The sequence below is a fragment of the Saccoglossus kowalevskii genome, chromosome 6 (genome assembly GCF_978046115.1).
Source record: "Saccoglossus kowalevskii chromosome 6, keSacKowa6.1, whole genome shotgun sequence".
Taxonomy (NCBI): domain Eukaryota; kingdom Metazoa; phylum Hemichordata; class Enteropneusta; family Harrimaniidae; genus Saccoglossus; species Saccoglossus kowalevskii.
In genome coordinates this window covers 38,833,070-38,956,530 of record NC_140646.1, presented here as the reverse complement: position 1 = coordinate 38,956,530, position 123,461 = coordinate 38,833,070, and the positions used below count along the sequence as shown (strand labels likewise).

At 35.7% G+C, this 123,461-nt stretch overlaps 5 protein-coding genes and 1 long non-coding RNA gene across 7 annotated transcripts in view; 1 reads left to right on the top strand and 5 right to left on the bottom strand.

The window, feature by feature from the left end:
* Window positions 1-5,959: 5,959 nt before the first annotated feature.
* Window positions 5,960-56,631, bottom strand: LOC100375784 (axonemal central pair apparatus protein HYDIN-like). Of its 2 annotated transcripts, none has more exons than XM_085500516.1 (79): window positions 56,519-56,631; window positions 52,418-52,554; window positions 51,744-51,869; window positions 51,239-51,358; window positions 51,004-51,138; window positions 50,609-50,808; window positions 50,353-50,477; window positions 49,656-49,857; window positions 49,287-49,413; window positions 48,590-48,865; window positions 48,124-48,415; window positions 47,320-47,531; window positions 47,126-47,226; window positions 46,709-47,009; window positions 46,437-46,589; window positions 46,121-46,224; window positions 44,986-45,259; window positions 44,696-44,808; window positions 44,416-44,566; window positions 43,909-44,046; window positions 43,639-43,767; window positions 43,091-43,456; window positions 42,636-42,761; window positions 42,329-42,502; window positions 42,017-42,226; window positions 41,683-41,904; window positions 41,262-41,507; window positions 40,928-41,133; window positions 40,301-40,574; window positions 39,888-40,082; window positions 39,621-39,653; window positions 37,978-38,124; window positions 37,413-37,652; window positions 36,762-36,948; window positions 35,963-36,187; window positions 35,444-35,860; window positions 33,644-33,972; window positions 32,224-32,407; window positions 31,906-32,047; window positions 31,704-31,787; window positions 31,249-31,539; window positions 30,395-30,770; window positions 29,544-29,738; window positions 29,258-29,409; window positions 28,988-29,066; window positions 28,558-28,784; window positions 28,138-28,320; window positions 27,742-28,021; window positions 27,372-27,544; window positions 27,034-27,232; window positions 26,662-26,861; window positions 26,218-26,383; window positions 25,858-26,108; window positions 24,818-24,904; window positions 23,785-23,938; window positions 23,319-23,603; window positions 23,006-23,158; window positions 22,396-22,629; window positions 21,975-22,074; window positions 21,364-21,633; window positions 20,929-21,203; window positions 20,356-20,786; window positions 19,879-20,148; window positions 19,204-19,428; window positions 18,932-19,070; window positions 18,669-18,834; window positions 18,173-18,320; window positions 17,676-17,883; window positions 17,046-17,270; window positions 16,748-16,917; window positions 16,169-16,640; window positions 15,739-15,908; window positions 15,120-15,255; window positions 9,902-10,195; window positions 9,264-9,427; window positions 8,595-8,745; window positions 8,202-8,432; window positions 7,628-7,852; window positions 5,960-7,094 (listed from the first exon to the last, which is right to left on the bottom strand). In XM_085500516.1, exons 2-79 carry the CDS (start codon window positions 52,547-52,549, stop codon window positions 6,612-6,614), a joined length of 16,056 nt encoding a protein of 5,351 aa, XP_085356642.1. In that variant the 5' UTR covers window positions 52,550-52,554; window positions 56,519-56,631; the 3' UTR covers window positions 5,960-6,611. The 2 variants fall into 2 exon arrangements, with proteins under 2 accessions (XP_085356642.1, XP_077869920.2); XM_078013794.2 differs by lacking the exon at window positions 56,519-56,631 and adding an exon at window positions 56,345-56,369 and having other exon boundaries at window positions 39,633-39,653.
* Window positions 56,632-57,046: 415 nt separating this feature from the next.
* Window positions 57,047-65,897, top strand: LOC100375640 (PRELI domain containing protein 3B-like). The gene is made up of 6 exons (XM_002740073.4): window positions 57,047-57,184; window positions 58,400-58,568; window positions 61,454-61,540; window positions 63,143-63,213; window positions 63,317-63,419; window positions 64,069-65,897. Exons 1-6 carry the CDS (start codon window positions 57,153-57,155, stop codon window positions 64,201-64,203), a joined length of 597 nt encoding a protein of 198 aa, XP_002740119.1. The 5' UTR covers window positions 57,047-57,152; the 3' UTR covers window positions 64,204-65,897.
* A 140-nt stretch (window positions 65,898-66,037) lies between these two features.
* Window positions 66,038-92,789, bottom strand: LOC144360740 (uncharacterized). The gene is made up of 5 exons (XM_085500515.1): window positions 92,490-92,789; window positions 82,353-82,445; window positions 81,821-81,949; window positions 66,964-67,016; window positions 66,038-66,334 (listed from the first exon to the last, which is right to left on the bottom strand). Exons 1-5 carry the CDS (start codon window positions 92,674-92,676, stop codon window positions 66,251-66,253), a joined length of 546 nt encoding a protein of 181 aa, XP_085356641.1. The 5' UTR covers window positions 92,677-92,789; the 3' UTR covers window positions 66,038-66,250.
* Window positions 86,169-87,910, bottom strand: LOC146742769 (uncharacterized). Its single transcript, XR_014929735.1, has 2 exons — window positions 87,737-87,910; window positions 86,169-86,373 (listed from the first exon to the last, which is right to left on the bottom strand). It is a non-coding gene; the product is annotated as an uncharacterized LOC146742769 (long non-coding RNA).
* Window positions 92,790-95,089: 2,300 nt separating the features above from the next.
* LOC102803133 (nose resistant to fluoxetine protein 6-like) lies at window positions 95,090-121,373 on the bottom strand. Its single transcript, XM_085500514.1, has 15 exons — window positions 121,075-121,373; window positions 119,163-119,308; window positions 115,054-115,141; window positions 114,577-114,673; window positions 113,611-113,807; window positions 112,951-113,121; window positions 110,152-110,245; window positions 109,401-109,493; window positions 108,432-108,600; window positions 107,632-107,711; window positions 106,969-107,094; window positions 106,198-106,330; window positions 105,173-105,359; window positions 103,959-104,101; window positions 95,090-96,635 (listed from the first exon to the last, which is right to left on the bottom strand). The coding sequence occupies exons 1-15, from the start codon at window positions 121,283-121,285 to the stop codon at window positions 96,477-96,479; spliced, it is 2,094 nt and encodes a 697-aa protein (XP_085356640.1). The 5' UTR covers window positions 121,286-121,373; the 3' UTR covers window positions 95,090-96,476.
* Window positions 121,374-122,918: 1,545 nt separating this feature from the next.
* LOC102802988 (uncharacterized) overlaps window positions 122,919-123,461 on the bottom strand; it is a 5,612-nt gene continuing 5,069 nt past the window's right edge. Inside the window, exon 7 of the mRNA XM_078013795.1 lies at window positions 122,919-123,409. Coding sequence (XP_077869921.1) covers window positions 122,919-123,409 — 491 coding nt within the window. The remainder of the gene's footprint in view (window positions 123,410-123,461) is intronic.

Below are 123,461 nucleotides of genomic sequence, written 5' to 3'. Positions count from 1 at the left end.
GGTGAAAATGCCTGACTCGAGAATACCGTAAATGTTGCTGCGTACAGTGGAAGCTGTGTTGGCTTGGATGTTGAGGCAATACAGCGACGATATCCATACATCATGCAACTCACTGATATTCAGACCAAAGTCTGATGTGTTCGTTTTTTGGAAATATTAAATCTTTATGTTATTATGCTTTATCGGCCTTGCGACCATCGAGCGTGGTAATAGTGTTTTCACCACTGTTGAGTATTATAGAAGAGTAGGTGTTATACCTCAAAGCTCATGTCACTGCAACATATATCGGCAGAAATGAAGCCAAAGACATCAGAATTAAGTGTAAAGCTCTAAGCGCTTTCTAGCAATCATTGTAACAAAGCTTTCTATTGGTCGGTAAACTTTCTATCGTGCAATCACGTGACATGCACGGTTATGAATAGAATTACCGCACGGTGTTTTAGAGGGAAGAATGTCCGAAAAGAACAACGGCGTGCAGGCAGACGATGTACAATGTTCTTCTACCACTCGTGTTCTTTACTTACAACCATCTACTACTCCCTCCAAAAACATTTCTCTCTACTTCTACCTCCAACTGCACTACATCCCTTTCCTGATCTACCACAATTTTCCTGCCTCCATCTGCACTGCATCCCTTTCCTGATCTACCACAATTTCCCTGCCTTCAACTGCACTGCATCTCTTTCCTGATCTACCACAATTTTCCTGCCTCCATCTGCACTGCATCCCTTTCCTGATCTACCATAATTTCCCTGCCTTAAACTGCACTGCATCCCTTTCCTGATCTTCCACAATGTCCCTGCCTCCATCTGCACTACATCCTTTTCCTGATCTTCCACAATTTCCCTGCCTCCATCTGCACTACATCCTTTTCCTGATCTACCACAATTTCCCTGCCTCCATATGCACCGCATCCCTTTCCTGATCTTCCACATTATTTCCTTGCTTTCAACTGCACTGCATCTCTTTCCTGATCTACCACAATTTCCTTGCCTTCAACTGCACTGCATCTCTTTCCTGATCTACCACAATTTCCCTGCCTTAAACTGCACTGCATCCCTTTCCTGATCTTCCACATAATTCCCTGCTTTAAACTGCACTGCATCCCTTTCCTGATCTTCCACATAATTCCCTGCTTTAAACTGCACTGCATCCCTTCTCTGATTTTCCACATTATTTCCTTGCCTTCAACTGCACTGCATCTCTTTCCTGATCTACCACAATTTCCCTGCCTTAAACTGCACTGCATCCCTTTCCTGATCTACCACAATTCCCCTGCCTCCATCTGCACTGCATCCCTTTCCTGATCTACCACAATTTCCCTGCCTTCAACTACACTGCATCTCTTTTCTGATCTACCACAATTTCCCTGGCCTCCATCTGCCCTGCATCTCTTTCCTGATCTACCACAATTTCACTGCCTCCATCTGCACTGCATCCTTTTCCTGATCTACCACAATTTCCCAGCCTCCATCTGCACTGCATCTCTTTCCTGATCTTCCACATAATTCCCTGCCTTCATCTGCACTGCATCTCTTTCCTGGTCTTCCACAATTTCCCTGCCCAAAACTGCACTGCATCTATTTCCTGATCTTCCACACAATTCCCCTGCCTCCATCTGCACTGCAGCCCTTACCTGATCTACCACAATTTCCCTGCCTTCAACTGCACTGCATTCCTTTCCTGATCTTCCACATAATTCCCCTGCCTCCATCTGCACTGCATCTTTTTCCTGACCTACCACAATTTCCTTGCCTTCAACTGCACTGCATCCCTTCTTGATCTTCCACATAATTTCCCTGCCTCCATCTGCACTGCATCATTTTTCTGATCTACCACAATTTCCCTGCCTTCAACTACACTGCATCTCTTTCTTTATCTACCACAATTTCCCTGCCTTCAACTACACTGCATCTCTTTCCTGATCTACCACAATTTCCCTGCCTCCATCTGCACTGCATCCCTCTCCTGATCTACCACAATTACCCTGCCTTCAACTACACTGCATCTCTTTCTTGATCTACCACAATTTCCCTGCCTTCATCTACAGTGCATCTCTTTCCTGATCTTCCACATAATTTCCCTGCCTTCAACTGCACTGCATCCCTTTACCGATCTTCCACATAATTTCCCTGCCTTCAGCTGCACTGCATCCCTTTTCTGATCTTCCACCTAATTTCCCTCCCTTCAACTTCACTGCATCCCTTTCCTGATCTACCACAATTTCCCTCCCTTCAACTGCACTGCATCCCTTTCCTGATCTACCACAATTTCCCTGCCTTCAACTGGACTGCATCCCTTTCCTAATCTTCCACATAATTCCCTGCCTTCATCTGCACTGCATCACTTTCCTCATCTACCACATATTTTGTCTACCTCCAACTGCACTGCAACCCTCTAACACATCACTCTCCATACCTACAACCCTCTACCACATTAATCTCCATACCTACAACCCTCTACCGCATTAATCTCCATACCTACAACCCTCTACCACATTAATCTCCATACCTACAACCCTCTACCACATTAATCTCCATACCTACAACCCCCTACCACATTAATCTCCATACCTACAACCCTCTACCACATTAATCTCCATACCTACAACCCTCTACTACATCAGTTTCTATACCTACAACCCTCTACATTACTTTCCATACCTACAACCCCTATCACATTAGTTTCCATACTTACAACCCTCTACATTACTTTCCATACCTACAACCCCCTATCACATTAGTTTCCATACTTACAACCCTGTCACATTACTTTCCATACCTACAAACCTATACCACATTACTTTCCATACCTACAACCCTCTACATTACTTTCCATACCTACAACCCCCCTATCACATTAGTTTCCATACTTACAACCCTCTACATTACTTTCCATACCTACACCCCCCCTATCACATTAGTTTCCATACTTACAACCCTGTCACATTAGTTTCCATACCTACAACCCTCTACTACATTAGTTTCCATACCTACAACCCTCTACCACATTAGTTTTCATACCTACAACCCTCTACCACATTAGTTTCCATACCTACAAGCCTCTACCACATTAATCTCCATACCTACAACCCTCTATCACATTAGTTTCCATACCTACAACCCTCTGTCACATTAGTTTCCATACCTACAACCCTCTACCACATTACTTTCCATACCTACAACCCTCTACTACATTACGTTCCATACCTACAACCCTCTATCACATTAATCTCCATACTTACAACCCTGTCACATTACTTTCCATACCTACAACCGTCTATCACATTAATCTTCATACTTACAACCCTGTCACATTACTTTCCATACCTACAACCCTCTACTACATTATTTCCATACCTACAACCCTCTACCACATTAGTTTTCATACCTACAACCCTCTACCACATTAGTTTCCATACCTACAACCCTCTACCACATTAATCTCCATACCTACAACCCTCTATCACATTAGTTTCCATACCTACAACCCTCTACCACATTAGTTTCCATACCTACAACCCTCTACTACATTACTTTCCATACCTACAACCCTCTACTACATTACTTTCCATACCTACAACCCTCTATCACATTAATCTCCATACGTACAACCCTCTACCACATTAGTTTCCATACCTACAACCCTCTATCACATTAGTTTCCATACCTACAACCCTCTACCACATTAGTTTCCATACCTACAACCCTCTACCACATTACTTTCCATACCTACAACCGTCTACCACATTACTTTCCATACCTACAACCCTCTATCACTTTAATCTCCATACTTACAACCCTGTCACATTACTTTCCATACCTACAACCCTCTACTACATTATTTCCATACCTACAACCCTCTACCACATTAGTTTTCATACCTACAACCCTCTACCACATTAGTTTCCATACCTACAACCCTCTGCCACATTAATCTCCATACCTACAACCCTCTATCACATTAGTTTCCATACCTACAACCCTCTACCACATTAGTTTCCATACCTACAACCCTCTACTACATTACTTTCCATACCTACAACCCTCTACTACATTACTTTCCATACCTACAACCCTCTATCACATTAATCTCCATACCTACAACCGTCTACCACATTACTTTCCATACCTACAACCCTCTATCACATTAATCTCCATACCTACAACCCTCTACTACATTACTTTCCATACCTACAACCCTCTATCACTTTAGTTTCAATACCTACAACCCTCTGTCACATTCGTTTCCATACCCACAACCCTCTACCACATTGTTCTCCCTACCCACAACCCTCTACTTTCCATACCTACAACCGTCAACCACATTTTCCTTACCTACAACCCTCTACCACATTGCTATCCATACCTACCTGGTACAACCCTCAACGATATTGTTCTCCATACCCACAACCCTCTACCACAACCGGTATTCTCCATACCTACAACCCTCAACCACATTTCCCTTACCTACAACCCTCTACCACATTGCTATCCATACCTACAACCCTCAACCATATTGTTCTCCATACCCACAACCCTCTACCACAACCGGTATTCTCCATACCCAAAACCCTCTACCACATTAGTTTCCATACCTACAACCCTCTACCACATTAATCTCCATACCTACAACCCTTAATCACATTACTTTCCATACCTACAACCCTCTATCACATTTCTATACATACCACAACCCTCTACCAAATTATTCTCCATACCCACAACCACATTACTTTCTATAACTACAACCCTCTACCACATTAATCTCCATACCTACAACCCTCTACCACATTAATCTCCATACCTACAACCCTCTACCACATTGTTCTCCCCACCTACAACCCTCTACCACATTAGTTTCCACACCTACAACCCTCTATCACATTAATCTCCATACCTACAATCCTCTACCACATTAGTTTCCACACCTACAACCCTCTACCACATTAATCTCCATACCTACAATCCTCTACCACATTAGTTTCCACACCTACAACCCTCTACCACATTAGTTTCCACACCTACAACCCTCTACCACATTAGTTTCCACACCTACAACCCTCTACCACATTAGTTTCCACACCTACAACCCTCTACCACATTAGTTTCCACACCTACAACCCTCTATCACATTGCTATACATATCACAACCCTCTACCATTGTTCTCCCCACCTACAACCCTCTACCAAATTATTCTCCATACCCACAACCCTCTACAACATTGTTCTCCCTACCTACAACCCTCTACCACATTGCTGTCCATGCCTACAACCCCCTGCCACATTAGTTTCCATACCAACAACCCTCTATGGTACATTACCCTCCATACCTACAACACTACCACATTACTTTCCACACCTACAACCCTCTACCACATTAATCTCCATACCTACAACACTCTACCACATTAATCTCCACACCTACAATCCTCTACCACATTAGTTTCCATACCTACAACCCTCTACCACATTAATCTCCATACCTACAACCCTCTACCACATTAATCTCCATACCTACAATCCTCTACCACATTAGTTTCCACACCTACAATCCTCTACCACATTAGTTTCCCCACCTACAACCCTCTACCACATTAGTTTCCACACCTACAACCCTCTACCACATTAGTTTCCACACCTACAACCCTCTATCACATTGCTATACATATCACAACCCTCTACCATTGTTCTCCCCACCTACAACCCTCTACCAAATTATTCTCCATACCCACAACCCTCTACAACATTGTTCTCCCTACCTACAACCCTCTACCACATTACTTTCCATAAGTACAGCCCTGTACCACATTGCTTTCCATACCTGCAACCCTCAACCACTATGCTCTGCAGACATGACTGGATTTGGATTGAAATGTGCACATCTGGAACCCTGTACGACATGCTTTTTCATACAACCAATGCTTTACTACATTATTAAGTTAAAGTAGACTGATATGTTTCAAGAAAAAAATCAATGTATTTTATTCCATGCTGATGCAATACAAGGAAACGTATGTAAGAATCACTCAGTGTATCATAAATGATCACAATAGGATATACATGTATAAAGTATAAATCAGAAAATACGGTGAACCGAAAAAAAATGTGTCAGAAAAATATTCACAATCAATACATTTACACTCAAAATTTTATTTACAATGTTATTTTAAATCTTATTATTTTTGTACATACTATTTTCTTGAAATATAATAAACAAAATATTAAAGTGTGGGAGTAGAAAACACACAAACCATGGCTAAGGTTTACAACACAACATGAACAGCAGTATCTTGCTGTGAATGTCCATACCCATGCATTAAACATGGCACAACATAGGTGAGAAACTTGCATTAAAGAGACTCGAATATCCACACTATCAGTAGAGAAAAGCAATATGTTATTCAAATCAGTGGTTTCAGTATTAGCAAGTATATTTACATATTTAAAAGGAGCAGTAGAATTACAAAAAGTTATACAGTGATATGGAGGATGGAGTAGATGATGAGCATATGGTAAAATTTTCAATTTAGAAATGAACCCTTTATTTTTTATTTGGATATTTGTTAGCTTAGGAACATGACATGCTTGTTACAATATGTAAATGAATCATTATAATGTTATTCCTTTTAAGTAGAATGTCCATGCAACATTAGCTGCCCCACCAGCTGATCTGGGACATGTCACAACAAGCTTGCCCATCTTAGGAGCTTTGGAGCTATCGGAATTGCCTTCAAACCCTACTATGATATTGTGTGTCTTCTTGCCACGAATATTTTCACCTGGCTTGCAGGTAAAAGACGCGTTGTCCACTTGGAATGTGAATGCGGTTGTGTGAGAGAAGACGTTACGGAAAGGAATGGAAGTCGATGAGCCTGCTTTGATAGTGTAGGGCCCCTGTGGTTTTGGTGCAATGCATGTACCAAATAACGGTATGATATAGTCACCAGCTTGCGGTGAACACACTGTCAAAGTGGCTCGAGTTTCTCCCAGTTTGGATGGTTCAAACGTAACATCTACGTTGAATTCAGTGCCGCCACTGGATGCAGGCACTACAGGTACTGTTTTATCGGTGTGAAATTCATTACTATCCACCTGAAATGAACCACATAATTTGGGTGAATACATCGACCAACATTACCAAGTAGCAATCATTCTACATTAGATCATAGCAAGTGAATATTCACTTTACCTGCTGACCCAAAGATCAGCATAGAAATGAATGAAAATGTTTTCCTTGTGCAGAACAAATTTAAACCTGATGTTTTGAATTATTGTTTGCATCATTGCAATATAAACAGCAGTTTATAACAGGGTTTGAAATTTACAGTTATTTGGTTGCCTCTGGCAACCCTTTTGGCCAAGAGACAACCAAATCTTGAAACTGGTTGCCCATTTAAACAATCATTTTTTGTTGAAAATTACAATATTTATAGTTCAGTGCAGTATTATCATTTCGCTGGAAAAAAGTTTAGTTTTAAACTTTACTACTTTCCTCCAGATATATAATATTTGTTTAGATTAAAAATCAAAAATTATTGGACAACTAAATTGTCATGTGGACAACCAGGTATTATTATTTTTGTAATTTCAACCCCTGTAAAGACTTTAACTAAAGATTGTCTTACCTTGCAAACCAACTCTGTCTTAACTTTAGCAAAATTAATCAGCTTAGCACTGACTTGTTGATGTCCACCCAGTGCAGATCTAAAGTAGAGTGCTTTCTCTGGTCCAGCTGCTGTAGCACATAAGCTCATGTCATACTGGTATAATCCAAGTTCATTACTGGTCAACTGCAGTTTACCAGTGGTTTCTCCAACTTTCAAAGGCAAGTATTCAATATTCAGTTTACCCTGTCAACAGAACATCCATGATACTTAATGTTATTCAGTTTTGTAAGGTATACAAAATGGCCTCTCATCAGCAATTTTGAACCAGATCTGTATGAAACGATGTGAATCAAGGTCTTTTAGGGTTCTGGAATGCTCCAGTTTGGTTCACTGTAATCACAAATGGACATCAATCAGTCATCTGGAACCGAAAGTTATCATATTTGTGCTTCATTATGTATGTGTACAGAACGTAAGCTGTGCAAGTATGTATGAACAGAAAAATGGAGGTCAATCAAGTTTAATAAATGTTGTGCTGTGCTGCAGTAAAACATACACATGGGGAGAATATATGTGCCAAACTCATACTGACCTCTGACTGGGCTGGAACTAAAAACTGTGCTGGCAACATGACTTCTGGGATAGTACAGTTGGTAATGAAGGTTACTTGGAAACCCAGGGGGTTGTCAATCTTAACGGTATATGATGTAGAAAGACGTACTGGTGTGGACATTTCAATAGAACCAATCACACCAGGTGGGGTGGCTTTAAATGTCACAAAATAAAATTGGAATTCTTCAGTGTCTTTGTTCATGAACGTGATCTGTAAAATAAGTATGATATCTGGTAGTCATACATTCATACTCAATAATAAACAGTGATGTATTGGGAATTGTAAATTTAAAGATAACATTCTGCCTCTATGGCATGATAGTATGGATTACAACATCTTTAAAATGACAAGACTAATGATGATTTGTCTTACCTTTGATAAGTAAGTACCTTCCTTATGTGCATGGAAATTTAGTTTATAATCTTTCTTAGCCAATCCTGGTACATCAATGTATTCCAACCCTTTCATAATAGATGCTTGATCTAATTTGTCAGGTTTGATGTGCTCTATTTCAACTCGAAATCTACAATAAACAACAGTCAAAAGAATTATACACTGCCGACATAACTGCAGTCAATGGCAGAAAAACCTGTCTTTGAATTTATTGTGGTTTCATTGTCAAAACAGTTGATGATCAAAACTAGAAATAATGCTGGAATCTTTGGCAACTATTTGTAAAACATAGACTCGGCCATTCTGAATAATGATATGTCAAGCCTTCTGATTGGTTAATTGACGAGTTGTAATTAGAATTTCTGGTAAGATAGTCAGTGAACTATGGGTCAATGTTCAGATTTAAGGTCAAATTGGTCATCTCAGTACAGTAATTTGAAGTTATTACGAGATACTGCAAAGTATGCATGAAGACTGGAAAAGGTGTTTTTGTCTTGTGTGAAAAACTAGTTTTCAAGTGTTTCGTAAATTTAGGTGGAACTTTAAATATCAAATGATTTTACCAGCAGTACAACACAATTTAATCTTTTCTTTTTATTCCATGCATTCTGTTAACAGTACTGACATCTTAGAACTAAGTTTACTCACCTTTGTGGTTTTCTGAGCCAGTTTGAGATTGACAAAAGTTCAGTATATTGAGTCTTACATGGTACTTCACGTGTTACACTTCCGGCAGCTTTTGGTGCCTCTGATACACCAGTCAGATTGTATAACAATCCAGAACCATCAGGCAGAGCAAAGAATACAGTTCCCTATCAACAAAATTACATATGAGCTGAGCATCTCCGAAATAAATGGAGCATCACTGGCAATATCAATTAAGAGAGTTGATAGCTTACAGGAGGTCACATAAAAACTATATACATGTACTATATTTGCTCTATTAGAAATGCATCTCCAAGTGCATATAAACCTAAAATTGCATTCGTAGTATACTGAATCCAAAAAATATTACATATTTCGACTATAAAACACATCTGTCATTTACTCAATTGTATGTATAGAGAAAATATGGTAAAGGAAGTATGTCAACAATTGTTGAGCTGTTCTGAAAATACCACTGTGTTCATTAATGACAAATCATCTGGGAGAAGAATAGTAATTTGTATGTGAAAGTTATTTCACTTTGTAGAATACTTATAATATAAGCTAATAACAGCAATTCATGTTATACCATAGCTAGCAAATATGTAAAATCATGCTGAATATTAATATATTTGACTCACTGTATGTTTTTTGCCTTCTTTGGTCATAGTCAATGGCCTGTAGACAATTTCATAGGCTTTACTCTGCTGTGGTTCTATAGTAATTGCATCCGCACCGGCCCAGTATTCACCATCAATCAGTGGCCTCAGATTCCATAATTGATTAGTACGGTTGGTGAGTGTCAGGTTTTTAGTCTCCTTCATTCTGACATGAGTGTTGAAATGTAAGACTTCTTTCTGTGGTTGACAGGGCACACACATTCCTGTTAACACCAACTTTAGAGGTTTGCCTCCCTCTATTTCACAACGTAACATCTACAACACAAAATACAGAAAACACTGTTAAATACATCAATGAAATGCTAATATTTGAATAATAAGTGTATTTTTTTAAATCTTGGAAAAGAAAGATTTTAATAATTCATGTTACTGATACAAACAACCAGCAATAAATGTTTGAAACTTAAATCTGGGTTTGTTAAGGAGGGGGGCAGCACAAAAGTACACACACACACAGACGGTGTTTGGGTACAGTAGGGGGTATTTATTACTAATCTAAAACTCACATTACTACTACTGATGAGATCAGTGGTCTGCCCCTTTAACAACTAGCGTTGGAAATGTCAAAGGTGACAGTTCAAAGGTGATATATAAATCACTTGTAAGGCTGATCCAGGGGAGACCACTGGTAACTGTTGTATGTACTACAAACCGAAAACACTACGAATGAAATTCCCCAAAATACCCAAACACCATTAGTGAGTAGGGAGGTTGGATGCAAAGCGCTGTGATGTTTCAAGACGGAGTGGAAAAGAGGGGTGGAGATATTTACGGAAAGCATCACTTTTCCAATCACCTAATAATTTTATGAGCTCAGATGGGATACCAGACTGTAATGCCCATGAGGCCCCTCCCCGCCGAAAGCTGTGGGTGGAAAATTGCGAGATGTCAGACACTAAAGGTGTCAGCAAGGAGACAAGACGCTTGGTAAAAAGAGGGGCAGTGACTGGGTGGGGGGGGAGGTAGCAAAAGGCTGGGTTCTCAGGGGGGCCAGGGGTAATGAGGAAGGCCGATAATATGGCAGCCGCAGGGCAGAGAGGATGGTTTGGGACCATTGGTAGTGGAACTAACAACAGGCGCTCCTTAGTTTGAATGGTTTTTGACCATCGTACTGTCAGAGCTAGGCCCCATGAGAACACACGAAAGTCTGTCCGCATAATGTGTCGAGAGGGGTCAAAATCTTTGCAGGATTTTGGCAAAACATTAGATTTGCGCAACAAACCAAAGAAAAGCAACAGGCAAATCGCCCAGAAAACTGTGTCCTCCAAACTTGAAAACACAAGCTGTGCACGAATCCCTAACAAGAGTGACGGAGTAATGGGCAGCTTACGATGCACAGCAGTGCCTTTACATCTGGCAATGCCCTTCAAAATAGACGACAGACGCCAGTTCCCTGTCAGTGGATTGGGAAACCCACACTCAATGTGCAGAATGCGAATAATGTTAAGATATTGTTTATGGAATTGACAGCCAGACGTCTGGCCAGGTAAGCTGCGTATCTGCACAAGACAAGCTCATTTACTGGGACTGGAGCGTATCCAAATTGAATGCAGAAGGCGAGGTAGGCACGACGGTGGGTGGAGTATGTGGATTTAGTTGAGGCTGCAAAGGTGTTTCCTCTATACATGGCAATTTCCACATCAAGTTCTTGTTCCAACCTTTCCAATTTAGAATCTGTGGAAGGAGGTGACAGAAACTAGCATGAGACATATGCTGCTGAAGGCTTGGGGTAGATGTAAAATGGGTGGTGCGGTTTTGAAATGGAGCAAGCAGGCCACATAACCGAGCATACTGGCCTGGCTGATGCAAGCGCGAGATGGCATCTGGGATATGATTAAGCTTGCCCGGAACATGAATAGCTGATATGTTAAAGTTATAACAAACCGATAACCAGAACAGCTCGCGTAAAACACCCATCACTAACCTATGACGGGATGTGCCTTTGTTAATATTGGCTAGCGCTACCATACTGTCCGTATGGATGAGAACTGTACAATTGCGCCAACGCGGAGCCCAGCGTCGAGCTGCAAGTACCACAGAGAGCACTTCCTTGTGGTTTATATGCAAGGTTGAGGCTTCTGGCCAGTCCAGGCCCCATTGGGTGTATTGCCAGTCACCCCTATAGAAAATGCCTGAGGCCTCAGTAGATGCATCCATGTGCACATCGGTAATTGGACGGGGGTCTATAAATTTGTGCGTACCATTAAAATATGCAAGATATTTAAGCCACCAATTGATATCAAGCTGGAATTCGTGCGAAAGCAAAATTTTGTGAGAGCTTTTGTTGAGAGTGTAAATGTCATCAAGTACACGCCGGAGGAAAGTTCTACCTCCTTTGATGACACGGCAGGCCCAAGCAAGTTTGCCGGCAAGGCATTGCAGTTGGCGGCGGCTAGCGCGTTTGCGTTTTGAAAAATCGTGCAGTGTGGAAAGCAATTCCGCGAGTTTTGGCAAAGGCAGCTGAAGCGTTTGGTGTACTGTGTCGATATCTATCCCTAAGAAGGTAAGTTTCTGAGAGGGGCCTACCACTTTCCCCCAAGCAATACGAAAGCCAAGTCGGCGGAGCAAGCGGAGAAGGGTATTCAAGGCCAGTTCACACAACTCGTAAGTCTGCGCGATGATGAGAAAGTCATCTAAGTAGACGACCATTGCATCATAACCCCTCCGTGCCATCATACGCCTAACACTTTGGGTAAGCCTGTTGAAAATATACGGAGCTCTGCGTGCCCCAAAGGGAAGGCGGGTATCAGTCATATAAGTTGGATTGTCCTTCTCATTAAAATTCCATTGAAGCCCGGTGGCTGGGTAATTAGAAGGGTGGATTTTTACTGATCGGTATGCTGACTTGAGGTCAACTTTAGCTAAATAGCAGCCAGGAGTAACCAAATTAACGGCATCATCAATGGTTTGGTACTGGAAGGAATCGTGGGGGGGCATAATCATTAACAGCTCTCCCTTCAGGCAGGCTGCAGTCATGAATTAGGCGAACATCTGCAGAATTGGGTTTGGGGATGGCCCCCAATGCACTAACAATAGTGGGTTTGGTTGGGGTTATGATGTAATGACCGTCAATAAGTTCTGACCTAAGCTGTTTTTCCACCTGCTGTCGAGAACCCACCGTGGCAGACTTATAATTGGCAACATGTGCTGGTTGGAATCGACTTTCTGGTGAAACGATATGGAACCCATCACGAATCCCCTCTAACAAGAATTCTTTGTCTGGATCATCCTTAAGCTCAGATTCCCATTCCGAAAATTTTAAGGCAGATGAAAAGGCAGGGGGAGATATCGACACAGGACTACCTAGTTTTTTGAGTGCGCAATTTTTGGATGCAGTTTTCCACAGAGAGGTTCAATGCAAATATGAGAGTATGTGCATTTGTCGCCAAATTTACAGTTGCCTCTGTTATAACCAATACAAATGGGTTTTCCAGTGGCTTTGTCAATAGGAGATTGGGAAGTATGCCCATTAGATGATTGCCTACTATTTGCCGTTTTTGACACTGATGTAGTAAAAGATTTTTCCTTCAAAACAACTGTGTTTATGTGGGGGATATCACTGCCCCATTGAAACTGGTGTATAGCTTGATACTGTCTGTATTGACGATCATAATATAACACTGAAACCCATGAGTATCTATCAGCCAGCAAAGAAATTTTGTCAGTATATGCTAAATAATAAAAAATTTCGGTAAGTTTCAATGCACCTGTACGCACAAGTTCAGCCATAATACGTGCATTGGCACCGAACCATTGTGATGGGAATACGTTCTCAAGTTTGGGTTTCTTACATTCTGTCTCAAAAATAAGTCTGGAGCCATTCTGGCCTGTCCCTATCACTTGCTGTTCTTTTGTCTGTAAAGTAGAAGGAATAAAATCGACAATGTCTAAGTATTTCTCACCTTTCTTCCCTTGTAAATAAATTAAGGGGTCTAAGTCCGCCCTAATAGGGATGTTTGTTGCGGTTTTAATAACACTGTGCTGTGACAGCAGATCTGCTAATGGAAGTCCGGTGGGCGGTTGCGTTGTTTGTGGGTCCAGTGAGGAGAGAAATTGCTGTAAAACATTCGGGGTATCGGTCGCACTGGCGATGTTGTGATGGGCTGTATCAGGCTGACTGGACGTCGACGGTACAGATTCACGTCCTGTGTTGGCGGCCATGTTTGTTGTTGTCGTGTTACCGTTGGTGGCGCTTGGTGTTGCAACGTCGTTGGGTGGGGGTTGTTGACTTAGGTGATTACCAGGGTTGGGCGCATTGATCGATGGCGTCTGTATGCTGAGCGGGTTACTAGTCAAGCTGTCCTTCCTGCTATTGCAAATTGCAGCATCCAGGAGGCGTCGTTGAGCTATCGGTTCTATATTCATCGCATCCAAATCTTCGGATTGTACTAAACGAATGGCGGTCATTGACGTAAAGCCACACTCTGCTAGTTTTTCGAGCGTGAAAGACGAGAGTTCATGCGTCGTAGCCCATTGTTGTACGTCTAAATTGACATGTGGTGAGCTGATTAGAGTACCTGAGCGAGGAGTTGCGAATAGATTTGGAGATGATGATAAACTAAATTCTGTTGACATCGTGGGTGACGGAAATGAAGTTAAATTCTATACTGACGTGTAGAATTGTTCAAGTGGGTCTTGAAGCTCTGGTGTCTGTTCCGTTTGTGAAAGGTCACAGAAGTAGCAGGTATTCGTGCAGCTAGTTGTACAGTCAAGAAGACGAGCGATAACTGGATGTTCTTCTACTAGAATATAGTGAACGTAGCGACGCAGTTCTTGTTCAGTCAATGTATAAGTCGGTGGAATATTGAACTCAGCACGTACCAGTATTACGATAAATTCGTTAGAGTGCATGGATGTCGTGAGACAAAGGCTCGGCAAGACTAGTTGAGCTCTAAGCAGAGAAGGCACTGTAAACTTGGCGGCTGCAGCGATCGCAATGATATTAGTTTGAAAATGCCACGACTTGTGAGTTAGTTTATTTACTTAAGTTAATCCTCGATTAAAGGTCACAAGGTGGGTCTCTGATTCGTTGATCAATATCGTATTTGCATGTGACCCATGACCTGCAGGCATTAGGCCAAACCCTAATTTAAAACTGGTTATATCATAACCAAGCCTTTAAGAGGCATGGATGGCTGTCTTCTTTGCTCACATGAAAGAAAGAAAGACTAGTACTTACATCATAACGGATATCTTGACAAATTTCAGTTGGATGGAATGATACTTCAAATGACACTGTCATACCAGATGATATATAACCTTTAGTTGGTGTAATTGAGAAATCAGGTCCAAACTTCTGAGCATTCCATTTAAATCTACAACAGATATTCAATGACAGTTTTATTGCAAGCAATGATAAAAGATGAAATTAAGAAGCTAGTGTATGGGAGACACAGAAAGACAGTAGAGCAGCAGCATTCGAGTTTTTTACAAACATGAATTAACAACAAAGTGCTAACTGTATTTATTTTTAGCATTTTATAGAAATATGGCAACATATATGGGTACACTGGAACAGTGCATGTATGGTCATTGCTTCTTCAGTATGTTTTTGTCATACATAAAACTGAATTGAATCTCCAATTTATTTACCACATTTTTTTTATTTTCCATTTTTAGCATTTTCCCCAACTGTTACTTTATTATTGGTTGTAGTTGTCATAATCTTCCAGGTAAAGACTGACAAATTGTAATAGAATAACTACTCCAACCTTTGCAATGAAAACCAAATGTTGACAGACAGATGTGTTTGTCCTATACATGCCATGGAATTTTGAAGCATAGAGCATGTGACTTACCCAGCTCCAATGTCACCAGTATTGTGCATAAGTAAACGTCTACTACTTGAACTCTTGAGAACTACAGCACCATATGGAATAGAGTCTTGATCTAGATTGATATCAATTCCTTGACAGAGCCCAGACACTACAAACACTGGTTGGGAGAGGCTCTCACATTCCAAAATCACCTGAAAAGTAGACAAAATACATACCGGTATCAGGCAAGACTGAACATATTGCAGTAGAACACCCAGAATGATTACTGGCAGTGTCCATAATTAATAATCCAGTATATATGAATAATTAACATAGTGGTTACAAATAGTATAAGAACCAATTATGCAAATAAAGGTATTAATAGACACATAATTCGAACAAAAAACTTATTTGATCATAACGATTCACAGACAGTCATGCAAGAGTAATGACGTGCAAAAGTGTTACTAACCTCTTCAGTAAATTTAGGTATACGACATTTTGGACTAAATATGACCTCTAGATTATGCGTTCCTCCTCTTGGTTTGAGTGTTATCTTATCAGTATTAGACAAGGTCAGTACACTTGGTAGTTGCTGTAGAGATGAGCTCATTGGAGTAATGACAATTTTGAATGTAATTGGACATGGACTGTTGTTAATAAGAGGTACAACACGTTTCATTGTCTGACCAACTCGCAAAGCACCAAAGTTAACAGTTTTATCCCGTGGGTTGACCACCTCCACTCTCATCTCTGTACCTTCTCCGAAAACTTCAATATTTGTCCTGGACAGTCCATTAATCTCAAATGGAATGATTTCATGGTATTTGATGGACTCTCGAGGATAAAATGTAAATGGGATATCAATACTTTTATCGGCTTCTAGCACGGTGGCTTCAAACTGGACATCAAGGTAAGTTGTACTGGTATAATGACAATCCAAGCTGTGCAAAAAAAATAATTTACAATTAGAAATCAGAATCATTACCAATTTGATCATTTTCAAGTTATTGTGAATCAAAACTATTCTAGCAGAAATTGATACCCTCACCTGATATCTTTGTTGTCCCTGTTTGTGACTTTCAGCAATGCTTTATGTTCAGGCATACCAGCTCGGTAGATAAAACAGGGGCCAAAGTCATACTTGGTAAATGAGAAATGAAGCCCAGGGGCTACACCGTAACCAGTCACATTAATGTTATATATTGGACCGTTGGTAATCTAAGAACAAAATAGAATTACAGTCAAATTATTATGATTATAAAAAAAAGGTTTGTTTTTACAATGATTAAATATAATATGAAAACATTGTAAATTACCAAATAAAAAAAATAAGTAAGTATACACACCTTGAGGGAGAGTTCACATCCTCTGAGTGTAACTTTACCAGGTGGTTTAAATGACAATGTGCATTTCTTTCTATCATTATGAGACACACCACCCAAGCCTGGTGTAATACTCATCATCTTTTCTCTTCTACCAGATCTTTCATTTAGTGTCCATTCAAAATCAAAGTTAAACCGTCCAGAATTAACAATCCAAAGTTGACGAACTGCCTTTTCATTCATTTCCACCTGGAGAGAAAGAATAGCAAAATGGCTGAATGTTTTATATTCTTAGTATTTATAGTTCCCACCCAAAGTGTTGCTTCAAATGTATCTTGTGTAATTTACTATTGCTACAGAAAACATTGCAGTAAGTACTGTAAACCATTTAATTTTTCCAGCTAGAAATGTTCATGATTTGACAATTCAATGACATTCAGGAGTACAATATTTCAGAAAAGTCAATCGTTGTCGTAGGAACCCACCGCTACAAATTAGTTGATTTTTACTGATTCACGAAACTCCTGAAAATTTATTTCACAAAATTCAAACAGTCTTAGAGTAAATCAGGCTGTGACAGCAACCATGACTGACGGTTTAGAGTAAATCGGACTGTAACAGCAATCATGACTATTGCACACATAGAATACATACCTCAGCAAAGTTTATTTCATTAAGTCCCTTTGATGTGAGTTCCACTTTTTTCCCAAAGGAGTCTTCACAGAGCAATGCTGCATTCATTGAGTAACCTTCTGCCTTAACATTGAGATAAATCGGCAGTGTCTTTCTCTGTATGTTGATCTCAAGATTAAAGTTAACTTCCTTCTCCACCACTGGTGCAAAATAGATGTCAATAGGCAACCTGAATAAACAAGTAATTGCATAACATAGTCCCTGTTAGTTATCAAGTTTAAGTTTTGTTTATCATAATACAGTTTGTACATATGGATTCAAAACAAGATATGGATTCAGAATTGCACTTGTCAAAACAAAATGGCCGCCAGTCTTGAATGGGGATTTATAAAGTATGTATTTGTTTGAATTTGAATTCACCATTAACATGTGTTATGATCTATGCCCACTTAATCAGAGAATGAGAATGTATTTTAAGTGGACTTGAAATAAACATAATATTCAATCAAACTGCTTACCTAGAATTGGGTGGTACAATGGCTTTGAGTGGAGTTACATCCAAGTGCGATGCGAAGCCTTCAGAGTGACACGATGATTCAAGAATTTCATATTCAAAGGCAAGTGACTCGTTATTAATTAAACATACAGTCTCTCTAGCCCGATGACCTGCAAGGCAAAAAAAGTAGTTGAGTGAAATATCTCTGGAATGTTAATAACCAAAACAATTGTGTACAAACAAATACAAGTAGCAGAAAAGTTGAAAGTTGGTTTGTATGATTGCATATCACTACAGAAGGATTTTTAGGAAAATATAAATCAATTTGCTAAATTACCATGTGTAATAATAGCATGTTCATATTAGGTGTATAGGCACTAGATGCCAGCACTCACAGAAAATACAACATCTACAGCTGAGCCTATTCTACAGATAAAGTACAAATGCAAAGCTGTACCGGTAAGTGGGTCTATTAATTACCAGACACAGGAAACCACACCCAAGAATAACATGCTTACCTAGCAAAAGAGATTTAAAGTTGATATGTGATCTATCTGTAGAAATGGCAGGTTCTCTTGTATTACCAACAAGTAAGAAGGGTACAGAGATATTTTGTTCGGGTATGCTAAACCGCCAGAATGATTCCACAATACCAAGCTGATTTGGTATGTAAGCGAAGCTGACCTTAGAAAAAAAAAGATATAAAACAAATATTAACTCACATTAACCAAGAAAACAGTCGTGGAAGATTTTTAAATGATTAGAGTAATAGAAAACTTACTAGGTGTTTCTTTCCAGAGTTGATAAGTCCCCCTGGAGCACCACAGTGGAATACCGTGGGATTTTTTGCATCCTCTTCATCGTCACATGACCAGATAAATGAATAATTGGCCTGAGTGGGATTCACGATGAAAAATTGCCTGAAAGACAAGCCCCCTTGATGATTATAATCATAATAAAACACTTAGAAATGTTTGTTGTAGTGAATAACATGATGACTGCCTCATATAATTATACATCACAGACTGATATTCAACATATACTGATCCATACCTTGAATTTTTGACATTAATACCAACTGAACTAAACTCTATAACTCTAGTATTGGCATCTAAAGTGGATCCAGGGGGTGCACCTTTGGGTCCCGGTAATGCAGGATTGCGACGTGCTCCAGTTATGTAGTCAGAGTCTTCAAGTTCAAAGTGACAGTACGGCATTAAACTACGCCCACGTACCAAGATGACTGGACCTTGTTTCCCTTCCTCTAAGTTGTGTATTCTATAATTATGAGAATGTACATTGATAATGTGCAACTGACTTAGTGTAAAAAACATTAACAATAATATAATATGATGCTATGACATTAACTGGTCACTAATTTCGTAACAATGATAGGATCTGGCTTAATGGCAGTAATTTGACTAATAAAATATACTGGCACTGATAGTTCTGTAAGCTGACAATATTCTAATATTTCAGTGCCATGCTATTTTTGCATTCTTATGTTCAGGACAAACTTCTGCATCTAATAGTGTTTTAATGCAGTTGACATGAATACTATTTGAACAGCAAAAACAAATATTGTGGTTCTCAAGATTTCAGCTACCGTTTGCATCTAAAGTCTATTGGCACACGCAACTACATTCTTGCCTTAGTGTCCAGCAATACTAATCAGCATGTCACAATGCATTTTCCATACCAACCTGTTAAATATGGTAGGTAACTCACCTGCAAATCAACCTGCCTTCAAATTCATGTACATCAATGGGTGAAAACTTGACAGTAAAGTTTTGTTTCTTGCCAACAGCGACAGTGCCAACATCAGGTTCAATGCTAAATGGTATAATCTCAGGTATGTCAGTGACAGCACTGAAACTACGCGGAGTTGTTAAACGTAGATTGTCCTCATCAGCGAAGCTAACTGATTTCCTGCTATCTTCCAGGATTACTTGCCAGTTGTAGTCCAGCTGCACATTACCCTTGTTATTTAACTGAAATCTGTCAAAAATAATTAATATTTGTTACAAAGTATCAGGTTGCATTATTCTTAAAATTATGTAATTAATGTTCAAAAGCATCATGCGACTGTAGTTGGTTCCCATATTTTCAGGTACTCTTTCATACTAATTTTACTGAACCTTGAATGAATCTCTCTAAAAGCCAACAATAGCATATATCATGACAATAGTTAATACAACTACTTACTGGTAAACTCTTGTCTGAAACATAAGTGTGTCTTTAAAGTGTACAGAATCTGTCTTGCATTTATACTTTGAGTAATCGGCATTGGCACTGACAATCAGATCAATATCTCTAGCAGTATCCTCTACAGCAGTAAATTCTGGCTCTGGTTCTGTCTCCACAACCTTTCTCTTTGCAGGCCTAGGCGTCTGTACAGGCTCCATAGCTTTCTTTCTCATTTCTTCTTCCAATCGCTCCCTTTCCCTTTCTCTTTCTCTCTCTTTTTCTAGCTCTGCTTGTTTTTTGTGATCTCTTTTGCTCTCGCGTTCTTCCTTCTTGAGTTCTGAGTTTGACTTTGGTCTACTTGCAGCTTCTGCTGATACCTGTTGTCTAGCCGGTTGGGTGGGCACGTCTATCCATTTAACAACTCTCATACGGTCATCCCAATCATTTAACTGTTATTATAATCCAAAGGATGGAATCATTAGTCCCAAATATTAAAAGGTAGAATGCATGCATGGATTGAGAGTCCACATAATGACATGGATCCTGAAACACTACTTCTATCAAAGCTACAGGAAGGTGAGAGGAACTTACCTGGTTTGGTGGTAAATCAAAAGTGATCTTGGTAACTTTGCAAGATATAATGGCTTCCTCAATAGTCTTGGGTACATCAGTTTTAAAAGTAATAGTCATATCTTTAGCAGAAGCAGGATAAAGATGTCCAATCATTGGTGAGAATTTGCACTCAGGGTGTTCAGGCCACTGGAATCTCACAATGTCTGCTTTACTGTGGTTGGTCATAGTGAAAGATAAAGTTCTAGGTTCTCCTATGTGACAGTCACCAAAGTTGATTAAGTTGGAAGGAGCAGCTGAAAGGTGAAAATAGTAATATGAAAATGTTAGAAAGTAACAGAGCAAGAGTTGTATAAATAATACAACTGGAGGACCTGTAAGCAATGTCAATTTATGCAAACTTAGTAAAACATTGCTAACAAATTGTCACACAGATAAAATTATAAACTTCTTTACCTGATACTTCTTCTTGACTTAATAATGCTTCAATATTTTCATTATTAATACATCCATGAATATTATCTAGAGTAATATCATCTTCATAGCCTTCTCCAACTAACTGAATCATGGTGTCTTCATACTGGTTGTCTTGTACTGATATCTTAATTGTACCTTCACTTCGCTCAGTACCATTTGCAACAAAGGTCACATCAAATTTAGCTTCTTCTCCAACGTCAACAATCAAGGAAGCAGTGTGTGGACGCTTTTCTGAAAAATAGTCATCTTCTGGAAAATAAAATTACATGTCAAAATTGCCAACCTAAATCAAGATTCAATAAATATGTATCAAAGAAAGGGGATTAGGAAAATTACAACCTGTATCGAATCACACAGCCGTGAATTGCAGATCTTATTTATCCTGAGTATACATGACAAATTAATTTGTTTGTAAAAATGTGTATAAGTTATATTTCTACTTGTAAATACAGTACCTAACATAACTCAATGCCATATTCATGATTTATATGTATTCCATTGATATTATACGATTTAAAAATGGTTGGGTGAGAATCAACCAGCCAAATCACAAAAACATCATGATATTAGATAACATTGTGTGATCTTACCATCATCCTCATCCTCATCTATTATGGGATAAATCAACTGTGTATCTTTACAGTTCTTCAAAGTGAAAGCCCCATCCAGTGATTCCAAATCAATATCAACCTGATGTGTAAAACAAGTACATTCAATACTGTAGTTACTGTATACTTGGTTTCATTGGTAAATGTACCAGTAATAATTCAAAATAGCTTTACATTCATTCATACACAGATTAAAAACACTATTTACAGATGTTTACTTATTGTGCCTGCTCATTATTATAGTACCAACTAGATGACAACTTTCAGGTGACAATGATAGGATGGTTGTCTGCATGAAAAACAACTTGTTCAGGAATGTGTTTCTATTACAGGCGTACAAACAGTAACTAAAGTATGACATGTCCAACACTGTGTTATATTATAAATGGAATGCAACACTTACTTTACTTGGCAGAGTGCCTTCATTCTTCAGAATCAATGGTAGAATCTGATTACGTCCAATCAAGATCCTCTGGAAGAGCAACAAGTTGTTTCCTTTCTTATTCCGAATAGTTGGTTTCTTGATGACGATTCTAGGTAGATTGCCTTCACCTTGTACTTCAAATGCTAGGTTCCTTTGTTTGGCTAATGCACCGGACAATCCATCTATTGCAGCCTCAAAATAAGCTGTATATGTCTGTATGTAAAGAAAATTGGTCATAAATGTTCATTGGTACAATCATGAAGCTAGTAGTTCTATGGTACACAAAAAAAAATACAATTTTTGTAACTTTTTAAGACTCAGATGTTAGAAATAATTCAGGATAACTAAAAATGCTCCATGAAGTCACAGGATAATTTTATACCTATAAAACCAGCCTTCAATTTGAAGGCATAATATATCCACTATAGGGACCAATGATGGACAAAACCATTCACTAATTTTAAATAAAATCAAGTATTGTTCACAAAAATCATAAGTAGAGTAATGTTATAAAAGTATAAGTGACTGCAATCCTGAACTTGCTGATCAAATAGTCATCTTGTCTTTAGTTGTTTACTCATATTCTTACCTGCATAGAGGGTGGTGTAAACTTCACTGTGGCATAAGTATGACTGTGAGCTGGTATCGAAACACGGTTTGGTTCAATTTCAAAAATATCTTGCAGCTTAGAAGACGGTTTTGACGAGACTGGCTTGCAAGTAAACACCACATCACATGGGACCTGTTTAGAGTTTATAGAAAGTAATAATATGGATAAGATTTAAGTACACCCGTTTGATATAGACACACATACCAGTACGATACATATTCAACATTGGTGTTATTAATAATTTCTTATCATTTACCATATTATTATAAATAGAATTGATTTCAACTTTTACCTTGTTGTTATTGATAATCTTGAACCTGGCTTTTGCTTTCCTACCCACAATAACATTACCAAATACAAATTTGTTCTCATCTTCTCCAAAGACACCACCACTGTCTAACTCCAAGGTGTGGTTGTTGAGGAACACACTAAGATTCTTACAAACACGATGCTCTTCAAATATGGCACCAACATCATTGGTATCAATGCCTGGTACACAGGACTCAGATATGAGTTTGTAGGGGATGCCTTGTGGGTGATCTTTAGGGTCTCTGTCACTGATATCAATGCAGATATCCTATAAAGAAGAGAACATCATTATTAACATGAAGTTTTGTAATAGGTTTGCATTATTTTATTTTGAGCTTCACTTCTGAATTCACAAACACTTAAAACTCAAATGTAACTTTATGTAGAGCATAGAATGTGATATATGATAACATAAAACAATATTATTAAGAATACGAAGTAACTGGTACCTCTTCAAACTTGTTAACTGCCTCTGGACCACAGTCCACTGTTATAATCTGCTGTGCACCTGGCATTACCAATCCAAATGCAGGGTATACTGTGAATGGTCCCAGCATAAGACGTGTCTGGTTAGCACCACCACCGCCGCCACCCATTTCTTGCCTGATGCAAAACAAATAAGTTATCAATCCGAAGGCATACACCTTGTAGTACATTAAAGCTGACAATGCCAAGGTTTAATCACAAACAATGTAAAGATATACAAATTTATAAGTCTATACTTATTGTGCTTGATTCAGTTACCCAAATCCCAACTCATCTGCAGCATAGTATTTGTTATATTTCAGAATATCGTGTAATACATTAAGGTTTAATTCAGTTAAAATTCAATTTACAACAGAAAAATGTATACTAGAAGAAATTACTTTTTAAATAGTGTGTTATGATTAATGAAGACATGACATCAATGAAGACATATACGATGAATAATATACACTGAGAAAAAATATGACACTAAAGTTTGTACACATTAATGCATGCATCCCAATTTTTCAATGCTTTTTGAGAGTATGAAATGATGGATGAAACATTTACACCTAGAACTAGGTATACCTTTTAGTTAGTACAACGATTACCTAGACAGAATGAAGAATATATTAACAGTGACTAATAAAGAAATGTACAAAATATGATTTGGATGAATCGCAACCATTTCACATATCAACTGTTTGGAGGGGGTCTCCAGGCATCATATGAATGTCGTTTTTTGTTCATAAATAATTTTCCATTATACACTCAGGGCTTATAATATATGCATGTTTTTAAACTTGCAGATATTTTTTAGTCCAGAGTAGAATAGCATATATTGGCACTGAATGGCTACTGAGTCAAACATATGTAGACTGTATAGAGAAGAGAGAGAAACAGAATACAATAGAAAAGATATTAGTGTGATGAGAGATTCTAGAGAGAAAATCAAAGCAATATTTAATTAATGAATTGATTATTGAGTTGGCATGATTGACAGTGTGGCACCCCTACCTTATTGACTCTGCACGCCTTGGTCTGGCGATAGAGCGTCCAGAGCTGGACCCATCCCTTGACCGACTGCGCCTACCAGGGACTTGCCTATAGAAATTACACATTTATCAAGTTAAAAAATCCACACACACAGCAAACAAAAAGATAAATTAGTTTAAAGCTTTGACCATAATGATACTGCCATGCATTATTCCTGCAACAAAACTTTGCCAACATTTAAACATATACATGTACTGTAAAATACTTTATTTAAGCTGGAATTGATTTTCGCTGAAAAGGCTTTTTGGGTGTTTTGTATGGAATTTATTTTTACTAATTTCTGACGAGTTGAATGTGAGACAGAAGAAAAAAAGTATATTCGCTTGATTTTATTTTCACTGAAGCAACCCTTCAGCGAAAATAGCGAAAATTTATTCCAAGTGAAAATAAAGTATTGTACAGTATGCAAAATAACACTATCTTTAACGAACACTTTACTATCTCAATTTTTACAAAAAATGAATAAGTTACTTTTAGCACAATTACACTTAGCAATACCAGCCCCAGTTAATGATGATATTAAGTATTGGGGCAGGTGGTCATACGTGCTATGTAATCCTGAGATTTAACATGCAGACAACATGGGTGTAATTGTTACGGTTAGTAATAGCATCCAGTTTATACACTATGCAGGTAAAGCAAGTTGAAAGCAACACTATACCTGTAACAAAGTTAGAAGCCATAGATATATGACATGCATTACAGCAACATTTAATACAATTAGAATGCAAAGCAATGATTCAGAAAATGTTATCTATAAATGTTATCCTGGATTGTAAATTTAAATGTAAAGAAAACATGTTCATAACCATGTCTTTAAAAGTAAATTTTCAAGAAATAAAGTTATTGGGGTCCACAACTAGATTTCTATATTTCAGCCAACATGAAGCACAGCAGGTAGTAAAGATATACACTCAAATTTAGGAAGCCATGAATCAAACAAACATAGCTGAGTAAAGTATACAGCAATATAGCTAATGACAAATTTGTTGAATACTTACATTCTACCCTTTTGTTGTTGAGTCTGTATTGGTACATCTTTGATCATCTTAGAAATGGTGTACTTGAAGTCAAACTCTCCCTTGTTTTCAATGGTAAATGTTCTAGTTCTACGTTGATTCAGCAACATAGACCCAAAGTTAATATCGTTAACTGGTGAGATAGTGTATTTACTAAACACTGCGCGTACACTTAGTTTGACAGGAATGCTAGCAATAGTCTCTCCACCATCAGTGATGTTTGGTTCTATTACCTGTCAATCAATCAATATATGGTTTACAAACATGAAACAAAGTCCTTCTCACTGATAGAAAAGCACAGTGCAAAGAAAAAGAAAAATATGTGTTGCATGACACACATACCTGACACTTGAGAACTGGCTGATCCCTTATAGTGATCTCTTCTCTAGATCGGAATATCACTTGTACCTGAGTTGGTCTGTCACTGTTTATCAGTGTACCTTTTTGAGGTAATACTGAAAAGAGTGGCGACACATCTTTCATGTCCTCTGTTTGATCAAATTGAAATCTACAATACAACACATAGAAGTGTACACTGTTATATATTAGCTGTAAAGGGTAAGACATACAGTGATTTCTGAATGAGCTGAAACCATCTTATAAATCACAGTTTTATAAAAACAACAAATTTCATTCAGACACTCATCTATTAAAATATTGAATTCAAAAATATTATTTTTTAACCAGTATTCACCTAGCATACAAGGTTCAGCACTACTGGCTAGCTTTACAGGATGATGTAAAAACATCACACTGAAATATTCAAATTAATATCATGATACTTACGCATACTGAATTTCATATTTGCCCTTGTTCTTGATAGAACATGTTTGCTTGGTTTCATCCATAACACGGATAATACCAAAGTCTAGCCCGCCATCGGCTCCTCTTGGGAAACTCATGTCTAAAGCAACATCATATGCCTCAGCCTGTACTTGAACATTCTCAGAATGGAGTAGACCCACAATGTTATCCACATCAGATACCTGAAGAAATAGCAGTAAATTAAGTGTACAAAATTTGAAGCACAACAAATTATATTAATGAAAGTAAACATGTAATGTGTGCATGACACACACCATAGTATATACCATAATATATACACAAACAAAGTTGCAAAAACATGTATTTACATTATCAAGATAGAGAGATACTAACCTCAAGTCGAATAATCTTCTTGAGATTAATTGGCTTCATTGCCCTGAAATGAGCTTGTAAGGGATACTCTGATTTGGGTTCAATGATTCCTTGCTCCTGTGGCATGGAGAAGTCATCACCTAAATTTTCCAGACCATTGACCTTCCAGGCAACGGGAAGCAAGGTACTATTGCGAAGATAGATAGTTTTGGTGTCCTTCCTGATGATGAGCAGAGAATATAACAATATCAATATTGAATCATTCTGAATAAACACACACATTGGTACACAATGCTAAAACACTTATATCTTCTGTCAGTATAAATTGAAGGCTTGAGAAATCACATAAATCAGGTTACCTATGCAAAAGTACTCTTTCAAAATGTAGAGTCTTTTTATCCAGTTCTAGTTCAGGTCTGACACCATAGCAAGATACTTTGAATAGGACAGGCTCTGGATTCTCCCGAATACAGCATACTATCTGGTCTTCAAAGAATCCTTTATTCTTAGGGTAAGCCCATACAGTAAGTTCCTAATAACACAAACATGTAGAATTTTTAAAACATTTCACATAATGATTAAAATGAATGAAAAATGAATTTGTGTTCACAAAATCCAAATTTGGCATCTAGTGTTCTGTGTCTGTGTGAAACCAAAACAATTTGTATATAAGTAGTATTGATCAGTATATAGTGTCAACTGAAATTAAAAGGATGGTGATAAACTAACCTGTGATTGACCAGGTTTCAGTAACATATTAGGTGGATCTAACAACCATGTTTCAGCTTGGCTATCATTCTGGAAACAAAAACTTATGTCTGCTTCTAGTGGAGATGTATTCAACACAGTCATGGTCTCAAGGTTTTCTGGGTATTTCCCTTCCTTGTATCGTTCTCTAGACTTGCCATTTAGGAGAGGCCCAAACTCTAATGTCTCATTGTTCAGGATGAATTTCTTGTGGACAATCTCATCTGTTTTTCTGCTTTTCTTCCGATGCGGGAATACAATTCTACAAAAGAAATTAATGAATAGATGGTACCTCAACATTTTCAAGTACAAATCTCAAACACTTAATTAAATATACTTCATAGTAATAGATAGCATAGTAAGCACTATTTCACAAACCTTGGTTCCCTACTGATATTGGGAAATGCACATATACCACGACAATATAGCTGATAACGTCTCCGGGTTCCAACTATTTCAAAGTTCAATGTCTGGTCAAACTGACCTAGTTCCTCAGATTGGAAACGTATTCGTAATATCACTTCAGAATTGGCTTGCAACATCCATCGGAAAATAGACAACCTGTAAGTAGTAGTATCAGTCAATAAAGTTTCAGTTGAAGAAAAAATTATGACAGAATGCCATAGCCTCACCCTGACACTTGTAGAGTCTGTTTCAATCACTTTTCAATCGCTAATTGTTTTTAATGCGTTGGTCTACATAGAAACTTTTATTTGTTGCTCAATTTCAAACAAAGATTAAGCTTAGCAGAGTGCAGTATATTTATGTAATAATAGTTATTACTGTCATTATATTCACCTTGGATTCTTGGGTTCCTGTAAGGCTGCTGTTTCACCAGCAGTACTACTTTGTCCATCTGCATCTGACATTGGTGTTGTAGTGCCTGGTGGTGGCGAGGTAACAGTTAGAGATCCCTTACGACTTCTGCCTTTACCAGCTGATTTACGACGTCCTGATTGGCTTTCAGCACCAGCTCTTAATTTGTCCTTGCCTTTGCCTTTACCAGTAGGAGTAGGATGATCATCCTGTGTACATATTAACATAGACAAAAAGCAGTGAACACATAATACATTCTCAGAGAAGACTTCATTCAACTATCATGATGGCCATGTATCTTAATATCAATATTATTATGACTGACTGCAGAATGACTGCACCAACATTTGTAGTAATACCAATGTTATTAACAGCCAGTGAAACATAACATGTTAAAGGATGACTTGATCACCTTATCTCTTCCTTTATCAGGTGTGGCTGCTTCTGGTTCTGGTTCCACCTCTTTAGGTTTTTCTTCCTGCCCAATATTCCTAATTATAGATTTGAAGTAGGCAAAAAGTGAACAAACGACAATTATAACAATGCTCTCCAGCATTTATATAACTAACTTGAAAAAATAAAAATATCTTTGGAAAAGCAATATAATTATTAAAGAGATTGAATTTGTGAAAAGAGAATAGTTTCAATGTTCAGCATACATTGTAGGAAAAACATTACTTACGGGTCATCTGGAGATGAAGCAACAAATAGATAATGGGCAGAAACTTCTCCACCAGGAGGTGGTTTACGTTTAACCGGATATGGAACAACAGAGAAATTGGCAGGTGGTGGAACAGGAGGACCACTTGGACCAAGACCTAAACCATCCAAAACCTAAAAAACAAGGTATGAATGAATTTAATAGCTGATTACATAGTCTGCATATTAGGTATATTAAATGCTGGAAATGCATTCTACATAATCTAAAGTCAAACTAGCAACTACTATACAGTTCTAGCTGTACCTACCTCTACTGCAGAAGGCAATCTGTTAGTATCTAATATTTGCTGTCCTAAAGTCATCTCCAGCTCTGCAACATCCATGATAATATTTGCAATACCAACTTCATTCTTTGGTTCTTCCTGTTTCTTCTCTTCATTGTCAGTGCCTTCTGGTGCCTCAGTGCCATCCTGGCTTTCTGCAGCAGCTGCAGCTGCTGCCTGCTATTACAATATAATAATTACCATAAGGTACATAATAATAATAATAACTTTATTGCCTCTGAAATAAAATCTGATTCGCTACTAATAAATATGCGAGTAGTTAACTATATTATTTTCCAGTTGAATTTCTTTCTATAACATCTCTTACAAACCAATATAAAGTGTTCCTCATCTTCAATTCAATTTTTAACTAATTGTTGGCAATCAGTCTTTTACTAGAATTGTTGGTTTTGAGTGTCAACCTTTTCTATTCCAAATTATGGTTGCCAACTCTAAATTTTGTATAATCTAATTCATTCAAATATATCAGTGAGGTATCTTGTGTTATTGTATATTATTGGGTAATTTTTGTTCTAGTTAAGCCTATTGTGTTTATTTATTTTGATTATATAAGAGTTCCCTTATGTGCAACCAGTATTTTACTGACTCTACTTTTGCACTAAGATAAATATTGAATATTGATCTGCTATTCACATGCAACATTGGTTACAAAATTAATATATTAATTATTTCATATAAAAAACAAATGCATGTTATCCATAAAATGAGTACAATATTTATAATAATAACTTCTACATTCTTAGATGGAGCTCCATTAGCTGAACAGGCAACACAAAACTGATATGAAGTAATTTAAGTAGAGCTGTGCTTTTTACCTTTTCCTTCTCAGCTCTTTCTTTTTCAATTCTTTCTCGTTCCATTCTCTCTCGCTCCAGTCTTTCACGTTCCTTCTCCTTATCCCTTCCTTTCAATTTCTTACCAGAGGGTGGATGTACTGGGATCTGTTGCTCATCAACGTCTGATGCATCAGCGGTAGGATCAGGTACAGTGATTCCCTGATTTCTATCCCATCGGTTTAGTAATTTCTCAATGTCTTTATAGCAATGCTCGAAGGCGCGGAATCTATTGGTCAGCATGATTTCAGCCTCTTTGGCTGGATCTCTCTCAGGTTCTCCATCCCCAATGGCTTCTTTTGAGGCAACTTCCGTTGAAATTGGACGACCTTTTTCATCTTTTTTACTTTTTCTTCTCCTACAAATTGTAAAATCAAATCCATGAGTATCCAAATAATGGCAAAATAATTGACAGATTATTAAAAACAAATACCGGTAATTGCCACCAGTAATGATGCTCCAAGTAAACAATGATAAGAGAAAAGGGAAAAAAATGACAGAAGTCATTTATGGGAAGCAGAATTAGCTAAAATAAAGCTAGTCGGGTCTGCCAAATAAAGACTGCAAAAAACTAAATAATATAGGCTAGATATTCGATAATTATATAAAAGTAAATATGAATAATGACAAATTCAGAACAAAAAATAGTTGTGGCAATAAATATAAACATTGGGTAATATACATAGCAGTACGTTTTTGATGTTATTTTCGACTTGTAATTGTTTTTAGTCATGAGGGCAAGTTATTCAGCATTTATTCCTCAATCTTATGAGACAAAATATGGGAAACATGGAAGAAGATAAAATATCAACTGATTGATAGTAAAAAATACTTACTTTGTTAATTCATCTACAAATGACTCACTACCAGCTGTACCATGTGATTCAGGTCTATCAGTGACAGCAGATTGGGCTGCTTTTAAACCATGGTCTGAAGCCTCCCTATCTCTGTCTCTGTCTTTATCCTTATCGCGTTCTTTATCTTTATGCTTATCTCCTTGCTTCACCACATCTTTGCTTCCTGTACCGCCAACTTTTGCGTCTTTACTTTTAGCCCCAGGAGGTCCACCCTTCCCTTCTTTCTCTTTTTCTTTCTCTCTGCCTTTATGACCTTTCTTGTGCTTTGCTCTGTTATTAACAAAATGACTTGTTATTAAATGCAGTCCATTATTTAGTGTACAATTAGGCTAACATGACAGCGAACAACAGATATTGCCTGCAAGGGCTTCAGTGGCAGCCTATTATTTTACCTATATGATAACTACATATAATACTGTCAGTGTAAAACTTACTTTTCTTCTTCCTGTCTTCTTTCTTCTTCTAGCTGCCTTAACTCTCTTTCTCTTCTTTCTCTTTCAAGACGTTCCTCTTGTTCCCTGGAGAACAAGACAAAGTGAACGTAGTCAAAGGCAAAATAAAACAACATAGTATTAATTAAATTGATATCATCTATAAATGCATGCAAAGCACAATTTAACATGATTTGCTGGTTACCTTTTTAATCGTTCTTTCTTAGATTTCAATCTCTTCATGTCCACATCTGCTTTCTGCTCATCACTTAGGGAATCATATTCATCTTCACTCATCTCTTCTAAAGCTCTCTTTTCTTCTTCCTCTTCTAGCTTTGCTTGGCGCTCTGAAAGTGAACATTTATACATGTAATTATATCTTAATAGGAACAAGATATTGAGAATGACATAAGTTCTCTCCCAGAATTCATTGCATATATGTGCAGTAACAGCTGCTGCTCAGTGATGTGAATTTTACAAAGTTGGGAAAACAAAGTAAACAACATGTCCTGGAAAAACTCACCTCTTTCTTCACGAGCTTTCTTTTCTCTGGCTTGAAGGACTGATTGTTCCAGTTTCAAAGTGATAAAAAACAGGTGTTTTCTGTTGTTGAACGCTTTCAGTAGGACATGAGTTGCAGTTAATAAAGACTGGCTAAACATAGTCTCCAAACCATCAAAGACAACACCACGGTGGCAATCATTGAGCTGCAAACAAAATCAGTATATTCATTTAGAGCATTTCAATATCTGGTCTATTACACATGATCAACTATTACCAGGCTATTTGTCATTGCACATGTGTGTTCTCTCTGATGTCTTTGTTTTTAAATGCCGGCCTTCAATAAGCATATCGCAAGCAAATAAGGTAGAGAAATTCCATTCTACTTTTGTCTGTCAGGCAATTGGCTAAGCTACGGTATTATCCAAGAATAATTCACAACAGACTAAGAACATTATCACATATCTTTGGCTTTAACTATATTGTGTAACTACTGCATCAAAGTTACCATTCCCAGAGGAGGCGTCAAGAATAAGTCAAACTGAGCATTGCATGCTTTCTACACAGCTTCTATGCTAAAATATGGGCAACTAATATTATTGTTATTACGTATTGAATTGTGTTGACCACTGTTGTGTAAAAGTTTACCATTTATTATTATTGAAAAAGATTTTGAGACAAAAATATAATATTTTCTATTCAGTATAGAAACATTCCAGTCTAACTCCACATTTTTTTTTCTAAAGAAGAGTCACCAATACAATTGTAAAACAAGCAGCCTATCGGCTGAGATAGCTCCGCTGTTAGCAATGCACATTTCATAGTATCAAAGCAATCGGAAGTCGAAAATATCACTTTTTACCAAAAATGACAAAAATATTCACCAAAATTAGAGAACTGAAGATATCATCACAAAATGAACAAATCTGAGAAAGGTCTACATGTAGTATCTATATATGTAATATCAAAGCAATTGGACTATTGGTTTTTAACAAGAAGTCGAAAATATCACTTTTTACCAAAAATTACAAAAATATTTACCAAAATTAGAGAATTGAAAATATCATCACAAAATGAACAAATCTGAGAAAGGTCCACATGTAGTACCTATATATGTAATATCAAAGCAATCGAACTTGCGGTTTTTAACAAGAAGTCGAAAATATCACTTTTTACCAAAAATGACAAAAATATTCACCAAAATTAGAGAATTGAAGATATCAACACGAAATGAACAAACCTAAGAGAGGTCTACCCAAGGTACATATACACCAAGTATCAAAGCATTCAAGCTTGTAGTTTTCAAGAAGAAGTCGAAAAAGTAAAACATTGACACGGACGACGACGGACAATCACTCATATGATAAGCTCCGCTCGACGAAGTCGACAGCGGAGCTAAAAATAAATCTTAAATACACTGTATGTTAAATATGCAAAATTACCTGGAGGCGTTCGGCTAGAATTTCCACAAGCAGATCTTCAGGCAATATACAGCTCATGAGGCCCTCCTCACCAGCTACACTAGCACTTACACTCAGTCTACGAGCAATGGGTGCAGCTGGAGGAGGGCTTCCACTGAGCTGTGTAGTATTGTCTGTGTCCGCTTTCTTCTCTTTTTTATCCTTCTTCTCTGGTTTACTATCCTCTCCATCAGCTTTGCTTCCAATGGTACTGTGTGCTGGTTTATGGCCTGAAATAGTGCTCGTTTTGCGGTTGCTGATCACAGAGTGTGCCCCAGAGTGTCCACCCACCCCAGCAACACTTATAGAGCCTGAGCAAGGTGCAAAACAAACAGGTGCAGAGAAGCCAAATCAGTGGTGTGATGGGCAGCGCGGAGTGAGAAGCAGCATTGTGAGGAATAGTTCTGGTGAGGCATGGGTTATTATTATTCAAGCATTTCAACATGCACTGTTAGTTATTAATCACCACCAGTGTGCCCTCTAAGATGATATGACGTGCCACTGACACACAACTAGTTGTGCTAATTCACTGGCACATCATTGATGCAACATAAAGTTGTACATGATTGATATAGTGATCTTAGATACTACATGTATAGTTATGTAACGTGTAATTTGATGAAATAAAATTCACATTTTATAAACAAAACAAGTTTAAAAACAAATTCAGGGGCCATTATACAGTCAAGACTGACCTCCTCAGCAGTCAACAAACTTAATTTTGGGGGTTTCCATTTTGGCTTAGGATTCCTATAAAATCAGTCCTGTTAGAGGGCACACTGATCACCACACCATTACCATGCAGTCATGTTAAGTATTAGATGGTTTCAAGTTAATATCACGCAATAATTATTAGAAAAACAAGTGCCACAAATATTTGCATCTGTTATACCAATCTTGTTAGATATCTTACATAGGTTAAATGGAGTTCAGTTAATACACACAAATTGTTACTCGTCTTACAATTTAAGAAAGCTTTCCCTTTCTCTTCCACACCTTGAGATTAAACTGAATGCATGCAATCACACCAGCCATGTCATTTAACAGCCCAGATATTAATGTGCTACCCATGGAAACAGTTGGGAACACCAATGTATGTTGTAGTTCGAATAGTTGCTGGTCTATGACATCACAGTGATTTCATGAGCATTCGCTCTGATACATGGTGAGAGGAATGTTAATGACCTCATCAAGTGATCAATAGACAAGCAGCTATTCAATGACATAAATGCAGTGAATGTACAAAAAGATGCAATCAAGCTCAACAAAAACATGCAAGCAAGAACGCAAGCAAGACAAGCACAGAGCAAAGCATCAAAGATATAGCCACCTTGCGCTAAGCGAGAGTGCCTTGATACAGCCAGCTGAGATTCCGCTCGGAAAGACACAACTTAAATAGACAGTGATTAACATATTTAAAATTCATCATTAAATATGAAACATAGCCATAGAAAAATAATCAAGTATTTGTAGTCCCAATAAGAAACAGAATGCAATAACAACAATCTTTATATTTCACTATTAACAGGCACACAAAAGAAAGACATCATTGGTGCAAAGTACACACCAATCAAACATGTACTACAGTATTACAAGTTATACAATCAAGTAGAACAAAACAAAGAAATCGTAATAAGAAAGCCAATAATCTGCATTAATAGTTAAAGCTCATAAAAATTAAAAATAGCTGAAATGCTTGAAGAATACATGTATGTATTTCCTTCCTTTATTACAATGTACATGTACACATGTAGCTAGATCCCATAAAATGACTACACATACCTGAACCACCTCCTTGAGCAGCATGAGCTGCAACAGCTTCTACACTGAGACCACCGGCACCAGCTGCTTTTGCTTCAGCATCACTTCCTTCTCCTTCTTTTAACAGCTGTGCCTTGGCAGCCTGAGAGCAGAGTTCTCTTGCACGGAGACCAGCGGATGATGCACCGTTTGAAATAGCTTCCAATACGACACCATCGACAGTCAATAAAGCTGTGTTATAATACTTAGCCAAAGCTATAGCAGTTGTGGTTTTTCCAGACATTGGTGCACCTTGCACACATATGGCTATGCCTCGTCTATTGCGAGCAGCACTACCCTCTGGTGTCAAATCAATACCAAGATGACGGGCTATAGCAGCAGATACAGGGGTTATTTCTAATTCTCCAACACCTACGTTGCTTGCAGAATCTTTCTTGTCTATTATAACAAAAGATATAACAAATGTTAATAATGACTACAATTATATACTATAATGATAATTTATAATTTTGAAATTTTACAAATTTTTCAACATCCTACCTTTCCCATCTTCCTCATCATCCTTTGTTTCCGTTGGTTTCTCAGTTTCTGACATTTCAACATCTTTGTGACTTCGCTCTGATTTGTCAGCACTTGCCTTTTCACTTCTCCTGTCTTTCTCACTATCATGAATACTACTAGGAGGACGGGGAGATGGTCCAGTTGTGACAATGGCTGCAGCTTGATCTTCAGACTGGGCCACACCATCTTCTGCACCCTCTTCATCTAAAAGAAGATGCAATTCAAAGATATTGTAATTAGACAGATACCAATTCATAATTAGCTATATGCTCTATCTGCAGTATCAATGGTAAAACAATACTGTGAAATACTTTATTTTCGCTGGAGTTAATTTTTCGCTGAAAAGGTTTTTTGGGCGTTTTGTATGGAATTTATTTTCACTGATTTTTGATGAGTTTAATGTGAAATATAGGAAAAAAAGTATATTCGTTGGATTTTATTTTTACAGAATCATTCCTTCAGCGAAAATAATGAAAATAAATTCCAAGCGAAAATAAAGTACTCTACAGTATGTGACTAATTTTGCATTCAGTTTATGAGTATTGAAATTTTTACTAATTGCATGCAACAAATGAACGTTTTGATAATTTTGAACTAAATGGATATAATTTCCCATTAGCTACAGTGTTTTTTTCAAATTTTTGAAATAATTTAGAATTTATATGGATATATTTAGTGAAAGGTAACAAATTTAACATTCAAAGGGTTAATCATGCTACTTGTTATTTAGGAGAATAAGTTAAGGTGATGTGTTTGTGTGAGTAGTTTAGATACATACTCTCTGCAGTCTGTTGAGCAGCTATTGCTGCTGCTGCAGCTTCATTTCTTTCTTTTTCTTCTTCCTCCTGTTTCTTTTGCTGCTCTGCATAAAAATCAACGAGTTCTGATGGTAGCTTGTGACCAGCAGGCCGTGGTGGCAAAAGAATTGTATTATTGTCATCATAACCTTTCATCATACGTAATATCTGAAATCAATTATTATCTCATTATCAGAATACTAGTTTAATTGAACATGTGGTTCATTTCACCCCCTTCTCCCATATTTGAGTCAACTCATAAAATAAGGAAAATGTTTATTACTGTATAGCCTGGACTATTTATTTGTTATCACTACATACATTAAAAACTCAACCACAGCATGTTTCAATTTTGGTCTTACAACTGTTTATGACCATTGTTTACTGAGAACAAGTAGCCAAACAGAAAACTAAAACTGAAAACTGAACAATGCAAACTACAGTATCACATTTTGAAACACTATGTTATAACAGTAATTTTGTATCCACTTTCCTCAAACGTTAATAACACAGGTATATCCAAACCACACACTGACATAAGGACAGGGTTATTTAGTTTCATACCGATGTAATACTTTCCAAAATCATCATTAAAATAATTTACAAAACATCATAAGTGACACCAAAAATACCTTTTCTTCTTCCAAATATTGTGTATCAAATTCCAGTGAGTAGAATTCTACAGGATGTTCAGAGGGATTTTTAACAGTGACTTCTACTTCATCACCCTGGCTGTGTGGTAGTATAGGACCAAATTCTAGAAGTGAAGTGGAAAACTCCAGTTTGGGTTCTTGACCCTGACCATTTACCATCAACAATATACGCTGACTGCTTTGAGCCAGTCTGATGGCCAATCTCTCACAATACAGTTTCTGTAAGGTAAGGTTAATATTAATTAGGTAGAGTTGTCTCTGAGAACAATGTATGGCACAAGCTACAGTGAATCATAAAAGGGGTTTCTGACATATGTAAGCAAAAGTTGCCATCATGCCAAGCCAGTTTTCAACTTATTCATGATTGAAATGCAACATCTGGTTTTAACTAAACAATTAGAATTAGGATTAACTGTTACATGTATATTTAAGTAGCTGAATATGCACTATTGACAAGATTAATTGGCACAGTGATCAAAGCACTACCGGTAGTATTACTCAGATGCTGAACTTGGAGATTCTGATTTGTAAACATGTGACTCACCTCTTCAGTTGGCATAAATTTGACTTGTACATTTACTCTCTGTCCTGGTAAAAGAAAACCATCTGGAGGCATCATTTCAAAGTTACGTGGTTTAGGTTTTTCAGGTTTCATCTTTTTTCTCACATGCAAAGGTATATGCTTATCAATCTAGAAATCAACAAAAAAGAGCATTGAAATATCAATGAATGAATTTTCACAAATAAGGTCACAATTGTAGAAGCCTTCAAGACAGCGCTATAACATATATTCTTTAAAAAAAGTTTCATATGCATATTTCCATTATATGACCTCCAGATTTTTAAATTTAGGTCTGACAGAAGACAATAAACTAGCAGTATTCCTATAGAGGTCTTTCACCCACATAATTTCAAACATCGTTGCTCAGATATAGCAGCCTTGTGGAGGCCGCACTCAAGATTCTTCATATGTATTATGTGTGGAACATCTCATGCTGGAGGCCTTATAACTAACATGAAAGATCTCTATAGACATTTATCAGAAAATATGCGAAAAATACTACAGTATAGAAGCACTAAAAAGAAATTGTATCAAGAAGCAATTATTATCATCCTATAAAGCATAAACTACAATGTAGATAATATTACACTCTTCTGTACAAACTATCATTTACAGTGTTGTCACCAGATGCAACCGGAAATCAAGACCTGGTTTTCTACAATAATTGTTCAGGTGTCATTGATGTACCTAATCTCAAATCACTATAAGCATCACAGATACACAACTGATGGACAGTTATAAGGCTGCACTTGTCAAAATTATCTAACTATTCTTTTATTATGGAAAGATTCAAAATTCTCTGGTTGATAACACCTAGTGCAAACACTGTAATTAATGATATTCAATATTTACTGCACACAGATGGCATGCTGACTATGATGCACATAGGGAAACAAAATAAAGCAAAATGTTTCATGTATTTGGATCACACACATGTATGTGGGGTTGCAACTGACTATCTTTCTTCAGTGTCTTTGCTTCTCCAGTCATTATCTTTCCAAATCTACATCAAGGGGCACATGTAGATTGAAGATCTACTATGTTAGTTTATATTTTAAAGGCATGCAGCTACTTTTGGAATACTTTATCATTATACAATGATAATATTTTAAAATTACCAAAAGAAGACATGTTTGTGCATATTATGGAAATAAAAGACAGTTTCATTGCCAACAGTCTAGAAAAGTAGATCAACATAATTTTACATTTTATTTTTTACATCTGTATTTCGTATTATTGTGTTTTTTGTGTATGATTATTGACCATAGTTAATGTTTTTCCAATTCATTAATTTGAGTCAAATAAAATAAACTATACTATACTATACTATACTATGAAGTGTCATATACCTATTGCAATAGTTATAGTATTTGCAAAACATTCAGTTCAAAAATTTCTTGCTTTTCAGTACTGCTTTTATGTTACTTTTAAGACAAAGACGCATTGGTGAGAAGTACAGTAATTCTGTAACATCACATTCTTTGAGACTAGACTGCCATGCAGATATATGCTGAGAGGTTAATTATTAGAGTTTACATATAGCACGGATGAGACGTAAGCTACATATTGCGTAACTACTGGCAAGTGGTGAGTTCATTGCATGCTTAAAAATCAAATATAATTACATGTGATTGTACCTTCCTTGCAGCCACCTCTGCCTTTTGTTAGCATTTAAAAGAAAAAAGTTGTGATTAGACAAACACAACACAAGTTATATTAAAAACAATAATATACATGTACATATATATACCATGCCAAGCAATGTGATGTGTTTGTAAGGTTTTAGTAAGTAATGAACCTGACTGAAGACGGGGTATATACTACAGGGTGTATATACTAGTATACTACACGCAGTGTTCAAAATGAAGCAGTGATGTGTAAAATTGCCTTACCTTTCTTTTCTCTTTATCCGTTGGTTTTGAGGACCACTCACAGCGTACATGTTTATGGTTATGTAACTGTACAGTAATCACCTTACACTGTCCACACAGCACAGTTGCGAAGTCCAAAGTATCGGTTGAGATTTCCATATCAGGCATGGTTACATTAGCTTTCAATCTAATAAACACACATGGTCCATTCACAATCTGTCAAAAATAAACAGTCACAACATTCAGTTTCTCAACATTGATTATGGCAATGACATTGCAATTATGACAGACAGTATTTACAATATTTTATCTTTAGAATTTATATAATGTTTTATAATGCAGACCATCTGCTGATGATATCGCACTGAAAATTAGTTGACAATGAACTTGAGCAAAGTGCTAGAAGTTCTTGATAAATGACAATATTATCTTACATTGATGGGTACCAAAGTCTCAATGTCACCAAGACCAAGATTGGCTCCCCGTGGATCAAAGCTGACAACAAAGTCTACAGTCTCCTGATCCGGAAAACCAGGCAAATTACGAACACGATCCAACTCTACATTGAATCCAGTGCTAAGCAAGCTGTGGCGGTCAACTGAAAATGAGACTGGAAAGTAACCGGTATTGGTAGCACGGACTATGTGTGTACGAACTGTACCCAAAACAACATAACCAAAGTCTAGGCAATAGTCTGGTAATCTGCACCTGAATGAGAAAAAAAAAGAAAAAATTAACACCAATATAAACTTGGTCAATAGAAAGAAAGTACATGGGTAGCAAACAGTTTAACAAGATTGTAACTAGGAGAATTTTCCACTTATAATGTACAGAGATGACATAAGCTTTTTGTGCAACAATTTGAGGCTGTCCCTTATTCAATTTTTTTTTCAAAATGCTATAACTTCATCAGATGTGAACTATTTATTTGATTTATTTCAATTTGTTTTTCCAAATAGTTGGTATGGGGCAACACTACCATATAACAGAATGCCACTTTTTACCAACATATTATAACATGATCACAATCAAATATTAGATTAGAGACAATAAACACTTACTTTGGCTTCTTCATTTTCTTTGTCTTTGAAGAGTGACTTGTAGGAATACGAGAAGATGGTTCATTTAACTGTGCATCTGCAGCAGTATTAGCAGCAATGGAGTCAGCTCTACTCATCATTAAATCTATTTGATGCTCTGAGGCAAACTCTTTAACAATCATTCGTTCCACTTCCATCTGCATTTCCAACTCAGATGGGAATTCATTCTGAAGTCAGATACAAATTAGAGATATGATACAAGTACAATACTAGTAAAATACACATTAGTGAGCATATTTCCATAAACAAGCCCAAAACTTGATCACACAATTGTCTCAACCGAATCATGTCTTACCTGAACTGATGCAATTGACTTGGTATCATCCACTGCGTCTCTGGGAGTTGGTGAACCACTGCTTGGCAATCTGTCTTCCTTATCTGGTTTTTGAGTATCTGTACCTAGCCTTTCTTTGGTTTCTTTCATCAAAGATGTATAGTGTCCCTCTTCATCTGCATATCGAGGTAAGTCTAATGACACTCTTGGGAAAACTCCTTCTCCTCGAATGTTAATAATGTCTGGCTCAAAATGAGCAACTTGAATCTTTAAAGCACAGAAGAGACAAGAAAATCACTATAGGATCTTTCAATTATCGCAATTTATGAAATTTAAATCAACAAATAACCCAATTTTGTTATATCATATAATCATTTTGAAAATGAGATAAATTTGAAGTTGAAAACCAAACCATATATGGCCAAGTATGCAAAAACCTCACCTCAAAACTCTTATGGAACTTTTCAGGTACTCCTGGTAGGAACTTGATAACAAGTCTCTGAGCACTATGAGCTTCAATATGACCACTATGTGGAATCATTATTGGAATTCCTGGCATTGGTTTATCCTGAGTGGATGGGTCCATATTGAGAGCGACAAAATCAAACCCTACTTTGCCAGTGTTCTCAAGAATAATCTCCGCTTCAGCAACTTCATCATACATCTTTAAATATAATGTTAAGAAATTTTGTGATACAGGTAAATATCAGGAATAAATTTGATAACCAACTAACTCTAGTGAGAGGAGGAGGACATGGCAATATCTGGAAACTCACCTGTTTTCCATAGTCAATGTCATTAGTATCAAATGTGTATTGAACCAGGGAAGCTTCACCAGTCAATGAGAGTTCATATCTAGGACCACCTTCCACATCACAAATAGCTTTGGCGCCAATGCCAATGTCAGCATGCCCATAAAAGGTAAACGTAATACGTTCATTCTCACCCGGTAACAACATACCATACAGTGGCAGGATGTCAAATACCTGCAAGATAAGTAATCAATGACAAATCGTGTTACCATTCATTGATAACAAGATGAACGTAACCACCTTATGATCAGTATTACAGATAACTTTTCTATTTACCTCTTCAATACCACATGTAGTTGGTTCATTGATACCTTGTAACCATGGCAATTTAGATATCCCAACTGTATCACTATCTTCTTTGCTTGCTGAAGCTCTAGTAGGTAAGGTTGTTTCATCTATTACAACCATGGATGCATTTCGTCCTTTGAGAATTCCATCTGCCCCAGCCTCCTAGAAATAATAGTTTTATATTTATAAGAATTGCAGTAAAGCTGAACTACACAGATATATATATCAACAGAAGATTAGTTCAGTTTATCAAAGTTCAACTGCGATTGCAATTTCAAAATATTAAATCATTTACCTTTTTCCCTCTATCTTGCATTTCTTCTTTCGTTTCATCTTGTTTTTCTTGGTTATCATCCTCATCTTCATCATCATCTTTTTTATCTGAATCAATCACAACATGTTTTTGTTCAGTTTCATTCACCTGAAAATAAATTAAAGGAATAAGTGTTTATTCAATACAGTAAGAAATATAACATGAAACAAACCATTGATTATATAGTGTGAATCACATATTTCTTTTGAATTTGAGTGGTAATACAAATTTACTAAATGTTGAGCCTGTATATATGTAAATACCAAATCAATGAAGTGCATAGTAGATTGCTGCCATTAGTCAAAGTGGATTCTACAAACAAGTTTTTTTTATGTTTTCTATATTTCTGAATCAAAGTAATACTGACAAAAATGATATTAAGTGGTATAAAATGTTCATTTTGTCAATCTATGTAATTTAATGTAAGGGTTACTGACCTTTTTTTCCTCAGGGTGGGTTTCTGTAGTTTCTTCTTCTGGCTTTTCTTCATCTTTTTCAGCTTCCTGTTCATCTTCTTCTTCATCTGCTTCATCAGCATCATCAATCTGTACATCTACTTCCTCATTGTCTGCCAACTCTTGATCACTCTCAACATCTGCATCACCACCACCTTTTGGGTAAATCACAATCTCTTCCTCGGGTTCCAGGAAAGACCACTGGTACTTGACTGGCATGGGACTGTTGTTGGCGATATTCACATAGCGAGTCACTTCAGTATCATTCAGAATACAACCAAAATCTACATCCATCTTCTCAAAAGTGAGGTTGGGAAAGAACACTTCTCCTATCAAGTTTATATAATCCTAAACAAATAAGATATTAAATATTTTGATAAGCAAAATTAACAATGATAGCGATGACAAACATTCTGATTATAGACAAAGCTAAAAAATCTAAAATTCAAAAGGTCTGGGCATAGTTTGGCAATACATGTAAAGTGTACACAGGATTCTCATTATGATTGTAAAGTAAAGAAAGCACATACCACATGTGGATGTTCTTTATATGACACCTTTAGTAAAACATCAGCAGTTCTGGTATAGTTATCTTCCTGATAATCTGGATCAAAAGTAATCTTGATCAGTGTCTTCTGATCTAACTCCATGTTCAACTCCTACAATAGGAAAGAAGAACTACTGATAACTTCTGTTCACTAAGCACATGGCATAGCAGAGAAATATCATTTTAATAAATGTAAATGGTATTAAAACTGTATCACAGTGTAACTTATCATACGCTCTACCGGGTAACTCACCATTTCAGACACTTCTGTTCCGTCTTCTGTGACAATCTGGAAAGGATATTCCAGCACCAGCATAGTAGAGAGAGGCAATGACGACACATTATGCAACTCAAGCTCACCTTGTTGTTTTTCCAAGACATCATCAGGCCCCTATAACATTAATTATATAGAGGTAATAAAATCATCAATATCATCATTAATACTAATCAAAGATAAACTCTGCGAAAAATAAATTCACTCATTGTTGTTTTATTAAAAAAAGCTAGGAAATGAAAATTCCCAACAGTCAGTAAGGGAGAAATGGCATTAGAGATTAGAATTATCAGCCAGCAGATGTTCAGCACCAATATATCGCTAATTGTTGGGATTTTGCTTACACAGACAGAGAGATAGATAGACACACACACAAAACTCATTATCTTCCTTGTGTGCTTTGTACACACAGGAGCTAAAAAACAAGAATACAAAACAACAAATACAGTGGAATACACGATCTATAAATATAATTGAAACACAAACCTTTTCAACTCTGAATGCAATCTGTTTAGTTGAGAACTCTAATAATGGTGTAATGAATTCAACATTAATGTCTGTTTTCATGATTCTTTCTTTCCCACTAGCTCTCCCAATTATAGCATGACACACCATTCTTTCTTTCACCACTTTTGGACTGCAAGGCAATAAGTGATATTAAGCACATAACAATTTACTGCACATTTATTTGAGCTGATACAGATAAATTATAAATTAAATATATAGTAACTATGTAAAGAATAAATAGCAAAGACATTCAACTTACGTATCTGAGAATCCTTCCAATAAAACATCAATAGATTGTCCAGGTTCCAATTCAAATCTGGACGGAGTAAGAGAAAATACTGGTCTTGGTGTTTGTGGTGGTTTTGGTAGGCGCTGAAAATAACAGAAAGATTGCATATTATGTGAAAAGTGGTTATTCATGTTGATCATCTTTATATTCTATAACACAGACAATAAAACAATGCATATCACAACTTTATATGCATTGTTTTATTGTCTTATGAAATCATGTGGACAGCAAAAAAATGGAAACTGATATCTGAAATCTACCTGATATTTGATGTCTTTGGCATTGATACTGGGCAGTTTTCTGTTCTTCTGTGGCAGAAACCCTTCAGTACTCCAAAACATCTGCTGATGACGACGCCCACTATTAGTCAGTTTAAAGATGCGTACGCAAGGTTTGTTGCTGAAATGTGGTCCCAAGTCAACAGCAGGTGTGAGGGGAGGTTCTGACACTATGGTAGTACCTTGACCATGTGCCATCACGGATATCATACGTACTTGGCTATTGATAAAGTTGATGGCAAGCTTGTCTTGGAATCTAAACAAAGTAAAACCAACATATTACTTAGTACCGGTATCAGCATACTGCATGAAAAAAGGACCAAAATATGTAGCATGTATTTATATTGATAAGTAGTACATATATATATATTCATTGCTAGGCATAACCAGATCATAATAAACCACTATATACAATTGCTAGAGTTGGGTTTAGGAATGGACTCCAGTGATGTAATGTTTGAGTGAGGATTGTCTGTGTCATCTCAGGCATGTCATTTTGCTAGTAAATGCACAGACAATTTGACACTGATATATTTATGTAAATGTCTTGTTAAAAGTAGATAAGTGTGACTCTCATAAACTCAAAATTCTACCAACATTTTATGGCTTAAAGGAGTTCACACCAAATTCAAATTTTGTACTACTGAGCATGTTACTGTGCATATATGCAATGTATTATGGGTGAGAACTTCCCATTGTTTGTATTGGAAAAATATTATCACACTGGAAACTCATTAAATTAAGTTTTTTTAAGCATTTCATCAAATTAGGATTTATATCATTAATAACATATTTCATCTCCTGTCACTTTGCAAAATTTCAAGACATGAAAAAATAATTTTGTCATGGAAACCAGTGCAAAAGTGTGAATTCTGACCATATTCCATAATAATTCATGCTATAATTTGTCCAAAATTTCCAGAGACCCAATTTTTTTTCTCCTAATAACATTAACCCATAATAATGAAAACATGGAGAAAATGATATGTAATCTTTAAATAGACTTGAATATCAAGTGTTTCAATTGGAGATATGCTTTTAACAGAGCAAACACTCACATATATATACATTTTAAAGTAGCTAAAACTGAACTGAACTACAGTGGTAGCATACATACCGAATGCAATCATCTAGATTACATGTAACTGTTAAGGCAAGAGAATCCTCAGGTGGAATAATACCTTCCTTTGGTTCCACTTTCCACACTGAATTAGATCGAACCTGAAGGCACAAAAATATTAATAGCAGTGACTACGATTTTTGAAAATGTGTGTAAATCTCAGTTTATGTATTATCAAATTAAATTGGAAATAAGATACCCACAGTATGTATAGCTGACTTTCCAACTTCTTCAAAGACTCCAATAACATTATAAAGGCAATAAACAGAGAATGAGTGAGCATTGGTACTAGGAAAAGCATTTTTATACTCACCATTTGGCATGTGAAATGCGCGGGTATGAGCGATTCATTAGACAAAATCACAGTTCGACTTATATCTGTCAATACTTGAGTATTTCCATAATCAATATCTGTTGGTGAGACATGTACCACTGGTCCTTCACCAACGCATGACAACTGGACATGCTATGACAGAACAAACATTGTGTCATAAATAACTAGATTACGAATGACGACTCAAGGTACCAAATTGAAATTGGGTACTGCAGTATCAATTTTATGATATGAAATAACATATAACTCACCATTGGTGGCTCTATACTACCAAAGATCTTAAAGAATGAATTGATATCTAGCTCTTCAAGTGCTTGTGGTGTAATGACAACTGGTACTTCAACCACAGAGTGTGGAGCTATGATTCCACTAGGTACTGGACTATTGTAAAGTATCGGCGATAAATCATCAACTTCCTGTGGTAACAAGTCATACTTGGCTGGCAAATCTGAATCATTGTATAACTGTACATTCTGTTCATATGGATGGTTGAGGAAACATCTCTTGTAGTCTAGTATTGGTGTAACCACGGCAATGGCAGGCACCACACACCTGTCAAGACAAGTAGGAAGGTTACTACAATGTCTAGTTTGTCTATTAAATCAAGCTTGACTGATCCAGAAAAATGATAAAGACAAATTTGATGCTATCTATACTTTTATACTTACTTGGCAGATATCGGAAGAGAAAGTATTTCTTCACCAACACCATCAATATCAACAACCACAGACATGTCATACTTTTTAATGGTGTTTGAAATCAATTCAACCTACAGAAATAATAGGAAAAAATAATTCAATCCAAGCCACACACACAAATCTTGCAACATATGCATGTATAACAAACTACAAAAGAGACTGACCTTAATTTCAACTTGACTCTGAGGATCTATTGTGCCTGTGCTTGGTATAAGAGTAAATTCCTTGCTTGGTGCAATGCCAAGTGTCTTATTTAATGTATCGTCTATTGCAGCGTTAACTACATCTCCTGTGCCATCGCCTGGTACACGTAGATGAAATGTCATTGGAACCAGTGAAGTGTTGAAAAGTGTAGTACATTGAGTACTCTTGAAACCTATGAAAAATATAAATTTAAACTTAATATACATTTGTCTGTCAGCATGCTGTGATATATTCCAGTTAAAAGATACAACACAATGCATCAGAAATCTTTTTAGTGTTACTATAAATAAAAACTAGAACAAACCTGTGCAACACCAAAGTGCACAAGGAAAATTTTCAAGTAAATATACAAGTTTATGACAAGGGGATAAGAGAAAAGATTGGATTTAGACAGGTTTTAAATGTAACACGTATAAGAATGACAAGCAGACAGACAGTCTAAAGATTGATTGTGCCAAGGTTGGAGTGCTATAAACCATGCATAAAAACGCATATTTGTCACAGGAACCTATGATTTGAATGCACAATTCTATATAACTTGGTTGTGTAGCTACCATAAGCACTCTATTAAAAGCGCATCTCAAATAGAAACATATACAAACCCAGTTGTATACTGAATCACTAAAATATTACATATTTTGACCACACCCCAAATGGTCAATCCCATTTTGGTGTTTACACCTTATGTATGATTTGAACCCAGGACCTACCAATCGTGGGTCTGGAGGTCTGGTCCAAAACCACTACACTATGGATTGACTTACCGTATGACACAGACCCAAACTTAAGTTTAGGAATATCAAAATGGAAAGTTGGTCCAATAACACAGCCTTTGAAGTTCAGTTTGAGTCTATGAGGAGACCCATCCACAGTAAAGTAGAAATCTTCATTGAAGTCCCCAAGCAGTGGAGAACAGAAGTTAATCTGTATGGCTTGATGACCACCAGGAAGCACAATCCCTTCACTTGGATTAAAACTAAATTTTGGTCCAAATGTTGAGACTGTTGAATTCAAATTGTAAATTGCATCAATGTCACCTCTGTTTGTCATTACCACCTAAAATAAAATACATTCTGTGTTAGATTAACTGTAGCTGTAAATGAAGTGTGGTTCATTGAATATTAAGTTCTTTTCTTTTCTTTAATTAACACCTGTGTAATTTCATGTGTAATTTGCTGTTTTTATTTATTTTTTGTTATTAGTGCTAAAAGAAACTTAAAGATTGCTTACCTCATAGCTATGTGTTGATCCTACAAAGATGTTGCCCATATCTAATTCATCAAATGCTAAATGGATGTTAGGACCAATGCCGTCACCACGGATACGCAATGGTAGGCGTGACTCCCTCCCAGTGATATCACAGAATGCTGTACACTGGTAGGCTCTAGCTTCCTGCGGTTGAAAGATGACTTCAACTTCTGCTGAAGTATTGGGCCAGATATCTCCTTCCACCGGCTCAATTGTAAATACATCATCAGAAAACAGCATACTGTCGCCGGCCACAAGCTGGAATGACAAAATGTCAAGAATGTACAATCAATCAATCTTACTATCAAGTAGCTGCCAACATAGAAACAAAGCAAGTAACACTGAATACATGGCAAGATAAACACTGTTGATTCGACATGGACAGATTTCACCATCTCTTGGTTATTAAGCATCCTTTTTTAGAGATGTCCGGTGGCTTAGGGGAAGACGATCCTGACGTGAAGCTAGAAAATTTGGTGCCAAACACAAATACCAGTTTGAGTCGTGCACGCAATACATGTTTACCCGGGGTACTTTCATTCAACATAGTATTTACCTTCAAATATATTTGGTGTTATTATCTAAAACTTCAATTCATGTATTTAAATAGCAAAAAAGAAGGAAAACAGTTGAGTTAATAGTCACAATGTTAAGTATCTGTATTTGAATGCAAACTCACACGTCTTCTGTTTTTGAATGTTCTTGTCAGCAAAGACATTTTATCACGGAGTGTTGGATCAGTAATACACTCTTCCAGAAATCTGTCTCTTTCCATCTCTTCTTCAGCACCAAGGTCTTGACAAAATCTAAAAAGATGAAGAGATATATTTAGCAACCAAAGAAGCATTCTAAACATCTTTCTGAATGTCTACTCATGGAATTATATAATACAGTCACAGAGCGCACATTCAAATTTTGTGTATATAAACAATATAGTTTACATACATTTATATATACCACTATGTCATTGTGACCCATATTGAACATGCCACAGTGTACCAACTGGAGAACTTTAATGACTTTAATGTGAGTTTGAAATAAGGCAAACCTTTGTTTTTGCTGGTCCTCTTCTTCTTGAGTTGCAAATGGTTTCCACTGATAGTGTACAATAACGTCACTCCTGTTACTGATTGTGACTGTTCTTTGGTTTGCCATGGAGATATATGCGTTTTCTATTCGTAGTGAATTTTTGTCTAACCTAACATTGGAATCAATAGCACCGCCATAAAGATTGACGAATATATTTTCACCTGTGAACACAAATAACAACAAAAATTTGAGTTTCAATTACAACATGAATAAAACATTTTCTGACAGATATCAGAAATTTGAGTAGATGTAAACTTTTTTAATTTCATGGGAGACAAATTGTGTAAGGGAAAATTAACACAATTTTTTTGTAGCAGTAAACATGTCACTTGGGTTCTTAAAATTGTATTATCTGCTAAACTTGAAGTCAAATTTTGACTGGTCTTAATGATGTCCTATGCTGCTGAAAACTAAATCACACCCAAAACTATGGCAATAATCTGTAATGTTCAGCTACTGAAGTAAATACCATAATTGTTGCAGTTAGTATATGGCACATACCAGTTAGTACTACTTTATATGTCAAAGGCTAAAAACAAACCAAAAATGCCTTAGACTGCTTGAAATTGTAAGGAACATAATGAAGTGCATCAATACAATCCTAAATTCAAGTACTAATACATGGTGAAGAAATCTCTGCACAATTTGATACTGACCTGAATCATAGTGCAGCACTAATTCACCAAAATGACTTCCTATCTTCATTGGTTGAAATACAATCTCTATTTGCATACTCTCATTGCTGGCTAAAATACCATTGGGTGGATTTACAGTAAATGGCCTGTAACAAAATAAGAGTTGATATAGATTTCACAATCAAACATTGCATGTAGCAGTCCATCCAGACAATTGTGATTGGGAATTGAGACCCGTAAAATAACGTCCTTTAGATAGAAATTTATTGCGACTTACTTCTCAGTGCTTAAGGCAAACCTTGCCTCCTTGTTGCCAACATTTCTAACAAGTAAAGTTCTACTGGACGGATATTTGACGGGACAAGTAGCAAAATTAACATCATCTGGAAAATCTAATAGTGCACGAGCACCTATACATCGGACGGGAATGATAAACTTTTCTTTCTCTGTCATGCAAATGAGTTCATGGGTATAATCCTAGAAGTGACAATAAATATATCGGTACTAGCATTAGCAGGTGTGTTCTTGTGTTGGTATGTACACTATTGAATACAATGATGAATGCTGCTGATATGTTTAAACAGAACTAAGTAAAATTGAGGTGAAAGATGTCTTAGCGATTTGGGTGATCTAGCAACCAACAATGAACTTAAGTAAAGCTTAGTTCATTACCTTTTTCTCTTCAGGAGTAAACTGTATTTTGAAAATAGAAGCACAACCCGGTGCTACTTTATGTCCAACATTAGGTGGGCTGATAACCTTAAAATAGGGAGAATCAGTCTGGTATACTTTGATCAGTCTGGGAACCTAAAAAAAAAAAAATTCAGATTGGCACAAAATTGTTTCATTAATAATATCAAATTGCATTGACTTGTTTCATTGTGTACATGTATGCCAAAACACTTACCTTGTCATTGTTCCTTAGTAAAAGTGGTACTTCATAAACTTCACAGGGTTCATATTGTTGGAAAGTAATATCAGATGGAAATGGTTGAAACATTGGTTCATCAACATCCAATTGTGTAAACTGAAAATGAGCAAATAATTAATTTGATTAAAACACCATTGTTCCATTTCATCAGATGAATCATAAGAGAATATGACACAAGACTGGAACAAATCAGTTACCAATTTGGCTTGGAACAATACTCCTAAAAAGTGCTTGAACCATTAAACTATGTCCCTTGAAGCTGTTTGAATGAGATTGCCAATAACAGGAAAACACATCATTTTCACCCTATTTTTTGACCTAAAATGACATATTTTGACCCAAAAAAGACACAGCAAACTAAACAATTTGTCAACAAAATTTTGTTTAAATCAGATCATACATTTCGGAGTTATGGTATGACACAGACTATGTGCTGTGAAGGGAGGATAAAAAGTATGAGTGGTGGTTATACTAGTATTACCTTCTGATGTGTTGTATCACCCATATCAAGTAGTTCAATAATCCTTGGCAATCTCATCTCATGTGTGTTAGACAACTTTTCCTCTGTTGTCTGTGCCATCTCCTTCATGAATATCGATGGTGAAAACTGAAAGCAAAGAGTAATTGTACATAACAACTAACGATGTTTGGTTTTTGCTTAGTTATATTACTTAGTTAACAGAATGATGGCAGATTCCAAACACTAAAATAAACTTTTTAGTTTCAGTGCATGGGTCACAGAAGCAATTTATTATATAACAAATTTAGAAAAAATTTGAACAGATTTTAACAACAATTTATTTTTTATATAATGTTTACATATGAGTTTGTTATTTTCTAAACATTGCAGTTTTCTGGTGATTTATTCACAAATATAGAACCATTACATATGCAATTGATGAAAAATGTAGCTATATTAGCTGCTCCTCTAATAGAAGCCACATCCTCTCTATTGCATTGTACCATATTTAAAAAAAGCTGCGACTTGTAATACAGATTTTACAGTACTCAACTATGGCTAAAGATATAAATCGGAAGGGTTGATGTATTATTCTTCTGATAATGTATCTAACAGGTGTTCCTAATTATAGAAAATGTTACCCGCTTAAAACTCAGACAGTACAACTGTAGTGTGAAACCTAGTACTCAACATACCTTGACTTCAGGGGTTTCAATTTCTTTAATGAGCTTAGGATTTCTTGGAGCAATGACTTTGCTGTCATAGGATGGTGTCTCTCCACAATCTGTGGATCGCTTCACCACCTTCTTTCCAAGTCCTGTAGGCATTTTGACTGAAAAATATGATTGGACAATTTAAATTTATAGTTGAAAAAAGTTACAATATATGGAATAATTCAGGAAAGGTGATTATATATCAGAAAAGAAAGGCATATTTTATGTACAGGCAGGCTCAGAATGGAAAATGTACCTTTCCTATGTTGTATGTACTGTCAATCTCCGAAGCACATCTGTGACATATATTGTACATGGTCTTACAGGTGAAACAAAGTGTTATTGAGATATTTGCTAATTTGCTAAATTAGCAGTCTGTTGGCTACATAGATTCAATGTTGTGAAATGCATAGTGAGAAAGAAATATCAAATTAATCAGTCTAGCTATTTTCAATAAAACAAGAAAATTCAATCAAATTCTGAAGTCTTTTCAAAACGATTTAAAAAAATCATTTTAAACAGCTATAATTATAAAATGGTGATTATTCATGGAGATAATAAACAACAAGTACACAGTACACACACAATTACCAAACTAAAATACAACACCCAGGCATGTTTCTGTTATGTATTGTACTAACTTTATTATTAACATTAACAGTCTTATAAGTGTACATGAGTACTGACATATAGATATCAACATCATTCACCCTTCCTTTGAAGTTGCATTCTGTGATCATTCCTAAAATTTTACTGACGTCTTGGGACTATGATGTTTCATATTTGATAGTCTGAACATGAGCAAATTGCAGGAAATTTGTACTAAAAGTTGAATTACAAACGATTTTCTGGAAGTTGACCTCATAGTTGCTGTCGACATAGGAAGTAAAGTAAGCAAATAACACCGAATAAACGGCAAGGTAAAGACTATGTCTAATTATAGTAAACACGTACTGCGTGCGTGACTCGAACCGGCGCTCGCGTACGGCACCTAATCGCCTAGCTACACGCCACTACACGTCTTCCCCTCGGCCACCGGGCATCCCCAAAAAAGGATGCTTAATAACCGAGCTTATTACGTGCAGAGAACGTGAAACCCGTCCACGCGATACGCGCCACACAGCATGGCCAGAATGCGGCAAAGGCCTTCAGATCTGGCTGTAGTAGGATGGTGAAAGTAATGGTACAGCATTTTAACAGTGAATAAGTACTGAGAAATAATTTTTAAACTCATAGTTGCTGTCGACATAGGAAGTAAAGTAAGCAAATAACACCGAATAAACGGCAAGGTAAAGACTATGTCTAATTATAGTAAACACGTACTGCGTGCGTGACTCGAACCGGCGCTCGCGTACGGCACCTAATCGCCTAGCTACACGCCACTACACGTCTTCCCCTCGGCCACCGGGCATCCCCAAAAAAGGATGCTTAATAACCGAGCTTATTACGTGCAGAGAACGTGAAACCCGTCCACGCGATACGCGCCACACAGCATGGCCAGAATGCGGCAAAGGCCTTCAGATCTGGCTGTAGTAGGATGGTGAAAGTAATGGTACAGCATTTTAACAGTGAATAAGTACTGAGAAATAATTTTTAAACTCATAGTTGCTGTCGACATAGGAAGTAAAGTAAGCAAATAACACCGAATAAACGGCAAGGTAAAGACTATGTCTAATTATAGTAAACACGTACTGCGTGCGTGACTCGAACCGGCGCTCGCGTACGGCACCTAATCGCCTAGCTACACGCCACTACACGTCTTCCCCTCGGCCACCGGGCATCCCCAAAAAAGGATGCTTAATAACCGAGCTTATTACGTGCAGAGAACGTGAAACCCGTCCACGCGATACGCGCCACACAGCATGGCCAGAATGCGGCAAAGGCCTTCAGATCTGGCTGTAGTAGGATGGTGAAAGTAATGGTACAGCATTTTAACAGTGAATAAGTACTGAGAAATAATTTTTAAACTCATAGTTGCTGTCGACATAGGAAGTAAAGTAAGCAAATAACACCGAATAAACGGCAAGGTAAAGACTATGTCTAATTATAGTAAACACGTACTGCGTGCGTGACTCGAATCGGCGCTCGCGTACGGCACCTAATCGCCTAGCTACACGCCACTACACGTCTTCCCCTCGGCCACCGGGCATCCCCAAAAAAGGATGCTTAATAACCGAGCTTATTACGTGCAGAGAACGTGAAACCCGTCCACGCGATACGCGCCACACAGCATGGCCAGAATGCGGCAAAGGCCTTCAGATCTGGCTGTAGTAGGATGGTGAAAGTAATGGTACAGCATTTTAACAGTGAATAAGTACTGAGAAATAATTTTTAAACTCATAGTTGCTGTCGACATAGGAAGTAAAGTAAGCAAATAACACCGAATAAACGGCAAGGTAAAGACTATGTCTAATTATAGTAAACACGTACTGCGTGCGTGACTCGAACCGGCGCTCGCGTACGGCACCTAATCGCCTAGCTACACGCCACTACACGTCTTCCCCTCGGCCACCGGGCATCCCCAAAAAAGGATGCTTAATAACCGAGCTTATTACGTGCAGAGAACGTGAAACCCGTCCACGCGATACGCGCCACACAGCATGGCCAGAATGCGGCAAAGGCCTTCAGATCTGGCTGTAGTAGGATGGTGAAAGTAATGGTACAGCATTTTAACAGTGAATAAGTACTGAGAAATAATTTTTAAACTCATAGTTGCTGTCGACATAGGAAGTAAAGTAAGCAAATAACACCGAATAAACGGCAAGGTAAAGACTATGTCTAATTATAGTAAACACGTACTGCGTGCGTGACTCGAACCGGCGCTCGCGTACGGCACCTAATCGCCTAGCTACACGCCACTACACGTCTTCCCCTCGGCCACCGGGCATCCCCAAAAAAAGAATGCTTAATAACCGAGCTTATTACGTGCAGAGAACGTGAAACCCGTCCACGCGATACGCGCCACACAGCATGGCCAGAATGCGGCAAAGGCCTTCAGATCTGGCTGTAGTAGGATGGTGAAAGTAATGGTACAGCATTTTAACAGTGAATAAGTACTGAGAAATAATTTTTAAACTCATAGTTGCTGTCGACATAGGAAGTAAAGTAAGCAAATAACACCGAATAAACGGCAAGGTAAAGACTATGTCTAATTATAGTAAACACGTACTGCGTGCGTGACTCGAACCGGCGCTCGCGTACGGCACCTAATCGCCTAGCTACACGCCACTACACGTCTTCCCCTCGGCCACCGGGCATCCCCAAAAAAGGATGCTTAATAACCGAGCTTATTACGTGCAGAGAACGTGAAACCCGTCCACGCGATACGCGCCACACAGCATGGCCAGAATTGTTGTAATTTCTGGAAGTTGACGATCGTTTTAGCTTTAATTTTATCTGCTAATGCTTTTGAATGCTATTCTGATGTGTTTTGATTCACAAACATTCTTCTCTGTTCGGAATTAATTTACTATGTCTGCAGTAATTTGGATCAATGGCAAAACCAGCCAAACCCTCAAATATTTCTCACAATTTGTCACACAATAATCTCAATACGATCAAAAACCTTGAGGAATGATCTAGGAGTGAAATTTAATCTTGGAGCAGACAAGGGGGATTCATAAGGCTATATGACGCTATTAACTAAAAGATTTTGATCAATAATGTTGTTATTATTATTATTAATTGTGAACAGGCAGCCCAATAGTCTATTATGTAGTTAGTTATTTAATGACTTACTAGTAAATACTGAGATTCATACTATATTCGTTAAAAGATTCAGTACTAATAAATTCAAATAATTTTCTTGATTTTAAACTAACACGACAATCTGTGTTATAACACGCAAACATTAGCTCTGATTCCTGACTAAAATGGGGAATGGGTTTGCTTATTATTGTATTATTTCACCTTCCATCATTCTGGAACCATCAACATGACGACCGTAGTCAGGGGTATGTGTCCCACGACAGTGCTGCTGCAGCTTACCTCGCCATCGGTCCAAACATTCAGTGCATGTGACAGCTCGCTTCAAACATAAACTTAACATACCTGTTCAGATATTAACCAGCACACTTCACTTACCTTTAGTGCAAAGCGTCGCTCTTAAAATGATATATTACGCCAAATTCAGCTAAATGTTAAAATTTACACCAATCTAACCACAACCCTGTCGCCATCTTGTTTTTGAAAATATAGCTTCGGTGTTGTCATGGAATCAGTGATTAGCTGTCGGGGAGCCTTATACAAAGTGTTCATTGATTGGATGAATACAGCCCAACGTCTAACTTAGTCAGAAATCAACCAATGACAGTGATTGTTTCTAAGATAATTCGGATAGCCAATGCCGAAGTTTTCCGAACCTTGTCGATGTTATGTGAACTATTTTTTCAAGAAGTAGACTCATGCGTTACATTTATCTACGAACCGATATTATATGTAAGTTTGCCAACGAAAATTTGTCCGAAAGCAAACATAGATGTATTTTGCTTTCAGATAACTTCTTAAAAATGTGCTATCAACTTCACAGAAACAGACATATGTAAGGGTTTTATCGTCGATCTCGGATGAATATTTTGATTTTAGTAGTTATACGTTTGCTTTCGTCATCAGCTTCGATCTCGCAAGCGTCCTAGAAATCACGCTACCAAGGTCACTTCGTTCTCTGTGGTACGTGTGTCTCTGTGGTGGTAGGAGTGCTGCGCAATTTTCTCTTGAAATGAAGATTTGGACATCAGAACACGTCTTTGAGTGAGTGTTTTTTTTAATACGCTTCAAAATATGTCCTAGCTAGATTGGGCACTGCCAGAATTTGTTCTTTTGCCGTCGTTGCGATGAAAATCCAAAACGCCGGTCGTTGTTTCGTGTCGTTGGCGCTACACTTCAAAGTTCAATCGCGGACAGCGTACACTCCCGTTACGGTACCGGTTGTGACTGTCACGTAACACACAGTAACACACACCACGTGAAATATCATGCCGGGTTCTTTATCAACTAGATGATATAATCCAATCGTTAGAGACCCTGTTATGTATTCCACTGGCAATCTTTTTACACGACATATACGTGTCGTTCACGGTGTTTCCAGACCGCATGTCATCGAATTGTATGTTGCTGCGATAAAGGTCCGAATTTGATAATACCATGATATTCAATAGATGATCTATTTTACCTAATAGAAAATACTTTATAAATGTAAGTATTACAGTAACGGGTTCGAGCGACGTGCCGGCTGTTGTATTCATACTCAGACCACCGAAATTCGTAATACTATAAAAAATACCGTCGCCTACCTTTTTACAAACTACGATTGACGAAATATTGTATATTATTAGCGAGAACATGTTTTATTTCAAGTTTCATTTTAAAATGCTGATAGTATTAACACGTACGTAATTGTGCTACCATGGATGTACATCCATGGTGCTACTCTGTTTGACGTGGGAATTCCATCAATGGATGACGTCACTGGTCGCGGATGTCACATGACATAAAATATAAAACAGGAGTTTTGCCCATTTATGGAATGCTTGTTGTAAATTAAATATAATCCTTTGATTTCCAGTTATGATGTTGTGTTCCATCAATGTAGGACACATCTGTCATTTTTGTTAATACACGACATGAGCAGCAATAAATATGTTTAGTAACCATGCAATAGTTGTATAGTGTTGCATCATTTATTCTTTCTTAGAAATGCTACTAGTACATTAGTGAGCAAATTTGGATGGCCATGGAAGATGGCATTATTTTGAAATGAAAACCACCACAACTGTAATAATTTATAAAAATAATATGCCATATTTGTATATGAATGAATTTGTATATTGTATAAAACGTATTCCATTATTTTCACTATTACAATTTTATTCTGACATTTATATACTACATGGCTCTCTATGATCAGTGATAACTTGTTGTCGCATGTTCTACAAATGTTAATGTTGTGTATTTTCTATATTACAGACATCCTTGGGAAACTGTGGTGCAGGCAGCATGGAGAAAATATCCCAATCCTCATAATCCAACTGTAGTTGGACTTGATGTTATTGATAGACATGTAGATAAACAGGGTAGACTAGTAAGTCATCGGTTAATGTGTACAGAATGGGGTCTTCCTATGTGGGTACAAAAGGTAAGTTTTATTTTTTATCAGAATGGTTACTTAAATCTGTTTGTAATTCTGTGTTTACCCCCAATGGGACATACCGTAAAAACTCGATTAATTCGCGGTCTCTATTAGTTCGCGCACCCATTTTATTTTCGAACGCTAATTTTTAAATGTATCCTTTTAATTCGCGGCATTCAAAAACATGTTTAAAATTGTATCCTATTAATTCGCGCGCCAGAATAAAGTGGATAACTCAGAATATATTGCATGAACATTAAAAATATACATATGTTATGTTATGTTATCAGTATTTGGTGTCGCCGCAATCGCAGATGATCTCCGCCATCACCACCTTTCAGTTAGCAAGCAGTTTAGGTTCGGTAAAGATTTTACGTGAAAAAAATCATTCCCCCACGACACTACAGATGCTGGGCAAGATTATTACTTAGTCGATAAATATCCATCGGTCAGCACATCGATTACGAATTTCCGTGATGGAAAGCTTGGTACATGGCTTTTTCGTCGCTGGTCCACAGGGTTGCATCCCGGGGTTGCATCGACCATGTGTCCGCCATTATTCTATTACGTCATTTAAGTCAAACCGCCCTATGGTGCGTAAATTGACATTTTTGATTGGTCGGACAATTGACCTCGTGTCACATTTCATTATACCGGATTCGGTAAAAAACACAGAGTTAAGCGGTCATGTACCTTCTATAAATCTAACCTTGCACACATAATCTTGTACTGACGTGTTTTTTGTCTAAGAAAGACGTTCCCTTTCATTTAACCCCCAGTTAACTCTTCGCGTCCATGGTATTTATGAGAGTTGAAAGATTCTTTGAACAAATGAACTATATTGATTTGTGTCAAGCTGGGTGGCCCGAATTAAAATATCAGTGCATGAACTCTGGATGTCTTTGCCCAATGCCGCACGTAATTCAAACACGTGGTTATTAGAGTTCAGTCGAAATGTACGTGAATAATGCGATCGAAGTCCGCTACCCAGAGTTTATTGTATTATAGTAAAATTTAATTTGACGTATGGTATGTTTATGTTTGTGTAATTATTACGAATGCAACGCATTATCAAGTCGGTGATATTGAAATATTCACAGACCTAATACCCTGGGTCAGTGCCCTAACAATAGTTAAAAAAAACTAATTATGAAAGCAATACATTACGAAGTTGAAATATTCAGAGCTGGTACAATATTGTAAACAAATTTGCGTAATTAGAAAAGCAGTGCACTAAGTAAACGACGTTGATATATTCAAGCCAGTACAGAGTTGCATACAAGTTGCGTAATTACAGTACCTTCGAATATAATTAATAACAATTTTACTAGTTTGACGTGCAGGGCACGAAAGAAAAAGGTTGCTAAGGTAACGCGCCAGTTCAATGCGTGACTTGGGGTCAAACTTCGGTCAACCTTCGGTCAACACACACTTGATGTCAGCATCGCCGCGCAACAAGTTTCGCTAAAGTACTTGAAGTTCAATTGTGTCCCAAAATGATGTCGCTGATCACTCAGTTGTCGCAGCGTGTGTTGTGTCATGTCCATGATGCACCCCGTTTCGACTTTGGCCTGCTTTTCCTTCTTGTTCACGTAAAATGCGACCTCTCACCAATGTATTAAAACACTTTGAATTTATACTTTGCATGATTATATTTGGTCAATGCTAAACATTATTTTTTCTAAACATTTTCTGAGACCGATTTTATTAACGCAGAGTTATTTTTCCAGACAAGATGGGCTTCGTAATATCTGCCATAACATCGCCCGGGCGATGCCTAGAAAAATAAAAAAAGGCAGTGCAGCCAGACGGCTACTTTGTAGCAAGTGTTCATTGTTTGTTTGTGTACAGAGTGACCTTTGCCATTTTTCACTGTTTCATTTCAAGTGTAACATTGTGCGTGGTCCTTGACGCAGTGCGTGTTTTCTGTCCGACTATACGCCATGAATGTCGCTAGCCATGAGTCTCAGAGGCACTAAAAAAACGTCCCGTAATCGTGTTCATTGGAAAACAAAACAAATCACTAATAAATTTATGAAAACAGTTCCTTTTTGAATCGATCTAAAAGTACTCGTTTAATTCGCGCACCAAAAACCAGTAATTTCCGTTTTGACGCTATTAATTCGTGCACTTGAAAAAATACTGTACTAGCACAACACGAAAAGTTAATTTGTGTTGTAATCCAATCCAAGTTGGTCGCCTTTTTTTCTTTTTTTTGGAAATTTCTGTTTGTATCCCAAATTTAAGCTGTCCAGTTTGGTTTAAACTTCAAGACGATTCAGACATTGTTTTAGCATATCATCAGTTGATTTGTGCCATCACACAATCAAATGATTTCCTCTCAGCCATAGACCATATCAAAATTTCAAATCATAGTGTATTGTGGGATAGTTATGACCAAATCAAACCAACTCCACCAATCATAAAGCATGTCTGCTCCCATTATCTGACCTGGCTGTCCCACAGTGCACTATAATTTACTTTTACTTTTTGCCAACATAGACATTAGACTTGGGCAGTCCAAAACATTAGTTCAGTGTAAAACTGGTACATGCACTTGATCAAAAAAAAGAGTATATAAATGCTGATATTTCATTTCTCATGCATTAATGTACAGATAGGGCTGTGACATTCTCAGCGGCTTGTTTAATTTATCAATAAATAAGATTATTAGAAGGGAAATTGGCTTCTGTGATCTTTTCAATATAAAACATTTGTAAAAAATATTCAAATCTTCATGAAATTACTGTGTACACCCCAAATCTGACAGAAATCAATAGATTATTTTATGCAAAATGTGCTTGTTTTACCAAGCTTGAATGCTAGAACTTCATGGAAATGCAGAATATTTGAAAATAAAGTAACAGTTCATATTTATGTTTATTTTTCAGTTGGTTGGTGTCGACAGAGCATGCTATGCAAGTGAACACTCAGTTGTAGACAGGAAAAGAAAAACTTTTGTATTACGTACAAACAATGTAAGTTCCGAATACTAAGAATAGTACATTCAGCAACAGGATCATTGCAGCCCTTCTCAGCCAAGTCACTTTGAGTACACATTGGTGTTTACATGTTTTGTGTATTGTACTAGAAACTTATCAGACTTTATCTCAGTCAAGATTGCAATGTAGATGCTGATGTTGAAAGAGCATTTTTTTTTATCCTAGGTCAAAACAAAGTAGTATTGTATATCAGGCATCTCGCCACGCTGGTCGGCAGTGGTCTGCCCGACCAGCACTCAAAATTAGCGACCACCACAGAGATGCTTCCAACCAGGACTATTGTCCGATTGTTATTATAATTATGTACATGTACCTGCTGACACGCATCCTGCCAGTCGTGGATCATAATTTGTAAACAATAGACCTAGTCGCACGATGCGTAGCTGCTAGTCAATTTTGTGAAATTAGCACCTCTGTTCATAAGTAAAAACTTTCTTTGATAGACACAGTCTTTAGATTGAAAGCTAAAATTCTTTCAAAATCAATTTCACTACGATATAACATGGTCAAAGCGGAGTTCACATTCTGACAGTTTGCGCTACTCAAGAAAAAAATCAACGTGTTTATTGCATGATTTGGTAAAATACATTTGAACTGTTATCATCGCGATTCATGTAAAAACTCTTCTTCAAGACCTATTTTACCTTTTAAAAATTGCTAATCACCTCTTTCGACAACCATCGTGCAGTATTCAACTGAAATCAATGTCAACACATCGTGCTTCGACATCGCTTTACTTTCGCAATGTAATTTTTATGATCACTACCATTCGGAAAACTTTGGATTCTACCGGCATTACCATGCACCATTCTGATTGGTTATTGGAATTATTGACCCATCGGGTCAAAGGACACATGCTGGTCAACTAATACGTCACAAACATCATGGCGGGCTGGGTTTTTTACCAAAGCGATTGAGTGATCAAAAATATCCACTCCCGATAAAACTAAGTCAAATTTTACTTTTATTTCTTATTTTTTGCTTGGCATCATGACTGAGTAAGAGGAGTAATTGGTAAAATTGGTGTACAATATCGCTAAGTAAGTTATGTCACGTCGTAACTTTGAAGCTTCAGAATTTTTATTTGTTCGTTCATTACTGTGAATATATACATTTTAGAAATTGATGGTACGAATAATAAATTACAACAATACTCCAAATAATTACGTGGTCGATTTTTTGAAGGGGAATGTATTTGGAGTAAATGAGATCGTGAAAATATTCCTGGCTGAAATGTTTCAAATGTGTTTTATTTAACTTTTTACAATAGACATTAATATTGCAACAATAATTTGTTTCTGTTTTTTAGTCTGCAGCATTCGCATTTCGAATACTTCTAAATTGTGAAACATGTCTTAATTCCAAAAATATTTGCACTGCGACCGAACTCATTAATATTCATTGATAATTAATATTCATATAGCTCATTAATATTCATGACCGATCGGCACTCGTGTTGGGCTGGCGAGATCCCTGACTCAACATAAAAAATATTGTATTGTCACAAGTGTTCTCTCTCGTATTCATACCTTCATTCTTATTGTGTATGCATTTTAATAAGTATTTTTTTTTTTTCAGGTCACATTCAGTAATTTAGTAGCAATCAACGAACAATTAACCTATTCACCACACCCTACCGACAAAAAATCGTGAGTACCATGCTTGTATATTCAATACAATTTCACTTGGTGCAACAAAAAGCTGTGTTTAATGATTTGTACATGCAAATAATTTTACCTTTCTACTTTTCAGAACATTGTTGAAACAAGAAGCAATTATCACTGTCCATGGCATGAGATTATCTAGCTACTTAGAACAACTTGTTGTGAATACATGTTCATCAAAAGCTACACAGGTATGCAAACATGTTTCCCAATGATATTTTGATTTCTAATGGGAGAGCTATGTACATGTATTATAGTATACTAGTACAGTATCCAGTCATAGTCAGAACATTTTATTTGATGGTCATAAGGCTTGCAAGGACAAATTTTTCAAAAGTTCCTGACTCTCCTGCTTGAATAAAAATTACATTTTCACACAAAGATTTGTTGATTCTCTTGCATCTAATATGTTTGATATTCAAGCTTTTCACTAGTATTTATTACATGATTTTTAATTCTCCTATCATCAGTTTGAGTCCCTTCCCTCTATTAGTTAGATCCCTCCTTTTTTATCAAGAAAAATTATCTATATTTTCAACCACCTGCCAGGAAATTCAGATGTGACAATAACTTTCTCATCTGATATTTTTTCATTGTTTAATTAATGGATGAATGGTTGTGTTCTCAGACAGACAAATCATAGCTGGGAGCTCTTTTGTCTTAATTAACATTTGTTTGGACATATGAACAAAAATGGACTAGTTAGTGTATTGGTCCTGTTTGTGTGCTTTTATGCATGTATGTATCCTTCAGAGGATTTGTTTGTATATAGTTATTGGCATACCCATATCTGCTTCTCTTTTTATGAAAACTAATATTTTGAAATATTTTTACTTTCAGGGTAGAGTTGCTATGGAATGGGTGATAGGAAAAATCAACACAGAGGTCAAAGACTTGGCCAAAGGAGTTAAAGGCATTAAACATAATTTAGAAAATATTGCAACGAAAGCGGAGAACCTTGAATCTCCTCTTTGATACCATAACACATTTTTTTAAAGAAAGGAAAAATAAATCATGATTGGACTTTTTATCGTACGACAAATTATATTCTTAATTGCCTGTGCTTGTATTCACAATTCAAAACAGGCATCTGTAGGTGAAAGTCTTTTTAAAGTTGCATATGTTTTTGATGATATTCTAGTACTTGGTTAGTATGCGTACAGCAGATTACACCACCAGTACTTGACGTACTTACCATGCGATTTATTGTACAACTCGTTACAAACTTCTATGTCTAAAATGGAAGTGTGTGTTTGTGTGTGTGTATATATGACTAGTCACTTGGGATGTTACTTTCCAATTATCTGGAATGTATATACAAATCATGTCTCCCAGAATCAATTTATGCTGCAGGGAAATCCAACTGGGCACATTCAGTTGTGACCAAGACATCTTATTTATTCTTTTCTAAATGTATCTTGGTTATTTCCCTTTAGACATGACTTGATTTATTTTCTACTGTTTTTCAAATTCAGGTTGAAATGCTTAATTTTGCACAAATAGTGTTGTGTGAAGTACTGTGGTCTCTCGTAGCTCCAAAAATTCTTAATCTGCTGTAGTGACTCGTTAGATGCAGCACTGAGATTAAGTGGAATTTCTTGGGTACATTCTTTTATGTGAGCACTATTGCTTTTATATCAAATGATATACCATACATGGTAGTGGTGATACATGGTTGTAAAGTTTTCTCAACTTCAGCATTGTATGTCACATTTTCTTTGATATTTATATATCATGTAAATAGTCATGTAAATTTAAATTTCAAAGTGGTTTTACTGATGTATTTTTTTAGGATTAATTTGCCTACCTCATGAAATGCATCAAAAGCAGGTGCCCAAAACCTGAAAATAGTTTTGGTCTTGTGGCTACATGTACCAATATCTTTTTTTTTTCAAGAGATATTGCCCTTTTCTCAACTTAAGCTGTTTTATAAAAACTATGTACATCAATGTAATTCAGTACTTTCAGTATAGAACTTTCTTGCTACCTGGACCTGTATGCAATATCCATATTTTGGGTTTGTACAATTTATGTGCAGAAATAATATTCTTGTAATATATTGATTTAATATTTTCAAGAAAAATAATTATGCTGTTTCAAGAACACAAATGATTTTTTTTAATATAATAAAAAACAATTTACCTCATAGGTCTATATTTTTTGTTTTGAATTCACACTTGAATGGTCTACACAATTGAACCCTCAGTCGACTTTAGGTTGTTATACCATCGTCAGCTTCCCTCATTTGTGGAATACAAATTCAACATACCGAAATGCTACAAATGCAAATTTTCATCATAGTTGATCTAAATTTCCTACAAAAATCTGTCTGACTCAAACGGCTTCATTGCAAGAGTAGTTGGCTGACAAAAAAAAATCGCATTACATTTATTGAGAGCCATTTATTCTATCCGAGCACTGCTCGAATACATTTGTCACTTTCAGTTCTGATTATGCATAAAGATCTACAAAAATAGATTAGCAAAAAAATTTACGTTTTTGAAAATAACATTCTACATGACGAGTGTTTAATAGCTTAACAATGTGCATAATGTAAAGATGCAGGAATCCTTCAAATTCCATGTAAACAAGTAAAATCTGTATTAGAAGTGACTTCTATGGTGGGATGCAACCTCTATTGGAACATATAAATGTATGAGAATTATAAATACGTGTTTTTTGTTTTCATTTGTTTAAAGGTTGGTGTGGCTTCTATTAGATTAGAGATGCAGCTTCTAATACAGTGACAGTTGCAAAGTTGTTTGACTGTTGTCTAGCAGTAAAAAAAAACTACTCAACCAAACATATGTTGCCTTGAATGACATCATTTTAATGCATCTATGTCGCACAAAAGACCTATTTGCTGATTAGTTGGTACATTGCTTGCTTCATTGACATTCACATAGTTTATTACTGTAATCTGAGTATACACAATATTACGAAACAAAAAAACTTGCTACTGTGAAATTCTTCACATCAATTTATATGATTAAACAGCTTTGCGAGATGAATTGTATTGTAACTAGTTCAAAGTACAGTCCGCTGTAACACACATCATTTCTTCACTCTTCTCATTGAAGACTGTACAGTTACCATGGTAACGGCCCTGTTAAGAAAAAATTTTCAAATTAGTAAACTGTGTACCAATGATTGTTCACAGTCTAAGTTGAATGGTGACCAATTGAAGCGAATTGCAGTCGGCGAAATGGGGGCCAGTTTTGCATATTAGCACCGAGAGCCTCATTTTGAAACCTGCTTGGACTTGTATTTTTGAGAAGGTACATTATCATATACAGCATGTGCAAGGAAATGTTTTGCATTTGGTTTTGTGTAAAACAATGTAGCAGTTCTCCAATAATTTCTTTTCTATCTAAAAGAGTGAAAATACCTTATACCAATACAGTCATATTTTCAATGTTGGACATTTTTGTCTCAATATTATAAATTAATTTAAGGACATTTGAAATTAATTACTGTTTATAACATAATAGAAATTGTTATCTCCACTGTCAAGCAGTTTTCAAAAACAATAGTTACGATTTGGTCACCTGCTAGCCTGAGTAAGTCATGACAATATTATCAATGAGGGACTAGCCAAATTACTTCTGGGGAATTGCAACAATCCTCACTACCTGTCCCACCCTACCCCCCCCCCCCCCCATCCACCCCACCCTACCCCACACAATTCATAATTACATATCTGTAATTATTTACTCACGACACGTTTAAACATACCGGAAACATTGTCTTCTTGTCAATAGTTGCACCAACACTAACGTTCAGTTTTTCTGAAAGAGCATTTTGAATGCATAATGGTTACCAAAGTGATATAACAAGTGAATGCATAATAGTTACCAAAGTGATATAACAAGTGAATGCATAATGGTTACCAAAGTGATATAACAAGTGAATGCATAATGGGTACCAAAGTGATATAACAAGTGAATGCATAATAGTTACCAAAGTGATATAACAAGTGAATGCATAATGGTTACCAAAGTGATATAACAAGTGAATGCATAATGGATACCAAAGTGATATAACAAGTGAATGCATAATGGTTACCAAAGTGATATAACAAGTGAATGCATAATGGATATCAAAGTGATATAACAAGTGAATGCATAATGGTTACCAAAGTGATATAACAAGTGAATGCATAATGGATATCAAAGTGATATAACAAGTGAATGCATAATGGGTACCAAAGTGATATAACAAGTGAATGCATAATGGTTACCAAAGTGATATAACAAGTGAATGCATAATGGTTACCAAAGTGATATAACAAGTGAATGCATAATGGTTACCAAAGTGATATAACAAGTGAATGCATAATGGTTACCAAAGTGATATAACAAGTGAATGCATAATGGTTACCAAAGTGATATAACAAGTGAATGCATAATGGGTACCAAAGTGATATAACAAGTGAATGCATAATAGTTACCAAAGTGATATAACAAGTGAATGCATAATTGTACCAAAGTGATATAACAAGTGAATGCATAATGGTTACCAAAGTGATATAACAAGTGAATGCATAATGGTTACCAAAGTGATATAACAAGTGAATGCATAATGGTTACCAAAGTGATATAACAAGTGAATGCATAATGGGTACCAAAGTGATATAACAAGTGAATGCATAATGGTTACCAAAGTTATATAACAAGTGAATGCATAATAGTTACCAAAGTGATATAACAAGTGAATGCATAATGGTACCAAAGTGATATAACAAGTGAATGCATAATGGTTACCAAAGTGATATAACAAGTGAATGCATAATGGTACCAAAGTGATATAACAAGTGAATGCATAATGGTTACCAAAGTGATATAACAAGTGAATGCATAATAGTTACCAAAGTGATATAACAAGTGAATGCATAATAGTTACCAAAGTGATATAACAAGTGAATGCATAATGGTTACCAAAGTGATATAACAAGTGAATGCATAATGGATACCAAAGTGATATAACAAGTGAATGCATAATGGTTACCAAAGTGATATAACAAGTGAATGCATAATGGATATCAAAGTGATATAACAAGTGAATGCATAATAGTTACCAAAGTGATATAACAAGTGAATGCATAATGGTTACCAAAGTGATATAACAAGTGAATGCATAATGGGTACCAAAGTGATATAACAAGTGAATGCATAATAGTTACCAAAGTGATATAACAAGTGAATGCATAATGGTTACCAAAGTGATATAACAAGTGAATGCATAATGGATACCAAAGTGATATAACAAGTGAATGCATAATGGTTACCAAAGTGATATAACAAGTGAATGCATAATGGATATCAAAGTGATATAACAAGTGAATGCATAATGGTTACCAAAGTGATATAACAAGTGAATGCATAATGGATATCAAAGTGATATAACAAGTGAATGCATAATGGGTACCAAAGTGATATAACAAGTGAATGCATAATGGTTACCAAAGTGATATAACAAGTGAATGCATAATGGTTACCAAAGTGATATAACAAGTGAATGCATAATGGTTACCAAAGTGATATAACAAGTGAATGCATAATGGTTACCAAAGTGATATAACAAGTGAATGCATAATGGTTACCAAAGTGATATAACAAGTGAATGCATAATGGGTACCAAAGTGATATAACAAGTGAATGCATAATAGTTACCAAAGTGATATAACAAGTGAATGCATAATGGTACCAAAGTGATATAACAAGTGAATGCATAATGGTTACCAAAGTGATATAACAAGTGAATGCATAATGGTTACCAAAGTGATATAACAAGTGAATGCATAATGGTTACCAAAGTGATATAACAAGTGAATGCATAATGGGTACCAAAGTGATATAACAAGTGAATGCATAATAGTTACCAAAGTGATATAACAAGTGAATGCATAATGGTTACCAAAGTTATATAACAAGTGAATGCATAATAGTTACCAAAGTGATATAACAAGTGAATGCATAATGGTACCAAAGTGATATAACAAGTGAATGCATAATGGTTACCAAAGTGATATAACAAGTGAATGCATAATAGTTACCAAAGTGATATAACAAGTGAATGCATAATGGTACCAAAGTGATATAACAAGTGAATGCATAATGGTTACCAAAGTGATATAACAAGTGAATGCATAATAGTTACCAAAGTGATATAACAAGTGAATGCATAATGGTTACCAAAGTGATATAACAAGTGAATGCATAATGGGTACCAAAGTGATATAACAAGTGAATGCATAATGGTTACCAAAGTTATATAACAAGTGAATGCATAATAGTTACCAAAGTGATATAACAAGTGAATGCATAATGGTACCAAAGTGATATAACAAGTGAATGCATAATGGTTACCAAAGTGATATAACAAGTGAATGCATAATGGTTACCAAAGTGATATAACAAGTGAATGCATAATGGTTACCAAAGTGATATAACAAGTGAATGCATAATGGGTACCAAAGTGATATAACAAGTGAATGCATAATGGTTACCAAAGTGATATAACAAGTGAATGCATAATGGTTACCAAAGTGATATAACAAGTGAATGCATAATAGTTACCAAAGTGATATAACAAGTGAATGCATAATGGTACCAAAGTGATATAACAAGTGAATGCATAATGGTTACCAAAGTGATATAACAAGTGAATGCATAATAGTTACCAAAGTGATATAACAAGTGAATGCATAATGGTACCAAAGTGATATAACAAGTGAATGCATAATGGTTACCAAAGTGATATAACAAGTGAATGCATAATAGTTACCAAAGTGATATAACAAGTGAATACATAATGGTTACCAAAGTGATATAACAAGTGAATGCATAATGGGTACCAAAGTGATATAACAAGTGAATGCATAATGGTTACCAAAGTTATATAACAAGTGAATGCATAATAGTTACCAAAGTGATATAACAAGTGAATGCATAATGGTACCAAAGTGATATAACAAGTGAATGCATAATGGTTACCAAAGTGATATAACAAGTGAATGCATAATAGTTACCAAAGTGATATAACAAGTGAATGCATAATAGTTACCAAAGTGATATAACAAGTGAATGCATAATGGTTACCAAAGTGATATAACAAGTGAATGCATAATGGATACCAAAGTGATATAACAAGTGAATGCATAATGGTTACCAAAGTGATATAACAAGTGAATGCATAATGGGTACCAAAGTGATATAACAAGTGAATGCATAATGGTTACCAAAGTGATATAACAAGTGAATGCATAATGGTTACCAAAGTGATATAACAAGTGAATGCATAATGGTTACCAAAGTGATATAACAAGTGAATGCATAATGGTTACCAAAGTGATATAACAAGTGAATGCATAATGGTTACCAAAGTGATATAACAAGTGAATGCATAATGGGTACCAAAGTGATATAACAAGTGAATGCATAATAGTTACCAAAGTGATATAACAAGTGAATGCATAATGGTACCAAAGTGATATAACAAGTGAATGCATAATGGTTACCAAAGTGGTATAACAAGTGAATGCATAATGGTTACCAAAGTGATATAACAAGTGAATGCATAATGGTTACCAAAGTGATATAACAAGTGAATGCATAATGGTCACCAAAGTGATATAACAAGTGAATGCATAATGGTTACCAAAGTGATATAACAAGTGAATGCATAATGGGTACCAAAGTGATATAACAAGTGAATGCATAATGGGTACCAAAGTGATATAACAAGTGAATGCACAATGGGTACCAAAGTGATATAACAAGTGAATGCATAATGGGTACCAAAATGATATAACAAGTGAATGCATAATGGGTACCAAAGTGATATAACAAGTGAATGCATAATGGTTACCAAAGTGATATAACAAGTGAATGCATAATAGTTACCAAAGTGATATAACAAGTGAATGCATAATGGTTACCAAAGTGATATAACTAGTAAATGCATAATGGTTACCAAAGTGATATAACAAGTGAATGCATAATGGGTACCAAAGTGATATAACAAGTGAATGCATAATGGGTACCAAAGTGATATAACTAGTGAATGCATAATGGTTACCAAAGTGATATAACAAGTGAATGCATAATGGTTACCAAAGTGATATAACAAGTGAATGCATAATGGTTACCAAAGTGATATAACAAGTGAATGCATAATGGTTACCAAAGTGATATAACAAGTGAATGCATAATGGATACCAAAGTGATATAACAAGTGAATGCATAATGGTTACCAAAGTGATATAACAAGTGAATGCATAATGGATATCAAAGTGATATAACAAGTGAATGCATAATGGTTACCAAAGTGATATAACAAGTGAATGCATAATGGATATCAAAGTGATATAACAAGTGAATGCATAATGGGTACCAAAGTGATATAACAAGTGAATGCATAATGGTTACCAAAGTGATATAACAAGTGAATGCATAATGGTTACCAAAGTGATATAACAAGTGAATGCATAATGGTTACCAAAGTGATATAACAAGTGAATGCATAATGGTTACCAAAGTGATATAACAAGTGAATGCATAATAGTTACCAAAGTGATATAACAAGTGAATGCATAATGGTTACCAAAGTTATATAACTAGTGAATGCATAATGTTACCAAAGTGATATAACAAGTGAATGCATAATGGGTACCAAAGTGATATAACAAGTGAATGCATAATGGTTACCAAAGTGATATAACAAGTGAATGCATAATGGTTACCAAAGTGATATAACAAGTGAATGCATAATGGATACCAAAGTGATATAACAAGTGAATGCATAATGGTTACCAAAGTTATATAACAAGTGAATGCATAATGGTTACCAAAGTGATATAACAAGTGAATGCATAATAGTTACCAAAGTGATATAACAAGTGAATGCATAATGGTACCAAAGTGATATAACAAGTGAATGCATAATGGTTACCAAAGTGATATAACAAGTGAATGCATAATAGTTACCAAAGTGATATAACAAGTGAATGCATAATGGTTACCAAAGTGATATAACTAGTAAATGCATAATGGTTACCAAAGTGATATAACAAGTGAATGCATAATGGGTACCAAAGTGGTATAACAAGTGAATGCATAATGGGTACCAAAGTGATATAACTAGTGAATGCATAATGGTTACCAAAGTGATATAACAAGTGAATGCATAATGGTACCAAAGTGATATAACAAGTGAATGCATAATGGTTACCAAAGTGATATAACAAGTGAATGCATAATAGTTACCAAAGTGATATAACAAGTGAATGCATAATGGTACCAAAGTGATATAACAAGTGAATGCATAATGGTTACCAAAGTGATATAACAAGTGAATGCATAATAGTTACCAAAGTGATATAACAAGTGAATGCATAATGGTTACCAAAGTGATATAACAAGTGAATGCATAATGGGTACCAAAGTGATATAACAAGTGAATGCATAATGGTTACCAAAGTTATATAACAAGTGAATGCATAATAGTTACCAAAGTGATATAACAAGTGAATGCATAATGGTACCAAAGTGATATAACAAGTGAATGCATAATGGTTACCAAAGTGATATAACAAGTGAATGCATAATGGTTACCAAAGTGATATAACAAGTGAATGCATAATGGTTACCAAAGTGATATAACAAGTGAATGCATAATGGGTACCAAAGTGATATAACAAGTGAATGCATAATGGTTACCAAAGTGATATAACAAGTGAATGCATAATGGATACCAAAGTGATATAACAAGTGAATGCATAATGGTTACCAAAGTGATATAACAAGTGAATGCATAATGGATATCAAAGTGATATAACAAGTGAATGCATAATGGTTACCAAAGTGATATAACAAGTGAATGCATAATGGATATCAAAGTGATATAACAAGTGAATGCATAATGGGTACCAAAGTGATATAACAAGTGAATGCATAATGGTTACCAAAGTGATATAACAAGTGAATGCATAATGGTTACCAAAGTGATATAACAAGTGAATGCATAATGGTTACCAAAGTGATATAACAAGTGAATGCATAATGGTTACCAAAGTGATATAACAAGTGAATGCATAATGGTTACCAAAGTGATATAACAAGTGAATGCATAATGGGTACCAAAGTGATATAACAAGTGAATGCATAATAGTTACCAAAGTGATATAACAAGTGAATGCATAATTGTACCAAAGTGATATAACAAGTGAATGCATAATGGTTACCAAAGTGATATAACAAGTGAATGCATAATGGTTACCAAAGTGATATAACAAGTGAATGCATAATGGTTACCAAAGTGATATAACAAGTGAATGCATAATGGGTACCAAAGTGATATAACAAGTGAATGCATAATGGTTACCAAAGTTATATAACAAGTGAATGCATAATAGTTACCAAAGTGATATAACAAGTGAATGCATAATGGTACCAAAGTGATATAACAAGTGAATGCATAATGGTTACCAAAGTGATATAACAAGTGAATGCATAATAGTTACCAAAGTGATATAACAAGTGAATGCATAATGGTACCAAAGTGATATAACAAGTGAATGCATAATGGTTACCAAAGTGATATAACAAGTGAATGCATAATAGTTACCAAAGTGATATAACAAGTGAATGCATAATAGTTACCAAAGTGATATAACAAGTGAATGCATAATGGTTACCAAAGTGATATAACAAGTGAATGCATAATGGATACCAAAGTGATATAACAAGTGAATGCATAATGGTTACCAAAGTGATATAACAAGTGAATGCATAATGGATATCAAAGTGATATAACAAGTGAATGCATAATAGTTACCAAAGTGATATAACAAGTGAATGCATAATGGTTACCAAAGTGATATAACAAGTGAATGCATAATGGGTACCAAAGTGATATAACAAGTGAATGCATAATAGTTACCAAAGTGATATAACAAGTGAATGCATAATGGTTACCAAAGTGATATAACAAGTGAATGCATAATGGATACCAAAGTGATATAACAAGTGAATGCATAATGGTTACCAAAGTGATATAACAAGTGAATGCATAATGGATATCAAAGTGATATAACAAGTGAATGCATAATGGTTACCAAAGTGATATAACAAGTGAATGCATAATGGATATCAAAGTGATATAACAAGTGAATGCATAATGGGTACCAAAGTGATATAACAAGTGAATGCATAATGGTTACCAAAGTGATATAACAAGTGAATGCATAATGGTTACCAAAGTGATATAACAAGTGAATGCATAATGGTTACCAAAGTGATATAACAAGTGAATGCATAATGGTTACCAAAGTGATATAACAAGTGAATGCATAATGGTTACCAAAGTGATATAACAAGTGAATGCATAATGGGTACCAAAGTGATATAACAAGTGAATGCATAATAGTTACCAAAGTGATATAACAAGTGAATGCATAATGGTACCAAAGTGATATAACAAGTGAATGCATAATGGTTACCAAAGTGATATAACAAGTGAATGCATAATGGTTACCAAAGTGATATAACAAGTGAATGCATAATGGTTACCAAAGTGATATAACAAGTGAATGCATAATGGGTACCAAAGTGATATAACAAGTGAATGCATAATAGTTACCAAAGTGATATAACAAGTGAATGCATAATGGTTACCAAAGTTATATAACAAGTGAATGCATAATAGTTACCAAAGTGATATAACAAGTGAATGCATAATGGTACCAAAGTGATATAACAAGTGAATGCATAATGGTTACCAAAGTGATATAACAAGTGAATGCATAATAGTTACCAAAGTGATATAACAAGTGAATGCATAATGGTACCAAAGTGATATAACAAGTGAATGCATAATGGTTACCAAAGTGATATAACAAGTGAATGCATAATAGTTACCAAAGTGATATAACAAGTGAATGCATAATGGTTACCAAAGTGATATAACAAGTGAATGCATAATGGGTACCAAAGTGATATAACAAGTGAATGCATAATGGTTACCAAAGTTATATAACAAGTGAATGCATAATAGTTACCAAAGTGATATAACAAGTGAATGCATAATGGTACCAAAGTGATATAACAAGTGAATGCATAATGGTTACCAAAGTGATATAACAAGTGAATGCATAATGGTTACCAAAGTGATATAACAAGTGAATGCATAATGGTTACCAAAGTGATATAACAAGTGAATGCATAATGGGTACCAAAGTGATATAACAAGTGAATGCATAATGGTTACCAAAGTGATATAACAAGTGAATGCATAATGGTTACCAAAGTGATATAACAAGTGAATGCATAATAGTTACCAAAGTGATATAACAAGTGAATGCATAATGGTACCAAAGTGATATAACAAGTGAATGCATAATGGTTACCAAAGTGATATAACAAGTGAATGCATAATAGTTACCAAAGTGATATAACAAGTGAATGCATAATGGTACCAAAGTGATATAACAAGTGAATGCATAATGGTTACCAAAGTGATATAACAAGTGAATGCATAATAGTTACCAAAGTGATATAACAAGTGAATACATAATGGTTACCAAAGTGATATAACAAGTGAATGCATAATGGGTACCAAAGTGATATAACAAGTGAATGCATAATGGTTACCAAAGTTATATAACAAGTGAATGCATAATAGTTACCAAAGTGATATAACAAGTGAATGCATAATGGTACCAAAGTGATATAACAAGTGAATGCATAATGGTTACCAAAGTGATATAACAAGTGAATGCATAATAGTTACCAAAGTGATATAACAAGTGAATGCATAATAGTTACCAAAGTGATATAACAAGTGAATGCATAATGGTTACCAAAGTGATATAACAAGTGAATGCATAATGGATACCAAAGTGATATAACAAGTGAATGCATAATGGTTACCAAAGTGATATAACAAGTGAATGCATAATGGGTACCAAAGTGATATAACAAGTGAATGCATAATGGTTACCAAAGTGATATAACAAGTGAATGCATAATGGTTACCAAAGTGATATAACAAGTGAATGCATAATGGTTACCAAAGTGATATAACAAGTGAATGCATAATGGTTACCAAAGTGATATAACAAGTGAATGCATAATGGTTACCAAAGTGATATAACAAGTGAATGCATAATGGGTACCAAAGTGATATAACAAGTGAATGCATAATAGTTACCAAAGTGATATAACAAGTGAATGCATAATGGTACCAAAGTGATATAACAAGTGAATGCATAATGGTTACCAAAGTGGTATAACAAGTGAATGCATAATGGTTACCAAAGTGATATAACAAGTGAATGCATAATGGTTACCAAAGTGATATAACAAGTGAATGCATAATGGTCACCAAAGTGATATAACAAGTGAATGCATAATGGTTACCAAAGTGATATAACAAGTGAATGCATAATGGGTACCAAAGTGATATAACAAGTGAATGCATAATGGGTACCAAAGTGATATAACAAGTGAATGCACAATGGGTACCAAAGTGATATAACAAGTGAATGCATAATGGGTACCAAAATGATATAACAAGTGAATGCATAATGGGTACCAAAGTGATATAACAAGTGAATGCATAATGGTTACCAAAGTGATATAACAAGTGAATGCATAATAGTTACCAAAGTGATATAACAAGTGAATGCATAATGGTTACCAAAGTGATATAACTAGTAAATGCATAATGGTTACCAAAGTGATATAACAAGTGAATGCATAATGGGTACCAAAGTGATATAACAAGTGAATGCATAATGGGTACCAAAGTGATATAACTAGTGAATGCATAATGGTTACCAAAGTGATATAACAAGTGAATGCATAATGGTTACCAAAGTGATATAACAAGTGAATGCATAATGGTTACCAAAGTGATATAACAAGTGAATGCATAATGGTTACCAAAGTGATATAACAAGTGAATGCATAATGGATACCAAAGTGATATAACAAGTGAATGCATAATGGTTACCAAAGTGATATAACAAGTGAATGCATAATGGATATCAAAGTGATATAACAAGTGAATGCATAATGGTTACCAAAGTGATATAACAAGTGAATGCATAATGGATATCAAAGTGATATAACAAGTGAATGCATAATGGGTACCAAAGTGATATAACAAGTGAATGCATAATGGTTACCAAAGTGATATAACAAGTGAATGCATAATGGTTACCAAAGTGATATAACAAGTGAATGCATAATGGTTACCAAAGTGATATAACAAGTGAATGCATAATGGTTACCAAAGTGATATAACAAGTGAATGCATAATAGTTACCAAAGTGATATAACAAGTGAATGCATAATGGTTACCAAAGTTATATAACTAGTGAATGCATAATGTTACCAAAGTGATATAACAAGTGAATGCATAATGGGTACCAAAGTGATATAACAAGTGAATGCATAATGGTTACCAAAGTGATATAACAAGTGAATGCATAATGGTTACCAAAGTGATATAACAAGTGAATGCATAATGGATACCAAAGTGATATAACAAGTGAATGCATAATGGTTACCAAAGTTATATAACAAGTGAATGCATAATGGTTACCAAAGTGATATAACAAGTGAATGCATAATAGTTACCAAAGTGATATAACAAGTGAATGCATAATGGTACCAAAGTGATATAACAAGTGAATGCATAATGGTTACCAAAGTGATATAACAAGTGAATGCATAATAGTTACCAAAGTGATATAACAAGTGAATGCATAATGGTTACCAAAGTGATATAACTAGTAAATGCATAATGGTTACCAAAGTGATATAACAAGTGAATGCATAATGGGTACCAAAGTGGTATAACAAGTGAATGCATAATGGGTACCAAAGTGATATAACTAGTGAATGCATAATGGTTACCAAAGTGATATAACAAGTGAATGCATAATGGTACCAAAGTGATATAACAAGTGAATGCATAATGGTTACCAAAGTGATATAACAAGTGAATGCATAATAGTTACCAAAGTGATATAACAAGTGAATGCATAATGGTACCAAAGTGATATAACAAGTGAATGCATAATGGTTACCAAAGTGATATAACAAGTGAATGCATAATAGTTACCAAAGTGATATAACAAGTGAATGCATAATGGTTACCAAAGTGATATAACAAGTGAATGCATAATGGGTACCAAAGTGATATAACAAGTGAATGCATAATGGTTACCAAAGTTATATAACAAGTGAATGCATAATAGTTACCAAAGTGATATAACAAGTGAATGCATAATGGTACCAAAGTGATATAACAAGTGAATGCATAATGGTTACCAAAGTGATATAACAAGTGAATGCATAATGGTTACCAAAGTGATATAACAAGTGAATGCATAATGGTTACCAAAGTGATATAACAAGTGAATGCATAATGGGTACCAAAGTGATATAACAAGTGAATGCATAATGGTTACCAAAGTGATATAACAAGTGAATGCATAATGGTTACCAAAGTGATATAACAAGTGAATGCATAATAGTTACCAAAGTGATATAACAAGTGAATGCATAATGGTACCAAAGTGATATAACAAGTGAATGCATAATGGTTACCAAAGTGATATAACAAGTGAATGCATAATAGTTACCAAAGTGATATAACAAGTGAATGCATAATGGTACCAAAGTGATATAACAAGTGAATGCATAATGGTTACCAAAGTGATATAACAAGTGAATGCATAATAGTTACCAAAGTGATATAACAAGTGAATACATAATGGTTACCAAAGTGATATAACAAGTGAATGCATAATGGGTACCAAAGTGATATAACAAGTGAATGCATAATGGTTACCAAAGTTATATAACAAGTGAATGCATAATAGTTACCAAAGTGATATAACAAGTGAATGCATAATGGTACCAAAGTGATATAACAAGTGAATGCATAATGGTTACCAAAGTGATATAACAAGTGAATGCATAATAGTTACCAAAGTGATATAACAAGTGAATGCATAATAGTTACCAAAGTGATATAACAAGTGAATGCATAATGGTTACCAAAGTGATATAACAAGTGAATGCATAATGGATACCAAAGTGATATAACAAGTGAATGCATAATGGTTACCAAAGTGATATAACAAGTGAATGCATAATGGGTACCAAAGTGATATAACAAGTGAATGCATAATGGTTACCAAAGTGATATAACAAGTGAATGCATAATGGTTACCAAAGTGATATAACAAGTGAATGCATAATGGTTACCAAAGTGATATAACAAGTGAATGCATAATGGTTACCAAAGTGATATAACAAGTGAATGCATAATGGTTACCAAAGTGATATAACAAGTGAATGCATAATGGTTACCAAAGTGGTATAACAAGTGAATGCATAATGGTTACCAAAGTGATATAACAAGTGAATGCATAATGGTTACCAAAGTGATATAACAAGTGAATGCATAATGGTCACCAAAGTGATATAACAAGTGAATGCATAATGGTTACCAAAGTGATATAACAAGTGAATGCATAATGGGTACCAAAGTGATATAACAAGTGAATGCATAATGGGTACCAAAGTGATATAACAAGTGAATGCACAATGGGTACCAAAGTGATATAACAAGTGAATGCATAATGGGTACCAAAATGATATAACAAGTGAATGCATAATGGGTACCAAAGTGATATAACAAGTGAATGCATAATGGTTACCAAAGTGATATAACAAGTGAATGCATAATAGTTACCAAAGTGATATAACAAGTGAATGCATAATGGTTACCAAAGTGATATAACTAGTAAATGCATAATGGTTACCAAAGTGATATAACAAGTGAATGCATAATGGGTACCAAAGTGATATAACAAGTGAATGCATAATGGGTACCAAAGTGATATAACTAGTGAATGCATAATGGTTACCAAAGTGATATAACAAGTGAATGCATAATGGTTACCAAAGTGATATAACAAGTGAATGCATAATGGTTACCAAAGTGATATAACAAGTGAATGCATAATGGTTACCAAAGTGATATAACAAGTGAATGCATAATGGATACCAAAGTGATATAACAAGTGAATGCATAATGGTTACCAAAGTGATATAACAAGTGAATGCATAATGGATATCAAAGTGATATAACAAGTGAATGCATAATGGTTACCAAAGTGATATAACAAGTGAATGCATAATGGATATCAAAGTGATATAACAAGTGAATGCATAATGGGTACCAAAGTGATATAACAAGTGAATGCATAATGGTTACCAAAGTGATATAACAAGTGAATGCATAATGGTTACCAAAGTGATATAACAAGTGAATGCATAATGGTTACCAAAGTGATATAACAAGTGAATGCATAATGGTTACCAAAGTGATATAACAAGTGAATGCATAATAGTTACCAAAGTGATATAACAAGTGAATGCATAATGGTTACCAAAGTTATATAACTAGTGAATGCATAATGTTACCAAAGTGATATAACAAGTGAATGCATAATGGGTACCAAAGTGATATAACAAGTGAATGCATAATGGTTACCAAAGTGATATAACAAGTGAATGCATAATGGTTACCAAAGTGATATAACAAGTGAATGCATAATGGATACCAAAGTGATATAACAAGTGAATGCATAATGGTTACCAAAGTTATATAACAAGTGAATGCATAATGGTTACCAAAGTGATATAACAAGTGAATGCATAATAGTTACCAAAGTGATATAACAAGTGAATGCATAATGGTACCAAAGTGATATAACAAGTGAATGCATAATGGTTACCAAAGTGATATAACAAGTGAATGCATAATAGTTACCAAAGTGATATAACAAGTGAATGCATAATGGTTACCAAAGTGATATAACTAGTAAATGCATAATGGTTACCAAAGTGATATAACAAGTGAATGCATAATGGGTACCAAAGTGGTATAACAAGTGAATGCATAATGGGTACCAAAGTGATATAACTAGTGAATGCATAATGGTTACCAAAGTGATATAACAAGTGAATGCATAATGGTTACCAAAGTGATATAACAAGTGAATGCATAATGGTTACCAAAGTGATATAACAAGTGAATGCATAATGGTTACCAAAGTGATATAACAAGTGAATGCATAATGGTACCAAAGTGATATAACAAGTGAATGCATAATGGTTACCAAAGTGATATAACAAGTGAATGCATAATGGTACCAAAGTGATATAACAAGTGAATGCATAATGGTTACCAAAGTGATATAACAAGTGAATGCATAATGGTTACCAAAGTGATATAACAAGTGAATGCATAATGGTTACCAAAGTGATATAACAAGTGAATGCATAATGGTTACCAAAGTGATATAACAAGTGAATGCATAATGGTTACCAAAGTGATATAACAAGTGAATGCATAATGGTTACCAAAGTGATATAACAAGTGAATGCACAATGGGTACCAAAGTGATATAACAAGTGAATGCAGCAGATTTCACTGATGTACTTGCATGGATTTAAAGTTGCATGACCTCGTCTCAATATGTGTGCATGATGCATACTGGGTAACTCACCTCCTTTCTTCACAGGACATACTTTGTACTCTTTTGGAATCAAATCACAGAAGTGTACTTTCGTGTTGATGATTAGCTGATCATTGTAATAAAGATGTGGAAATGCAACACCATCAGTCATGTCATGGGCTGCAAGTCAAATATGCAAATTCATATTAGCCATCACGTACTTGAATATCACCAACTTGTAAAATAAATATCAAGGTCACGGCCACGGCCACGGTTAGGTCGTCTTGAAATCACAAGTTATAAATGCGTGTTCGTGCAGAGAACCACAAGTGGCTACTTGTCTAAAAACTAGGAGCAGGAGGATTTCGGGGGATTGTTCTTGGTGGTGAAGAAAAAACAAAAACCCAGAACATCAATGATGCAAAAAGAATAGGAAAAGCGTAAATAAACAAGTTTTTTTTCGTTTGGCATATGTTAATGAGAAATTCTTCTAGCCGCCCGCTCCTTACCCTCAGGATCCGAACATTCAAAACATCAAAATGGAAACAACCAATGTCTAAAAATAAACATAAATTTATCATACCAGCTGTTGTTTGAATATTAAAAGTGTATGTTTCGCCGATCTTCAATGTTCCAGGCGGTTTCCAACTTAATGTAAAGTCCATTTCGGCACCACCTGTTGGGGGAAACGGAAAAGCCTATCAATGAGTTCAGAAAAAAACACAGAAATACTATTAATTGCGTCTTCTGGTGCCGAACCACTTCTACGACGTCAAAGGGTGACAGAGTCTTAGGACGGTGTTAACAGCATATTCATTGAATATTGGTTTGAACTGTATTCGCCCGTAAATGCAAAAATATTGATTTTATTCCAAATGACAAACGACTACATAGCCAAAAACATTTGTCTACTAGTGTTTGAACGAACAGGTGTGCTTTTCGCTTCTTGGGGAGACGATGGGGCGACCACCACTCTCGTATTTTCTTTCAATGTGCGTACTGGTGTGGTGCCAATAACGGCCATTACGTGTCATTATTTCCACGTATGAGGGCGCTAACACGTGAAATGAAATACTTGCCAGATAATACAACAAACGCCAAGGGTTCATCGCTTTCAGATTGAATAATAGAAGATTGTTAGTTTCGGAATTTATCATTTTTTTGTACTTTTCATCAAACCCTCAAATGTGGGATACGATAGCATTAAATATTGTATTATATTATATTATATTCACATGATATCGATAATATTCGCTGTAAATAGTGAATGGAATGGAAAAGGCCACAGAAATATGCAGAAACAAATAGAACAATAAAATTATTGGTTAAAATTAATCAGGTATCGTTCTGTCCACAATCACGTGACTGTGTTCTGTCCCATCAATGTCACGTTAACTATAAAAGTTTATTATTATTATTATAATAATCGAATACGAGAGAAGTCGGCCAATCGCCAAGTCGGCCAGTTACCAAGTCGGCCTGTCTGAGATGTCGGCCGGGCGGAGAAGTCGGCCACTTCAACTCTACTAATAGGCAGGGAGACTATACAAATCTATGTTCGTAAGCTACAAAGCAAATTGCTGAGTTCATATAGGCTACCTACTATAATAGTACAACCACTGCATAACAATGACAATGATTTATCTAAAAGGAACAAATAATGTCGTGTTTAATCACAACTATACTCATTGTCTAAACTGTTAATATTTGAACTTACCGAGGGTGTGAAAGTGTGAAGTTATGCATCACAAAGGAAGTGCTTGAACTGCGTATTTGAACTGTCGCCCGTGAAATGCGCTACTTTCATAGTTGTTATGTAAGTTCACGTCAACTCAACTGTTCGAACTGCCGTATGATTTTATAAAATGCTGTACATTAGAAAACGTCATTTGTTGCCATTTATTATACACATAAGTTATATTCATTTTAACGTGAACAAAAAAATGTATTTGCTGTCTTCGTTACGTATAATGTACGTTTAATCATGGAGCTATTTTTTAGATTCATGGTTTAATAAATGGCAACTAACAACGTTTTCTAAGTACATGTACGGTGTTTCATAAAATAGATGTATTTTGCTGGATTACAATGCTTTGTCTTAGCATGGAAGGTACTAACGGACCTTCCATGGTCTTAGGTACTACATCCAAACACCGTCCCTCAACACCGGTGTTGAGGGACGGTGATCCAAACACGTGATATGAACTTACAGTCATCTCGCCGCCAACTGACACATCATGTGGAAATGGAGGGACGTTGGCGTGAGTCTAGACTACGGATCACAGATACTTATTTATTTCTGCTTTTACGGATGTTGGATGACAATTATTTATAAAATCAAACTGGAAACATTTTAAAGTCAAGCATTCCATAGTTTATTTCCAAACAGTAAAAATACATCACATAAAAGTATCCCAGTTCCGTTGCAAGAAAATGCCAATAAAAAAACTAGAGACGTTTCAAAGTGATACAATTATTCAAAATAGTTTATTTAGAACAACGAAAAATATATAACATAAACGTAACTGATATTACAACAAAAATCTAAATAGTCAAAACCTGAAATACACATTACATATTATAAATGCTAATGGAATTTCGATAAGATATATAACATAGACGTAGAGAAATTTATTAGTCAGCATTTAAGTTTATTTCAAAACATGAAAAGTACATAACATAAAGATAATCGAGTTGCGATGATAAACGAAAGTAAACGGCGCTGAAAAAAAAACACTAGAGAAATTTATTAGTCAGCATTTAAGTTTATTTTAAAACATGAAAAGTACATAACATAAAGGTAATCGAGTTGCGATGATAAACGAAAGTAAACGGCGCTGAAAAAAAAACACTAGAGAAATTTATTAGTCAGCATTTAAGTTAACTATTGTTTGATCTGTTAATGGAGGATCGAACCAGTCCTATGGATAAGATATATTTTACGTCCAGATTTTACGCCACCACCGGCACTTAGAATAAATATTCACGTCTCTGACGTCATACAGACCTAGATTTGAATCTGTCATTTTATTGTGTTTGACTGTATACCATTGCGCTGCAGACGCTGCAAACATCTCGAAAAGTGTTCTATATGTAAGTTACACAGGGAATGTATCAGGGATGGTTGATCGACGTTCAATATGAAGCCTTCAAATAAACATTACATAAAGGACAAAATAAACTGTGCTTACGGTACTTACATGGTAATTATAATTTAGCGCACTTGATAATTTTAGTTTATGTACGACGAAATGTCGGCAATTTAGGGAAAAAATGTATGTGCGGTGAACAGAGATATACCATGGAGGTTTATATTTTGAAATCCGTACTTGACGTTCGATAAATATTTTGTATATGCTCAACGCCTACGAATGTAGTCTGTACCTTAAAGACCGATTAGTCAACCAAATACAAAAAATGGATTTCCCCGTGGTTAATAAATACGAAGCATAGTCCGATTATCGGTGGCCTTTGTACACCTTCAATAGCAGTGTAATCTTTGTCGGTGTTTTTATAATAAAAGAAACGCAATTTGTCGGTGTGATTAAAAATATCGGCAGTTAACACCTTGGACAATAGATGTTAATCGGGTCGGTGTGATGCTTGCTGGCATACATCCTGTGGGGTCATGTACTTGGCATACACAAAATAATAGCGTTCAAATGTTGCTCAATCTTTTATCAGGGGGAAATCTTCTCTTTCTCTCGGGTTCTCCACACTGTCAGGGGGGAATCTCGTCTCGTCTCTCTATCTCGTCCCCTTGAGGTACGGGATCGGGAATGTCACTTATACTTTACAGTCAAATAAGGCACACACAACGAAATACGTTTCAGCTCTCGTCTTAGTCGGTCTTTTGGAGCACTCTATAAGACACAGCGCCCTGGGAAAAAGTCCCCAAGACTATATCGCAAGGCTGACCCAAGACTCTCTTAGACTGCGTCAAGGCTCGCCCCAAGTCTCTCCAGGACTGCTCTCGACTCTCTAGGACTGCGTCTCTCTCTTCTGCGTCTATCGTGGAGTATTCGCCAAGACCAACTCAAACTCTCTTTATTCATTTTCAAAACTCTGACCAATTACAAAGCAGTAAAAAGACTCTAAGGCGTTACCTTCAATCATAAAGCCAATCACACTAAGTACTGAATACGTCATATCTTTTGATTAATCGTTCACTACATTAATAACTACGGATATAAACTGTCAAAATCGCGACGGTTATCTGGTAATTAGTTCCAAATCACTGACAGAGCCAAGTTCCGTCCAAAACTTCAAATAGGCCTGCACGATGACAGACATAACACAGCAATTCGCTAATAATCAGTTAATTAAGTCGGTCAACAGATACGCAAAAACAAATTCATGACACTTTATTAAATAGAATAACAGACTAAATCAGACAAAATTGGGTTTACAATACAATGTACATTGGATGTTCATTTATTTAGCTCCATGATTGAACAATGTGCTTTGCGGTACGACGCAGGTTACTGTCAGAGTGGACTGCCGCTAAAGCTCGTCAAAAACACAACACAACTGAATCTTTATTAAACACAAACAAGAAAAACATTTTCAGTTCGATGCATTCACTCTGAAATCCCTTCTGTACTCTGTAAATAGAAAGACATGTTATTTACTAACTGTCAATTAAGGTAGCGGGACTATTATTTGCATACTTGTTTTCATCTTCTAATTGTGACTAAATGACTACAAATAGACCCGGGAAAGTATATATTTTTAGAATCGCCAGACTTCAAGCTTTTCACAAGTGTATTTTGCATGCCCGTATCTGCATTCTACGATGCGTTACTCAATCAAAGGTGAAACATTACTTTTTCTATAAAAAAAAAATTACGCATTTATGCTGGCGATAAGAAGTATTTTTTTTCACTTTTCCTAGTTGTTCAATAGTCTGGTAAATTGAATATGTCTGGTTAGTTTTATTCAAGCAACGCGTTTTAAAAAATAGTGTCCTGAATTTCAATTACTGTTTTAGTCGCATTGCCCCCAACTCAAACCACAACTCGTTGGTAAATAATCGATGAAATAGTTTGTCTGGACACATTCAAGTTCCTCTCATTGTCACCTTAAAGCTGTGAAAATTTGGTGTTAATCCGACGACAATAAGTATACGTTATTTTTTGTTAAAGACCTTGTATTTTGAAAAACATAAACTCCTAGAAAACGTCCATGAAGTAACAGCAAAGATTTTCAAGCTTGTTTATCGGCACAATCAATTTGTTTTCCCATCAAGGTCTGTTTTACCATGTGTAGGGACATCCAAATGTGTAAGGCTATTGGAAACCAAAAAAAATAAAGGAATGGGATAGCTATAATTGGATAAATTCGGCATATGAAAACACCAAAATCAATGATTTTTTTCAGTGGCTGTGTGACCTTGTGTCTGACACATTCATATGCAAATGACTAATCTGTGAAACAAACAGGGGCGGAGACAAACCACTCAAATGTTTGGAAACACTCATTGTGTGTCAGATAGCTACTGATAACACATCCTAACATTGCTTTGTCTTGAGTGTATCTTTGAAACTTATAGGCACACAGATTAAACCTGTGTTGTTGATTTTGGAAAACACTACTGAGGCTGCCTTGCTTCCCTTCAGAAAATCTACATTTTAACCAACTTACATGACATTCTATGTTATATTGACTTTATCATATGAAAGTTTATGGTGCATTTCATCAATTAATAAATAAATTTGAAAATCGTAATTTTCAACACAAATAATAGTCTCGCTACCCTAAGTTTAGTTTATTCAAGACACAATCGCGTCTCCTGGGAGACGGATATGGTCAAAATAACAATTAAATACATTGAATTCCTAGTCTGTAATGTAATGGCTTCTCACTTACTCACATTTTTTGTAATAGTACGTGACGCACGAAAACACATTTTCTGTAATCAAAGTGTACGAACGCAATCTGTACTGTAAAAACCGACTTCTGACTTACGTCTATACTGTAATGGCCAACTTCTCACTTTCGTACTTGACACACGAAAAACAATGTTTGTAGTCATTATGTACGAACGAAGTCTGTACCGAAATGGCCGACTCCTCACTTTTGTACTTGACGCACGAAAACATATTTGTAGTCAATATGTACGAGCGTAGTAAGTACCATGTCCAGTAATGGTCGACTTTTCGATAAAAAAAATGTAAATATGTACGAACGTAGTATGTACGTAATGACCGACTTCTCCGATGTTTCACCGGCCGACTTCCCCACTGGCCAACTCTTCTGATGTTCGCTGGCCGACTTCTCCCACTGGCCGGTATCTCCGCTATTTTGTTGGCCGACTTCTCCTGTTGGCCGACTTCTCTTGTTACCCATATAATCTAACGCATATATAAAACAAGTAACCTGTAGAATGCTGTGTGGGTAATATTTTATATTGATTTTTGTTGCATTTGCAGCAAATAGTTACCAAACAATGAGAAATCTATAGGATTGGATATTCCTCTCAGCTAGCTTCACATGCATAGTTCAAGACCACCTAACCGATGCTTACACCAAGATTTAGTTACAGCACCTAGACGGTCTGTGGTTACAGCTTCATTTTCCAAGTAATCGCATTGACATTACAATAGAAAATAATGAAAGACTGGCACTACCATGCAATTAACAGCGAGTGAAATTCCTGGGATTGAAACATATATTTTGAAGTCACTGATATAGGCAATGAATAACTTCAACTGGGTGAAATGATGTTTTGGGGTGTAGTTTACATATTGTGTATGGAGTGGTAGGGTCGGATGTAATTTGTTCATTTCCAACTCTTATGAAGTCACGTAGAATTTTACTTAATTTATTTTTGCGGACATGTTTTCAAGCATAACATGTGAATCCAATTTTCACTGTGCTGTGTTTCAATAGAGTATGAGGGCAATGGCATTTTCACTGGAATTTATTTCAGGGGAAAAATGTTTTCAGTGATAATGAAGTATTATGATAGAACCCCATACCCTCCCCGTGGCTTTCATTGCGTATGGAAGTTATTTTCACGAGTGATGCGGTGTATCCTGCTGCCGTACTTTCACGAGCGAAGCCACGGGGAGGGTGTGGGGTTCTGTTATTATTATTAATATGATACAAGACAGTGTTACGCCCTAGCAACGCGTGTCAGTGTAGAACGCGTGTCACTGTACGTGTGAAAATAAAATAATCAGACGCCTAATTTGAGTCATTGTCCGAATAAATAACTCGTGGGTGTTTAAGCGCGGTGGTCGTAGCACAGCGCGTGTTCGAATTTTATGTAAATAAACAATGTATTTTACACGCGTTGTATACGTTGCTATGAGTCCCATATCGAACAGAACGCGGCACGACTGCCGCCCTTTAGTTGGGACCACGACAGAACCAGAACTTAAACTGGGCGACTACGATACACGGTTTATGTTGAAGTTAGAAGTTCCTCCACAGATCTGTGCATTGGCAAACATGCCGTGCAAGTGCGGTACTCCACTGACTGAATGACCTTCGTTGACATCGGTCGTGGCTGACTCGTGAGCTACACACTACAACTTCGTTTGTGATGTTGCTTGCTGGTCGTCGTAAGACTGAGTCTTGTTTTACCGATTAAATGTTGCTCATTTGGCGGTGGTAATCTTTATTTGGAACTGAGTAACACAACAACGTCGCCAGCAGAAACCTCCTGGTATCTCGATGTTGATGGTTGCGGCTCCATAGTGATCGCTGATTTTACTGCGGGTCCAGGCTGCGGGTTAATCTTCCGAGAGCCCTTCAAGATTTATAAAACTCAGTTTCCAGGTGGTAAACATACATTAAGTTCTCCCAATCCTAGTATTCTATGCGATGTACATCTAACATGCCAAAATGATGGTGAACGATTTGAACCTGACAAAAATAGCAGACGGAAATGTGTTTACAAAATAAAAATAGTGATCACTTGAAATAGATACCAGGAAGGGGAGGGGGTAAAAGAAAAGTTATATAACATTTTATTATTCAATAATTTTAATTTATTAAAATACATAAGTAACTGTTCACCAGGAATGGCTTTTTAACTCTTCTGTGATTTTTTTTTGGCTTGGCTAATTTTGTTCATACTTTACAGGCAGGTCGTACCATCACTAATTGGAAAAACAATCCTGACCCACTGCTACCATGGCAACAGCCAAAATCTGCTTTTTGAATACTTTCGCTCCAAATTTATTACCTCCTACCAGTCTTGTAATAGCAGTGTCCAAATGATCATGCCTTTTATTCTGGCTACGTCGCCCACTGGTAAGAGATCACCGGCGCCGACATTGTTACACTGTCAACGTAATCCCAACGCAACTTTGAACTTTGAATAAAATGTAAATGCTGCCTCCAATCTAGAAAATACTATCGCAAAACGGTAGGAAATACTAGTGATACATCTAACGGCTGAATAAGTCCTAGCAATAAAATAAAGTGACTTCTAAAGACTGAATGTTATTTTGCGAACCTCGTATAAGGTGCCCGGTTTTAGTTATACACCGACGTTAGCTTCACGTTCATGTCCTACCATGGTAACAGCCGAAACATATTGCTTGTTTTTTACCGGCTTGTTTCCATTGGCAACCAAAGTATTTTTATTTTGTAAACAAATTTCCGTCTGCTATTTTTATCAAGTTCAAATTGTTCAGCAACATTTTTGGCATATTAGGTGTACATCACATGGAATACTACGATTGAGAGAATTTGATGTAAGTTGACTGAGTTTTATCATAGTACTAAGTCCAGGAGGTTTCTGCTGGCGACGTTGCGGCGTTACCCAAATGAGCAACATTTTAACTGGTAATCAAGATTCATTTAATCCATGGCTAACAAGCAACATCACAAGCGAAGTTGTAGCATGCAGTACCAGTAAGTCATTCCGTCAGTAAAGTATCACAGTAGCACGGCATGTTTGCCTTCAGCATTGTATTCAAACGAATCACGTGGTGTGCCGTTCTCGTTCAAACCCGGGATTCGATCAATAGGAGAGTTTCAGTAAAAAAACACATTGCAAATCATGCAAGTTCAACATTTTCAAACCAATATACTAAATAAACAGAAATTCTCAGAGATGCAAAAGAAGGCTAGATATTACTTTTCACTATACACATCTCTGTTGATACTATCCCTCACATATTCTACTCCTAATTACTCCTGCGTAAAATGGACTAGCCTCTTTTCATGTTGACATTCAAAGTAAAATCATGTGACAGGCTGTTAAATTGGCTGTTGCACACTCTTTCGCCGGTCTGGAAAATTTGTTTAATTAGCTCTCATTTAAGCAACAATGCAGATTTCCCAGTGGGAGTGAAACTATTCGACTCTGCCATTAAAAAATAGGGGTGTTTTCAGCAAAAAACGAATAACCCTGGAATGCACACAACATACTGAATTTCGGAAGAAATCGTGCATTACTTACAGCAGCAGAATACCACAGAAATATCAGACGAAACATGAAAACACTATATATTGTATTTCGGCCTGAACCCTCTATATTGCAATTCAAGGAATTAACCCCATATGTGCATCCATTTCCCACCTTGGTATCGCCCACCCCTGAAAACAAACTCTTAATACCACGCTGAAGCGTTTGGTAAAAACAATCATGACCCACCGCTACCATGGCAACAGCCAAAATCTGTTTTTTGAATACTTTCGCCAAATTTATTGCCTCCTACCAGTCTTGTAATAGCAGTGCCCAAATGATCATACCTTTTATTTTGGCTACGTTGCGCACTAGTAAGAGATCACCGGCGCCGACATTGTTACCACTGTCAACGTAATTTCAACGCAGCTTTGAACTTTGAATAAAATGTAAATGCTGCCTCCAATCTAGAAAATACTATCGCAAAACGGTTGGAAATAATACATTTAACGGCTGAATACGTCCTAACAATAAAATAAAGTGACTTCTAATGACTGCCATGTTATTTTGCGAACCTCGTATAAGGTGCCCGGTTTTAGTTATAAAACATTTTGAGCAAGGCTAACCGAGTCGTGACCTGGATGTGGTTCGTAACCAGTCTTGTGATTGGTTGTTGACAAATGCTGAACAGGCCACGCCTCCAACTGTGCTGTGCGTTCGGGCAAACCGTTAGGAATTCCTAAATGGAGTAAATTTGTGTAGTTTTCTTGATTTATTCTGCAGATATCGGTAAAATGTAGGTAGGGCTTTGGCGAAATTTGAAGAAGCAACTAATATTCTTCAACCTGGTATTTTTTTAATATTTTATTTTTCATTATTTTCGTCTGTTTTTTCGAGTTTAAAACATGTGAGCTGGCTGGAGCCTTCATCCCTTGTCTATTTCTTACACTAGATACCAGCCGATACCTCCCCCCCGCTCATAGAGACTGCGTACTACCGTTGATTATAGTTCCTGGGCCCCCTGTGGAATAACTCTGAAATGCACACAGCATACTGAATTTCGGAACAAATCGTGCATTACTTACAGCAGCAGAATACCACAGAAATATCAGACAAAACATGAAAACACTATCTATTGTATTTCAGCCTGAACCCTCTATATTGCAATTCAAGGAATTAACCCCATATGTGCATCCATTTCCCACCTTGGTATCACCCACCCCTGAAAACAAACTCTTAATACCACGCTGAAGCGTTTGGTAACAATAGAAAACTATTTGGCCCGGTGATTTTGCCGTGGCCCAGAGTGACTTTATAATCGTATGTCCTGATTTGTCTCCCCATACATATACTTACCACAGTTTTTGAATTCCTGCTTTCCCAGGGAATCTATACCTGTTTCTTTGTGAATATGGAATGGACCAAACTCTATTCCTGTACGCCAATCGGTAACCTTGTGGTCGATAAAGACGTCAACTATTTCTGCCGAGGCACCAAGAAATAGCGCCAAGGTACTAATGAATACGTACAATATCGATGCCATGATTGGTGTGACGGAGCGAAAGGAACGACGAATGATGCGATTCCTGCAAACAGCGAACGGCTACTTCGCAAAAAGCCGAAATGTGACTTTTACTTTTTCAAACAAGTAATCAGTTTCACTTCCTTGTTTATTGTATAGTATGAATATGCAAAATGTTTATGACTCACGGAGATTCACAAAGTGACCACTTCCCTATTTCAACTACACCGGATCTGATTTCAAAACGTTGTAATACGGATAAAAATCGTCCAAAGCCCCGCTCGACAAGCACCAACACAGTTATTTTAGAATAGACGTAATTTATAAAAGAGTTTCAAATTTCACTTTCAGAATTAGATTTCGCGATAACGCATACAATGGTCGATTTCCAGACGATCCGGCCCTGGTCGCTTGCGGCCCTGGTAAAAAAAGACGTTCCGGCCCTAAAACAGGATGGTCAATCCGGTCCGGGTATAAATTATATTCAATTATTATTATTATTCAATATGTGTTTGTCTTGTTCATATCATGTAGTATTCTCATTTGATACTCCATAACTTTCATTATCCAGAATTTCCTTTCACCAACCTTAATAATTATTCAATTTCGCCCCCCCCCCCTCTGAGGAACTATATTAAGATTTTGTGATTGTAACATCTTCAAGAAACGGTTGCAGACAACTTCAAGTGTAACTCAGAAAAATACCCAGCATGCATTGTGTTATGCATTCTTTAATTGTAGAATCCCCGTGTATAGAACAAACCATGCATGGCACAGTCCCTGTTAGTTATCAAATTTAAGATATATAGTTTTGTTTATAGTAATAGTTGGAACGTAGCATGTCAGGAATATGATTATTTTTTAACATTGTTATTGACATTGTGTATCTGATCATCAAACGAGTTCTTATTGCTCTTGAACAGCATTAATTAAAACAAAATTGACCATTTCGAATATATCTATGAAATGATGTATAATGAATATATAAAATTTGAACATACTAGTAATCAGTCAAAGCATGGCGGAGATATGCATTCATTAAAACAAAATGGTTGCCAGTCGGCCATTTTAATTCCAATCTGAAAAATAAAATGACGTGCACCAGGAACCCATAATGTCTAACGTATGTACTAAGTTTGAACAAAATCTATCCATAAATGCTTGAATTTTGATGATTTTTTAGCACAAAAATGGCTGCCTTTTGGCCATTTTTAATTAGATAGTCAACCAATATATCTGTATATCTACAACATGATGTATAATGAGTATATACAATTCAAACATAATCAGTCAAAGCATGGCGGCGATATGCATTCATCTAAACAAAATAGCCGCCAGTCGGCCATTTTAATTCTAATCTGAAAAATAACATAGTTGAACTCTGGTGACCTTGCCCCTTGTTATATAATATTTATCATAGTTTGCTTCAATATAAATATGCATTGTCATGATTAATTTTGAATACAAACAAGTTTTGGGGTTGAACCAACAGTTGGAAAGCAGTCTACCGAATGTCCTTGATAGATGTAAATATCATACAAAAACATTGGTGCCTAATTTGTTTAAATATTTTAAGGGACATATTTTCCAGCTTTATTCAAAGTAATTCATATTTTAGTATATAAACAAATGCCTCATCTCAGCTGCATTTAGACGTGAATAGATTCATAAAATATGCAAGATAACAGGAAATCTTAGCTGGCTTTTGTCCAAGTATTTGTACAGTTGCCTGTCAAAAATTAATGATTCACCGAGACAAATATGAACTGCCTTATTATATTCATTGTGTGACTTAGGTATTATATGAAAAGTAAAAAAAAACACCCTCTATGAATAGCTATCATGTTGAAAGCTCTGCTTTGTATGCAAATCAACTTAGTTAGTTGGTGTCCAGTGGAGGGAGAAGTCAACAGTACTGTTGCCTCCTGAGAATCTACATCTTCAAACACTGCAATCTTTGTTTTTGAAGTGGGTTTTTAAATTAGTATTATAAAAGCTCTATAATTCTGTTCTAATAGCTGAAACAAATTCCCATGAATTTTCATTTGTCAAATGAACTGTTTGTCAAATACAGAATACATATGTTTTAGTACAATTTTCTTTTCAAAATGTGGATGCAACATTTTGCTTTTTATGTATTTATTATGTATTTGATTAATTTGGACTAAATAGATTTTCTATTGGCTTCAGATCTTGTCAAAGTTTGGCACCCAGTTCATAGGAGTGCTTATATTGATTTTCTGACATCATGTTTTCTGTAAAGATTTTATTGGTAGGTTTGCAAATGTGTATCAGACTGTGCAATCTCTCCATGAGTTGGTTTTGAAACCCAGTATGGGATTCTGAGATACATTACCAAGGATATTATTACAAGATAAATCATTTGCTTCATTGAACACATACAACAATGCATAAATGCCAGAAATCTGTAATGTATCTGTAATGGCAACAAGTTGGTCTTATTTGAAAACAAAGAAAATCCAATAAGAATATATACATATATTACTAGCAAATCACTAAATTTTAATATTCCTCAGATACATACCAGTTTCATGATTGAAATTTATTCTTTTAAAATCACAAAATATAACAACCCTGAGATTGTTGAATGTGTGGAGCCTCCATGAAACACAAAGGGATGTGATGACCTTCGACCTTCAGCCAATTAGGATGATATTTGAATGTATTCATTCAAAACCTGGTGTTTTAGGTTTACATTCAGAAACATAGTTAATTCTCTTTTTAAAAAACAAAAATTGTTGTGAAAAATTAGTATTTCATCAATCTACAATCTACTTCATTCCAGCCATATAAGGATATTAAAAAAAAACACATTCACATCATAACTTTACCATTAACATTCAAGTACGTTTATAATTCACTAGCTCCATTATTTGCACAAATGCAAAATCATACAAATGCTTTCAAAAAGGCATAAAAATGTTTTTAAATAAACATAACAATTTTATGAATTTAAAATGATGATCAAGTAGCAATAGTAAAGTAGTTTGATACAATTTAAAAAAATATTCAGAAATTCTCTAAATCAAGGAAGAGGGATTTGGGTTACTGTAATGTTCAAAATTCCGAAATAAAAAATATATGGTCATCAAACTAAGTTTTCCACAAAACAAACCCGAAAATTGATCAATAATTAATTTTTTAGTTTACAATTGGTTTCCATGGCAGAAACATTCTATCATATATCAAAATTTTGTTTGGTTTGTAGTGTTATGGATAATGTGGAATCCTATGGAAAATGTTTCGAAATAGCAGCTCGAAATTTTGTTTATGTTTTAATGGTAGCGAAGTACCTTAATTAACAATTTTCAGATGCTGAACTATTCCATAAAGGTCACTGGCCTATGAACTATCATAAAAGTTCCCTAACTTGACAATAATGAATGAATGATTACCAGACTGTAGTTACGATATTCATGTAACTCAATGTTGCATGTAAAAAAGATGTAATTAAAAAAGCAGACTCATGGGTAATGTGAGTTATCAAATGGCTTCCATAGCTACTGAAAACTAAATATTTCATAAATTTCCATTTAAAATAGTCTCAGTTTTTGAAAACAATTGTACTGCCACAAAACGATCTTGCAGCCATATCAATTATATCCCATAAAAGAATTCAGAAAAAAATTACATGATGAGGTCATATATTAATTGCACAGAATATTTAACTTCTTAATTTTTTCAAATTTCATATAAAAATTGTCATAAAATACATTAAAAAACAATTACTAAAACTGTGATCCATAATACAGGAATCAATGCAGCTTTATTATTGGAATGAAAGTAAATCTTGTGTAACATTAGTTCTGTATAGACCCAGTGTCTTGTGTCTTGCCTCTACAGCATGTCAGGTGTCGTTCTAATAGTTTCTCTAAATTTCCACAAGGGTACTCCACAGACATGGACAGAAGCAATGCGGCACCATAAGACATCACAGTCACACCAACAAAATGAAAGCTCTATAATCAAATAACATAAAATAAATGTTTAGAAAACAAAACTGGTGTATGATATAAATGACTTTTATTTAAGTTATAAATGTCATATTAACAACATTTGTGTCATATTAACAACATTTGTGTCATTTTAACAACATTCATGTAATATTAACAACATTCATGTAATTTTAACAACATTCATGGTATATTAGCAACATTCATGTCATATTGACATGTCATATTAACAACATACATGTCATATTAATAACTTAGGCGAGGGTTCTCCGAACCCGCTTATTCACATAGTTCATACCCACCATAGACTCCGGTTATTTTGAAGTAAGTAAGTACGTAATTCTTTATTGCTATCGTATCCCATTTGAGATCTTGACAAAAAGTACAATAAAGTCAAAAACATGTAATAATAAAAAAATGAAAATAAAAGGAAATACTAAAAATACAGTAAATGAATGAAATAAATACACATCTCACAATAAGAGATAAATGAATAATTGTAATATAATGTAAATAAATGTAAATCTGTGTTTTGTGGGGTTTTTTTTTGAGGCAGCTGGTACTGAAGTTATTGTTTGATTTTTTGCTCCCTAAGCATAAAGCAAGTATAAATGTGTTTTGAAATGTCTTTAATTATGTGATCGTTTTTATTATTTAATATGTTTATTAATGTCTCTCCATGCATTTTATGTTTAGTAAAAAGGCTGGTTTTTTCTTTATCATATAGCTGGCACGTGAAAAGGAAATGTTTCTCATCTTCAATTTCTCCAAGATCACAGACAGGGCATATTCTATCAGAGATGGAGATGTTTTTGTATCTGCCTGATTCAATCTGTAAACGGTGGGCACTTATTCTAAGTTTAGTCATTGCAGCACGATATAGTGGATTTTTAATTATTTGGAGGTATTTCTCAAAAGAAAAATCAGTTTTTATTTCTCTGTATGTTCTCAATTTGTTTTTGTGATGCACGCCCTTATCATCATCAAACATGCATTTTTTACTTTTTTTCTGGAATTGCATTTTAAGTTTTTCTGTGATGTCTTCAATAGTAGCATTGCTGTATTTAATTTGCCCATCTTTCCAGATATTACTTAAATTTAGGTTTTCCAAAATCTTTTTCACACCAGATACCCAGTTTTTAGTACCAGAATCATGCATCTTAATACCAAGCTTGTATGCTCCACATACTAATGTATTTTCAGGCATTTCCTGAACCCTCATCCAATATTTTAACAATTGTTTTGTACCCTGTATTGTAAGAGGGTACCTCCCTAATTCAATTAAACATGGCAAGTTTGAGGCTCTGCTGTTCACCTTTAATAAAAACTTGCAGAATTTGGTATGGAGTTTTTCCATGGGTGTTGACAAATTCCAAAGCTGTTTTGTGTGGGCAATAATATCACTAGACCATATTTCAGTGCAGTATAAGAGAATTGGTCTAACTATTGCGTCAAACATCTTCAAATGAATTCTGAGTGGTGTACAAGTTGCCGAAAATAATAGCTGATTCATTTTGAAGCAGGCCTTAAGAGTTTTGTTTTTTAGGTCTATCTGGGCTTTTTCTAATTTCCTTGTTGTATTTAAATTTATGCCAAGGTAGGTGTATGATTTCACTCTTTCTAGTACATCCTGGTTTATAAAAAATTTATATTTGTCTAGGCGTCTACCTGCTTTGTTAAATATGATTGTTTTAGATTTTTTAATGTTGATCTCCAACTTCCATTTGTGGCAGTATAATTGCAGGGAATTAATCACATTCTGAAGACCTGTATTGGTTTCTGAAAGGAGAAGCAAGTCATCTGCATAAAGTAAACATGGAAGTTGGTTATTTAATAAAGTTGGTGGGTCAATGTTTGATGCATTTATATGACTTTTAATATCATTTAAGTATATATTAAAAAGCAGCGGACTTAGACCATCGCCCTGTCTGATGCCTTTCTCAATTGGGAAAGTATTGGTCAAGCCGTTTTTAACCTTCACACATCCAGTAGAGTTTGTATAGATTGCTTTAATAATATTATAAAATTTACCAGTGACTCCATTGTTTCTGAGCTTGTGTAAAAGACCCACATGCCAGATGGAGTCAAAGGCCTTTTTGAAATCGATAAAGCATGAAAACAGGTACTTTCCATTGGTAGTATATTTTGTTAGCAACTGTTTTAACACAAAAATGTGATCGCGGGTCCCAAATTTTGGCATGAATCCTATCTGCTCTTTGATTATTAAATTTTTTTCCAAGAGATAGTTGCTTAAACGCTGTTTGAGAATGGATGTAAACAATTTGCTTAAAGTGTTGAGGAGAGTTATCCCCCTGTAATTACCAGGGTCTGTAGAGTCGCCTTTTTTGAAAATTGGGGTGATGATCCCTAGGTCCCAGGTGTTAGGGTATTGGCCACTAGCTAATATCAAATTAAAAAGTTTATCTAATGATTTTATTAGTGTGTTCCTGCCTGTCTTAATCATTTCATTTGTAATTTTATCAATACCCGGGGCTTTGCCATTTTTTAACTTGTTAATTGCATTGTGAATTTCAAGCTGTGAAATAGGATTATCCAGAATATCTATATGGAAACTGTTACCTTGATTTTTTTCATTATCCATGGTTACATTGATAATTGACATTTGAACTGTAGGCATCAATCAGCGATTCTGCCGGTGATGGAGGGATAGAATCTAGGTCAGGGGAAGCCCTGTGACCGAAAGATTCTCTTTCCCTTACGTCACGAACTACGTGACCGAGGCCATATGGCAGCGCCATAGATGGCTGTACAAATCACTCTGGTTCCTTTCTCTCCGCATCGAGGACCAATGCTACGGAAAAAGTGGGGTGGTTGGGGGGACCCAGAGTCTATGAACTATGTGAATAGGCGGGTTAAGAGAACCCTCGCCTAAATTCACTACGTTCAATTACCCACCATAGACTCCGGTCAGTCAAAATGACTATTTTGAACTGTAGGCAGAGTCAGACGCCGATAGGTAGCGGGTTTTCTGAGCAAACAGAAAAGTGATGAAAAGTCTTTTCCCAGTCCGGAATGAAACACTCTACAAAAATCACTCAACACCCTAGTTAAGACCCAAAAATAGGTGGTGTCTTACCTTGCCTGTGCTGTCCCCAGAGCAAGAAGTCAAAATGCTGCTACGGTGACAGGGTTCGGTGTGCCCGAGAAAGCCAGACCCCAACCCAATTCTGTGGGGTAGTAAGCTTTGGAAGTAAAGACTGAAACAGTTCTGCATGAAGTCATAGGCAGCAAAGTGGGACCTGGGAGCTTCCAGGGGAGTGCTGATGGTAGAGAAATCTGTCTGCATAAAATGCCGGACTGACTTATTGCCTATGCGCAGGTACCCTAGCGGTCGTTCAGGCTGGGTCAGCAAACCAAGACTGACCCGCTACAACGGGACCCAGCCTAGAGAGACCCTTTTCAATGGATTCGGTGTCTCTTAGGTGGTAGTTGATAAAGACGTTCTGCGTTCTCCAGAAGCCTGCCCTCCATGTGTGCTCGAGGGGGGCGCCTGACGCTAGCACTAGCGAGTTAGCAATCGCACAGACCTCATGCGCTCGTACTTGGTGTCTCTGCAAGCTCTGTGTTGAGGAAGTACAGTCGCAGTAAACCACCTGGTAATGGAAGTTGGGGAGGCCGGCTTATCCTGCCTGCCTGGGCCATAACACAAAGATATGTGCCTGGCACCCCGTTCCAAATCCTTAGTACGGTTTGGTGGCAATTCTGTGCTCAAACCGGGTAGAGAAGCAATTCCTCCAGACCCTCCGGGCAGACAAAATTTGACAGCCGGGGGGGTGACGATCGGGTGTGGATCGTGTCCTCGGATTTGGTTCTAGGCGAGAAACCCGATTTGTGTCTTTAGCACAACTTGATTGGCCATAACGGCGGTACATCATCTGCGAAGGACAATGCCCCCAGCTCTGGCTGACGCCTACCTGAGGCGAGGGCCAGTAGGAAGACTATTTTCCACATCAAAAATTTGAGTGGTGCTGATCGGAGCGGCTCAAAGGGCGGTCTGCTTAGAGCAGACAACACAACCGACAAGTCCCAGTTGGCCGGCTCCCTTGTATGGGGTCTTGGAGTCTGAAAAACAGTAAATAGTCTCCTAATAATAGGACAATCGGCTAGTCTTGTTCCCGTACATTTTGAGTGGTGGGGGGCAAGGCCGACCTGTAGCCAATGATCGCTGCGTATGACAAACCCACTTCGTCAAAAAAGTACTACCTGGCCAATAGAGGGATGGTATGGATCAATCTCCCTTCCGCTACACCAATCGGTGTATGCTCGCAGCCTAGAAATGTAGGCCGCGTTGGTGGAATCCCTGTTCGCCCTGGCCAGAATGTTGGCAGCCCGCTCAGATAAGGCTTTCGTATGTGCAGGTCTACTGAGAGCCTCTATGCGTGTAAGTGATACCTGCTGGGCTCGTTGGTAGTGCGCCGTCTGGTTGGGACGGCAGGTCCGGTAAGTCCGGAAGCACTGCTGGTGTTTCGACTAGCATTTCCAACAGAAGTGGAAACTAGGCCTTGCTTGGCCAATTGGGTGTGACCAATGATAATATGCAGGTGTGCACCTGACGAAGTTTTCTCCAGTGCCCGGTGAACTAGCGGGTTTTCTGTGCTTGGGGTGCCCTCCGCTTGCCCTAGGCAGGGCCAACTGGCTAGCGGATTCGATCTGAACCCTCTGGTTCATTGCACTCCGAAGCTCCGAGACTGTACCCACCATTCCCTGGACAAAGAGGGTGGAGAATGTCCAGTCTGCGTCACTGAGGTGGGGACGTACCCCTACTCAGCTTGTCGGCGAAAACATGTGCGTCTAAGGCCGTGCCTCGTAGCACAGTAGTGGCCCCGGCCAAGTGAGCCAGGTGACACTAGGGGGTGTCGCACGTAGATGTGCGGTGGCCCACCAGTAAAAATGTCGCCCAGTCTAGGAGGCTGGTGCGTTCTGCCTCCAAGGTCTCCAGAGTCCTGGGTGCGCACAAGAATGCGCTCAAGCAACTCTGCCCTCAGGGCTGGATGGGTTGTCTTCAATTGGTAAGAACGCCTATGGAACGCTGTCCCCCTTTGCCTGGTTTGCCAAATTCGTGGTACCGGGGTCTGGGGAAGGAGCCTTGGGATCCGGTTGGGAGCGTTTTGGTCTTATCCCCCACTATGGGGTCTGATCCCGAATCCCGACGCTCGTGGAGACAGAGACAGCTCGCTCAGACTGCGTCTGATCTACCCGGCCTGCCAGGGAAGCAATTGCCCTGACAGTCCCTCGACCAAAGCCCTCAACTCGGAAGCAAACCCGGCGCCGTGCAAGGAAGGGTCCACAAGGGGACCTGCAACAGGCCCCACAGGAAGAAAGCATCCAGGGGCACAGCCTCGCTGCAGCCGGTAAAATCAGGTAAACCACCGCCTGAAAAAACAGACTGAGGATGCCCTCCGATCAGCAGGGGGAGGCTGAGAAAAATATCGGTACCTCCACCAACGGGCCTCCTACTCGACGTCCCGGTACAACCGGTAGATTTTGATGGCTCTGAAAGAAAATCTCAGGCCTCAGAAAAACACACACCTTCACGCAAAAACCTCGAATTTTGTCGTATCTCAGATGCGGGTTCTATGCTGGTAAATTCTGAATATAACCACTGCACAGTCGACTCGAAACGCGAGGAGACCAAAAGGAAAAACGGCAGCGAGCCCTGGTGCTGTCATTACATCCATACATTGCTAAATACATTGCAAATAAAAGATGACATGCATGAGGGAAATCAAAGAAAGCTTAGAAAGAACTCCCGTGTCTGTGCAGTGTCCTATGATATCTATGTACCAAATTGCATTGAAATGTGATGATTACTATCTGAAATACCAAAAGCCGAAAATTAATTAATTATGCAAATTAGGTAATTAATATGTACTCATATTACCCTAAAAACTATCAGGTCTGTGCAGTGTCCTATGACATCTATGTACCAAGTGTCATTGAAATGTGAAAATTACTACTTGAAATATCAAAAGCGGAAAATTAAATAATTATGTAAATTAGGTAATTAATATCCACTGATATTACCTTAAAAACTATCAGGTCTGTGCAGTGTCCTATGATATCTATGTACCAAGTTTTATTGAAATGTGATGATTACTACTTGAAATATCAAAAGCTGAAAATTAATTAATTATGCAAATTAGGTAATTAATATGTACTGATATTACCCTAAAAACTATCAGGTTTGTGCAGTATCCTATGACATCTATGTACCAAGTTTTATTGAAATGTGATGATTAGTACTTGAGACATCAGTGGAAAAGCCGAAAATTGATTAATCATTATGCAAATTAGGTAATTAATATTGCACAGATTTTTACCCAAAACTAATCAAATCTGCGCATTAGTTTGGAGCATCTGTGTGCCAAGTTTCATCAAAATAGAATGAGTGGTTCTTTAGATATCAGTGGAACAGTCATGGAACAGCTAAAAATCAGCGAATTATCATGCAAATTAGGTAATTAATATGCATGGATTTTTACCAAAACCTAATCAAATCTGCGCATTGGCCCAGAGCATCTATGCACCAAGTTTCATCAAAAATCAATGTATGGTTCTTGAGATATCGGTGGAACAGACGGACACACATACACACATACACACACATATACACACACACACACACACACACACACACACACACACACACCCACACACACAGACACAGACACACACACAGACAGACACACTAACTGCAAAGACGTAAGGGAAAGAGAATCTTGGGGTCACGGGGCTTCCCCTGACCTAGATTCTATCTCTCCGTCACCGGCAAAATCACTGATTAATGCCTACAGTTCAAAATAGTCATTTTGACTGACCGGAGTCTATGGTGGGTAATTGAACGTAGTGAATATTCATGTCATTTTCACAACATTCATGTCATATTAACAACATAAATGTCATATTAACAACATTCATGTCATACTAACAATATACATCAAGCGACACATTCCATGTTATACGGGTGACATGTCATATCAGTGACATATACAATATATAAACTTGAAGTTAGTCATGTGATAAAACGGTTATCACTTGATATCACTTGTTCATAGAGCTGGTTTGTGCTTGTGTCGACATGGGTTGTCTTATCCACTCACCCTGAGCTTGTGGTTCATACTAGTCCATGTAAAAGGTAGTATTATAGTATTACCGGTAACACATATCAAGTATATCACCACATACCAGGTAGTCACCATGCAGTGGTTTCACCACATAGTCGTAATATCAGCAATATGCACCATCGAATGCCAATCTATTATCTTGGAAGTACACGTATGTGGTACTAATAACAAATGCCATACTTACCAATATATTGATAGTAAAATGCAGTGGTGTGGCAAACGCAAATACTAAAATGTCCAGTATCATTGGATGAAGTAAATAAGCACAGAAAGTCAGTCTACTTAATGGAATCCAAAAACTATGAGACAAGAAGTCTTCAACAGCACCTGTGGAAGTGACAGTAATTTATACAATTTTAATAGTAACACTGTAATTCAATGAAATGCAATACAATTGGACACGATGCAAACTGAGGCAATGTAATGTGATACAATGTGACATGATGCAATTTGTTTGTATGGGTAAAGTTTGAATTAAATCAGCCCTGGCATGTCAGAGATAAAGCACCAGAAAATCATTTTTTTAAATGAAATGGGCACCAATCAGCCATTTTAATTCAGATCCGTAAAAAAAAAGATGTGCTTCAAAGTACCATGATGTTCTATGTATGTAGCAAGTTTGAACAAAATTTGCATATGCACGAGTGAGCGCTAGTTCTGGAAAGGCAGAAAAATGGCTGCAATTCAACTTTTCGGAATTAGATTACAAGATAAATGCATGTGTGAATGCATGACACTATGTATGACGTATGTGTGTCTGAAATACAGGGAGAATGATGCACATATGAATGGATGCACAGAGGTAAAACTACTACCGTAAAATCTGTATTAGTAGCAGCATCCCTAATAGAATCGCCCCATTCTTTTAGAATAATTGAGAACCAAAAATTCATCTTTTCTCCTTATGTGTAGGTGCTCTAATAGAAGCCACATCCTGTCTATTGCATTGGACCATTTTAATAGAAGCCACATCCTGTCTATTGCATTGGACCATTTTAATAGAAGCCACGGTTTCTAATACAGATTTTACAGTAGTCCCTGTTTTCAGGCACTAAAAAGTTGACATATAACTGTATGTGCATACCTTGTTTGAAATTAGTAAAAAATAGATTTTTTCAAAAAAATATTGGCTATTGTTATACAAATTTTTTTATTTATGTTTTATTTAATTTACTGACTGTTGTATTACTACATTTTTACTGTTATGAGCTGATATAAATTGTATTCCTAAGGATGTAATAGATTACTATTATTTACTGTAACTCAAAGATAATTTAGGTAATTTTATCGCTTCAAATTAAACATGAGAGAGTCCAAGAAACAATATTCATGATTAAAGTATTAAAGTTTCACTCAATTTTTTTAAATATTCACTATGATATAATAAAAAAAGCTGACCTCCTATTCCATATCTGCAAGCAAACACAACCCATGACAGTGTAAGAGACCAAGCAAATCTACTAAATGTTCCATATATGACATTCTCAGCGGTAGACAACACATGTCCATGTGCTGTGCTGTATAAACCATACACACAGGACAGTGCTACAATGGTTGCTAGGCACCAACCAATAGCAGCTACCATCTAATGAATAGAATAATAGATATATATTGTGAATGCAAAAGCAAATTTGATTAGTTAGGGACGACATCAAAAGATCGATGTCGGATAAAAAACTTAATTTCTTTATTTTTTTTCCAAACCCCCTCACCCCCCACTGAAACTTAATTGATAAATATTGGTCATGGCGTCAGAATACATTCACCATTCAATACAAATTGATAATCGGACAGTAGTATTGCATAGCAGTTGGTTGGCGGGTGGGTGTAAAAAGACTTTACAAATGCACCTCATTTGACGCACATATTTACACTCGAACCAAACCATTTTCTCGTCGTGGATGTTTTTTTTCCTTTTCGGTTATTTCTGTCCATGATTGGATAGAAAAAAAAACGAACTACAAATACTCCAAGATTTTTTTTACTTAAAAATCGTTTAAATTGTTTTCGTAGGATGGCAACTTTTTGAGGTCAAACCCCCCACCCCCAAACTAAAGCAAATAAGTTTTTTATCCGACATCGATCTTTTGACGTCGTCCCTTACAAAGATCAAATCTGTCAGATACCAAATCTGATAAATGGATGGTCAGCTAAATTACTTGCATAAACTGAGAAAACTGTAAAACACACAACATGGTGAAGACTGGGGCTTAAATGGTTGCCTGTGCCATTAATAATCTTGCTAGAATATTTATAGACATGGTTTCAGAGCAAAGATTATGTGTATATTATATTCAGAAAAGTAATAATACTCTTATCTGATAAACACAGCATAAGAAAACAAGTAAATATGATAATAACTGATTAAAAGTGACATCAAACAGGGTCTACAACCACATGGACACAATGAATTATATACTTACTGGTGACACTGTCACTTTCAGTTTTTTACTTCTTAATCTTTGCAGTACATATCCCATTGCCATGCCAACCAAATATGGAGCAATACGACAGTATGGTTTGATATATACAGAATTTGTGAAATTCGGTCCAGTCCTGTCAAGCAATGGCGAATTATAATGAGAGTTGTCATAGTGTAATAAAACTGCTACAGGTTAATGTCTGGTCAGAGTACATGAGCAGACTTGACATGTTATAATACAAGATAACAAAAGAGCAACAGTGCACAAGTTCATACATAGGTATGAATTACTTCAGTCCAGAAGCTTAATATACAAGGGGAAATCACTGGTGGCTATGTGGTGAAATCACTGGCGACTATGTGGTGAAATCACTGGTGGCTTTATGGTGAAATCACTGGTGGCTATGTTGTGAAATCACTGGTGACTATGTGGTGAAATCACTGGTGGCTCTATGGTGAAATCACTGGTGGCTATGTGGCGAAATCACTGGTAGCTATGTGGTGAAATCACTGGTGGCTATGTGGTGAAATCACTGGGGCTAGTTGGTGAAATCACTGGGAGATACGTGGTGAAATCACTGGTGGCTCATTTTAGATTTTAATTCCAGGTTTCCCTTTATAAATATTATGTGTGCCAAGTAGAATTGATTAATGTAAGACATGCAAGTGGCAGAACTGATTTGGATTGAAACCAGCAATTTTCATAACACTGTGCTGACACACTACCTATTATGATACACATAAGGTTTGAATGGTATCCATCCATACTTACTCCAAACTGTCTGGTGTGTCTCCAAGAGCAATTATATTCAAATCATAGACACCAATTAGAGTACCAGTAACTATAAAACTTGCTGTCAGTATACATGACAAGATTATAAATCCCACCTTCCTAGATCTACAGAGAATAATATAACCAGACATGCACAATCATCATACAATGCAAATAAACAGAATACAAATTTTCAAAAATATAATGACTTAAATGCCTTCCTTTGTTCTTGTTAAAAATTATTAATTAAGTGATATTTTTAATAATGCTTATGTTGGAAACACATGATAGATGAATTTGTGGCATATATTTTAATGGTGTTTTGGAATTTATTGATTAGTGTACATCTTGGTTGTTTTTAGTATCCTCACATATTCCAAGACCATGTATTAAAACTTTGGCCAAATTTACTTCGGTTTCTACAAACGAGTCTTTGTAAGCAAGCAGGATGTGTTCTATGCCAAAAGTTTAATTGACATGAACATGAAACTCGCACAGAATGAGATCTACATGTATCACCACGGTTATCAAATTTACTTTATCTTATGAATCATTGAGATACTGTGATTGGACAACTCACATGCATTCTTCATTTGTCACCATCATTACCCTGATATCAAGTAGTCATGGAAACATATCATCTTTTTAAACAAATATACATACCTGTACAGTGGTATTAATATAATTGGAGAAATTACATAAAACTGCCAATCGTTAGATAAATACCATGTCCAACCTAAACACTGTCAAGATAAAATTAAGAATGTTGTCTGTCGTGTGAATTAGTAAAAGTATAACTATATTGATCAATATTAGAATGCTGTACAAGTGAAGATATATTGCTGAAATAATTAAATTAATAAAAATAGTTATTTTAAAAGTAGAATGACACATTTTTGTCCTTTTTCAGTAGTTATATATAACCTGTATAAGCCACTCTCATTAATAAGAATTGAGGATATGGTAGAAAAATGTAAAAATGAATATTTTCATTTTAATTGCTATGACAACCATATGTATGGTTGGCACCAGTACATCTATGACATGATGTCATACTTTACCCATAATCCTTTGCTAAAAATTAAGATGGCAGACTACATATACTGAAGAAAAGTGGAATAAAAGTTGCATTATCCTGTATCTGTTGAATCTTTCATTTGAAAGCATTATGTTGTTAACTTCAAGTTACCATTGGATATGTAAACAATGCAAAGATTTATCCAAAAAATAAAAACTTGTTATACTGAATATTACACAGCATGAAGTATAGGGAGTTTGCTACAATGCATTACTTTTAACCTTTGACCTATTTTACCTTGCATAGAATAACATGTACAACATTTTCCATATTTTTCTAAAATTTTGAATTGGATTACATTTCCATTAGAATCAAAATTAACAAAGGAATCATATAAAAATGCATAAAAATGTTGCACCAAACAAAAAAATTATCAATAAACTACCTCTTCTGTAAGTGAATCTGGATAGAAGTTATTGATATATAACAAAGTGGACCACCAGTATTTCTCACAATAGGGTTTAGGTAACATTTTAAACCACATTGGTCCTTGTCCCACCCAGGGTAGAATAAACATCCATACAAGTATTGCCATAGCAACAGTTGGGGTTAATCTGTGAAAGAAAAATATAGCATTAGCTTTCCACCAATATTCAAAGAACAATGAAATTCACATAAGCAAATAAAAATTAAAAATAGTTGTGTAACCGTAGATACCTACCTCCAATATTCAAAGAACAATGAAATTCACATAAGCAAATAAAAATTATAAATAGTTGTGTAATCGTAGATACCTACCTCCAATATTCAAAGAACAATGAAATTCACATAAGCAAATAAAAATTAAAAATAGTTGTGTAACCGTAGATACCTACCTCCAATATTCAAAGAACAATGAAATTCACATAAGCAAATAAAAATTAAAAATAGTTGTGTAACCGTAGATACCTACCTCCAATATTCAAAGAACAATGAAATTCACATAAGCAAATAAAAATTAAAAATAGTTGTGTAACCGTAGATACCTACCTCCAATATTCAAAGAACAATGAAATTCACATAAGCAAATAAAAATTAAAAATAGTTGTGTAATCGTAGATACCTACCTCCAATATTCAAAGAACAATGAAATTCACATAAGCAAATAAAAATTAAAAATAGTTGTGTAATCGTAGATACCTACCTCCAATATTCAAAGAACAATGAAATTCACATAAGCAAATAAAAATTAAAAATAGTTGTGTAACCGTAGATACCTACCTCCAATATTCAAAGAACAATGAAATTCACATAAGCAAATAAAAATTAAAAATAGTTGTGTAACCGTAGATACCTACCTCCAATATTCAAAGAACAATGAAATTCACATAAGCAAATAAAAATTAAAAATAGTTGTGTAACCGTAGATACCTACCTCCAATATCGATGAAAGTAAAATTTAAACCAAGGCAGCCTGCCACCAGTTTTCTCTAGGGTATCCATTGCTAAATACACCACCAATAGACCACTACAATGTACCAAAATAATATATTTTACATCATAACATGCTTACTTTAAATTTAAAATGACTGAAGCAAGGCTCTATATTTGGCACTAGACCTGCGGAAAAACTGTCTCAAGTATCTAAGTGAATCAAGATTACATCATTGTGAGTGCTGCTCATAATATTTGATTTGTAGGGTAAAAAATAATGAGTATATAAAAACCTTGTACTAATAATACAAATTATTATACATCTGTTGCCGTAATGCCATAAGTTACAGCGTGCTGTAATTTTGCGGTAATGCACTGGGTATTTTCATCCTACCATATTAGGAAATGCAAATTCCAAATATGGAGCGATTATGCACATGAGCATCCTTTAATAATAAAAACAAACATGGCTGCCCCCAGAGTTTGGGCGGACTCCACACAAAAAAGTTTGCTAAATCTGTTCTAAAAGTTTTGGATTTTGCCATTCCCATGATGTATTCTTCGAAAGGAAAGATGCTGCACGTCAGTCGATACTGTCTTCGAACATACTTTACGGTATACTTGTAATAACCTCATACTTTAAAATGAAACATTCATATTTTAAAATATACCACTATAATATCATATTTTTCAATACACCATTTGTCATGACATAAAAAATGCTTTTATTAACTACACCTATGACAGCTTACCTTAGAAAAAAAAATGTATCCACAGAAAAGAATGCATTTGAAATGGCTTGGAACGTGAGTTCCTGTGCAACTTTGGAACCTGTTGCTAAATTATCTGTAAGAATAGAAAGTAAATGCACTCATAATTAGAATTAATGTGTTAATAAGTTCTTATTATGAGTTTTTTTATTTTATGTGGGAATGTGTGAATGAGATTCTATTGCATTGTGGGACTGAGTGAATGAATTCTCTTTGTATTTTTAGAACAATAAGTCATTATTGCTTTGTTGAAAAGTTTTTTTATTGTGAGAATGTGCTATGAGATCACTGTATTGTTTTAATGAGTCAGTTAGTTCCCATTGTATTGTTTTGATGAATCAGTGAGTTGCCATTGTATTGTTTTGATGAATCAGTGAGTTGCCATTGTATTGTTTTAATGAGTCAGTGAGTTGCCATTGTATTGTGAGAATTTGGCAGAGACTTTCCATCATATTGTGGGAATGTGTCAATGCATTCCCATTGTATTGTTTGAACATGCCAATGAGTTCCCATTGTATTGCTTGAATGTGTAAATGAGTTCCCATTGCATTGTGGAAATGTGTCAATGCATTTCCATTGTATTGTTGGAATATGTCAATGAGTTCCCATTGTATTGTGGGAATGAGTAAATGAGTTCCCATTGTATTGTGAAATTGTGTCAATGAGTTCCCATTGTATTGTGGGAATGTGTAAATGAGTTCCCATTGCATTGTGGAAAAGTGTCAATGCATTCCCATTGTATTGTTGGAATATGTCAATAGGTTCCCATTGTATTGTGGGAATGTGTCACAATGAGTTCCCATTGTATTGCAGAAATGTGTCAATGAGTTCCCATTGTATTGTTGGAATGTGTCAATGAGTTCTCATTATATTGTTGGAATATGTCAATGGGTTCCCATTGTATTGTTGGAATGTGTCAATAGGTTCACATTGTGCGAATGTGGGAATGTGTCAATGAGTTCCCATTGTAATGTGGGAATGTGTCAGTGAGTTCCCATTGTACTATGGGAAAGCATAAGTGGCTTTAATGAAGCCATCATGTGCCAGTCATTGGAAAACTTACCCATTGGTGCCATCATGTGCCAGTCATTGCAAAACTTACCCATTGGTACCAACATGTGCCAGTCATTGCAAAATTTATCCATTGGTAAAATCATGTGCCAGTCATTGGAAAACTTACCCATTGGTACCATCATGTGCCAGTCATTGCAAAACTTCCCCATTGATACCATCATGTGACAGTCATTGCAAAACTTACCTATTGGTACCATCATGTGCCAGTCATTGGAAAAACTTATCCATCGGTACCATCATGTGCCAGTCATTGCAAAACTTACCCATTGGTACCATCATATGCCAGTCATTGCAAAACTTACCCATTGGTACCAACATGTGCCAGTCATTGCAAAATTTATCCATTGGTAAAATCATGTGCCAGTCATTGGAAAATTTACCCATTGGTACCATCATGTGCCAGTCATTGCAAAACTTGCCCATTGATACCATCATGTGACAGTCATTGCAAAACTTACCTATTGGTACCATCATGTGCCAGTCATTGGAAAAACTTATCCATCGGTACCATCATGTGCCAGTCATTGCAAAACTTACCCATTGGTACCATCATATGCCAGTCATTGCAAAACTTACCCATTGGTACCATCATGTGCAAGTCATTGGAAAACTTACCCATTGGTACCATCATGTGCCAGTCATTAGAAAACTTACCCATTGGTACCATCATGTGCCAGTCATTGCAAAACTTACCCATTGGTACCATCATGTGCCAGTCATTGCAAAACTTACCCATTGGTACCATCATGTGCCAGTCATTGCAAAACTTACCCATTGGTACCATCATGTGCCAGTCATTAGAAAACTTACCCATTGGTACCATCATGTGCCAGTCATTGCAAAACTTACCCATTGGTACCATCATGTGCCAGTCATTAGAAAACTTACCCATTGGTACCATCATGTGCCAGTCATTGGAAAACTTGCCCATTGGTACCATCATATGCCAGTCATTGGAAAACTTACCCTTTGGTACCATCATATGCCAGTCATTGCAAAACTTACCCATTGGTACCATCATATGCCAGTCATTGCAAAACTTACCCATTGGTACCATCATGTGCCAGTCATTGGAAAACTTACCCTTTGGTACCATCATATGCCAGTCATTGCAAAACTTACCCATTGGTACCATCATATGCCAGTCATTGCAAAACTTACCCATTGGTACCATCATGTGCCAGTCATTGGAAAACTTACCTATTGGTACCATCATGTGCCAGTCATTGGAAAACTTACCCTTTGGTACCATCATATGCCAGTCATTGCAAAACTTACCCATTGGTACCATCATATGCCAGTCATTGCAAAACTTACCCATTGGTACCATCATGTGCCAGTCATTGGAAAACTTACCCTTTGGAACCATCATATGCCAGTCATTGCAAAACTTACCCATTGGTACCATCATATGCCAGTCATTGCAAAACTTACCCATTGGTACCATCATGTGCCAGTCATTGGAAAACTTACCCTTTGGTACCATCATATGCCAGTCATTGCAAAACTTACCCATTGGTACCATCATGTGCCAGTCATTGCAAAACTTACCCATTGGTACCATCATGTGCCAGTCATTGCAAAACTTACCCATTGGTACCATCATGTGCCAGTCATTAGAAAACTTACCCATTGGTACCATCATGTGCCAGTCATTGCAAAACTTACCCATTGGTACCATCATGTGCCAGTCATTAGAAAACTTACCCATTGGTACCATCATGTGCCACAGGAATGTATGTCCTAATATAACCCATGTCATACTGATAACACGTAACCCATGCAAACACCGGATTGCTTTTTCTGGTTGTGATGTGTCCAACACTCTGGCAATATTTCGGTTAAAGGCAAAACACAGGAAAAACTCTTGGATAAAATCTGCCAAAAAAAATACAATTTTGAACAAGAATTTTTACAAGCATTGGTTGAACGTCTATCTGGGCAATAGCTGTGATTTTGAACATTTTTCAACATGGCGACATATTTGACTTTTCACCCAACGCCCGATAAAGTTGTCATCATGTACCATAAGCCCTGAGGTTCACCCTGGCAAAACTGGATTTCAATAGATGGCGCCCTCTGGAGACCAGGACATAACAAGTGGCCATTTTTTTCCACTTGCAAGTAATTTAATGTACAACATCGGTATATCGTGTATATACTATGCTTTCAGTGTCCACATTTCAGCAAAAGCTGTTATAATTTGACACTAAGGAAATATATTATTTCAAATAAATATCAGAGAAAAAAAGACTGATAATCACCACTATAGTCACTTTAATAATTAAAATTAAATACAATACGTGTCAAAATGATGAGGATGCACTCAATATATCAAAACACTAATTATATGTACATCATACTTACTAGTATCCTGAGAGAGGGCAGCAAAGTGAACAACTGGTGTGTCCTGTAATCGTGTATAGTCATCGTTGCTGTCTTCATTATACACTTCAGTTTTTGTAATCAAAGGTTGACCCGCTTTTATACGCGCTGAAATCCGTAAAAAGATGTCAACACACCAACCAATCAACATAAGCGTTGCTAATAAACAACACAGAAATCTAAAAATAAAATATATTCATGAATAATTGGCATGGAATTTATATTTTTGGAAAAAAATGTTTATTTTATATTCCGATCCCTTTTTAGATTATTTTGGTGATAAAATGTATACTGTATTTGCTTCATTAGAAATGCATTTGCAAGTATATATAAACCAAAAATAATATTGTTGTATACTGAATCATCAAAGCATTAATTATTTTGACCACAGAAATACTTCTGATATCTTAAATGAGTAAGCACAAGCACTACTAATGAAGCAACTACTGTATATACAAATAAAGTACTTATGTAACAAAGTGTTGATTTTTTCAGAATGTAACAGAAAAGAAAATACCAAAAATCCGACATTTTAATTAATGGTACATAGTTACAGGCTAAGTTCCCAGAAAAGTCCCAAAATCCAGACATTTTAATTAATGTTACATATTATTGAATAAATTACTTTTCAAAAAATAATGAACATCAATAATTTAAAAGATATGGGTTCACAATAAAGAACCAATCAAGGATGAGTTTCATTTGCAAAGTTCTTTAAATTTGTTCTCACCAACCGAACAGAATACAATAGAGAAGGGCAAAATTATCGTTCTATTTAAAACAACAAAACATGAAATACAGACTTTATGAATACTCAAGAACACTCAAAGATGAACACATCAGTTCTTTCATAGACTTTCTCATGTAAAGTTGATCCTCTTGCAATTCATGCAACTTTAAATTGGGATCTTCACAAAATGCATACAATTGATATTCCTTTATACTTACACTGTAAAATAAAACCCTGCACTGTATGGTTTGGGCGGATCTTGAGCACAGAAGACAGATCCTCTATCAACAATTAGTTTTCCAAATCCTAAAGTAGCTACAAAAACAATAGAAACAATATGAGTAAATTGAGTTTTAGCTCTGAATATCTAAAATAAAAGCAATTATTGCAGACCACGCAAATTTAATTACAATATGTATATGTTATTCCAACATAAATAAACATGAAAAACATAAACCAAAAAAATATTCACTAATTTACAGATCAGTATCACTCCTAAATAACAACTATACTCAGAAATGTAAGCAGTTTGTCATCGAGGTAGATATTAGGAACACGTAGAATACTCAATACAATATCAGTGAGTGAGGGTGAAATGTCTGACAAATATCATCAAGGTGATTTAAAAATCAGACTATGCCGCCACACCCTTGTAAGCACATTGCAGTCTATATGTTACAATACCCACTACTTACCATTGATAAATAGTTGCATACCATTAGCTACATCTTGACTACTGCATTCATCAACAATACACAGCCCCCACTCAATGGGCAATATAGTCTAGTAAATCCAAATATACATAATAATTATGAATTTGTACAAGTTGAATTATGTTACTGTAATCTACTGTATTTTCATAATACACAAACTTTTCTAAAGTTGAATTATATTATGTTACTGTAATCTACTGTATTTTCATAATACACAAACTTTTGTACAAGTTGTATTATATTATGTTACTGTAATCTACTGTATTTTCATAATACACAAACTTATGTACAAGTTGAATTATATTATGTTACTGTAATCTACTGTATTTTCATAATACACAAACTTTTGTACAAGTTGAATTATATTATGTTACTGTAATCTACTGTATTTTCATAATACACAAACATTTGTACAAGTTGAATTATATTATGTTACTGTAATCTACTGTATTTTCATAATACACAAACTTTTGTACAAGTTGAATTATATTATGTTACGGTAATCTACTGTATTTTCATAATACACAAACTTTTGTACAAGTTGAATTATATTATGTTACTGTAATCTGAGGTATTTTCATAATACACAAACTTTTGTACAAATTGAATTATATTATGTTACTGTAATCTGAGGTATTTTCATAATACACAAACTTTTCTAAAGTTGAATTATATTATGTTACTGTAATCTGAGGTATTTTCATAATACACAAACTTTTGTACAAGTTGTATTATATTATGTTACTGTAATCTGAGGTATTTTCATAATACACAAACTTTTGTACAAGTTGAATTATATTATGTTACTGTAATCTGAGGTATTTTCATAATACACAAACTTTTGTACAAATTGAATTATATTATGTTACTGTAATCTACTGTATTTTCATAATACACAAACTTTTGTACAAGTTGAATTATATTATGTTACTGTAATCTGAGGTATTTTCATAATACACAAACTTTTGTACAAATTGAATTATATTATGTTACTGTAATCTGAGGTATTTTCATAATACACAAACTCTTGTACAAGTTGAATTATATTATGTTACTGTAATCTGCTGTATTTTCATAATACACAAACTTTTGTACAAGTTGAATTATATTATGTTACTGTAATCTACTGTATTTTCATAATACACAAACTTTTCTAAAGTTGAATTATATTATGTTACTGTAATCTACTGTATTTTCATAATACACAAACTTTTGTACAAGTTGAATTATATTATGTTACTGTAATCTACTGTATTTTCATAATACACAAACTTTTCTAAAGTTGAATTATATTATGTTACTGTAATCTGAGGTATTTTCATAATACACAAACTTTTCTAAAGTTGTATTATATTATGTTACTGTAATCTGAGTTATTTTCATAATACACAAACTTTTCTAAAGTTGAATTATATTATGTTACTTTAATCTGAGGTATTTTCATAATACACAAACTTTTGTACAAGTTGAATTATATTATGTTATTGTAATCTACTGTATTTTCATAATACACAAACTTTTCTAAAGTTGTATTATATTATGTTACTTTAATCTGAGGTATTTTCATAATACACAAACTTTTGTACAAGTTGAATTATATTATGTTACTGTAATCTACTGTATTTTCATAATACACAAACTTTTCTAAAGTTGTATTATATTATGTTACTTTAATCTGAGGTATTTTCATAATACACAAACTTTTGTACAAGTTGTATTATATTATGTTACTTTAATCTGAGGTATTTTCATAATACACAAACTTTTGTACAAGTTGAATTATATTATGTTACTGTAATCTACTGTATTTTCATAATACACAAACTTTTGTACAAGTTGTATTATATTATGTTACTGTAATCTGAGTTATTTTCATAATACACAAACTTTTCTAAAGTTGAATTATATTATGTTACTGTAATCTGAGGTATTTTCATAATACACAAACTTTTGTATAAGTTGAATTATATTATGTTACTGTAATCTGAGGTATTTTCATAATACACAAACTTTTATGAATGATTTACTGTACTTTCTTGAATAAAAGTGCATATCCAATATTCACATTCACAGTACTAAATCATTAAAATATTACTTATTTTGACCATAGAATAATAATCTGACATAAGCACTTGTAACAAATACAATATGTGAAATCAAATAGTAAATATGAATCTATTGTCTAAAGTACATTTTCAGAAAAGCGCCCTCTCTCAATCCACAACCTCAGGAATTTAGTACTATGTGCAGGTCTCATGCGAGTCTAGTCGTCATGGTAATTGCTTTAAAGTGGTGCATATTTGGATTGGCTGAATAAAGGGGAAAAATGTTACAACTATTTACACATTTATTCAAAGATAACAGGATAACAGTATAAAAGATTGGCTATACACGTAATATGGATAATATAAACTTAGTTTTTAACAAATAACATGTACATAAGGTGAAAGACAGAGAGCTGTACTTTTCTTTGTAAACATATTTATAAAAATTTATAAATATTCAATAGTGAATGCCTATGAACTCATTGTCTATGCCCATATTGTACACACATGCATAGCAACTATGAACGCCCACTCATCTTTACAAATGAGGTGCTTGCAGATTGGACATTGAACCAACTCATTAATAGTAATTAGAAAGTGTGTATAATATATTCTGAGCTACTATTAAACCAAGTTCATACATATGACAAGTTTACTGCTTTTTTTCAATTATAGAATACTATAGTTTGAGAAATTGATATTTATATTAAAGTTTATATATTTTTTTGAATGTAAAAAAAATTTGTATTATTGTTTTTAGTTTCCTCAACTAAATGAATTATACTTGTTGAGTGTTTTTTATGAGCCAGAGTATATATGTACAGTATTTGCTTTTTTAACCGACTTAAATGACATCTGTGTGTTTATGGTGAAGTAAAGTCATATTTTAATGGTCCAGTATATAAAAAATACAATTTTTGGTTTATGTGTTTGTAATTAGACAAATACAGTATTTCTCTAAATATATTATTTAAAGGCAAGGCAAAAACAAGAAACATGAGACAAATATTCACAGTATATGTATCACATATGTAGTATAATATGTTGGGTTAACTGTTTTTAACTTGTCACCTTTCACAAAATAAAGCTAAATAAATATTTTTTTCCATTTTTTTTGTCAAGGACTATAGCAAACTGTTTGATCTAAAATTAAAACAAAATGTATAGAAAAATAAACTAATGTAAGAAATGTTGCATCCAAATGTTGGCAGAAAAAATTATGCCATTCAAAGGTTTAACCATTTCAATACCAGTTCCCTCTTTTCATCACAAATTCACCAAATAGACCTGTTTATAGTCTGTGCTTTCCTTCAGAAGATTGGGACAAAAATAGCCAACTTTTTTGGGTAAAAACTGAAAATTTACTTAAATTTTGTCTGTTGGCTCCAAAATTAGGGTTCATTTAGGGAAATATTGAGGAATATAAGAAATAAATGCAGAAAAATTTAGGTGAGAAAGTCTGGTGGTAAAAAGGCTAAGTGAGTTGCAGACAATGCTGATGGGAGCTAACAAAGGTCTTGAATATTTGTACCTTACACCAAGGTCAGAGATCTCGACATCTACTCGGTGGTTATTATTTTGTTCAACAAGCTGATCATGTGATATGCGTTAACTCCCATCGAATGAAATTTACTGTATTACTCATGGCTTTTCTCTTGTCTTAATTTAATTGTGAAACTCAAAATTGAATGAAATTTTCTGTAAAACTTTGATATATTGCATCGTTTTTTCAAAACCTCTCAAAAGTTATCATACTGACGACAAATTGGATTGGTTGATGAAATTTTTTTTGTCAAAATTCACAAAAATAACTGCTTAACTAATTATGCAAATTACATGCACAAAATAAATGTGTATGATAAAATCAATAAAGTATTTGAACTTTCAATTTTAATGTATTTTTGCTTAATTAATTAGTAGTTAATTAGTAAATTAGATTTTAAGCCAGTAAGTCCTTCTAAACACAGGTTTACCCACAAACCCCTATGAAGGCAAACCATGTACCCCGAAATAAATTCAAGACTGATCAGTTAGGGACACACTCACGTTTTTCTTTCCCATTGGTATTACTGCGTATAGTTGTGTATAACAATATTGCATTGCAGTCATATTACGACACAATTCAAATGATCCCAGCCAGGCTGTGTTACCATCCAATATACCAGCACCCACTTTTCCCAGAGAGTCCACAACTACAAACAAAAGTAAATGCTTAGTTAAGTAATCTATTAAATTTTGTCATTTTGCAGTAAACTCATACCAGCTTGAAGAAAAGACCATGATAATAATTAGGACAAAATCAAAGATGGCAGTCACCAATTATCAAGGTGGAACACAAGGATGTATTACAAACACAAGCGACTTTCAAACTATTGGACATTTTATTGGCCTAAACAGAACTTTCTAAAGATGATGAAACCAAATAACCACACAGGTCTAACAGAACGAATACGGTACTCTAATTTTTCAATTGAGAGTTTTTATAAATTACAAGCAAACTTTTTTTTCTTCCGCGTTTGATATAAATATTTATCATTGGAAGTTATCAATCAGCAAAACATAAAAAATATCTTATTCAATGAAGATTTACAAAACCAATATTTTGATGATTTTCTCTCTGTAGACCATGCCATTATTTTAATTTTTAAACAATTTCTCATAAAAAAAATCATGGTTTAAATAAAATTGGTCTTGGCTATTGTTACAGATGTGAAATACTTACCAAATCTAATTGTACTGACAAGGCAGTTTCATATCCCTTTAAATGTTATATTTATTATTGCCCAAATTTTGATGTGACATTTTTCCTTGTTTTTCTGTAATTCCGTCATCAATTTCCAATCAAGTATATTTAATTTCCTATTGGCTACAGTTCTTATTCAAATTTGTTGAAATAATATGGAAAAAAAATATTTATTTGTAAAAGATAACAAACGTCTTCTAACATTCAAAGGGTCAAAGGTTATGAGAATAAATTAAAAAGATTTATACAAAGCTCTGAAAACTGAATGTATTTTGTTCTGCAGTTCAACAGTTGTGACTATATACAATTCATGGAGGCCACAAAAGCACATATATTCCTTTTGTTTATTTATCCAGGGATTTGAGGTCAGGTTAAATGCAAGATCAAATCATAGCCAAGTTCTTTCAAGTTATTGTTATCAGTCAAATACATTGACACTATTCATAAACTTTGTAGCTATAAGATTGAGTTAAAAACAAATATTTGTAAATCTTAATCTAATTGAGATAAAGCTAATTAGCTAATGTTGGTAAATCTCAACCAAACTGTACAGAAATACAGGTACCGGGTATGTTATGACCTTTGGGTCATACAGATTTGATGAGTCATCCATGCACAATTGTCACATGTACTAACAATATGTCACTGTCAAATAAGTTAACAAAGTACAGACAAATAAGGAATAAAATAAACAGTTTGTCATGATCGATTGTTTGAGAATGTTGCAACATACATGCAGCATATTCCATAATTTGAGGGTGTGCATAACATTTTAGTTGTTGTTAAAATGTAATTACAATGTACAAGCATTTTTAGTTCTCCTGATATTTGTATTTTTGTATATCACCCTACCCCTGATTATGATAAAATAAAACAAAATACATATACACCTACTCAATCAGTTAATCAAAACAATATCTTCCTAACACTTTCGTTGACTAAGAGGTCAAACATTTGAAATTCATCGAGTGGCTTGAAAAGTGTAACCAGTGTATCTTATCTGTACAGTTGTGCAAACATTTATTTCCCCTAACGTTTTGCATGCATTTTTTTTTCTGTGTCTATAAGCCTGTGCATTTTTTTGTTTGTTGACAAATATTCCGGTCACACTCATGATTTCAATTGGTCGACCCTTAAATTGTCTGTGTTCTCCAGTGGTGTCCATAGTAACAATAAATATTCAAATAACTAGGACATCTAAAAACTAACACTCACTTGGTATAAGTTTGGTTGTGTCATTAAAGAGATCGCCCAAAGCGTGGAGACACTGCTCAGAAACCGGGTCACTCGATGAGTTGGTAAGAACATGCTCGGCCAGACCGTTGTGTATACGTATCAAGGAGGAAAGTGGAATAACGCAGTTAACAGGGAAGAATTGACAAGACAGTGCCAAACATAGCAAGGTAGCTACTGACAGCACCGCCATTTTGTACAGTAGTGAACCTGAATACCGCCTAGCACGCGTTTTTACCAGACTTATACAGAGCAGTACAACACGATTATTCTCGGCCGCGAGTTGACGTCACTATTTTCAGCATTTCTTTGGTTCATTGGGAGGTGTCATCGGCGTCCACTTAAAGCACGCCACCACATGACGACCTTTATAGATGCTCAAAGTCACGTCCTTGAATCATCTACCGGTAATCAAATTAACAAAAAAAAATTGAAATAACTTTTGTGTCGATTCCGAATATCCACCCACAAGCTACTGATTGAAACAGGAAGACACAAGATCTTACCTTCTGGTTCGTTTTTTGTTTGTTTCTTATTGTGTTTTTGTAACTAAATACAATGTAGTTCTGAAAATTATTCGGTCAGTTACCATTGGATGGCATGCAACTTTGCAAAAGAAGTTTTTGTCCAATTTATTCTTTGAGCCTGGACTGTTATTCCTGTCGTTGGCGGCGTGCACTCGATGCTTTTATATTAATGATTCATTTTACAACCGACTTTATCATACTAGACAAATATAAATCGTAGTTTTCTAAATGATACGCATAGTCTTTACTTTTAGTCTTCGTTTTTTTTAGTTTGAATCGTGATTACTTTCACAGGCCGTGTAACTTGTGTTTGTATTCCAGTGAGCAGCATAGTAGAGCAAAAAATCTCACATTATGACACATGCATTCTGGGAAAACATGTACCATAGATTGTTTTTATGTTCACTTTAATGATGCATGTGAAATTATTTGCTTTTATTTACAGTGATTTTTATATGGACAGTGTAATGGACATTAATTTACTATTTTAAAGTCCCTAGAGATCCAAATTCTAAACAATTTGTAAAGTTGTAAAAGTATAAAAACAAATGTAACGCTACAAATATTGACTGTGATTGTTTGACTTTCTCTATAAACTCTCCAGGGTTGGCGGGGAGGGCGTCGTCACGAATCGCATAGTTTCGTGAACTTGATTTTGTACTTTTTTAGTAGGTCATGGCACGCATAGTGAATTTGCTAATATGTAAACAGAAATTAGTTTTCAGTGTCAAACCGCACAAAAAACATCGAATTCTGCCGAATTTTGTTGGCGGTTGGCTCAATATTACCCCCAACGGATAGATTAGTTTGGCTGTGAAAGATTGGTATTTTTTCATGATTTTTAGGAATCTGAAAAACGCGTTTCACAGCTTGTCTCTTTAGTTTCAGTGCAGTCATCGTGATGGTGGCCCCCATATAGTAAATATCGCATTTATTTTATTATCACTTGTGTGCCAGTTGACTATGGTTCCAACCAACCACGATTATCGCCATATGGATATAAATAGAAAATACCAAGAGAAGTCACAGACTCGACACCCTCAAACCACACTGGGTCTTACCAACACACCCACTCAACCCAAACCCGTTCACAAATCAGTCTCACCCTCTGGCGTGAATACAATGTCATGCAAAATAGTGAATAAAAATAGAAACCCGAAAATAGAGTTTTTTCAGTCGCTTCCATTTATTTATTTATTATACACGAAATATTGATAAATCTTACATTGTTTTTGTTGCTGATTATTTAGATTGCAGCAGAGTTAATGTTTATGTTATGTTTTGAATGTCAGAATGACTTTATTTTATAATTGCTGTGTATATATGACGACTCTCTCTCATCGACTTGGCGATCTTTCTGCAGTACTGACAAACAGGAGGACTCGGTGGAGCGCCCTCACTATCCACGACGACTGTCGCACGTCTTTTTCTGCACCACGTACGAAACGTCTTTTTACAAATATAACCAATCTTATCTATCAACGCATCTATGGCCTCTTTGAAAAAGAAAGCCAAACACTGAATTAATAAGAACGTGATGCTGACTCCTATCAACTGTAGTGAGACGTTGATAACGACGTAGTTATTACCGACATTTGTACCCAGCGTATTAGTGTAATAATCGTTCGTTTTAACGGCTGTCACGTAGTCCCCGAAACCGATGGTGGTGAACGATATGATGGAAAAGTAACAGGCTTCAAAATATGTCCAGTTTTCAGCTTTAGAGTACACCAATGTCCCAGTAGTCACTGTGGCAATGAACACCACACACGTGGATAACATGATTTGATCTATTGAGAATAAACAGAAGATTAGTTATGTATCACACTGAAAAAATTGTTA

What these genes read in the sequence shown, in the direction of transcription:
- LOC100375784 (XM_078013794.2), bottom strand. An exon ending in CAACAACAAAAGGGTAGAAT is followed by an intron (nt 24,905 to 25,857) that starts GTAAGTATTCAA and finishes TAATTTCTATAG; the next exon opens with GCAAGTCCCTGGTAGGCGCA. An exon ending in TGGCTCAGAAAACCACAAAG is followed by an intron (nt 8,746 to 9,263) that starts GTGAGTAAACTT and finishes TGTTTATTGTAG; the next exon opens with ATTTCGAGTTGAAATAGAGC.
- LOC100375640 (XM_002740073.4), top strand. Translation starts at nt 57,153, where the DNA reads ATGAAGATTTGGACATCAGAACACGTCTTTGA. An exon ending in CACCCTACCGACAAAAAATC is followed by an intron (nt 63,214 to 63,316) that starts GTGAGTACCATG and finishes TCTACTTTTCAG; the next exon opens with AACATTGTTGAAACAAGAAG. An exon ending in GTTCATCAAAAGCTACACAG is followed by an intron (nt 63,420 to 64,068) that starts GTATGCAAACAT and finishes TTTTACTTTCAG; the next exon opens with GGTAGAGTTGCTATGGAATG.
- LOC144360740 (XM_085500515.1), bottom strand. Translation starts at nt 92,676, where the DNA reads ATGGCATCGATATTGTACGTATTCATTAGTACCTTGGCGCTATTTCTT. An exon ending in TAATATTCAAACAACAGCTG is followed by an intron (nt 81,950 to 82,352) that starts GTATGATAAATT and finishes TTTGACTTGCAG; the next exon opens with CCCATGACATGACTGATGGT. An exon ending in ACAAGAAGACAATGTTTCCG is followed by an intron (nt 66,335 to 66,963) that starts GTATGTTTAAAC and finishes TTTTCTTAACAG; the next exon opens with GGCCGTTACCATGGTAACTG.
- LOC102803133 (XM_085500514.1), bottom strand. Translation starts at nt 121,285, where the DNA reads ATGGCGGTGCTGTCAGTAGCTACCTTGCTATGTTTGGCACTGTCTTGT. An exon ending in TACCAATGGGAAAGAAAAAC is followed by an intron (nt 115,142 to 119,162) that starts GTGAGTGTGTCC and finishes TGGATTTACTAG; the next exon opens with ACTATATTGCCCATTGAGTG. An exon ending in TGCCCTCTCTCAGGATACTA is followed by an intron (nt 113,122 to 113,610) that starts GTAAGTATGATG and finishes TTTTTTTGGCAG; the next exon opens with ATTTTATCCAAGAGTTTTTC.